Below are 144,179 nucleotides of genomic sequence, written 5' to 3'. Positions count from 1 at the left end.
GAGTTCAGAGCAGTGTAGCACAAAAGAATTTGGTTTTCGAAGGAGGTAAAGGTCATCTAGTTCATCTTAATGGGGAGCCAAACAGAAATAGATGAACAGCCAAATTTAACTGACATGCAACTATGCAAGGAGTTTAAAAGAAATCCTATGATCACTAGTTTTTACTGCTACCTCCTATTTCTTATGTATAATGCCAGCCTTGTATCTGTTACCGTGATCCAAGATACACTACTTTAAGCATCCTTGTAGTTGTTAACTGTATTGTAGTCCATACAGAAACCTCATAAAAGTAGACTGAATGGGTATAAATAATTGTTTTCTTGAAACAAACATCTGGAGACACAAGGAACCAACAGTACTGTTCAGCTGTTTGTACGTGGCATGATCTATGTAGTCATCACAAAATCCACTGTATCAAGATGATGTATGTCTAGAATTTGATAATTTTACTTCATTTGACGCCAAAAACTCTAATTCCCAAGCATCCTCCAAAACCAAAGGTTCAAATCGATTATCCTTCTTTCCTTGCTTCGCAGCAGTCATGACCCAAACTGAATTAATTTCAGTTCCCTTCTATTCTAATCCAAAATAACCGCATTCAATTCCAAATCAATGCAATTTGAATTCGGGCAAAACTAAACCAATCGAATGTAGCTTCCTTTTTATTAGTCCTCTCACTCTTCTTCCAAACAAACACACAAGATAACTACCCTTAAATTAAATGAAACGGTGAATAAGTCCGAAGAATGTAGCATAAGGAAGATAAACAACAAAAAGTGAAGGAATTAACCTCGACGGAGATGACCATGCCGAAACTCTTGAAAAGATCCAGAAGCTGGGGGATATCACAACTCCTCGGCAGGTTACAGACGTAGAGCTCGCACGGCCGCACCCGATACCTCCACTCGTCGGCCTCGACGACGTCGTCGACTTCGCCGTCGCCGACCTTCTCGTCCTCCGCCGCCACTGCCACGGCCTCCTGCTCCTCCTCGGCGACGGCGAGCAGTCTCGGGTTCGCGTTCCTGGATCTGGAGGAGGAGAGAGGGAGAGCAAAGAGAGGGGTGTGGAAATGGGAGACGGGAAAGGAGATACAGGAGGAGCGAGGCGTTGTGGAGGGTGGAGGTGGGTGGAATCGGAGGAGGGAGAATTTAAGGGAGGAAGCAGAGGCTGCCGCCATGGGTGGAGGATAGAGATTAGAGAGGGAAATGGAAAGGGATAGGAAAGGGGGGAGGTTCCTCTCCACGACTACACTTGAGCTCAGTCGCTACGGCTACTAATGGATATGGGGATATGGGAATATGGGATACACTTTTTCTTTGTTTTTTTTCTGTTTTTATCTTGAGGTCGTTACAGTTTCACCTCCACGCTCTTCCTTTGGTTTAGGACAGAAATAAATGACATGACCCAAAATAAAGGAGGTTTCTGTAGGTGTTTGATTAAAACAAAATAGATAAATAAATCAAACAGAAATAAATGACATGTCCCAAAACAAAGGAGGTTTTTGTAGACAAATTATAAGATAAAATGGTGTTTGGTTTTGGCGGTTGGATAAGCAAGAGAAAATGATTAAATTGATATTATATTATTTTTTTATCCTAGTTTCGTATTAGTTTCATTGAGAAACTAATAAAAATATTTATATATAATAAAGATACAACACACATATAACTACAACAAATCTATGGTAAACTCCAAACACTAAGAAGTAGGAACATCACATTTATAACTCTCATAACCAAGAGTTTATCAAAACAAAATATAAACCATACTGCTAGCACGATAACTTCAAACCGTCAGTAAATGCCTTCAAAACTGTGCCGGTGTGGATTCAGTTGCACAACCTCCCCAATAAGTACTAGGAATCGGAGGCCCTCATTCTTGTCGCGGCCTATTTCAGCAAGCCTTTACGGGTGGATGAAATGACGCTGGACCATACTCAAAGCAGATTTGCCCGAGTTTGTATGGAGGTGGACTTGACAAAACCACTAAAGACGACTATTTGGCTTGGGCCAAAGTCAGACAACTTGGATCAAACGGTGGTCTACGAGAACATCCCATTGTATACTGCTTCTCTTGCGGTCGTGCAAGACACTGAGAGGAACAGTGCAAGGAGGGGGAGAGTGTGACATTGGAGCAAAAGGAAAATACCACACAACAGAAGATTGCGGCAGAAAAGCCCACACCTGAGGGTGGCGAAGTGGAGGACCAGGAGTCGGTCTATGGGCCATGGTTCACGACCCAGAGGAAGCCGCGACAGGGTGCACAGCGGAGGGAAGCAGGCTACGAACCGGCAAGCGGAACTTTGGCCAATCCTATGGTTCACCAAAAAGAACCAGTGGTCAATAGTGAGGACCATCAAAAATACCAGCGATTAATCGCGTGACCTAAGCCCAAGCTCATGGCTCAAGGTAATCAAGAAGGAAATCAATCCTAAAGGCTTCTATTCCTAGAAGTGATACGGGACCAATCAAAGTAGCCAATAACAATGAGGAGGTAAGAGCTTCTAACCAGGTGGGCCCACGTGATGGAGACATCTCATCCTTTCTCATACGTCCAAAAAACCTCTCCCATGCAAACCCTAAACCAAGAGAAGGCACGTTCGCTGGGGCAAATATGGGGAAAGGAAAAAAGAGTAGATGAGACTGTACCCTTAAATACATCAAAGAGTGCTAAGCCGGATTCACCGCAACCGAAGGTTGACATGCAAGCTTGCCATTCTAATGATAGACGTACCAGGAAGGAAGAAGGCCAAGATCATACGAAAGTAGAAGATTTCATAAGCGCCAATGAACCTAACCAAATCAGTAGGAAGCTTATTGAATCAGGTACGAGTTTAGTGATCATCAACTAATTTGCTTAGGCTTAGGACCGTATAAAGAGCCTCAGTCCTCGTATGTGCGGACAAACAAAGGTAGAAACCATGACAGTATGCAACGGAACAGGTACCCTCCAGAAATCTTAAAAGATGGACTAGCCCATGCTAGTTCTAACCCACGCTAGTTCTAGCCCACCATCAAGAGCACAAGATACATCAACCACGTTCCATAAAAAGCTGGTTTTGGAGCTCAAGGTGGCCTTAACCCAGGGAGTGGATAATGATCAAATAGACATGGAGTAGACCAATGTAACACCTTGAAATATGTAAAAAAAATCGCCCACGCACGCGCTGTGCATCCCAACTTGTCACGGACCTCTCTTTCTTCTCCTTCTTCTTCCTCGGCCGTGCACGCCACCAGCCATTTCCCCACTCTTTTTCCTCCACCCCACCATCTCTCTCTCCCTCTCCTTCTCTCGTGTTGCCGACGAAGCCCCAGACCAGGAGCCAACGAAGCCAGCCGTGGACCCCCTCGGTAAGCCCTTACTCTCCATTAAATTCTAGCAAATCGATCCCTCCCCCACCGTCATCGGAGTCCTTGGCAGCCGACGACTTCGCGTCTAGCTCCCGATCCGAGAGCTTCGAAGGAGGGGGGAGAAACCCCCTTAGCTAGGCTTCGAGCCCTTAGTAAAAGAGGGAGGGGAACCTCCATGGCCACCAGCCATGGAGCGCACCTCCCCGCCCCGTCAGCTACCCCAGTCGTGGAGCGAGCTACTCCCGCTCCCCCGTAAGAGGGGAGGACGGGCGGCGGCTCCACGTGGGCTCAGGCTACGCCCCACCACCATCGAGCCCTTCTCCTCCTCTTTTCCCTCCCATTCCCTCTGATTCACCACCCACCCCAGGTGAGGGTCATGGGCCACCGACCTCGAGGGTGGGCTACCAGCGACATGGGCCACCGGCAACGTCGGGCCCATTTTCTTCCCCCTCTATCTCCTTCCCTTGGAAGGAGATGGTGAGGGAGGGTGGGGGTTGCTTGGCAGGCTGTGGTTTAGACCGCAGCTTGGGCCGCAACACATGAGCTATTCCACCCTTGCTTATTGGGTTGGGCTCGAGCCCAACCCAACACCCCAGCCTAGGCCCAATGGAGTCATTTGGACCCTATAGCCCCATTTTTCTATTCCTACCTGATTAATTAGCCTAACCACTCTCTTAAAGATAAATTACTATCACCTAAATAGTGTGAATTTTAAGATGACATTAACTCACCCTAGAGAACCCTTGACTCATGTAATATGCTTAAATCTAAATTCTCTAATAAGATAATTAATTCTATTAATGCGCTAATCTTATGCTTGCATAAACTAATAGGATCGACACTGCACAAAAAAGATTTTTAAGATTTTAGATGAGCGAGCTAGTTGAGGGGAACTAGAGTACTGTGGAGACCCTAGGTACGTAGAGTTTATACGAGTCTAGAATAATATAGTTGATACTATTATACCGTCTATGATATTGTAGTAATGTTAGTATTAACACATGCATTTAGTGTACCATGATATATCTTGACATATGCAATTATTGATAGTATGCTCATCATGATATTATGAGAATGTTAATGTTAGCATATGCATTAGTGTAACTACGATCTACATGTATCTTGGTATGAGAAACTCTTGCATAAATATCTGTAGTGAATATAGAATATAATGACCATGATGACTATGACATAATTTATACATCCATCAACACTCCACCAGTTCAACATATCATTAGTAATCGGTATCTAACTAGGCAATGCCCCCTACTCACTCAACCCGGGGTTAAAGGTAGATTGTGTCATATATGACTTATATTATTAGCGGCCTATACCTGAGGTCGCTAGCTTGAGTGGCATTCAGGTAATTATACTGCATAGTCAGAATTAGATTATGATGATAGTAAGAACATAACTATTAGGCGGAGATATATTTCTAGCGGTACCCGACAACGTAGGGTTATAACGTCAATTGATGAGCTGAGGGCTCGTGACTATCCCGCTGAGAGCGGTGATGATTTAGAGATAGTGAGATATGGGCCTACGATCGAGGTCCTTAGTCTGATAGTCATAGACAACCGATCACATGCAATGTCGTCATGCATGTTTAGGTGACATTACTGCTAGATGTATATATATCCCTCCTCGATGTATAAGATAATGGATGGTTATGTGATGGATAATTCCTAGAGAGTATATAAATTATGTGGTAAATAGCTCGATGAGCTATGATAAAACATGATTAATGCTTTGGTGAGCATGTAATGACTAAACCTCCCTAACTTGCGTAAATACGAAGAAAACTACTCTTTTTATTTTTAAGTATAACATGTAAATGCTATGATTGAGATTTGTATGAATAAGAGATTACATCAAGTTTTATACTTGTGTAGACTTATCCTAATATGTTTAGGAGTTGGCATATTAATGGATAGTACCGTGTAGTCTTTATCGGTTGCATTGATTTAGTATCTCATTGTAAGTCATTTAAATAAACTTATTCTATTGTTAGCAATTATAGGCATGCATTGGGATATGCACATGTGATTTTATTATTATAGATTGTACGGATTCTACTCACTGGGTTGTGTGCACACCACCTTTTGGTGGCATCATTTCAGAGCTAGGGAAAATAGGTGCGGGTAGCGAGGAGTAGCTACATTTACTTCATTTAAGGTTATTTCTATTAGTTGTATTGAGCCTCTGCGAAAATGTTATGATTGGAGTTGTATTTTGGACGTGTATCTTTAAAGGTTTGTTGTGGTCTGTCGAACTTGTATCCGGACTCATATTTGATTAAGATCATTTATGGTTTGAACTTATATTTCTATGTGCCTTGTGAAAATATATTACTGAAGTGCCCCATCTCTAATGGTTTAAAGATAGGAATCGTTGGAATATTTTGAACCATTCATGAACATTACAACAAACGTATCTTGTCTTTATCACGAGTTATTTTCCTTGGTTAACAATACTTGTTATTTTGTCGATATTTGCGGGTTCTTTAATTTTCTTTTTCCTTTGTAAAGGGAATAAGATGTATAGGTGGTATACTATATGTATATGCTTATTAGAACTCCTTCTAACGACTTATGCATTCTGTTATCATTTCCAATTGGATGATCCATTAATCCAATTGAAAGAAGATTTTAAATGGATAGATGTTTTTGATTTTCAGAACAAAATCAATTATTAACCAAATACACTATTTCAATGACCTGAAAAGGTCGAAATAATATAGATTCATCACACTTCTTCAAGTACTTTAAGTAAGAAAAAAAGATCTCGTATACGATAAAATTAAGGATAGTTCAGGACTTCATTTGCAAGCTTCACGGATAATTTAGCAAGATCACGTCCTTCATTACGAGCTTGTACACACACTTCTAAAGCCACACAATTAGCTACTGCACCAAGTGCATTTCCCCAAGGGTGTCTTAAAGTTCCTCCACCAAACTGTAGTACGGAATCATCTCCAAAGATTTTATCAAAATTAAATGCAGTGAATTGTTTCAGGGCCACCCCACTTGTTTATGTTTACTGACGCATCTGAACAACAATCACTTGATTAAAAAATTGTACTAATGCAACATAGAAATAGATTCAAGATATTTTCTCGAATCATGTGAATGAGGAGATTCATACCCTAAATGGAATTCTTATAAAATAGAAAATTTCTATCTTTTTTTTTACTTTTCTGCTTATTTGGGTCATGTTATAAATGCTCTGTCTAAACCTATTAATGGGAGAGGTAAAATTTCATCTTCTAAATCTCGATTAATTGAATCCCCTACCCTAGGTATTATTTCGAGATGTTCTGTATATGAGCCCCTTCAAACAGGGAGTTATTGTCTATCATTGGCCTCTATGATAGAATCAGTCGGGGAGGCCTGAGAAGTTGTGGTTTACCCTATGGCAGATGTCAGCAGTTCGAGTCCGCTTATTTCCAACCCGTGAACTTAGCTGATACTATGATAGCACCGAATTTTTCCAATTCGGCAGTTCGATCTATGATTTATCATTCATGGACGTTGATAAGATCCTTCAATTTAGCAGCACCTTAGGATGGCATAGTCATACAATCGCTATTTATAATGGAAATGAACATTTACCTATTTATATAATAGATCGTATGGTAGGTCACAAATTGGGAGAATTCGCCTCTACTCTGACTTTCGTGAGACATGCAAGAAATGATAACAAATCTCGTCATTAAGTTAATTTGAATTAATATTAACTTACATATATATATATAAGAACTAATCCATCGACACAAATCGTTTATGGGCGAAAATTGAGTTATTCGGGTCCTGGAGGATTGACGGGGCGAACTACCAATTTTAGTTACACCAAAAGATGCAGTCAATACAGCCAAAATTACACCTGTAACCCAAGTTAATTTGCGGGGTTTCCATTATCCTTTTTCTTGTATGTGTTCCTAAGAAAAGGAATTTGTCTATTTCATTTTTCGAGGTCTAAAAAAAGGGGTGTGGAAACACTGATTAAACCTTTATGAATCAATTTTTGTTCTTTCATCCCAAGTAACCTCCTTCCCCGAAATGCATTGAGGTGCAGCAGTTGCGAAAGGAGAGTTGAAGGTTGGAACGAATATTGAAACAAGTTGGGAAGAAGTTGTTAATGACAGATTACCTAGAGAAATTGGTAAAAGAAATTGGGCTGTATGAACTTATAATCATAGAATCGACTCGATCATCAGATTATAAGTTCATTCCATACCGGACCAGATCGGAATAGGGTTATGTACATTCTTATTATGAGAAGAGGTCATTCGAGCGTATGTAAATAAATACTATGTCCCATTCCCATTTTGGGCGGAACAGATCTACTAATTCTTTTTATTCCAGTTAGTAAAAGAGATCTTGAACTAAGAAATAGACCTAAACAAGAATTCTTGAACGGCGAACAACCAAAGTATTCCCTACATCAAACAATTTCCATTAACAAAACCATGTAAATCCATCGGATAATCAAAAATACGCATGTCTGATGAAATGGTTATTGCTATCTACTTCAATAACGAATCATTGGTTTAATGGATCGTGAGTGGGAACTTAGTTTCCGTCTGGGTATGCGTCCTTGGATTGTTGTTGCATATTCAGCTCCTGTTGCAGCTGCTACTGCAATTTTCTTGATCTACTCTATTGGTCAAGAAAGTTTTTTACATAGAATAATACAAAAAAAGCAAGAGGACGTATTTGGAATAACCCAGTTCATTGAACCAACCCATCGCAATCTTAATCCCAATCCCAATCCCAATCCTTCCTTGTCTTGCCTCCTCACCACAAGTATATCTTCTCTACTCCCCCATAATTAAAGGGCAGATATTTTTCCCAACCGTTGGATGGATACGGACGACCTAGGGATCAATCGATCCATTGGGTACGACTATCTACTTTCGTGGCTGGAAATTGCCCCCATGGCTCGGAGGGAGATCCGTCGTTTGTTTCACCACGTCATTGGACACCACCACCTGGTATTCTTGCATGGAACCCCCGATGATATACCGCGTGGGGGGGTTTACCCACACGGTATACATGTGTATTTGGAGGTTTGAGTGTTTCAACCAGAGTCAAAGCAAATTAGCATTAGTAGCATATAAGGGAAATGGTCCAGCGAAGCATGCTACCCACCTCAATGACAAGACAATGGAAGTAGGAGAAGCGAGTGAGACGTTGGCCCACATCTCCAAGAGAGGTAGAACACAATAAGTTGTGCTCTATTGCCTTTAATCATGTCTTAATGATCAAAGCAATAATTTGGAATTCCCGTTGAGCTCTAAAGAAAGAAGTACAAGATAAATGTCGAGACTTGAATAGAGAACACAAATTGGATTTTCTAATTCTACTTGAATCACATGCAAGCTGAGACACCGCAAATGGGTTGGCTAAAGCGCTAGGGAGATGCTGGAATTTTTTTGTTGTGCCAACTGAAGGAAAATCTGGTGGCATTATAGTCTTATGGAAAAAAAAAGATCGGATGGGTGGACGTGATAGCGTCATCAAGATTTGCGGCTCACCTGGTGATTTCCAACGAATTCAACCTGGAGTTTAACAACGGTTTATGCTAGTAACCAGCTAAGTGAGCAGAAGGAATTATGGGAGGAATTGACCAATGTCATAAGCATCAAGGCCCCGTGGGCGATCATCAAAGATTTCAATGCTTATCTCTCCACTAATGAAAAAAAGTTCTCGTCTAGTATTGTTGGGGCCAAAATGCAAAGCCTTCAAGGCCCTTGTGGACAAGACCAGTCTCTGTGATCTGGGATATGATGGGATTCCGATCACGTGGTGTAACAACCAACAGGGGCAATGTCGTATCTGGATAAGGTTGGACAGGGTCTTTGCCAACTCCTTGTGGCTTACCCAACATCCCAGCAGTAAAGTGACGCACCTGGATAAGATGGCCTTAGACCATGCTCCCTTAGTCCTCTTCATGTTAGAGATCTCTCGTTGGAAATCTCGGCCATCTAAATTCAAATTATATTGGCTCGAGCACGAGAGCTGCGAGAGTGTGGTGACGGACGTGTGGGCTAGAGGAACAAATGGTAACCTGTTGCATGCCTTTATACATCGGACCAAAACCATGCACCGAAAGCTTCGTAGCTAGAGTCAGACCTCTATTGGGAATCTAGATTCTCACCTTCAAGCAGTCACCAATGAAATCAAGAGGTTGGAGGACTTGGATGCATCTAGCCAACTAGATGAATCGGGGTATGGTATCCTTCGCAGCCAATACAATAGGAAGGCCACCATAAGCCGCTAGCTGAATATAAAGTGGAGACAGAGAGTTCACCTGAAGTGGGTCCGCAAAGGTGATAGAAATACCGGTTTCTTTCAAATCACTATCTCGATGCGCCAGCGGCACAACCACATCTCTGCTGTTCAAAGGGAGGATGGGAGATGGACTCAAATTGAGGAGGAGACCTCGGCAGCCTTTGTAGATTTTTACTCGCAACTCTGGGCGCTTGATGAGGAGCAATCTCTGCAAGATGAGTGTTGGCCTGAAGTACCAGCCGTCTCAGCGGAGGAAGCGGAGATGCTAACCGTGCCAATAACAAATGAAGAGATCAAGAGTGCCCTATAGAGCATATCGAGAGGAAAAACTCCTAGCCCAAATGGGATTCAAGCTGAGGTATACATCAGGCTATGGCACATCCTAGGGGAGAGTTTCTGTGATGTAGTTCATTATTTCTTCAACACAGCCAGATTGCCAAGAAGTTGGGGGAGGACATACCTCACCTTGATACCTAAGAAGGACTGCCTACCTGCGTGTCGGACTTCAGACCAATAGCCCTATGCAACGTTGCATACAAGGTAATTGCCAAAAGCTCGTCGACCCGGAATAGGTAGCTTTCGTCATTGGCCGCTCCATTTATGATAATACCTTAGCAGCTCAGGAGTTAGCTCATAGTATGACTCATGACAAACACAAAGATCCCATCATGATGATTAAGATGGATATGGAGAAGGCGTATGATAGGGTGAGCTAGGCCATGGTGACCAGAACATTAGAGCGGATGGGCTTTCCTCTGGTCTGGCGGTGATGGATCTTTGCTTGTATAGTGTCACCGATTTTCGCGGTGCTCATCAATGACTTCCCGTCTGAGTGGATCACCCCTCACAGCGACCTCCGTCAGGGTGATCCACTATCACCGTACTTGTTTATCTTGGTGTCCCAACTCCCTTACGAGTAATCTCAATACCAAGGTTAGGGATGGAGAACTAACTGGATTCCAGGTCGGAGACATGCAGCTTTCACATTTACTTTACGCAGACGATCTTCTTATTACTGCTCAAGCAAACATGAGTAACGGGTGTTGTATTCTTGACTATCTTAGAAATTACTCGCAGCTGACGAACCAACACGTCAACACCGCCAAATCAGAGCTTTTTCTCCCCGAGTGGCTTAACACAAGTATGGCAGACTAAATTGTAAAGGGGCTCGGAATAAGAAGGGCTAGTCTTCCTTTCACTTATCTAGGCATCCGTATCTCCGGTGGCCATATTAAAGCTTCGGAACATCAAGGTTTGATCGAGCGAATGGAGAAAAAGTTGGCTGGATGGAAGAAAGGTCTTCTCTCGATGACTGGCAAGTTAATGCTGGTGAACGCTACGCTAATGGCTCTACTAACATATTGGCTCGAGAGTACGTGAGTGTCGGACACTATGCTGGAGAAGATTGAGCAAACAGCTAGATCCTTCCTGCGGGGAACTAGTCATCGTTGAGGAATGCATCTCATCGGATGGGATGCAGTGACTCAAAATAAGGAGGATGGAGGGTTGGCGATGCAAAGATTAAAGCTAGTTAGGCTAGCTCTTCTGGGCAAGCTAGCTTTCAAAGTACTTCACCAGGAGAATGTACCTTGGGTTAAGTATTTTGAGGGCCAAATATGGTGAACTGGACCCTTGGGCAACCAAGGTGGCTCCAGCTTCGTCGTGGATCTGGCAGGCTTTAAACCATGCAATGGACAAGATCAAGGGTGGTTGTAGGAAGCTTATAGGCAATGATAGAGGTACCAGAGCAACAACTGCCCCTTGGCTGGCTACAGTGCTACAGTGTAGGCAACCAAGAGTCATGGGGCCGGCGTTGTTGGACAAAAACCTATTGATTGCAAACCTACTGGATAAGGATATGTGGACGTGGCAGAGAATTATCAGGGAAGGAGGTGATGACTTGGCCTTCCATATTGATGTTATGCATGGGGAAAGGGTAGGTTTGGATGATAAATGGATTTGGTGCATGCATGCTACAGGAGAACCGAAAGTCAAATCTATTTACAATTTTCTTAATGGTGTCTCAAGTGAAAGATGGATTGGCTGGAGGAGGCTCTAGGGACTGCCGGTGGCACCACTCATCAAAACCTTCTGCTGGAAGGTTTGCAGAAACAAATTGCTGACGATGTCCTATTTGTATGCGTTACGGCTGGCAGCGGATGACAGGTGCACCCTTTGCGGCCTGCATGGTGAACTGGTCGCTCACCTTCTCTTCACGTGCCGCTTTGCCATGGCAATGTGGGAGGAGCTGAGACAGCTCCACCCGAGGATGATTTTCTTCCCCTATCAAGGAGGTGCATGAGGAGCCAAAAAAGAACCTTGACACTAGGTGTTTGATTGCTATGACCCTATGGAGCATATGGAAACATAGGAACAACAAGGTGTTCCGAGGAGCGAAAGTCGGACCTAAGGTGACAACAGCCAGGGCAATCTAGCTTGCCAAAGAATCCATTAAGTCGTGCAAAGGAACTCAGAGCAAGCCCAAGAGCAGTAAGAAATGGAAACCGCCGAATATTGGTTGGCTTAAGATCAACACTGATGGAGCCTTCTCCATGGAAGAGTATCAAGGTGGGGCAGGGGTGGTCATCCGAGACGATCAAGGCAGAGCTAGTGTAATTGCCTGGGAGCCGTGTCCCAACGAGTCGGCTCTACTAGCGGAAGTTTGGGCGATCCGGTTGGGCCTTCGGTTGGCTCCAGGGGGGTCAAATATTATATTAGAAACTGACTCGATGGAAGCTTTCAAGATCATCAATGAAGAGATGAATATTCCCCGGAGAATCAAGAATTTGGTAGGAGAATGCAGGGTGTTGTTAAGGAACTTCAGTAAATTTAAAGTTCAGCATATTGGGAGAGAATGTAATATGGCTGTAGACTGGGCTACAAGCTAGGGAAAGAGAGGGACGGGCTTGTATCAAATTGGGTCACCTGGGCCTTTCCCCCATGATTTATGTACAATTTTGACTGCTGACTTTGCTACCAACGCTACCAACGTAGCTAGTAATGGAGTAACTCATAGCTAATATAAGCTCTTTATTCAAAAAAAAATTAAAAAAAAAATTCAAGTTCACTTAAAAGTCTTTGGAGCAATAAAGTTCCCTTAAAAGAATTTCCGCCTTCATGATAACCCTTTTGGCATTTGTGCATAGCAAAAAAAGTTAGATATACTCTTATCATTCCCAGAAGAATGGTATTCATAAAATTATCTTTTGTTAGAATTCTATTGTTACATATCAACCATAAAAAGACTTAAAAATTTACAATTTTAATAAATCTTGGATCACTCTACAATTACTACTATATTATCTAGAAAGCAATAAAGGAATTTAACTATATAAATATCACAGGCGTCAAAACGTCAACAATTACAATTTTCATAAATAATGGATTACTCTACAATGTCAACTGTATAGATACTAAAGGCCTTAAAATGTCAACTATAAATCATAATCTCCTATCTGAACCCGATAATCAAACAACCATAGAAACGAAAATTGCTCATAAGCTAGCAAGCTATCATTCAGGATTCTATGTAAGAGATGGACCCGTTAGTAATACGAATATAAGCATCCCATGCCACTTTAAAAGAGTTAGAGAATCTAATTGTCAAAGAATACTCCCCAACCCGGATTTCAGTCCAAAATTTTAGCCAACTACTATCACTCATCTTATAGGATACCCCAATTTTAAATAGCTCTCCACTATGCAGAAATCTCCTCTAAAAAGATGAGACTTTATTTGAAAATTTTAGATTGAAGTCTCCTTGATAATCTAGGCCAATGGCTGCTTCTCAAATGATAGAAACTTTCACTACCACTTTGTAAGAAATGCCAGATTCATCTTCTGAATCTTAAGAATACTCAAACTGCCGTGCTCTTTTTTCTTATAAACCCGCTCCAAATTAGCCAAATAATAACATTTCTTCGCTTCATCAGACTCATTCCATGAAAATCTACATCTAATTTGATCAATTATCTTACAAATCCATGTAGGCATAACGAAGAAGAGAAAATAAATGGAAATAGAACTCAATACTAAGTTGATCAAGATAATCCTTCTCCAAAGTGATAGAAGTTTCTTTTCTAATTTGCAAGCCCCTTCATCTTTTCTATAACAGGATATCAGTCTTGTTTCTTGAGCTTACTGTTTTGCAAGGGTAAGCCCAAATATTTGACATGTAAATACTTTATTTTGCAGTTCATCTATTTAGCAAATTTCTTCCTTTCACTAGCCACACTACCTAGATAAACCAAAAAAACTCGTGTGGAAATTAATTTTGAGCCTAAAAATTCCCTCAAAATAGTAAAGAAGAAATTTCAGTGGTAGCTTCCTTCTCTTCAGCTTTGAACAAAAAAATTAAAGTATCATCAGCATATGACAGATTAATCACTCCCTCACTAATTAATTAGATAAACACTTAATCCCTAGAAGAGCATGTGCTGCTTAGCTCTATCAAGAATCATATTCAACCCATCTACTATTCATCTCCTAGTGGATATCTATCTAGAGTAAGAGAGATCTATTTCAATACCAATTAAAATTTTATAGACTAACCTTAATATAGGAGATGAAAGTCTTACCATGGAAACACAAATAAAATGAAAATAATCAGCAATAAATAAGCAAAGCAAACACAAACTATTTTTACGTGGAAAACTTTAAATCTTGGTAAATCATATGAATCATTTTCAGTATGATCAAATCAACTACTAAAATAATTGAGCAATTACATAAACTATTTACAGACTAACTACTAAATCACACAATTATATCTCAAGGTTTCTTGCTCTCTAAAAATTATAATTAATTAATTTCCATTAATCAATCTAATCATAGTGGCTCTTGAGACAGCAACAATCTCCAATGAAAAAACACATCAATCATGATTAGATATCTCTGATGAAATCATCACCCTAATATTCTCTAATCACCAAAAAAAAATTCTTGAATAAATACTAGGGCTCCAAATCTCTTCAAACAACGTTCTCTCTCGACTTAGGATTGTTTGGTTTAGAGAAAAAATCAAAAAACTAATATAAGTTCAACTATAATTATTCAATTCCCGAAGAGCATTCCAGCACCCAAGTTGTCCATTCGAATGGCTGTGATTGTTTGAATGCAGGCTAGTCATTCTAACGTCATTAATGTTCTCATACTGTTTCAAATATTATAAAAGTGTCACAAAAGCGTTGGAATCATCAAAGTATTATTAAAAATATTTTGGAAGCATTCCAACACCTGAGGACTTGTCATTACTGTTTGAAACATTACAAAAATATTTAAGTGCTTGCAAACTATGTGACAGAAGAATTCAAGTCTTCTATAACCAGGCTCATAAAACTTCCAAATAGGTTTTATATACAAGAATTGCCAATACAAAATGTAGCACTTATTTAATTTTCTTATCCCAACATTAGTTTATCCCAAAAAAAAAAACCTCTTATCCCAACTATCTAAATCACCCAGTTTCAAGAAAAATAGCATATATTATGCAACGATGGTAATCCTTGTGTACATAAGGAGTCGTAATTAAGTTGAACATTTTTAATTAATATTTTTTTCCTTCTGCCTTGTTTTTGCTTGCGCTTAGTTATTTCATATTTTTTAGATTAGAAAATATCATATAAATTTGACAATAAAATATAAGTCAATGAAATAGTGCTCATGGTTAAAAAATTCATATTGTATAAATATTAATTTTAAATCCAAGTGTCAATATAGAAAGGTTTAAAAGGAAACCTATCAAATTTGGGCTCTATGTTGAAAAAAACTGTTTTAGTAGTAATAAGATTGAGCTCTTAAAATTAAATACGCTTATTTTTTTATATTAAATGTACACTTTTTTTATAATGAAATATGTACAATTTATATAAAATATGTGCACAAATATACATAAAGGTCTATTTTTGCTATTTTAAAAAACTAAAATATTATTTTATGCAAATTCCCCTATCAAATTGCCACCTCTGTAAAAAAACATACATTTCTCAAAAAATTATAAACAATATACTTGAAAGCAATAGAATCTAGATATCACAAAAAAAAAAATTCTAAACAATACAAATATTATACCATCTGTTAATAAATTTAAAAAAAAAAAAGAAAGGCTAGAACTACCAACTTTGCTTGAAATCTTTGGAGAAATATCTAATATATTTGTACCGGATGAGAAAAATGTTAACTGGCTCTATTAATCCCATACAAAAATTCTACCATATTCCGGGAGACAGTAAAGGTAGCAACGTTAATTCTGAGGTTATCATCATACATCTAAAGTGCCACAATAAGGGAACTTCTTGTGAGTTAGATCCACTTGTAAATTTTTATTTCAAGAATAAGTGGGCTTCCGAACTATTTAAAAGAATAGATGCACCTAAAGAGGAGGATTATTATAATTCATGATGCCAAACAATTTTCTGGATTATTTGGAGGAAGATCCAATTTGTACTCGACTAATGTGACTTGTGTGGCCCTTCATACTTAACACTCAATTACACACAAATGCTTATGGCAGGCAAAAACCTCTATCCTGGTCATGAGAACTAGTGCTTCTAGCAACTTACAATTAGCAGTAAATCTCATAGTTGTGAAGCTTATTCTTGCTTATATATTTCCGAGGAATAATGGAATCCTATGGTGGCGAGCAAACACTCGTAAATTCCAGAGGGCCTAATCCAATTACCAAAAAAAAGTTTCAAATGGTTGCCCTAACATTTATGAGTTAGCATGCAATCTCTAATAATCAAGTGGTTGCTTTGCAAATTGATAATAATGCAATTGTCTCTATTCAGCAGAAGGCATATCAATTGGAGAAAGCCATTTCGGATCCTTATGTTATGCGCTTCCTCTAACATTCTCATTAGATTCAATGAACTGCTGAGAAGTAGACTGCAGCATATTGAGGTACTTCTGACCGTGAAAGTTATTCTACTTGATGGTATGAATCATTACTGTAAATTATATGAATCTTCAATTCCATGCCAGTTTCTAGAATCCATTGCGCCTTCTTTTCTTTCTGAGATTTTTTTTCTCCTTTTTTAGGGAAGATAGAATCCATACTTTCTAACAATTTAAGATAGAATCCATACCTCCTCCTGGAAGAAAAAGACTCACTTATCTTCTCAGTATAGTTGGAAATGGAAAGGAGGTATACAAGAAACTAATAATGCCCATGAACTTGCCAAAGAAAGAAAGATTTTCGTGGGCATTTCTGAGGTCTAGCCCCAACTGCCGAGAAGCTTCCAATTCAGCCTTTAGTTCATTGTTCTCCATTATCAGCTACAACAATTAGTATGATTGAATATACAGGTTAGGAATATTTGTGTGAAAACTAGAATGTACAAGAATATAGAGAGTTTTTACCTCTTCGACAGTTTCTTTCAGCTCTTTCACAGCTTGATGAAGTGATGAAATAGTTTGGCTGGTAATGTCATTGCACGCTGAGTCAATGTCTTCAATAGAATCAGGATTAAAGAAGATACCTTCCAATATAAACAGTTCCTCCAGCAATTCCACATCTTCCTCATTCAGATTCTCCCTTAACTGATCAGGTAAACATGTTTAAAGTAGATGTTAATTAAAGCAAGAAAGGACATAGAAACAACTGATATTTCTCATCACAAACCTTGTCCAATATTCTGTCACGTGATTCATCATAGACTTGACAATCCATGATTTGCTTTGAATTATCTTTCTCTTCAATAGGATCAACTCTAAGTGGAGTCTTTATGAGCTTTGTTCTGCCAAATGGAGACATTAAAACAAAATATATTTCTTTGGGTAGTAGAAATGGCATATCATGTTTCTTAAACATGCCTAGTTCCAAAGCGTAGGGTGGACAGGCTTTCTGGAGCATTTGAAGGACTAGGAGAGCAGCAGCAAAGCAATGCAGTCCTGGAATTCCCACCCTGCAGTGTAAAGGAACTTATCAAACCAACTGATGATTGGCAAGAAAAATGAAGTAAAGCTTGACTAACCAATGCATCTTGAAGAATGCGGGTGAGCTTTGAGTCACGGTAGGGTATGTGATTTGTTTTACCTAAAGTGCAGAAATGTTGGGTTAACTGAAAGAGTATGTTCTAATCGGTAAGTGGAAATTTGTAATTCCTGCTGCCATTTTTTCTAATTGTAAGAAAAGGCATTGCTTCTTTTACCAGCTGTTAGTGCATTGATAACATTGCCAAGAGCTGAGAGGGACTTGTTAATGGTCTTTGCCTCATCAAGAACTCGTCCTCCAGCACCAGTTTTCTCAACTTTCTCAGAACCAGCTAAATCCACAAGAAAAAGTTTTCCAGTTTTCCCCCTGAAAAAAGTTTATATGACTTTCTTTATGTCAAGAATCATTTTGACAAGTTGCAAATGATCAAACTTAAAATTGCAAAAGTGTAAGCCTGTGACCCACGATGACATAATGACATACATCTGAAAGTAAGGACAATTTACATTATTGTTATCTTAGATTACCACAATTACCCTTTCATTGTAATAGGTGTTTTTGCTCCATTGTTCAAGTTATGTCCTTGCATGAGGTTTTCACCTCAAAGAGGTACTAATACCACAATTCAAGTTATTATAACAAGCAGCACATGTTTCACAATCCACTACTTTGACCTACATTACTATTTTTTGTTTCTCTTCATAACAGTTAAGAGTTTAAGCTTAAAGCTAAAAAGTGGTAGTCAAGTAATTGTCCGATCCTACTATTTCTGGTAGAAGAGAAGTGTTTTCTGATTAACGCAGTGGTTCAATAGGCTAATCTAACTAGCCGATAACATTGTACTTTAACATATTTAACAAATTGATTTCCAGAAAGATGGGAAACTTTCAAGGTTACTTACATAATTGACACAAGCTAGAATAAGCAAACAATATTGACTTTTCTAATACATATTGCTTATGTATATTACTACATCATACCGAGAGAAAGAATTATGTGGAAGTACTATGTAATAAAGGATTATATCTTATCAGGGCAAACTGTGATGGTTTTATGACACAAAATAGATTTGAAACTGCCTAAAATGCTCATTGTAACTACAAAAGAATTCCTGAGATAGGATGTAAATACAATTCTTATTTGATATAGCTATCTGGGCAAGTATTTAAAAATTAAGAAACAGTTGCTTCTTCTATGGATAGTGCGTTAACCTGCTATCATTATGGAATACATTATTGTCATGAGTTACTAGTTACTACATTTATCTGAGTGATCCACAAAGGAAGAAAACCACTCTTTGCCTGCCCCTACATCAATGAGAGGGAGCCAAATACAAAATGCTAAGAGAAAATTGGGCTCGAAATAGGAAAGATAGGTCTAGAAGGTTAGGTCACTGCATCTAATTAAACTATAAAAGATTGTACCTAGACATTTACAAATATAACCAGCTGTAAGTTTTAAATTACAAGTAAAGAAAATGGCATGGAAGGTATCAGGAAGTCAAGTTCTGAAACAAGTGATATTTTACAGTATCAAAGTGAACATATATACAAGCTTACCTCTCATCAGCAGAAGACTCCTGCTGGACAGAAAATATGTACAAACAATGGCTTCTACTGCTTGCCAAATTCATTTCTGTAATTGTTAAGTCCAGAAAGAAGTATTTAAATAAGGAAAAGAAAAGCGGTGCACCAGCATAATTTTCCTGTTTTCAAATGGCTAACCCAGCAAAAGATAGGATACGTGTTTCTCCAACAGCTCTATTCGCAATTCCATGCTGCAATTTATTAAACATCAGTTGGTGATCTCCATAAACAATGTACTTAAAATCAATCAAATATATTTCTTACAGAAAGGCATTGTAGGGCTTCCGAAGAGTTTGATATGGAAATCTGAGAATGGAACACCACCAAGTGAAAAAGAGAAAAAGAAAACCCAGAACATGAATTTTCTTTATTTCTGGCATACGAAATTTGTTTAGCTTACCTCTGTTGCTCCAGAAATATAAATGCCTTGTTTACCCTCCTTAATATGAAGGTTGTCCTTAGATAAATCAAAAAGGTCCCTGGCAAATAGCAGAGAAGAGTCAACTAGTTCTCTCAGAGTCATGGTTGAGTGTATGAATGCTAGGGGAGTAAAGTGATGTGTTATATGCACTTGGGGAGTCAAAGGATTTAATCTCCTTAAGAATAGGAAATCTATTGAGTCGAACTTTGAAATAGGATATCGACCTTATTCTTTCCATATAGATCTCCACCTGAAAAACATTAATAAACTTAGACTGGTGAATGGTTCCACATAACCATCAAAAAACTATGGCAGGGTGGTTTTAATACCATCGACAGCTTCACTGTGTATGTACTCTTGTCTGTGAAGGATTTTATACATTCAAAGAGCTCATCTACAACTCGCTGAAGCAGTCCCTTTTTACGCTCATCACATTCTAAAATATTTGGGCCCTGTTGTGTGTGTGTGTGTGTGTGTGTGTGTGTGTGTGAGAGAGAGAGAGAGAGAGAGAGAGAGAGAGAGAGTTTAATGCATCGTCCAGTACAAAGTATACGCATTAAGGAAATCAGAATGGTTAAGTTTGTTAATCAAGAAAAGTAAGAATTAAATATTCATCACTTGACCTCCATGCTGTAAGTTTTCCCAGCACCAGTCTGTTCAAAATACAACATTTAGAAGTAAGAGAGTCGTGTTCTACAACAAGTTAGTTCCAAAATATATAGTTCTAGAAATAGAAGAATATTTTTTTCAAATTCAATAACTTTTTGTGTGACGAATTCAACTATTTCAATAAACAAATATCTAGTTTAAAGGTGACATTAATGAGATGTAGAAAAGAAAGTTTATCTATGAAGTTACTGGAGGGAAAACTAAGCATGACGTATTTCAGGTATATTTCTCTATGCCTGTCTGTAACCATCTTCTATACAGTTTGGAAGACATTCAAATGATTGAACCAACACCAGGTTTATCACATAATTGAGGTGAGGATCCTGCACCACGCTTTTTGGAAAACATGATGAAACCTATTTCAAGGCAAGCACAATTGTCACTTTAGAAAAGAGGCGCCTTGTAGATTAAGAAGTTGAACTACAACCAAGAAAGATCTTTGGCTCCATCTTGACATTCAAAGGAGTTTAATATCTTTCTATTCAAATAGGTTTCTTATTTAGATCAATCTAATATATATCTATGAGCCAATTTCTAAATGGATAGTGTGCAGCTACTAATTCAAATGCAGAGCTATTTTTCTCACTTCTCTCAATCTACGTCACCGTTATTACATGCATCTGCACAGACCTCCAGAGACACTATGCTTTTTGTAAGTCCATAACTGTATCCAAGTTACTTCTGTTTAAGTCCATAAAATTATTGTGTTAGAATGTTTACATGCATATGAATGCTGACCGTTTCTCATGCACAAGTCCACCATAGCACAGACTCAGTACATGGTCCACAATTAACAAGAAAGCACTTCAGCACTAACTTGTTTAGCTTCAGTTACATTGATAAGAATATATATATATATATATATATATATAAAATAACACACACCACACCTATAAGTTGAAATGTCACTAAGTCAGTGTCTAGTTCTATTTTGAGAACTTTCTTAGCCCAAGAAGGAGCTTATTACATGCAATACTAACATGTGGAGCTTAGAAATCTGGAAGTGACAATGGGATACACAAATCAGAACTGTACCCAGCAAGCATTCAGCATTACAAGGATTAATTATTATATCATTTACATTTCTTGGATATTAAAAGAACCAAATGCGCATCTTGGAAGAATTTAACCCAATTACATAATCCAACAAATATCTAAAGAAAACCAGTAAATTGTTCTTCATCATTTGCAGCCAAAAGAAAAAAAAGGGAAAAAAGAACAATAGTTCAACCATTTGTTAGGTAGTTATCAACTAAGAGTCGCCAACCATTAGTGTTCATAGAAGTATGATATATTTTCCTTACACAATTGAGCATATAATTTCAAAGATGTATGTCAGAAAATACCGTAACAGACAAGTTGGCCGTTCCTTGTTCGTAAATTATATTACAAGAAATCATAAACACGCACATCTGGAAACACCCATTCCACAAATGTATTCACAAGGCATATCATTCTTCTCAGTTATTGCTTAAAAAGGAAGAATACAAAAGCATCAACTAAAGTAGTTTCAGTCTAGCACACCTGGCCATAAGTAATGATGGTTCCATTTATTCCAATAAGGGCATCTGTTAAGAAACATTTAAAATATTCTCAATCATCAATATACTCCGCACAAATATTGAGAAAAATGAATTGCATAGAATATGCGGAATAAAGAAAGAGAGAGCTCAAATGTTTATATTCAATAAAACCTCCAACAATAGGCATTGCAAGAAAGTCGTAGACATCTGATTGCTCAGAATCCTGATAGAACACCCTATCAAAGCAAAAGGTAATGTCTTCTTCTTTCTCATCCTACCACATGTAAGAAACCTTTCCATGACCATTACATTCCGCAAAACATGAAGAATAACAAATAATTTGTTTGTAAGCAAGGGAATAAAACCTTGAAAACAAAAGACTTTACATCCAAGCACTGGATGCACACACTGTCACAATGAACTTTCCTCTCTCTTGAAGTCAGTGGCCTGAATCGTACACAAACTGTTATATTTGACATTCTTTGACTTCAATCTGTCCAGGGTTGTCAAATATTATCAACTTATTAAGGATTTCAAGCAGATTTCATATATATCAAAAGATTTATCTTGAGAGACCTATAATCACCAACTTATTCAATGACATCACCAACGAAGCTAGGAAACCATATTATAGAAGCTAAACAGGAATTCTAGATTTTTGTCGCTCATAAGATCACTAAATGGAGTACGATTCACCAAAATGTCCAGCTAAATCTCCAATCTACGAATTAAATTCCCAATACCACCAATTAAACAGGTTTAACAAGCATAGATCATATTAAATGAGATTCGCAACAATCAGATTGTCACTAAACACAATTAATTCGTACGAGAAAAATATAAAATCGTCTGAAAGGTATGGAACGGAGGAACCAAAGAATCAAAACATGATCTATCAATATGCCGAAAAAAATTTCAAATTCGAGCTTCTACTTCCAAAGACCGGTACTTTGGAAAATCTAAGGCACCGATGTCTGAAATCTACTGAAATTTAAAGGAGAAAAGATGACACGTTAGGAACATATCCTAAAAATGAAAAACAAGCAGTATCGAAATCTTAGGTATTAGATCGAGATCTCTTACAAAGAATACTTCGTCGGAGATGGCAAAGAGCATTCGATCAGCTACTGGAAATTCCGAGATGGTGAATTGAGAAGCGATGGCTCTCGGGACCGTATTTATAGTACCCTTCCACCAGAGAGCGGGAAGAGGATAGCTCGCTCATGGGAGGAATTTTGAAAGACCGAATTAACCCTATACTTATTCTAAGTCTAAATTGCTGGTGGTCCAATTTGATATGGGTATGTTATATTTTACATCCAAACTTAAGCGAAAAGATACATAAAAAAATTTAAATATTTTTGGAGGGAACTTTTACATCAGAATAGACATCAAAGTGTTAAAAAAAAAATCTCCTCCGTACATTGAATTTACTCACCGTATCTCATTATTCAAACTTATAACAAAATACATTTCTCCCTCTCCTATATTATAAGCTTCAAATCTTACTTACCGTCTCTTTATTATCATGAACTGCCCTTCAAAAAAAAACGATCATTGAAGAAAATATCTTGACCATTGTAAAAATACGGTGGAAGATTCACAATTGCTTAATTAATGCCACAAGGGTACATGGTAAATTAATGACTATATTAATGGCAGCTCAATTTTTCACATTAACCTCAACCACAAGAGAAGAAAGTGATAATAATAGAAGCTAGAACTTCATTGAAAAAAGAAAAAAAAAAAAACTCTACGTTGGCCCTAGCTCTTCAAGGGTTTTGAGTCACATTCTCCTCTCCTCTTCCAAAGGGCTTTACCTTGCCACCAGCGTCTTTTCACTCTTCTTCCTATTACGAACCGGCTTGATCCGATCCGTAACGGTTCTAGACCAATTTGAGAATGTGCCTTTCAAAAAAAATTCTAGAGGACCTAGCCGTTGGATCTTGTAGAATTTTGGATATGTTGTTTCTCTTGAAGAGAACTTTCTAACGAATCTAAGATCGGAGGATTTGTACAGCTAGATCTTGAGATATCGGCCGAACAGTAACTGAATATCGGATGAACCTTAGCTTGATAGCCCTTCAATCGCTTGATAGGTGATAAGAGAGTACTTTTAGTGTGAAAGAGGCGAAGTTACTCTAGAAGAGGGGGATTAGGTGTTAGAGGAAGCCAACTAAGGACTTAGGCGGTAGAAGAAAGGAGATGGAAGAGGGCACCAATGACTAGAACAAGGAGGGAGATAAGGGCAACAATGCCGATCTAATTATCAGATAAACTCCAATTAGAATTTCCTCCACATATTTATAGAGGCTTACTTTTGTGACCCAAATAACCAAATTAAAACCCTAATAAACCAACAATTCTCGTCGCGGTCCGTTCGAATGCACAAGTACCGTTATCTATCGTTGCAAATGCATGTAGGCGTTCAAACAGTCGCATTCGAACCGGCCGATGGCCATTCGAATGCGCAAATCACGTTCCTTGGCGTTCGAACACCCCCTAGCAAAAAGCTTTATTTTCTCAAGTAAAAAATCAAACTAGATAAAGAGGTTCATCTCAATGAACCCAATGTCGCGAATGGATCCAATCTGACCAAATCGCATCACTTCCTTTCTCTCTTCTCTCTACTTCATTTCCTTTTTCTTTTTCTTGCCAATCTATTACATTGTATCACTTCCATTACTCGTTTGTCATTGTCCTATTCCCCCGCCCTTATTCCCCCCCTCTCCTCTATCACCGCCCCTAGCCTTTGCAGCCGCCTGCATCACCCGATTACCTTTGCTTTAGCATCCTTGCCTGTTGTTATCATTGTGTTCTCTAACATTACCACAAGGAGTTTGTTGACTAGTGATGTGAACCAGGTCAGGTTAGATCACATTATGAGGACATTAGGGTTCAATGGATCGAGTTTATTTATCGTTTAATTAATTTATGTTTATGTAAGCCCTTTCATAAGTCATATAAACTCATAAAACATGTCTAATTGATTCAAATAAGCACTTAAGACAAGTCTAGTTAAGTCAAGTAAGCATTTAAAGTAAGTCCTAATTTGAGTCATATTAGAACTAATCCTAGTATGACTCATTATACCCGACGTCTATATATAAAAGGATTAGGCTAGATCTTGAGATATCGGCCGAATAGTGACTGAAGGTCGGATGAACCCTAGCTTGTTAGTCCTTCAATGGCTAGATAGGTACTAGGAGAGCTCTTTTAGTGTGAAGGGAGAGAAGTTACTGTAGAAGAGGGGATTAGGGGTTAGAGGAAGCCAACCAAGGACTTGGGCAGTGGAAGAAAGGAGGCGGGAGAGGGCGCCAATGGCTAGAGCAAGAAGGAGGGAGATAAGGGCAACAATGTCGATCCCATTATCAAATAAACTCTAATTAATATTTTCTCCACATATATATAGAGGTTCACCCTTGTGACCCAACAACCAAATTAAAACCCTAATAAACCAACAATTCTCGCTGCGATATGTTCGAACGTGCCCCTATCGCGTTCAAACGCGTGATTACCATTCTCTGTCGTTGCGAATGCATGCAGGCATTCGAACGGGCTCATGGTCGTTTGAACGCGCAAATCAAGTTTTTTATTTTTGTGAACGCGTGCAGACATTCGCATGGCCTGTTCTAACTCGGTCTTTGGAGTTTGAACGCCCCTAGTAAAAAGCTTTATTATCTCAAGCAAAAATCAAACTAGATAGATAGGCTCATCCCAATGAACCCAATATCGCGAGTGGATCCAATCTGACAAGTCATATTACTCCACTACACTTTCATTCACCTTGCCCTTAAGGTGTCAAATCTGAATAGCGGTCCATGAAGTTGGATTCGGGCATCCAAGTCGCCTTGTCCACTGTTCTTCCATGCCACTCTACCAAAATCTCTATCACCCACTCGTCCTGGACTTGAGTGTGTCGTCTGGCTAGGATCTGAACTGGAATAGGGGTACTCGGTTCAGCTTCTGACTCATCCGGATCAACCCTTATTGGATCGAGTGGAATAGCTCGAATTAGCTCAGCAGAGGGAACTCGAGCTTTAAGGCTTGAGACATGAAAAATTGGATGTATCCGTGCCTCCTCAAGTAAGTCTAGACGGTATGCCACGGGTCCAATCCAATCGATCACCTGATAAGATCCATAGAATTTTGGAGCCAACTTCTAATTAGGAATAGGTCTAACCAAGCTTTGCTAATATGGTTAGAGCTGATGACCCAATCTCCAATCGAGAATGTCCTCTCTTGGTGCCGCTGGTCATAAACTTGCTTCATTCAAAATTGGTCAGCCACTAAGCGCATCTTGAATCTCCTTAACACCTCATCTTGATCTCGCACCATCCGTCGATGGAAAGTGACAATGCTGCCAAGTTCCCAACGTAGAAAATCTCATCTTTATATGATTTTATATTTCCATCGAGCAACCCATATGCTAAGCTTTATATGATTGGATGACATATGTAATGATGTCCATAAGGTGGGATTCAATTTATAAACAGTAAAGTAATAAATATTGGGTTTAAACCATAATTCACTTATCTATAGGTGTTATATATAAATTTTCCTGAACTTTAATATATAATATAAAGCTTTTAGATATCTCTGAGGCTTCTACTATCATTCCATCAATCATTGTCAAAAGGAAGTCTTCCTTACAGCATTTGCATTTGTTCTTAATTAAGGATAATTACATTTGAATTGTTATAATAATAATAATAATAATTATTATTATTATTATTATTTCTAAAACATTGACACTTTTTATTATGTAAAACTTTCTACATGTCTTTTCACTAATTATTCATTCAATTTATATGTTAAAAACTACTACATAATTAATTTTAGGTAAAGCTGAGAGCAGAGTTTAGAGATTATTTTATCCTCAATCCTCATCTCAGGACAAGTCTAAGTATCCGTTAATGGTAACAAATATATTTTTTTATCATGCATGAGCTAGAATACTAAATATTGCCTAGTAAAAGGCCAACCCTCCGATAATACAAAAGGTATTTTTTATCCCATTAAGTTAAACTAATATACTAAGTTGTCCAATTGAAACTCTAAGTCATCGCGTTATTGAACCCTCCGCTAATGCAAAAGATATGTTTTGTCTAACTAATATACTAAGTTGTCTAATTGAAACTCTAAGACATCGTGTTGTCGAGTTATTGCTTTGAACTAAACGCAATATACTACTGAACTACTAAACTAAGTCTGCCAAGCCAAAGCCATCAATATTCAAACTATCATTCACAGGATTATGCTAGCATAGACATTTGTTTTATATAAACAAGAAGCTAAACAAAACTTTCTTTCTCATTGTTTTTCAATCAAAAACTCTATATACACAACAATGGTCAATAGTCACAATCAAATTCTCATAGAGAAATCATATACAAACCCAACAAAACATTCTATGAATACATATAATTGAATCAAAAAATTAGGGAAGACAATGATAGTCCTCCTCAGTGTGAGATTATTGTCGCAAAGCAGTTAATCCCATCGAACTCCGACGCAAACCGTGACCTAGCTCGCTGTTGATGGGAACTCTTCATAGTATCCTCCTTCTCCCCATCTCTATTACTACCCTTCCTCTAATCCTCTTGCGCTCCTTCCCCTTCCTTAGCCATGAGATATCTAACTAAGAACTAGAGAAGTCTACAAGATTGGAGCTAAGGATCAGCATTGCCAAGAGCTTATCCATATCGAGATTTAATTTTTTTTTTTCCTTATTAGTTGTGGGAAATGAGGGGAGTTGTTTGGGCCTTTTGTAGGGGAGGTAGGAGGGATCTAGATGGGGCAAGAAAGTTCTTGGACTCTCACCATGTAGACTAGGAGCACGTTGAATGACTTAGGAAGCTACTGGGATTGGGTCGGTATTGTTAGGCTTCTTGAATGAGGAATTGTTAGGTGAAAATACGTTCGGTCTTTTTTTAAATAACATATTTCTCTAAACGTCCTTAAATGCTAAAGAAAAATATGACATACGACATACGACATTGATCATCTGCATCTGATGACTTTAATCATATCTAAAATCACAATAAGAGGATTTTCAGATCATTGATTGCGTAATTTGGTGCAAATTTGACCGTTTGCTTAAACCAACTCATGTCAAATTGCAACCAACTAATACTTCCAAATTAATATCTATACACACTTACTCCTATCATATGGGTATACCTATTCATTAGTAGTATTTAGAAGGTTAAAAATCTATGTGATTTAATCTGAGTAGTATGCGAGAGGATGCATTTTTATATCTCATTCGGAGTAGATCATAGTCTATGTATATATAAATGATTGATGATGTGATATGCATCGAATGTTATAAGCCTATGCTTACTCTAACCACTGCTCCCATATTGGAACCTAAATCCTCATTAAGACATTAGAATTGCTACTCCTATTAGTATACACAATTTGAATATAGTATATTATGTTTTTCTCTTCCACACTGAAGCAATACTGATTCCTATATAATAATGAAAGAAATTAGGTCGTCGTGGAATGAGTTTCTTAATAAGTTTAGGAGTAATTGCGCATGACAATTGTCGTCTTGGAGAACAAGAAATAACATTCTGACTATTTTACTAGGTCTGTAGTAATATTGAAATAAGAAAGGACATTTTAAATGTTTAACTAGGTCTATGCTGATATTGAAAGATAAAAGAAAGAAAATCGTCCTCGTCTGGCCCTTTTTAATATCCTAGATAAATATGAAGTTGTATATGACATATGTATAAATGATTTAACTAATATATATGACATACGTCCTTTTATCAAACTCGTTGTGATGCATTTAATATATTTAGATTTTACTATAAATATATTATTATTTTATTATTTTCTTAGGGAGACGATAATAATAAATATTTTCTCTTACACACATCTATTTACATAAGATGTAAAATAACCATGTATTATATTCAAAATTATATCTAATAACTATGAATTATGTTTAATAAATGTGAACTAAGTAATAACCATGAATTATGAATTACAATAATATCTTTTCAGATGATCACTATACTTTTCCCTACAAGTATAAGAATGGCATTAAATGTGGCATCAAGTAATTTTGTTTGCTAACGCTTATTATCAAATACTAATGAAGGTTTGTTTATCGATATTTATAAACATAGCTGTATATATATTTCCTGCTCATTATAAATGATGGCAAAAAAAATTAGAAATATTTATAAAAGTTGGGATTTTAAAATCTTTCTCAACATTTATATCAGTTGGAAAACGTATTTAATGATACTATGTAAGTGTCAAAAGTTCACTACAACCAACATTTATAAAACTATTACAGAGAATTACTAATATCAACAAATATAGTTTTGTCAATATTTTGAAAAATGTTGACAATAAAATCTTCACTAGCAAATGCAATTGTGGGAAAAATAATTTGCCCAACATAAATACATTTTATTATCATTTAGAGATATTGAAAAAAATATTTAGTGATATGTAACACCTAGTCCCAATCACGTGCGCGCCACGAGCTCACACAACATGTGCTACAATACTAACAACACTCTACTCAATCGTTGGCAAGATTTCTGATGGAGTATTCCACTAAATCTATTACTTGGGTTTTCAGGAATAAAAAATAAAGAGGTCATAAGCTAAAGGCTTAATGAGTAAATCTTACTCCAAATTAATAATATCAAATAGAGAATAAATCATATACCAGATAATATGAATAAGAAAAGAGTATGATGTTATGTATGAGTCTATATATATATCATCCATAACATGTGTAAATATAATTAGCATTATTTCACGAATGAGTATATTATATTCTCAACCAAATATATTTCTTATGACGAAATCATAATATAATATCATCAAATATAATAATATATGATATATAACAACAATGATCAAGAGATAGCCACCACATACTCTGTCTTATGCTAAGAGTATATCTAGTATCAGTTTAGATCAGATACCGTTCCAACAACCATATCATATATACATATATTATTATAATTTTTTTATACATGATAAATTATATCTATTTATCCAGTACTATAATAAGTCATATCTATCGTAGATTTAGGTGGTAAAAAACTGAAAGAAAATATGATACAATGTAGCCTCCAATCATATATATATCACATGCTTACTCATGCTATAAATCAACTCGACCAATAAATTATGTATAAGATCAATTTCTAATCATTTCTAAATCATCTGTATACTCATGCCCGAGAACAACCTAATAAATGAATGGTAGAAATATGCGCATTTGAATTATCTCTATATATATGATCATATAATTGTGTTGTAAGACAAAGCAAAATGTATATATATAAATACATAATATATCCTAATATGGGAAGATTCTCTACGAAGTAAGACTATTTCATGTAATTGTAATTACCAAATAATCACTTTTTATATTTACTACATCGATAATCAGTCCTTGTTAGAAAGGTCATTGTGATCTTGAAAAGGAGGTTGGGATCTGAAATTGTTTATGATATATAACATTAGTCTTTTTACTAATTATAATTAACCCAATTAAAAGATAATATCTCATTGTAATTACATATTATTAATTCACCATAAATATCTTATTTGATTTATAATCGATCATCAATCTCATTTTATAGTAATTTTTATTAATTATTAATTTTATGTATATAATGAAGTCATTATCCAAGGTTTAGAAATCTATCTATTATTCGATTCATATTAATATTTTATAGATTAATATAACTACCTATATATATATATATGTACATGTAGACTTATTTGGATTAAAACGTACTTACTTAATTTACAATATATATATATATATATGTATGTATATGAATATAATATCTAATATATTGTTACTTAGAATCCACTAGATTAATCTCTATAGTAATTATATATAACTAAACAGAATATAAAAATTATATTATATGTATTTGCTAATCATGGCATCACTAAATTAATTTATTGAATTTAGTCGGCGATGGCTCTTTCTAGCAATCTGAGGCTCGCGGCAAAACTAGAGGAAGAGAGAGAGAGAAGTCGAGAACATGAGAGAGAATAAATTGGAGAGAGAGAGAGAGGGGGAGGGCGGGTGGCCGTGTGGCCACAATAGAGTGGTTGGTGGGCTCAATCCCAAGCCACCTCCACATGTCACCACAATGTTGACTAACGGCATTCGGTAGGGGTGCATGACACCTCCACTATAGCCATGCAAGGGCAAAAGGCCAACCACAGCATGGTCGATCACATCATACCTAAGCATAATTTCTTTTAGAGTTTAGGTTATTATATTATTGATATTACATATTTGTCACAAAATAAATTATAAAAAAATTGCAAATATCGACAGAAGACTTTCAAATAGGAGAAGTTGTGAGCTAATTTATAAATTTATCGCGACAATTAACTAATTCTACACACAAAACATATAAGAGAAATGAATTGGATTACCAAAATAACAAAAAGTCATGTATTAACTAATTAATCACCCTTGTAAATCAATCATCTAAATATTAAAGAAAAAAATCAAACAATCATATGTTTATTCACCATCATATAGAAGTTAAAATAAAAGTTTTTTTTTTTTATTATCAACTATCATGCTTTAACTCCATCTTCTTAGATCTTGAATAAGCAAAATATTACTTCACTTCTCAATATCTTTAATCTATAAAAAATAATTTATATAAAAGTAAATAGCTTTCAAGAGGTTAAAATAGCATTAAAATATAAGTTAAAGTTATATGACAAATGTGAGAAAAGAAATCATGACATAAAAGATAAGCAGCCAATGCAATAATTTGTCCAACAACATCTCTCATTTTTATAGATCTAGAAGTACAAATTAAATTTTTAATAGGAGTCATCATCACTTTACTATAAACCTCCCAATACTGGTGCTCTAATTTGTCTCCTCCAATAATTATTTGTAGATCCTTACAAAATAGAATTCCATGTACCACGACATGGTGGACAAAATTTTTTTTGCATATTTAAATATAATACATACTTATATAGGTAGTGCAGGCTTTTAATCATTTAGTGTAGACATATTTTCTTACACCATGAATATTTTTTTTGCATATTTAAATATAGTGCAGACTTATATATGCACTACAACCTTTTTATTACGCACTATTGATAAATTTTCTTACATATTTAAATATAATATAAACTTATATATATTTTTTGTATATTTAAATATAATGCATACTTATATATGCAATGTAAGCTTTTTGTTATGCAATGCAAACATACTTTTTGCATTATAGATAAATTTTCTTACATATTTAAATGTAATATAGACTTTTATAGGTAATGCGGGATTTTTTTTCATGCAGTTCAGACATATTTCCTCTCATTTTGGAAAAAATTTATTGCGTATCTATGCGTACTTAATTACGGGCATATTTGTGTGGATAAATTTCTTTCCAGTGCGAACAAAAGAAATAAATAGAGAAAGGAGAGTACAATATGATGAATTTTAAGAGAGAAAAAAGAGTACACTCGATGTGATATTTGAGAAATAATATATTACTATCACTTTTGATAGGGAGAAGAGTACGAATGATATAATCTTTCAGAGAGAGTATAATAACCAACACCTGACCCACAATACACCCGTACTTAACTCAAATAAGCATCGCCAAGAGAGAGGGTAGACACTAGTGGTAAAATTATTTGTTTATCACCCAACAAATAGTTGACTAGTCGTCCACCACTGTAGACTAAGAATCTTAGTTTACAAGCTCATATCCTCATCTTCATTATCACGGCCATTGTGAGATCATTGCATACAACGAAAATTATGAGCATACCGCTTAAAAATGCGCTCTTACTCTATGCCCATTTGATACGAACCAACCAGGTCAAGTCGGATCGCATCATGAGGACATTGAGTTTGATGGATCAAATTATTCATGTTTTAATTAACTTATGTTTATCTATTATGTAAATTTTTAAGGCAAAGTCTAATTAAGTAATACAAGATTCAAAAGGCAAGTCCAATTAAGCCATATAAGTTTATAAGACAAATTCTAGTTCGAATCGTATAAACTTTTAGGATTAGTCGGAGTAGTACTCATTGTACCCGATCTCTATATATAAAAGGGTTAGATTGCTTTGTTTAAATCATCCAAGCATCCAACGAAGAATTAAAAATTTATGTTTTAGCTTTATCTTAGGAGTAATAGTAAGATAATCTAAGAGTAGAAGTAAATTAATCATAGCCGTTTATTTTCTTAAGAGTAGACCTAACTTAGAATTCTAATTCTACATCCAACCCATAGCCACTATTACTTTCATGAGCCACCCTACCTTGTGATCATCCAATACCACCATTGGCCATTTGCCACCCTTCGACGACAGCCGTAACGTTGAATAATTACCAATCTGTCTAGTTCTAACCTTTATCCAATATTTTAATTTTAACTTTCCACCTCAACCTTCGATTCACATTAAACTAAAGCTATTAGAATTCTAACTCAGGGGGCTGTAAATAAAAATATTATAATTTTCTTACATCTAGATCATTTTAGATTTGGTTTTTAACAGTATTGGGTACCACTAAGTCTAAATCATCCCACCCTCATACCTCCAACCTTATCTCCAATGGGTTTGATTATTGTCTATCAAAAGTATAATCATCCGTCTAAGCTTGACAAAGACATGTTTGATTATTTGGGATTCACACACTAGGACCTCAAGCATGACCCTATTATTTCTCCCTGCCCTTTAACCTATGCAAAGTACTATTAAGACATAGAGATCAAACATCTCAAGATAGTGCACATATGATAGTGACATGCTACTGCATTAGTAAGATATCATCAATATATATCAGCATTTATCAGAATATCAACAGGTAGATGAGAAAAATAATCTTTTAACAGAAGTAACAAAACTCCCGTCTAAAAGGAGATCAACACATTGGGCTTTGACTAGTGCACTTGCATATACTCCAAAAATAATATTCAAGCTACCTAGCAATTCAAAGATATCACGCATACCCATGTAAGGATTTTGAGATTGTAACCACAACATAATCATTACTGTGAAATAATTATGCACTATTACTATAAATACTACAATGAATGTACAATAATTTAAATAATCACGAGTAAAATTATACTCTCTCAACTATTTGTAGTCATTTATAAATTATACGATTCCTTGCATAAGGTCATTTTTTATAAAAGTTTATCACCATATATTAACATTAATGATTAGTAAAGAGAATAATCCAATTGCCTTGAATCTCTATTTTTTTTCGGTGACAAAAAGGCTCCACTCTAAACCTAGTATGCTTCGGGATTCATGCTCGTACTAGGAAGATCTACAGCAATAACTTTGTTACCAACAAACTCATAAATTTGATTATGGACATTAAATGACCCAATAAAAAAATTATAATAGGCTACAAGATACTAGTCCTAAAATGTATGGGCTCGGGCTAGCCAAACCTAGCCCAGCCTACTTAGGCTCGAGTTCGAACTTAATCCATTCTAAGGAGATAGGACATGAAAATTCACAAAGCAAGAAGGGGGAGGAGGGGAGACATCGACGACCCACGATGTTGGATGACCAACAAAGAGAAGGGAAGAGGGAAGGGTTGCCAAAGAAAGAGCTCACAAAACGACGAGGTCTAACAAACATTTGATGACAATCAACAAGGTGAGAAAGTAGAAGGAAAAAAGATGAGGTGGCTGAGATGATATGGAAGGGGAGAGATGACATAGTGAGGAGCCATGTAGAGGAGGGTCTACACGATAGGGGGTTATTAGGGTTCACTAAGGACAATGGCGAGAGAACTCAAAGTTCAACCTAGTGCTAGCTTCACTAATATAGATTGGCTCACCTAGGTATCATCAATGATCATAGAGCTCCAAGCCATAGTGCTCCAATCCAATAAGTTCATAGAGCTCAAAGGTTATTGATTGAAACTCACTAGCCAACAAAATCAAGCACACAACTTGAGCGATTGAAAACACTCATACAAGTCGACACCATCAAATATAGGAAGGAGAGAGAAATGGGGGCTCATTGACGAATAAGATGGTAGAGTGATTCTCAAACTCTGGCCATGACAATAACAAAATATTAGAGGGAAAAAGAGAGAAAGAACTCAAGGAGAGATATCCGTAACCAATGGAGAGTGGAGAGAAAGGAGAATTAAAAATAAAAAAGGAGTTAATGGAGTGCTCGACTCGAGGTTGGCCACACCTCCACATATCACATCGGTGTAATGTGTCGATTACGTGCATAAGGGGTGCCTAGCCTGCATAGTGGCAAGAAGCGGCCACATGTAGGGGAGGAGAGGAGAAGGCATGTGTGGTGCGTGTGTCCACATAGTGGCTCTCTTTTTTAGGTGTTACAAAATTTCTAAAATTTTGAGCAGTTTACTCTTTTAGTAAATTGCTAAACGAACAATTTAGTATTTTATTCTAAATCTAGTAGTTTCTATGTCCAATTCTTCAGCTTCATCTTCATCACCCTCATCTTCATCACGTTAATTTCAACGTTGCTTCTACCACCATTCTATGAAGCTTGCCTTATATCGGTCTCCATCCCATTAGCTTCCTCATTCATCAAACACTATCGGCCACTTCTCCAAAATTTGCACTAGAATTAGCAAGCAATTAGATATTGTCACCATTGAATTCAATTTCATTGAAACTTATCTTTCGTCCCTAATTGTACAAATCCAACATTTACCTCTTTTGTCTTTATACATTCTAAATATGGTGGCTACCTGGATTGCATCTGAGTATCTCAACACCAACTATATCGCAATACGCTGATTTATCCACTACAAGACTTAGTCTTTAAATGCGATCGATCGCCACAAGATACCTATTCTCCCCCATTTAGAGCGTAAAATTGAATCAATTGCTTTGATTCTTATGAAAAGTTTGGATCTTGAAATGTGAATCTGAGATGAAAATATTATTTTTAATTATTTGAACAAATGAAAGTGTAATGGAAGAGAATATATGACTTATAAAAATTACATACGTATGCTTATATTTGAACCCATGATGTGGTGAAGACAGCTTAGGTGATAGTTGCTATCCTGTTTAACTACTTTATTGATATGATAAATTATATTTGAGTTTCAAAATAAATTAGTCACTTAAAAAAATTAGCCACAAACTTTAAATAGACATCTCATTAGAAGATCGACTTTGTAAACCATTTTTTATGGAAGAAATTTACTTAAAGAAATCTACGTGCGTACTTTAAAAAACTATAAATAACTTAAAAATTACAAAAGGTTCGGAAAAAATAGCAAATCGTTAAAATAAATTCAACAATATGAGCCCAAAAATAATATCATAAAGAATCTAGAAAGACACGTGGCTATGCCAGAACGCCAGCCGTTGCATTATTTCTTTCTAATGAAAATTATTTCCTGCCATTCGATCGGGAAACTACTATTAATATGTCGCTATCTCCGTCTATGAGCAATCTAACTTGTCTCACAAAGGTATCGGGCGCGTAGCCGACTAATCCCTCGTCTTCCCATCGAATCCCTCGCGTCGTATACACGCACACACCCGTTGAGCTTCTCTTAATCCCCATTCCCCCCACTCTCCGTCTCTCGCCATGAGAGCCCTGACGAACTCCTTGGAGTTTTAGGGCATTTGCCGTACTCTACGGAATGTTCGAAGGAGTGGTGAGCCAAGTGCTCGCCGGCTACCTCGGCCGATACGTCAAGGGCATCCAGAAGGATCAGCTCAAAATCGGCATCTGGAACGGTACGCTAGAATTCTTCCCTTGCCACTCTTCGCAGTGACCAATTAGACACATGATAAATCTTGTTCTCCATCAAATATTTCAAAAGGATTCGCTTAGGCAAGTGTGATACTAGAGTATGCTTGGGGGGATGCTATAAATGTAAACGATTTGAAATTTTTACCAATCGGATTTCACGTGTTTCTTGAATGATCCATCATAATTCTTTTGACTCAGCAAAGTTAATCTCGAAAGAAGAAATAGTCTTGATTGATTATGTACATGAAATCCAAGCTGTGGATTTGCATCAAATGGGTGGAGCTCTTATCTTAAAGCAAGAGACCTCCATTCGTTGTGTTAAAGCAAGACTTTGGCTTATCTTAAAAAAAAAGAAAAAAAAGAAAAAGAAAAAAGAAGAAGAAGCAAAACACATATTGTTTTAATTACACTTTTTACTCATTTTGCAGAGGAGATTTTACTGGAGAATGTAGAACTAATTCTTGAAGCCTTTGACTATTTGCAACTACCTTTTGCATTGAAGACAGGTAATGTTTACCTCTTTGTTATTTATTCCTATTTTAGTGCACCTGTAGACATTCATTATTTCATTTCTTTTTAAAATCCAGAGTTTAATATGAGTTTCATCTTTATAATATATGTTCATTCTCCTTATATACTACCAAGTTTGAATAATTTGGAATGCAGTCAAAGAGCTCAATTCATGTATAATATTTGATGTTACCTTTTGTACCAACATTGATACTATAAATCACAGTGCCTTGTTCTTGTTGAAATAGATTTGATTCTGAGTTTACTCACTTGCTTTTCCTTTTCCATCTTAGATTTTGTTTTTTTGTTTTTTTGATTTTTTCTAATTCAAATTTCTCTAAATTTTATGATGTACAGGGCGGGTTGGGAAGTTGAGCATCAAAATTCCTTGGAAAAAGCTTGGATGGGATCCTATCATAGTTGTGTTGGAAGATATCTTTATATGTGCTTGCCAGCGGGAGGATAAGGAGGCATGTTTATTCACTTTGATATAAGCAACATATATAAATGCATTATTGACAAGTTCCATTCATATGACATTAGTATTTATTAAGGATTGTTAACTAAATGATGGTTATGTTTGATTCATTTCTTTCTAAATTTTTTGTCTTACAGTGGAACTTGGATTCTGTCGATAGAAGAGCATTAGCTGGCAAGCTGGCTAAACTTAATGCCATAGAGCTTGCCAAATTCTCAAGAAGAGTATCAGGTAAGTCTGCAAACTCCCAAACTCTAGTTGCTCTTAGAAATCATACTTGTCTTTATTCTCTTGTAATAAGGGTGGTCTTTTGTGCATGCTTAGCATCAGAAAATGTATCATAAATCAATTGTTTGCTTGTAGATTGCCATTTATAGTTATTCACTATAAGGTAATAACCACGAGTGATGTTACTCTTACTCAAAGTTCTTTATCTGCAAGAAATTATTTTCTACTATTGTTTGCATTTTTTTAAAATTCAAACTTCTGATTTGACTTTTTTTTTGTTTCCTCTAGATAACCAAACTGGTCAGTCATTTCTTTCATATATTTCTGCCAAGGTACTTACATTTGAATTTTATGAGCAATTAATAAATTTTGCAATCATAGGGGATAAACTACTGTCATTATTTTAAATTATGATCTACTAAACTGCTTGGTTTACTTCTGCCTTAAATTTGGCATATCAATCTACAGATACTTGACAATATCCAGGTTTCGATACGAAATGTCCATATTATATACCTTGATTCTCATGAAGAGCAGGTATTCTGTTTGATCTGAAATATTGTATTCTCTAAATTTGGTCTTTACCTTATGTTTTATGAGTTTTGAAACAATAAAGAGATGAATTTACTTTCATGTTTGGACTTAGGATCCATCTGAAGTGGTTCTTTGTGGTAACGATGTGCAGTTATAATCCCATTTTGAGTTTTGAAATGTTGTGGTTAGCCATATGATCGCTTTGAAATGTTGTGCTTCTTGTTTGAAGATGGATTGCCATGTGAGAACTTTTAGTTGGAACTGGTTTGCCTCCTATTTTCTTATGATTCAGAATGTCTTCTATGATTGCATTGACATTTTGCTTTAAAACATTGTTCTCTTGCTCAGTGGCTGAAAATGTCTAGAAGTTCGTATTGTTTTTTCCTCTCTATATGTCTATTGATTGTCAAAAGTTCATATATCGTGACTTTCATGCTCAATTTTGTAGTTTAATGTTAAAAAACTTATTCCCTTTTCATCCATCTGTTGGGAGTTTCATGATGGTTAGATGTTGCTTAACTTGTCACAGCAATATCATTTTGTATATCTTGATCATATTGCACCATCTGTTTTTAATTATTTTCAATTTTTGCTTATATTTTAATAGATCCTATTAATACGGAGTGCTGATAGGAAAGTTGTTTACTTATTTTTATTATCTATGCCTAGGAGATGTAATGAGAGTGCTGCCTAAATGCTTTTATAGAATCACCTATCTGTTGGGAGTTTGTGATGGTTAGATTCTGCTTGAGTTGTAATGGCAGTAAAGTTGAACTTTAGAAAACGGGATAATGTTCCATATTGATGCATTAACTAATAGCATCACATGCATTTGATATGACGTGGCACATGTGGTGAGTCCACTTGATATTGAGATTATGTTTGATAACTTAACCTCAGTCTCAAATGATCTTTATTATTCTTATGGTAATTTCCGTATGTTTGATAAGGCAATTAACCATGCTCAGTTCACACTTGTCTCTTGTTCTTCGTCAAGGTACGGTGAAGCATGGATCATTCCTTTTCATCCTGTTAGGAAACTCCTATGGTTGTTGATCCATTACTCTTTTTATACAAATCTATATTTGGAATCATGTCTTACCTCGCTAGGCCCTGCATAGGTGGTAGCCTTGTGGGACAGTATATATAAATGTTTTTTCTGTGTAATCTGCATTCACATCTGCATGTCTAACTTTGAAATTTCTGTCTGCTTTTAAATTATTTTCCAACATCATAGTGATCCTATATTATATGCATTATTTGTTTATGTTATTGTATTTATAGGAGATGTTCATATTTGGCTTGAGATTCTCGAGTCTAACAATAAGGACGGATGCACGCAACCAGAGTTTTTCTGCGTGAGTTTAAAATCTTATCACTCTTTCACTAGTCCTGTTTCTTTGTAGTGGTGGTACACCTGTGATATGTTTTTGTGTCTTTCAATGGATCAGTAGTAGTTGTGTGCCATGTCACATTCCTTCTTTGCTGGTTCGCACTTGTAGAATTCTTATGTTAGTGTATGGTCATGTACAGACTACTATTTTTTATCTATTTAAATCTAAATACTTCGCTTATCTCTAGGTTTTATCTGTTTAAATTTAAATTCTATGTACCATTTACTTAAGAAATCAGTTATATTTGAATGTGTTACGGTTATTAACTTATAATTTGAGATGACATACATGAGGAAACTTTTCAGAATATCCTATTCATTAGAGTTTCTTATGCGTTAAGTAATCTTAGAATTGTTGTATGTATCTGTTGCCAATATGATAATTCTAGTAGGCATTTGATGCATTTGTAATGTGCTGCGAAGCATATATATTGTTTTAGAATAAACAAATTGCCAAGATATGCTAGTCTTTAGGTCAATTGTGGCAAGAAGGACAAGGTTGTCACATTTGCATATGTTTGTTTTATTGATTGGCCTCTATATATTTGTGTATTTATTGGCAAAAGTGGATGTTTATGTGCTTATGCAAATTATGAACGATAGCTTGTATAGTATACATTGGAATTTGACCTTCTTTTTTATGACTTAGATCATCAGTGGCTACGAAATCAAGAGTTGGCCAGGTGAACAAGATTATTGAGATATCAACTGTTGGATTTTATTGTAACCAGCTTGAAGAAGGGCAGAAGGATTTCAGTATTGGTGATCTTACTGAGTCCCAGTTATGTTGCAGTTTGAAGTCAGACCACAATAGAGATAACTATATTATAAATCCATTCAATCTAATGGTCTCTGTGCTAGTACGTTGATGTCTTTAAATTTTTTTTTTCTTGTTCTTACTATCTGCTTCTAGTTTTTCTAATTTTTTGATAAGTATGTGTCTATTTGGGTAGTGCACCCTGGAGTTTCTCAAATATATAATTCTTTCACTAATTAGTTATGTGGTTCTTTAAATTGTTTGGATAATATGCCTTAAATAAGTTCTATTTTCTTCTCTATGTAGGTAAATAAATCTGGCAAGCTTGATGGCGCACCACAATATGACATCGTTGTTGAGCTAACTGCCTTGGTTTGTTCCTTTGCAATGCAAAGGCAAATTAACATGAGTGATATTTAATGTTTAACTTTGATTTATTTTAATACTAAATGATCATTTTCTTCTTTTCCTTTTTTCTATTATTAGGTTCTGTCATTGAATGAGATTCAGCTACAACAGATTTTATATCTTTGGGATTACTTCACCATCTGTTCTCTACGAAAGAAGTAGGCATATTTTACGCCATTATCTATCAAAATTCTTTTGTTGCTTTTCATATCAGGTTTATCTATAATGAATAACGCAGTTCACTAATCACCCAAATGAGAATACATTGTTTATCAGTTAGTTGTCAACAAGTTTATGAAGCTTGTGGAGGAGTGAACATTGTGCCATAAACTATTTGTTTTGACATATTTCTTTAATCGCCTGTCTGTTCAAACTAGGATAGTTTTTTCTCTGATGCTGAGCCAAATTTTGAGCCTTTAATTTTGTATATATACAACCAAACCTTGGGTCTTGTTTTAAGAGAAACATCTCATCTGTCTTGTCCTTGCTAATTTCAATGGTCATTTGTTTGCAAAGGTAAGTAAACTGAAAGTTATTTTGAAGGCACCAAAGTGATAGATTTTTCACTGAGTGTGTTTTACGGTATATTTGTGCATTTAGGTCATAAATGAAATATAAGGAGACATAACGCACTTATTCTTAAGCCAAACAGTTCTGCAGCAATTAATGTTGGATAGAATTGCACAAGTGGGCATGAGGGAGTATTGAGATACTCCCTTCATATCAACGTCAGTGATTTATTGGCAGGGTACAAGTTGACTCATGTCGGCCGACACCGCTGATTTCTCTTCTTCTCCACAAAGCACACAAGTAAGCTTAGTTTGCCACCAATAGTATGACGATTCGTACTTTGGCAAAAACAGATATTGACCATATAGCAGATGCTCACCATCTGTCAAGAACTTATATAAGGAGGAGGGATGGAACTGATATTAGGGAAAATCTCCTATAAATGTTGTCCCTAAATGTTGCTAAAACTTTCTATACGGATCTTATGGGGGAGACGGCAAGTTTTGAGTTAGAAGCATCATTGAGATATCTTCTGAATCCAAAAAGGAATCTTATAGGATTGTGAAGGAAATCTCTTCTCAAGCTGCCGGCAACCACACACAGCCCCCTCCTGCCTTTAATGATAAGACTAGTTATCGCCGACGGGTCGGTCGTTCGTCATACGAAGAAGGGGGATGCCAGGAATAACCTGTAGAAGACCAATTGATAGGAATTTTAAAGAATTTTAAAATTTAAGCTGACATTTGAAAGCCAGCCAAGTATCCTTTCAGAATTTTAAAATTTATCATCTTGCCTTTTCTAGGCATATAATTAAGCTGACATTTGAAAGCCAAAGATAGTTTGACTCCTTTGCAAAAGAAAGAGCGTCTGAAAGGTGCAGAATCTTTGAATGGCACTCTTGTTTTAGAGTGAGGACATTATCTTTCTCCAAATTGGAATGTAGTTTCCATTGATGTTTAGAGATTTTCTCTGCCATTTGCTACTAAGACCATAATTTGAGCCCTAATACCAATTGCTGCAAGGCAATGTGTAGGAGATGACAAAGAACTGCTTTACCAGAGAAACGATATGCCAATAGAGTCTATTTTCTTAATAAATGCTTCTGGATGCAAAGAACTGAAATGCGGTGTGGGGATTGCTGAGAAAACATAATTGATAGAGGTTAAGTGATAACCAATCAAAGAGATTCAGCCCTGCAATCACGTAATTGGGATTCCACTCTATTAATAACTCTCCTCCTATCTTCTTTCAGCTCCTTCATGGAGACTATGATTGAAAATTTTGGAGGGGACTGCTAAGTGTATGATTATCTCTCAGTGTATGCAGATCAATTGCATTGCTCCTTTGGTCATTGTCTCTTAAGTGTATGGCTTCAAAGGGAGTCCCAGATATGTAAGAGTTAATTTTCTCACTGAAGATTCCATCTTCTTAGTCTAAGTGAAGCACTCCGAATGAGACAAGGACGAAAGTTTCCCCAAAACAGTAACACTTGACTTGGGCTAATTTATCTCTAGGCCGACATAGCATCTCAAATAAGTAGAGGATGCATTTAAGTTCCGGCAACAAAAATTATCTGCCTTACTGAATAGAATGGTATCATATGTGTACCTGAAGAATTGAGGATTTAATCCCAGACCAACTCCTGTAATGATGTGATTTCTTTCGGCAAGATGAATCATTCTCATCATTTTAGTCCTTTTTTGTGTCTCTTCGATTATTTGTTTCTGTTCTTTATGAAGCATGAATATTCATGGAATGTATATGGCAAAATACATATATGTTGATATGACAAATCTTGAAAAATAAGGACATCATACACTTAGAGATAATGACCAAAGGAGCACTGCAATTGATAAATTTTAGAGGAGAGTACTTTGAGGAAGGGTATACAATTTATATTGCTACTCGCGCTGCTCTTTTGAAAATATATTTATCATAGTAGAAGAAAATGTATTTGGACACAATTTACAGAAAAATTACACACATCTCTTTACCAAACTGTAGCACTTATGAATTGTTTTATCATCTTTGATTACCCACTTCTTTTAATTGTTTTATCATCTTTGATTTTCTCAGATATGGGCGCTACCGTCCGTGTCAGAGCTCTTTATCAAGGAAAGTTGAAGGATGGCAGAGAATGTGGTGGCACTATGCACAAGAATCCATTTTGGCAGAAGTTCGTCAAAGATTAAGGAAAACTTCTTGGAGTAATCTTGGGCGGCGATTGTGAGTTTTTGGATCTTATGCACTGACACTGCTTTCATACTTTATCTCCTTGGTCATAGCTTGTGTATGAATTTTGCTGTCGAGTCAGATAATAGTTTCTTGATTTACTTGATCACATGTTAGATTCTCTTTTCATTTGAATCTTCCTTAAAATAACTGGTTTCTTATTTATGTGATTGATACTCTGATGCAGTTTATTGATTAGTATTACTTTTTGGGATTATGCTCCCTGTGGTCTGCTCTCTGCATATCAATCTAACTTGATAGCTGTATATGTGAGCCTTAGAAAATAGTGTAATTTGTACAGTTGGGCTTAAATCACCTTAGAATTGGCGACCTTCCAAATAGTAGCTGATAACCTCTTAGCTACTTTAAGGATGCTGAATTCATGGTTACTGTTTTCAGGAAATTTAGGGAAATGTATTATGAAAGTTTTGGCCTTGACGTCTATTGTACTTATAGCACTCCAAGTCTCATAATTCGAGTAAGTTGTCCAACAGACTAACACTCGTCATCTATAATTACAAGTTAGTTTGAATTCAGGCTGCATGGGCTAAGACAGGTGTTCTTTTTATTGGCATATCTGTTTGAGGACAAATACTCGACAGTGAATCAACAAAGGTTCAACCTTGATGAAAGCATATGAAGTGTACCTTTGCTGTTTTAAATGCTTCTGATTTGCTGCAATTTGTTTTTGCTTGTTTTTCTCTGCCAACGGTTATTTAAGAAGTAGCCTGGTAGGTGCTGACATTCAACATTTACAACAGTAGGAACTAATATCTTTATTCTGTTATGTTCACTACAAGAAGCGTCTCAAACCTGTTCATCATATCAAACTTTAAAAAACTGAGGAAGAACTAGGCTGGATGATCTTTTGGATGGCAAATATGATAGATATATATGTCATGCTTGAACTTCTGTTTGTATCTATGACTATCTCCTTAGTTATCCAACATTGGGTATTCATTTAGTATGAATAAGTTTTGAGTGTGTTATCTGGTCTGGTCCACAGAAACTACCGCAGGAAATATGTAAATTTGTACAGGAGAAAACTGGAACTACTGCAGAAAGAACAGGTGATTTTTGCATTATTTTTGTCAGCATTCATCTATTTTACTTTCTTTTATGGGACTTCTATGTTCAACTTCTTGTAGAATATGCAAACTTCGCTGTTCGTTGTCTAGATGTCTTGTGAATAAACTGAATGTTGATATTGTCATCTTTTTGTTTGATTCAGTATCTCTAACAAACTGTAGTAGTTCTCTAAAGCATATTTTAATTGTATGATTGAGTGAGATATGACATAATACTCATTCATATCACAAGGCAGAAGATACTAGTCACTTTTAGTTCTTGGGTGCATTTAAATGAGTATCATAGAATCCACAAGCCCCATTGTGTTGGGCAACGATGGTCGTGCCACCGGCATATATTTGTAATATTTTTAATAAATTTTTTAGAATATTTAAAGATATTTTTGGATCTTTGGCATGCTAATTTTGGTTTTTAGTTTAAATATATGTATTAAATATACATAATAGTGTTTTATCTTTAGATTATTTTTATAAATGACCTATTTTATTATAGCTAAAGCAACAGTTAAGTATAAATATTATTCAACATGTAATATAATTTAATTAAAACTAATATTGATGATTGAATACTTTATAATATAATTAAACACATAGTAACATTCGACACAATATTATTTGTAAAAAAGAAACAATCAACACATAATATTAATTGATAATAGTTTAATAATTAAAAATAATATCTAGTTGAACGTAGTATGACGAAGAGGATTAAGGACTTCATTTGCTGGCACAAGAATGATACACTTAGTTAGGATTTTATTTAATTATCTAAATCCAGCTCTGCGCAGTTTCAGAAGAATATTTGTAGAATATTCTACACATATCCAAATAATATCAAACCAATTGGATAAGGTCGCCAACCTCCAGATCTACAACTTTGATATTCATGACTTCTCTAGATTTGGAATCTATCTGCGATAAAACGAAAGCTTAATCTGAGAGGTAATCGGATAAGATAAAGAATACTGATTTAGTTGGTTTGTTAGGGTTTCATATTGTTTTAGGACTTGTTGGCTAGCCTCTATAAATAGTTGGATGACAGCCAACTTCATTATGGAATTTGATTCTTGATTTCTTGCCTTCTATCTTCTCTCTAGACTCCTCCCTCTTTCCTCTTCACCATCCTTCCACCTCTACCGTTGGCAAAGTTTTTTTTTAACCTCTAATCTCCCTCGACTGTCGAGCCACCCCTTTTCTTTGGGATCTCAACCACTTTATTCCATTCGTCTACTTTCCTTAATCACATCCACAATCCACCCTCATCTTCATACCCATCCATAACCCTAACATCCACTTCACCCATTACCACCACCATCACCCACGTTAGTCCGTATTTTCGTCCTTGCTACAATTCGAATCTGCGAAAGGCGTAAATACGAAAGTTGTAGATCAGGAAGTTACAGATCCAACCCAATTGGTTTCATAATTTTCTTACTACCGGAAGAATATCGATGAATATTTTTCCACGGTTGCGCAGACTGTTTCCTACAATAAATTCAGATATAAGAAATTGTTCTGTAGCCGATCTTTTGGTACAAGAACTCATCAATTTAGTATCAGAGCCTATCATTTGGTATCAGAGCCTATCTAGTGGTATTAGAGCCTATCAAAGAATAACAGGAGAATGTTGTACTAAATATTGTCGATGATCTTCAAAACTCATTCACTAATAGTATTACCTGTTGTAACGTCTCATACAGTCTTTATACAAATATAAAATTTATAATTCTCCTATGATATAATATAAATATTGAATATAGATGAAACTAAAGTTGATTTATTAATTATTGATGAAAAATAGAATTTTTTTAGAAAAAATGGCTTCACATGCTGTGCTGGATCGGCACGGGTTAGTACGCGGCCGTGCCACTGGCACACCTCGTGCCAAATGCCGTGCCACTACTGACAGTAGGCGTTCCGGCCCTCTATCGATAGGCATGATCATCCTTGGTGGTCGGAGCCTAGTGCATTGCGACATCTTGTAGTACTTAGTTGCCTTACTATGTTGATATTTTACTGGTTTTGTTTGCTGCATTTTCAAATTTAAAATACATAAAAGATGGAAATTGAATACTTTTTGTAGAAGTGGACATGCATCTAAGAAAGCCGGAGTTATTTTTAAGGTCCTTTCAAAGAAAATATGTTAGTGGCTTAGTACCTTAAATTTTGAGCTATATAGATAAGATTTAGATATGTGGGCGCATGTTGCCTATACGGTTTAACATTTTTAATATATAAAAATTAATTATATATGATATATAATATGTATGTAGTATATATAAAATTTTATTAGTATTCTTATTAGTTATTGCTCATTATCTATAGTTTGCAATGATGTACAATGCAGCGTGCAAAGAGGAGAGTACTATAGAGAGATGGTGGTAGTACCTAGGGGAGAGGTGGGTGGGTGGGTATTCGGTAGGGGTGAAAATGGGTAGGAGTTAGGAGTGGGTGTTGGGTAGTAAGGAAAACGGTTCAGATTAACTCCGACCCAACCTGCTATCCGATCCGATCTGGATAGGATTCGGATAAAAAATTCTTATCCGATCCAATATGGGTAGGAGTTCTGTAAAAAATTCAGATTTGGATACCGTTTACCTATATAATTTGTAAATAATATACCCTACCTGCTAAATCTGACTCGTTAACCCATAAGAAATCCTCACCCTATTGCCCTCTTCATCTCAACTCTTCTTCTTGCCCTAGCTGCCTTTGCGACCTTGCCCCCACTCTTCTTCTCACCTAAACCATGATACATAATTTTTTATTATAAAAGAACTCTTTCACCGTGGCTCACAAGAAAAATAATACTAGAAAATAAATATTTGTATACACAGGTATAAATAAATTTAAAATTATTATTTAATATAATTAACTGGTAGGTTTAATATGAGTTTAAAATGGTTAACTTGCATTTATATTTTTATAAATTTAATAATAATATTTTAGTACTATTTGCATGACACATACTCAATTTTCCTAAAAAAATAATACTTTTTTTACTTTTTTATGTCACATCAAAGTAATAATTACACCCGGATTTTAAATTTTCTCTCATCTATTTATAATTTCTCACCAAAATAAATATATTTTCCTCTAATTCTTTTTAAAAGATTTACTAAGTTCAAAATAAATTATAGAGTGGTCGCAGGTTTGTAAGTTCTTAAGCTTGCAATAACTTATTTGTATTGAAAAAATTAAAAAATAATTTCTTTTAAAATATTACTAACAATAAAAATGTTAAAAAATGTTATAAAAATAATATAACCTTACATATGGGCTTAAAACTAAATCAAAAGAAAATAAAAAACAGTAATATTATATTGTTATTTATAATAAAAATTAACCTTACATTGTTTTAGAAAACAAAAAAAATATGTAAGCCTATTCGCGAGCTTATATGTAAGCTCGCAACACATTTACGGGCTTATATGTAAGCCCGTAAATATGCTTACATGTAAGTCTGCAAATTAATAATTTAAAAGCTATTAATTATTAAAAGATAATATTTTAAAATTTTTCATTAAAGTCAAAATGCATTTTGGTCTATTAAATTAATATGTCATTTATTTCTCTCCAAAACTAATACCTATTTCGTATCACACTAAAAGTAATAATTACACTTTAGCTTAGTTCATAATCAAACACTATACTTTTTAGCCTAGTTTAAGATACCTAAATTAAGACTAAAAAATGAGGTCAGTCAACCAAGTTCGGAGCTTAGCCTCAAACTAAACAAGGCCTAAGATACCAACACTTGAAATATGACCGCAATGATTACATGTCAGTTTGTTGTTGTCCCTTGCATACAATACTTTACCCGGATCTCTTTTGCTATTGATATCTGATGTCTCTGAAGACATTATAATAGCTCCAATCAGCATATTTTCTGAATAAAGCAGTGAGTGCAGCGACAACGTACGCTATCACTGCTCACAGCGAGCATAGCGGTGATGGATGCCGTTGCCTGTAGTGAGCACGGTGACGAGAGATTCTGCTGCTGCCTGCAGTTAGTGCAGGGATGAACGCCACTGCCGTTGCCCGCAACAAGCGCAACGACGAATGTTACCATTGCTCCCAGTGAGTGCAGTGATGATGGATGCGATCGCAGCGACGGCTTGCAACACATCACAGCGACGACGGATACCACCGCTGCCCGTAGCGAGCACAGCGATAATGCACGACGCTGCAACAAGCAAACCTTTTTCCAAAAAATTAAAAGATGAGAAAAAGAGAGCTCAGGAAAGGTCTTGCAGTGTTGATCGAGATGGAAGAAGGGTATATGAAAGGTCTCTCTTGCTGTGGTGCTGCCTGAGTTTGGAATTCATATTGAGAGAGAGGCAAATATGTGTCAAAGTTCGATTAGTGCATCAGTTAATGGATTTAGATCTTTTAAAAACCAGATCCATATACCCATGTAACCCACCTAAAGCCTTGGATGGGCGACTACCTTTTGACCGATTAGACGCTAATCATTGCCTAATTGCCCGTCTCACTAAATCCCATTTATTACCACCATTTCCCTCCAAAATAAATTGTCCAAATGATTGCCCCGCTAAGCACCCGCCTCACACGATTTTTAAAATATTAGTTAAGGCATCAAATGGAGAAGGATAATTCTTGATGGACAAGAAGTAACTAAAGGAGTATTTTTCTTTATCTGACCTCTAGTTTTTTCTGGAAGCAATGATTGATTAGCGCTTGGCACAGAAAGTTAGTGCAGGGTGTTAAAATAGATCTTGTCATATACCCGTAACTTTGAAATTTGGAAACAAAGTTTTATATGAAACCTAGAAGGCCATCAAGCTTTTGTGGATCTAAATGTTGGGTAACTAGAAGAAAGCATATTCAGAGGTTTAGTGTTACTAAGATGAAGATGTTAAGGTGGATGAGTGTCATTACTACCAAAGATAGAAGAAACAAATATAATGTTAGACAAAAGTTAGGGGTGACACCTAGAAGGATAAATTACGCAACCATATATTAACATGGTATATAAATGTCCACAATTTAAATGAGACATAGCGCACCAACATAAAGGAGCAATTTTATCCACATTAGGGGTTCCTTAACATAAAAGGGAACGAGCAAAACTTATATAAGGAAAATTCGGAAGATAAGATATGATAGTGCTCAATCTATCACAACACGGTTCCTTACTAGAGATGAATAGAGAAAAAAGGTCCATATAGTCATTGCAAAATAATTGTGACAAGTCTTGTTGCCATTGTATGAATTATGAATTATGAACTAATTTAACCAAGGTTTTAAAACTCAATATCGAGATCAAGATCGGACATCCGAAATAATGATACGTATCAGCCGTATCGATCGTATCGGCTGTATCGGCCGCATGTATTGGATCAAACTATTTTTAATCATATAAATTCTATATATTATTTAAAAATTTGAGAAAATTTTCAAAAGTTTAGAAAAATAATAAGTAAATAATAATTATTCACATATGAAGTCTAAAAACTAAAAATTACATTAACTTATTCAAAACTTTGATGAATGCTGAGTTGGTTTTCCCTTCTTTTTCCTATTCTCTCTTTTTCTCCCTTACTCTATTATTGTTAAAGCAAATTTTTTTTTTCTAATTTTCTTTCCTTTCTTCTCTCTACCTTCTCTTTCTCTTATTGCCACAACACAAATTTTATTTATTTATATTTCTTTTCTCCTTCCTCTTTCTCTCTCAATCTCTTTCTTACTCCCTCTCTCTTACGAGCAAGGTAATTTTTTTCTCTAATTTTTTTTTCATTTCTTCTCTCCATTCTCTCCCTCTCAATCTCTTCCTCCCTCTTTCTCTCTCTGTTACTCCCTCTCGATCTCTTCCTCCATCTCTCTCTCTCTCTCACTCCACTCTTTCTCTCGTCTCTCTATATCACTCTTTGTTAACAGAGGTTGAAGGAGAGAGATGGACAGAGAAAAAGATTGGAGAAAAGAAAGAGAGGAAGAAAAAGAGAGAGGGAGACGCTAGAGGGAGAGAGTAGAGAAATGAGAGAGATGGGGCATTGGTGAGAGAAAAAGTGAAAAAATATTAGAGAGAGAAGAGAGATGGAGTGAGAGAAGAGAGAGGGAGAGCCCATATCGGTCGATCCCTGGCTGAAAGTTGGAACAATAAATTTAACCACTTTTTAGGGTGCTTTTCTTAGTTTTATTAATATTCTTGTATCATACGTCAAAAAAGATTGTCTTATGTAAAATGCTGATATGTCATTTAGTCCAAGATTAAAAAAATTGGGATTGTGATCGAGATTGGCCCCCCCAATAAATGACACGTGTTGGCCGTATCGGCTACTTGAATTGGATTAGGATACTTTTATTACATAAAATTCTAAATATTATTTAAAAATATAGGAAAATTTCTAATATTTCAAAAAAATTGAGAAAATAAATAATTACTCACATATGAAACCTAAAAACTAAAAAAAAAAAACTTAAAACTGCTGCAACAAAGGAGAGAGAATGGAAGAAACGTAAGAAAAAAAAACTCTGCCATAGTGAAGCATAGAGAAGAAAAAAGCTATCGTGAAAAAAGAGAGGAGAGAGAAAAAATATAATAAAAAAAATCACATAGCCGAGTTCGTCAGAGTTGGATCTACGTCGGTGGAGTTTGCCCGAGTTAGATTTCTACGTCAGAGAAGCAATAACTATAATAGGGAGGAAAAAAGAGAGAAATAGTGAAAGGGAGAGAAAAATAGTGAAAGAGGATTGGCCTGGATTGGCAATCCTTCGAACCATGATTGAGTACCTCGATAAACCTCAAGGTGCCTATGAACTGCAATTCCTTGTCCCCATAAATGTCGTTGCCTACTGATTAGAGAAAGTGACTGATATTATCTAGAAACTAATTAAGGTTAAACACATTTTACCCTTTTATACTTATGCCTGATATCATTTTACTCTCCTGTACAAACTTTTTGTATCAAATCAATTCCTGTAGTTATGACAAATACAAATGTTAGAATTTCGGTCCAAATTAATAAAATTCACCCAGATTACCAAAGTCCCCTTTTATGTCAAATATAACAAATAATGGAAATATCCAAATTATCGTTCTCTTCGATTAGTTTGTCTAACGAGTATAACATGGGCATTTTAGTAATTTATATGGGGTCTCATTAAATGAGATGGAACTTTAATAATTTTACCTTAGTCATAGGTACACAGATTGATTTAGTACAAAAAATTGTACAGGAAGGTAAAATGATTTAGGCATAAGTTTAGGGGGTAAAATATATTTAACCCAACTAATTAAATGAAGCTTCTTGTTAGCTTTAATTTATGGAGCCATATACATAGAACTCTCCCCATTTGTCTGGTTACAAAATTGAACTTCAAAGTTCAAATTGTTGCTTATATGTATTTTAGGTTTCAAAGATTATTTTAGTATAGTTCATCATAGTTTCCAAAATTGGCCAATCTTGAGTCAGATTGGGATCGGCTATAATTGATCTCCATTCGGACCGGAATCTAGTCTAGTGATTGGTCTTGGTAAGAGATCAGCCAGTTTTGGTTGTATTGGATGGATCGGTCGATCCATCTCGGCTGTTTTGGTCGTATCAGGTGTATCGGCTAAGCAATCTCGATCGTATCGGTCGAAGCTAAATTTTTTTAAGATTCAATTTGAACCTTAAATGTATCTAACCTAAAATTGATGTTTTTAGCTGCCTTCTTTTCAAAATTTTCAATTAATACTCTATCTCTCACACACTCTCTTCATACCCCCTCACACTTGATCGAGCTTACCCGTTGGCCGATCCGGTGAGCTCCTTTGGCTACTCTGATGAACTTGGATGAGTATTTTTTTTTTCATTTCTCTTCTCCCTCTTTCACACCCATTCTTTAACTTCATTTTTCTTACTATTACAAAACAACAATGAATATTGTTATGCACTAGAACTTTACGAATATAAAGATTTGCACAATTCAAGTCAGAAGTTGTCATAGTTTTTAAATGAGTTTTTTTTTTATAAAATATTTAGGATTCATATGTGACTGATTTTTATTTCCTTATTTTTCTATTATTTTTTCTAAATTTTTACAAATTCTTTTTTGTATTCAAATAATATTTAGAACTTTTACATAATTAAAAATAATCCTATCCAATCGGGCGGCTGATACAACCGATACAATTGATACATATCATTTTTTCTAACGGCCGATATCGATTCCGATAACGACTTTCGAAACCTTGGTTTCATCATGATATATCACGTGCTATCTAAAATTATTGGAATAACTGAGTTTTTGACCAAACTAGCCCTTCCAAATATTTATTTTACATGTCTAGTATAGTTTAAAACTTAAGTACGAGAGTAGTTGTGTTTGGAAATCGCTAACTCAGTCAGTGATTTCCAAATATAAATCGTTAACTGGATCAAAGATTTATATAGATATTTAAAATAGTCAAAAACTCGGAATAGCTTTTATTAAATCATTGCTATAGTTTTAATGTGGGAGCTTAAGTTTTATCTTCTCTGTATGCATTTGGTCCTTCTTGAAGTTCTCCTTTAAATCTGCTTTTGCTTGGTGCAAATTTGAGTTTATTGGCACTTATAATAAAAATATTTGTTTTCAGCTCGTCAATAAAGATATTTTGCAAGAGCTAGAAAATATGGACAAAGAATGTGATATTGATGACATCCTGAGCTACAGATCTAGTGCAGAGCAACAACTTCAGGTATCGCTTCATTAATTAGATGTTAGAGGAAACAGTTGCACATTGTGATGCCAAGTCATTGGATTTATGAATAATGTTGTTTTTTTTTTTTTTCATTTGTGAACAAGTTGTAACATTATAGAAGTCGTTCTGTATGAATTTGACACTGCATTTTCTTATGGACATTGTCTTTCAACATTGTCTTTTCAGATTAGTACATTGACTCAAAGACAAGTAAAAAAGTCAGTTCCCATTGGTACTGTGGAACAGCTAAATACATGTGTTCTAGATTATTTATTAATGGATTAGGGATATGTAATAATCTACTTGTACCTATAGTTTACTTGTGCTTTATTGTGCCTCTCTCAACATGTTGGTCAGGCTTTGATTGATCATGGTTATTAAGTGTGCTTTTGGCAGTGCATATGTTAATGTCAAGAGAACATCTTTTCATCTACTTGACAATTTTCAGTTGGTCTCTTTGTTTACTCCAAGTCTGTAAGTTTGGTTAAATTTTGTGAACTTGTATTAATTATAGGAACTTCTGTTCAAATCAAAATCTCCTACTCCAGTAGCAAATGATGTTATATCTTCACAAGAGATGCACCCAAATGAGGAACAATCTTCAAGTAGAGCACGCAGATGGTTGAATTGGTTCTCCCTCGGGATGCTTGGAGCTGGTGGAACAGCTGACACTAGTTCATTTGCTGGCGTTATTTCGGATGAAATTATTAAGGCAATAGTTGTCTTTTTTTGGATTGCTTCTGCTCTTTCATGCTCTGAGGTCTTAATCATATTGTTTTTCTACAGGATATTTATGAGGCAACTGAGTTTCATCCTGTGCCTTCTTTTACTGGAGACTCTTTAGTGAGAGATGAAGTTTTTTCTATGTCAATAAGACTCGACATATCCCAACTGCATGCCTCGATCAGCTCCAGGCACTGCACTTTACCATGCATATCTTCAAGTTCATGATTTATGCTTACTCTATACTTGTATATGTCCGGGGATATATATATCTGGCATTGTCATCAATATCTGGAGTTTTATGTAGCATCTGTTTGGAATAGATCATGTTGGTTTATCATAAAGTAAAGTCATATTAGAGAAATCTGTAGTAGACTGATTGTAAATACTCTGGTGAAGTACGTGTTGTTGTCAGACACTTCTTTTTCCAAAGTGAGATCTGATCTGAATACTTGGTGTGCATATAGTACTTTTTTTAATATTATTATTTTGTGAAGGTAAATAACTTTTGTTAACATATAGCTCAACATAATCCACTGTAATTCATCTAATGTTATCAATCATAATGGATTTGTGAAATTGAATCTTCCTGGCACACTTGTTTCCTCTCTTATTTACTGGGAGGACTTTTTTCGGCGTATCTCCTTTCCTTTTACTTTTTTTAATGATATCTTTGTGACTAGGTTTTATATCTAGGAGGAATGTTGATCTTCAGAAACCTGATTATGCAGAATAGTTTCACTTATCAACTTATATTAAAGATGGCGATACAGGACTTTGTAGGAGGGATGGTCTTTTATAATTGGTGCATGGTTGCAGATTCATGGAGTTAAGATAGGGGGTGCAATATCTTTTTACTGTTTGAATGGGTTAGCTGTAGCTTTTAAGATAAACACTGAGCAACAGTTGAGATTATGGACTCTATCAAGTAATTATTGTACTAGATGAGATTTGCCATACCAAACATACATGTCCATGGAGTTAGGATTGTAGGAGTCTGTTTGCCAACTTGGTAGAAGAAACTTCGTGGTTGTTGAGTGACCGCCAGGAAGCAGTAACATGCGGACACTCTAATGCTTGCCTGAACTGTGTCAGTTTGTGATGATAGATGTTCTGAGTTGGTGGCTAAAAATTGAACAGTCATTTTGGTTTAGAATCGGTCCAGAATGGGTGGTTTGAGCTTCATTGAGGTAATTTAATGGGGGCAAAAATTGTTTGATGTATGACTGAGTTAGTATTTTTTCTTTATTCTCAAAGATGTGCTTTCTTTTACTTAAATTGAAATTATGTGTCTTGGGAGATAAAAGAATTAGTATAACTTGTTTTCAAGCAATATGATTGCCTACAAGAAAGGCTCCTCTGCTTAAGTGTGACACAAGCATGTAGAAATTGATGTTTATGGCTAACTGAGTTTGCTACCTTTGTTGATAACATAAGTATTCTTGCATATTTAATTTTTGGTATAAAAGTGAGTTTGCAACATACCTTTGAATACTTTTTACGGCCCCAACATTATGTTTCTGGATAATATTTTGTACTTCCTAACCGAAACTTTGAAGTTCAATTTTAGCATGCGGATTTTTCAGGGTGGAAGTAAAGAACCTGAAACTAGAAACCTTTTTTTCTTTCCCCTCAACCCGTTACAATCAAGTTGTATAGTTTCAGTTTATCATGAACCTTGTCTGTTATACTTTGCTCAAGATCTAGAATTAGATACTATTTGAAATACTAATAGGAGACAGTTGATACATTTTTGTTCTGTAGTATCATTATATAAAATAAATTTAATTTGTTCAGCTGTTTGTCGGTCAGTCTTTTCTTTAATTGATATTCTTCTCCTTGAGTTCTTACAGATGATTTATCTTCAACGATTTAGGAGTTATGTAATTGATATTCTTCTCCTTGAGTTCTTACAAATGATTTATCTTCAATGGTTTAGGAGTTATGGCAGGGAAATTGCTAAAGCAGTTTTTATTGGGTTTGGTATTGAATGCAAAGTTTGGGAAGATTCTTCAACAATAATTGCTTCCATCAACTCTATTAATATGGTTAACCCATGTAACGGGAATACCATTTTGGTTTCTGAAAAGGTGACTTTGATATAAATTTTCTAATTCATTTGCTAAACTTTAATCCTTATTCTTTATGTTGTATCTTTATAGCTTCATTCATCTTGTAGTCTGTTGTTGAGGATTGTCTGCAAAAACATGGACCCCCCTTTGTAAATGTTCAAATTGACTTGCCAGAGTCAAGTCATCTATCAAGAGTTTCTGTAAAGGTATTTTGATGTCCTCCTTGTTCACTTTATGAAGTCATTATTAGATTTTACTTTTCTATATAGTATAGCATCAAAATCATGATCGCCTTTTGTGCGTTTAGGTTGTGGTCCAACCTTGTGAAGCTACCTATGAGTCAGATTTCTTCTTCGACCTTCTGCAACTTTATGACATGTTGTCTTCTTTCCAGTTTCAACATAACAGGGTAATAGTTACTTAAATCTTCTGAATCCTTTTCTCTCATTTTGCAACATTTTGAAGTTGTAACAGATAATTCTTTTTTTCAGATTTCTTCCATTTTCTTATGAACTCAAGTTTTTATTGGTAATTTGGTATACTATTATATGAAGCTATTCCCTGATGATGATATGATTATAAATTAGTAGTGACTGGAAGGTAAATGAATGGAGCATAGTTTCATGCAGCCAGTATTCCACATGTTCTGAAAGTGCATGAGATGAAGGTGAGGCATTGTTTTAAAAACCTTTGTCGTAACGCCTAGGCTCTCGTCTTAGATAAAATATAACTAGGCTTTGTTTAGGTCCTGCCTAGGTGACCGCCTTAGCATCTCATATCACATTTTAATATGTAGATTGACTTTGAATTTAAATACCATTGTACATGTTGATGAATTAGTGAATTTGAATAGCTTACTATAGTTCTTAATAAGAATATATTAGTATATTGTTTAGATTGTAGATATTAATTTCAAGGATTAAATGCATTTTACCACTTTATACTTATGCTCAAAATCACTTTACTCTCCTATACTTCAAAAATTCTTATACTAGTATTTGTACTTATGACTAAAGTGAAATCTTTAGTTTTTCTATCAAATTTAACTAAGCATCATAATTATTTTGGTCATTTGGTGGTATTATCTCAAAAACTTGCATATCTTGTCTAATAAGCATGATGGGGGTATTTTAGTCATTTTGGCGCCGTTTAGGTAAGTTTAACAGAAATATTAACAATCTCACTTTAATTATAAGTATATGGATTGATTTGAGACTTTTTGAAGTACAAGAAGGTAAAGTGATTTTGAGCATAAGTACATAGTGATAAAATATATTTTAATCATAATTTTAATTTATTTTTCTTAACTATTATTTCTTTTATTTGTAAATTTATTAACCGTCTTGAATTCTAGGCGCTCGCATAGCGCCTAGGTGTTACATAATCCTTAATTTGCCTGTCTACTGCGTACAGTCTTTTAAAACCTTGAGGTGAGACCATTAAATTATTTTTTTGCTTGAAAGATGCATATGTATATGTAAGATGCAGTAAACCCATAACATCATTTAAGATGATCGCTGTATGTCCAATGAAGTCGACATAGTGCACCATTAAGGTGGTGTATTTGGTAGAAAACTCACTATTGGCAATTTGTTAGAATGGGAAGAGTTTGGTGAAAAAAGGACTTGGAAGTTGGAAGAATAAAAATCATGGATGTGATGAATGGACAATCCGCACTACTTAAAATATAGTAAAACAAGTTTGATATAAGGGTTTGTATAGTTGACTTACAAGGCAATTGTTGTCTTTTGATAAAAACTTTAGATTGATATGCATTCTGAATGATTTTTTTAACCATATATGCATGTGGATAGTATCCATCTAATCATGTGGGTCAACGATGCTTGTCCAATTGGCATGTGGCGTGCTGTAGGGCATGCCTCAGTATGCCCTGTCATGCCAATGGCATGCAAGATAATATTTTTAATGAACTTTTTAGGATATTTAAATATATTTTTGGGTCTTCGGTATATCAACCTTTGGTTTTTAGTTTAAATATATGTATTAAAAATTTAAAACCTACATTATAATGCTTTATCTTTAGATTATTTTTGTAGATAATGTATTTTATTAAAAATAAAGCAACAGTTAAATATAAATATTATTCAACACATACTTGAAGACATTCACTAAAACAAATATTAATGATTGAACACTCCATAATGTAATTGAATACTCTATAATATAATTAAACACATAGTATTAATTGATAATAGTTTAATAATTAAAATTAAAATCTAGTTTAACGTAAAATGATGGGGAGGATCAAAGACTTCATTTGCCGGCACAAGAATAACATGAGAATATTGCATTAAATACTGTTGATATTCTTCAAAACTCATTTACTAATAGAGTGATAGTATTGCTCGTTGTAACATCTCATATGGTCTTCATACAAATAGAAATTTTATAATTTTCATGCATGGGAATGAACGACATCGACATAAGTACAAATATATTATAAGCATATGTAGATTGTGGATATAGAGTACAATAAGAGTGTTCTAGTTCTGATGGGTGTGATTAATATGATGATAATTATGATGAACTCATATAATCCTGTGGGTGTATCTCTTCTGCTGTTTTGCTACGTATAAACTTAAGTTTTTTGTAGAAATAATCTCTTTGAGAAGGTTGTGTAATAGGAATGCATGTCTTATCTCCATCATTGCCGTAACCAGACTAAGTCTCGTTATTATCACCATCACCATCTCTAGTCTCATTATCATTAATTTTATCTATGCCTTTTAAATGATGAAAATAGGAAAATTTTTAGAAAAAGGGCTCCACATGGTGCAATGACTTGCACGTGGCCGTGTAGGACCCACGCACTCATGATGATTGGCACGGGGGTGGGCCTTGGCCTAGTGCCAAGTGCCGTGCCATTATTGGCACGACCATTCATGATGTGGATATTGTTCTTAATGTTCTTTTTGATAAACAGGCAAAAACTCTTGTTTCATTGAGATTTTAAAAGTGGCAATCTCTCAGCGAATTAACCCACAACAAAAACATCAGATAACCTGTTACGGTTTTTGGACCTTAACATAAACAAACTCAAAAGGTCCTAACAAACATCACTATTCTCACCTTTATTGTTCTTAATGTTCACATGTCAATTTATTAGCTATCTCTTTTGTGTGCATAACCACGGTGAGATTCCTATATTATAATAATTTCCATTTTTTATGTGGTACATTAAAGTTTTTTTTTCTTTACTACAATATATAACTAGTTATATCCCTGAACCTATTGTAAACCACTGAAAAGAACTATAATATCTGTGTGAAATTCATGTTGGATCATAAGAAGTATCTGCCTATTTATCAGAAGATTCCTAGTGATAGCTTTTATTTTGTTTCACAAATATAAACAAGATATTGTTCGTTTTCATTTTTGTATTCTTTCCTTATTTGAAGTGTCTTTTGAGACTTGATGCTTATTTGAACGGATGCTGGTCAAATTTTAAACAAATTATTAGAAACAATTAGCAAAAAATATTAAGAGTTTCAAGAAAAAAAAATCTTGCTTGTCAAATGCATATAAAATTAGCAAAATCAATTTCTACAAATATTATAGAACACATCATTAGTAACAATATCAATATTCATTATTTAAATAAGCAAACAAAAAACTCTAAATTGTTCAAAAAAATATGCTGGTAAACGGATGTCTAATATCTGTATCTGTATCTGAAAAATTATATTTGACCTGTATTTGAATTCGTATCCGAGTTTTTTTTTTTCAAAAATCCTAACTGTATTTGAATCCCTATCTGAATCAGATAGAAATTTTTTATCCGAATCGGGCGGGATCGGAGTTAATTCTACCTGTTTTCACCCTACCTTGATGTATTTTGTTGGTTAGGAATTGAGCACAATTTCTAGCTGGTTATGCTAGGTTTTCCAGCCATCAGTGTTGATAAAACTAGTCGAATTTTTCTATATCTTTCTCTATTTTTGGCTGTACTCTATCTGATCTCATATTGGAATAGCTTTGGATGAAGATGAGGTACTTGATAATAGTTTTTTTGTTGCTGGGTAGAATTTGAGCAGAATTTCTGGAGGGTAATGCTAGGTTTTAGCTATCAATCATAAAACTTTTTGATTCTTTCTAGTTTCTATAGCTCTCTGAATTCTGAGTTGTACTCTATCTGATCTCATATTTGAAGTAGGTTTAAACGAAGAAGAAGCACAAGATGAGTTGATTTTTCCTACAACAATAACAACCAAGACTTTAGTCCCAACTATTTTGGTTGGTAGTTTCTATTTAGGTTGCATGTGCAGGTGTAAAGAGGGCAGTATGTTTTCATTGTCAGGCAAGTTAGTACTTGAGATAATAGTTACTTCTGTGATATAATCTTGTTATGCTAATGGTTCTGTGGCAAACTAAATTTACACAATCACAATTTGGTAATACTTTGAAATTCTGATGCTTGATGCACCTGCCTTTGCATGTGCATGTGTGGTGCTGTTTTTCATTCTGTGTTCGGATTAACCTGCATGGGGCACACTTTTTATTTTGAGTATGGTCCTTGTTCAACTACCAGCTTTTGGATGTAAATTTAGTTATTGCACCAATCTTTACCTCTTTCTGATTTTATCAAGGCTCTTTCCTGCTATAGGGAAATCCATAAGGTTTCAGACTTGCCCATAGAAATTTATATCCATGATCCTGTTGCTTAGTTTGCAGTATTCAGTACATCATTTTTCCTACGTGGTAACTGTCTCAAGTGCTAAATGTCAGCACATGACACTGATGATTATGTACTCAGGAAAATAATATTATGCTGTCATGTTTGGTAAGGTATTATTTAGATGGACTATGTCCAATATTCTTTTAATCTTCTTACTCTGATATTTTGTGCTCACATATGAAGCATTAGCCATTTGCAGTACGCCCTCTGTGTTGAAGATCTGGATAATCAATGCATCTTTCTTCATTTTTAGTTATTGCTGAATTAAATATAAATTGCTGTAATATGTCATTCGTAATTCTTTGGATCAGTAAGCAGATTTCCTTTTCCCCTAAAGTTTTTCTTTTTGTTGTTGTTACCATTTTGTCTTCCAAATAACATATCTGGGTGACTGGATCTTTGAACCTTCTCATACTATTATTTTTATTTATTTAAAGTTGATCCTAATAAAAAATTTATGATGTTCTGTGTACTGTACAGGTGTTGTCCTCGCTCAACGGACTTGACAACTTTGAGGCTAGACTATTATCAAAAGCTGAGTATGTTTTATTTTCTAAGATATTTCCTTACAGTTCTTTTAAGCTGGTAATGTAGCAATCTCTTGTTAGAATTACATTCTTAGTTTTCTATTTCCTTGTAGGTATGTATCACAAAGCCATAGAAAGATTTGTTGGGACATCAGTCTTCACCATATTTTTACTAGACTTCCATTGCAGAATGAAGGATTAGAAGCCCTCATCATGGTATGCACAGCTAATATACAGTATTGTCCTTTTTGTCTTCTTAATCAACTCTTTATGTACTTTTGTTGTTATTTTACTCAATGTATTGAAAGGTTGCCATAGGTTGCAGGCGGTTACCACATTGCAAAGCGCCTTGCTGGAAAGCGGTTGCCAAGGCAGTTTAGTACTTTTAGTATAATAAAATTTAGAAATAATTATATATGATGTATGATATATATTAATATACTATATATAAATTTTTTAGTAATGCACTACACCAAAATACCCAATAGCATGATCAAAATTCACGACTATAACAACAAATTTATAATCAAAACAAATAATATGATCAAAATTATCAAATTCACAACAAGTTCACATTTGTAACAACAAAAAGATCCCTCTTCTAGTCTTCTTCACAATCTTAGGTGGAGCTTTATCTATTAATAAATTATCACTCAAATCATTATCAAATTTTAGCTCAACATCATCTTTATCCTCTATTTCCTTATTCTTCTGGATTAATTTCTATCAGAGAAGTGGAAGAATTGCTGCCAGTAGTAGCTTGAGCAGCTCGAGTGCTCATCCTTGATGTTAATTACTCTTTGGCTCCTGATGCTTTTATCATCATTTCCCTAGTTAATTCTTTATTTGGGAAGACTTTTTGTTCTAGAGGATCTATCCAACCAATCCCATGCATTATTATTATTTTTTTTTGAAGTGACATGTTCTTTCTTTTTCATTATCTTTCAATCTATCATTCTTGCATGAAATTGCACATAAACTATTTTTTCCGATCTCATCACTTCTAATCTATTTCTCTTATTTGAATGAATCTGGAATAAAGACCAAATTAATATGACAATAAAATTCATCAATTAGAATTGACAACTTAATTGATACAATGATACATTACTTATTCAAATAAGCTCCAATTTATTTCACATTCTAAGGAGCTACATGTCAAAATTTAAATCTTAATTGCCATATTTTTCATATGGGGGCATCGGCTCTATATGCACTTCATCGAATGAGCTAATCAAAGATGACCGTGTCATTATCGGTACGGCACGTCTTTACGTGCTAGAGCGTACCACTGACATGCATTTATAATATCATAAAATAAAATTTTTAGGATATTTAGAGATGTTTTTGAGTCTTCGATAGTCTTTGGTTTTTGGTTTAAATAATATATATTAAACCTACATTATAATGTTTTATTTTTGTAAATGATCTATTTTATTAAAGATAAAATGACAGTCAAATATAAATATTATTCAACACATAATATAATTGAATATATTGATTAAAATTGATATTAATGATTGAACACTTCATAATATAATTGAATACTCCATAATATAATTAAATACATGATAATATCAATAGATAACATTAATTGATAATAGTTCAATAATTAAAACTAATATCTAATCAAACGTAGCATGACGAGGAGAATCAAATACTTCATTTGCCAGCATAAAAATAACACGAGAATATTGCACTAAATACTGTCGATAATCTTCAAAACTCATTCGCTGATAATATTGCTTATTGTAACGTTTCATATAGTCTTCATACAAATATGAATTTTGTAATTCTTTTATAACATGATATGAATATTGAATATGCACGGAAACTAAAGTTGATTTGATGATGATTATTGAAAATAAGAATTTTTTTAAAAAAAAGGATCCACTTGCTGTGCCTGTCGACATAGCTCTTGGGGCACCAAGTGCAATGCCATTATCGGCACGACCATCCTTGGAGCTAATAATCATAAAAATTATAAAATAACTTAGTAACATACATAAGAGTAGAGGACATATGCTCTACTACTTATGTTAATTATTACCCGGGTTAAATTCATTATTATTATTATTTTTTGTTGATCTTGCTAGTAGTCTCCCAAAATTCCTAATGGCATCCTTATGTGCTTTCATCACCATATTTTGTAACATGGATGTGAATGGATTAATTTGAGTAAAAGTTCTCAGCACAACTTAGAACACCATCTACTACCTTTAAATCACTCTCCATTTTATCATATCTCTATAGAAGTAGTATGAATTTAAGTAATATGTAGTAGCATAGAGATATATATTAAGATTTTCATTTGTGAAGTGGTCATTTACACTGAGGAAAAGCTTGAAAGAAGTCTCATTATTATTGAATATATTCTTTTTTTCTTTCTTCACATCTTTCAACCCACTATATATTATGAATATCATTGGTCACTTTCTTTTACCATTAACAACTCAAAATAAATTCACTAAAGGAATAAACTATTTAATTGCTTATAACACTTACCTCAAAAATTGGTTATTGAGGATACTAGAATAAACTCTTTTCTCTAGCAATTTTTGACAATTCGCATGTTAAAAAAAAGTCAACATAAGCTTTGAAATTTTCTTTATTTTCCCAAAGCAATGTAAGAAAAGAAACAAAAAAAATCTTATAATCCCAGTTCTCATAAACTCTCCTTTTTGTGTGAACTGACATATCATACTTAATCTCTTGTGGTGTTCGTTCATAAATAGAGATCATGACCTGCCTCCCATGTTAATCCGTTCTTTCTTGGATATCCTCTCCAACATCAAATTTATATAGTGGGGGGCACATAATGTTCGATTTATGCGGGGATATGTTTTTTTGGCAATCGTGCAGTTATTAAGGTAGCGGCACATTCTCAGTCGCAGCTTGGAGAATTTTCTCTTCTCCCACTTCCTTGGTACCATCAATAATAATATCATAGATGTATTTACCTAAATGTGCGTCTTTAGAACAATTAACAAAATGTAGAAAACTAATCCCTAATTCATAACGAATACATAAATTTTGATTTATTCAATTGTCGATCAAAATTGAGCAGCCATTTTACTTCCATGCAGCCTTATGATTATCTAAATTATCATTTGTTTTAGTCACTTGATTCTTCAAAAGTGGCTCATGCAACTCATGCATAGATGTTGATTTATACTCGTATACTAATCAACTGTTTCCATCAATACATGAAGTAATTTATTTTTAACGGAATTAAAGGGGATGCCACACTTGTAAACCTAGTGAGCTAAGTAGTTGTTTATTCTATCTCATTATTTTTTTTTTGCAAAAGTTTTATTTATGTTCGTCAGTACCATCTTTCCCTGCTCTCTAAATGTAGTTTCCGGATCAATAGAGGTGAATTTGTCCATAAGACTTCTACTCCTTGGTCTCTTGCTTCTATCATCTGGAATTTCTATATATTCTCTCCCTCAAATTATGTTTATTTCTGCACTATCTTGGTTTCTCCACCTTTCTGTTTTAATTCCGATCTAGATCTTCCTTAATAATCTTTTTTTGAATCACCATTAGGTTTTGGATAAGGCGCAACATCAATACTAACATGAGCAATATCCATCTTGAATCTAATAATTTATCTCTTGGTGTTGTTCCGACAAAATTTTACTTTGTTGATATCATTCTTATTAGTGAAGTGACTATATTTCCATTCTGTATCAGTGGAGCCAAAACATACATAAAATATTCAGATGAAATTGACCCATCATAGATACTGTTTGAGAGGAATTAATGGCCATATCTATATATGAAATTGGGCAAAAGCCGCAAAAAGAATTTGTTCACATATAAAATTCATAAGCTCAAAATAGTAGTTTATTTCTCTAGAAAAATAATAGGACTTAGTCACTACTAATTTAATTGATTTCCAACTCACTCACTATTAATTAAATTCACAATCCAGTCACTTCTAATTTAATTAATTTCCAACTTTCTAGATTGTGATTTAATGATTTATAGAGAGAAGTGGTGTACATGTGGACACATGAAGCTGAGACACCCTGTGATGTGCTTATCTTTTTTTTTAATGATAAAAAGAGAGCTGAGGCTGTGGCCATGAGAACTTTCTAGTTTCCATTAGAACCTATCTTCTCTTACATGCTCCCGGAGCTTTCTAGTGGCCATCATAGCTTACTCTTCAGGGGAGTCATAGCCCCCTGAACTATCACCCAAGGTCCCTGAGTTAAAAAAAAGTAAAATCCTACGCCTACCCAACTGGAAGAAGAAAGACATGACATTTTGGAAGAAAGAAGAAATAGAGGAGATTGAAAGGGAAGGATTCCAACCGAAACCAAATTGTGTTAGGTCTCCTCTTGATCCAACCGACCCGAACTATGGGAGGGGCTTCACTAGGGGAAGCTGCTGGGACCGGCACAACATTGACATGATGTTGCAACCGGGGAACTTTGCCAATGAAGCTAAAGAAATAAAATGAGGCAATACTTCTAAATACTCCATTAACTAAAATTAACTGTAGGATGTAGAAGTGAACTCACCAGAGATTTGCTTGGTGTCTTTGCTTGCTCTAGTGACACTCTAACGACTAGATCCTATGATGGCAATTTTGGCAAGGAAGGGAGAAGAAGAAAGGGAAGAAAGCAAAGAAGATGACGGCGCCTAAGGGAGGAGTGGTTGAGGGTTTTGGGTTCTATAGAGGAGGTTCTAGGTTATTTACCACAATCTTATTCCTGACAACCTTGCTGCAGTTTCGTGGTTTGATAACCACTTGAGGGGAGTGGGGGAAGAAGAATAGTGGGACATAGGTATTTTTTTTAGGTCATTACAATACTGCCCTGAGAAGTGACTGATACTTCTAATACAGTGTAGAGGGAGGTCAATAGAGTGAGAGGAGACAAAGCAATGAAGGGAGAGGAGACCAGCTGGTGGACTGGGGGCATGGGGTTGGTTATTTTTTGTTTTTCGTTTTTGGTGGTGTGTTTGGAATGTAGAAGGAAGAAGAAAACCTATTGGATAGAATTTAGCCCTGAGACATAAGTAGGTTTTCAGGTTCAGTTTTTCTCTCCCTAGCTTAAGCTAAATGGATTTACATTATCAGGTCTGTTAGAGACAAATTTAAACTCACATCAGAGATCGGGTTGTAAAGCATATTTTTCAATATACTATTGTTATACTATGTTATTTGCAGCTTTGTTATATTGTTTTGGCAGAATAATACAATCTTTAATTACAGGTACTTGCCCATTCTTGCAAGGATTGGGCAAATAGATATTGCCTTTGTAATGCTACTAGTTACATATTGTGCCTAGGGTAACCTTTACATGCTTTCCTTGGGTGTTGTACCTATTGAGATCAATGCAGTCAATTAGGTCTCCTAGAAGTTGGTTAGCGACCTTTCATCTTGTTCTAGCATCTTCCTATTTGTGGGGCATTTGTGATTTACTAGAGTCATCAACATCTTCTTCTAGATCAACATAAACAGTTTCATTGCCTCATGATTCGGCAAGTAGAAATAGGGAAGGAAATCACTACAAGATGACTTGATAGAATCACACTCTGTCAAGGATCATAATGAGTGCAGATAGCTTTGGAAGCAGTTAGATAGGAATACTGTACATATTTTTCTTTATTTAGAATCAGAACATAGAAAGAATCTAGATTCATGTCGGTCCACTTGTATGACCTTGAGGGAATGGAGTTTCTGAATTCAGCCATTTTGGTGCTCCAGTGAAAGCATGGATACTTACTAAATTTAGTTACTCTGAATTAGTGTTTGAAATCCACTAGTAATTTTTATGCAGTTCATTTCAAGTATAAGTACATATGCCGTTGCCTTTGGTCTTAAATATCTCTTCGTCAATTTCATATTGTAATGATGGAAAACTGGCTTTTTCAATCTCCCAACTGCCAACTGATTATGTGTTTTGATGGGGATCAATGAGAAAGTAATATCAACGATGGCCGTGCCACAGGCACAGCATGTGTCGTAAGAGAATGAGAGAAAGAGGTAAGGGATACTCATCTTTGCCTTTGTAGTTGCCGTCACTGTTGCTCGCCGATCGCCGCTCGTCGTGGCCGTCACTTCGTCGGGTGCCCTAGCCCGCCCGAGAGAGAGAGAGAGAGAGAGAGAGAGGTTAAAAACTTAAGTTGCGGGTTCGGATCCGGATCTGGATCGATCCCTATTTTAGATTTGTTATCACTATTTATAAGTCATAATACTTTAACATAGGACTCAAGTACTATAGTGGTAATTGTAGTACTATCTCAAAATGCATTTCTAAGAATTATGCTCTTTCAAATTTTTATTTAATCTTTAATTTGTAGGCTTCATATTCTTAATTTTTATAAACTAGTTCTGTAATATAGGTACTTGCATAATATCATCCTTGTACCATGTGATGTTTCTCAATACTAAAAGATGAGTGGTAAATCTAGTGAGAGTAGATCTGATGATCTCCTTACCACCAGTTATCTATAAATTAAAAAACTATTTATAGTTATATATAAATTTGTCAATCTCTGACCTTTATATATAACTATATCAATTTCAGAAACTTTGACAATATTGTTCAATATGAGATCAAGACAATATGCAACACATGATGTCCAATATAAAAGCTCTCTCTTCATCATAAGTAATTGTCCAAAGCCTTGTAATTTGCCCCATTACTATTGATTCATCAAATGAAAATTATAATCTGCACTTTTGGAATGCGTAGTAATATCTATAGATTTTGCAAATATTGTCTCCATGCCTGAGTACACTAAAAAATTAACTATATTTTCTCCTATTCTGCGTAGTCCACTCATTACATATTAGTGCAATCAAATTCATCCCTATTCTTTTTAAATATCTCAATATAAGTGTGAAGTTTCACTACCTCTTACTCGAGATATTTAGTAGTAATATCATTTGAATTCAGAGGTTGGACACTTACCTCTACTAATTGTATAAAATTTATTGTAGTGTGATAATAAAGACAATCAACTATATTAAAAAGAATATGATTGGAAAAGAAAAATTTAGAAAAACCCTTTGAATGTGCTTCTTTAGAGTTTTTTTATCCTTTTGAGAGCTGTTTTGATAATGCTCTGTGTGACTTATTTTTTCTGAAGATATGTATTCGCTAGTATAATATTTTCAGACTTCGCTATATCACTTGGAGTCCTGGTACTACTGTCATCATATTCTTTTTTTTTTTTTTTTTTTTTTTTTTTGCCTGTGAACTAATCTAAATTTTTGAAAGCTATCACCGTTGCTTCTTCTTATCTTTTCCTTCTATCTATGCGTATTTCTTTTTTATTTCATTGCTCTCATTATCTATCTCATCATCATCCTCTCTACTATTATCATCAATGTCTTTAGGATTATGCATCAATTCTTGACGAACCCAACTATGCATATTGTTTATCTTTCTTTCCTATTATATGGCCTAATGTTTGCTTTATAACTTTCACAACCACTTGAGTGTAAACTGCTCCATTTTTTTGCTTCCTAGCTAAATATTTTTTTGTACGACTGATATTATTATTTGTTTTCTTTCCACACCAATTGCAATTGACTTGTCTTTTATCTTGCTTTATAATGCTGTAATGTTATCACCTAATGTCATTATTGTATGACTTCTCTTTTCGAGCTATTTCAATATTCATTGTAAACTAAACTTAAACAAGGATCAAATTCAAAATATAAGTAAAAAAAAATGAAAGACAACTTACTGCTGGAAAGATTTTTTTTGTTTTCTATTTTTTCCTTCTCTCTCCGACTCCCCAGTTTCTCTCTCTCTCTCTGTTCCTCCCTCTCTCTGATTCTCCGCCTTCTCTTTCTCTCTCTTAGCAGTCAGCCCCCTATCATTCTTTCTCTCTTTCATTGCCTTAGAATAAAGAGAGGGGCTCTCCCCCCTCTTTCTTCATCTCTCTTCCTTCCCTCTCTCTTGCAATCTCACACTCTCTCCTCTCCCTCTCTCTAACAATCCCCCTCTCTCCCTCTATTCTCTCGCTCTCTCCCCATTTCTGTTACTGCATCAGACATTCTGTTGCAGTAACAAATATGGAGAAAGAGAAGGTGCAGAGAGAGAGAGTAAAAAGTAGAGAGAGAGAGAGAGAGAGAGAGAGAGAGAGAGAGAGAGAGAGAGAGAGGACAGAAAAAAGAACTTGGGTGGGTTGTTTGAGGTCGAGGAGGTTGCTGGACGTTGAGGTTGTTTGGATTTGCGTCGAGAAGAGAGAGAGAGAGAGATTTTTCTATTTCACTGGGCTTGTGGACATCAATTATTTGATGTCCTTGGGTTGGATACATGTCGGATCCTTCTCTGATTTGACCCAATTCATTAGAGTGGACCCATATCGGGTGGGATTGGCTGATACCGACCCGATATAGATCGGGTCTTGGCTCATCCGATTGATACCACGCTGAAATCAATCACATGACTGGTTTCGATCAGCTGATACCATGACAAAATCAGTCGCATGACTGGTTTCGGCTGGGGGCTGATCCCATACCATTTCGACCGATCGGACTCAGGATTGGCTGAAACTTGGATCCTTAAATAGGATTTGATTTATTTTGGCTAATTAAATATATTAAGTGGTTGTCTTATTACCTAGTACCAAAAGATATTGGGCAGATTTTCCTCTTCATCATATCGATAAGAGAGATTATAAGAATTGGTTTACAACAGAAAATAATGTTTACTTGATTGGGAGGTGATTTTCTGCAATATTTGACCTATTTGATAATAAACTGGCGTAAAAGGTTCATTTACATCATCAATATAGTGATGCTCTTGCTCCTTTGTGAAAACAACTTGCTAATGTTAGCATCTGGACCTCATTATGTTGAGATCTGATGCTAATGTCATATATTGCCTTCCATGCATTCTTTCTTAGAAAGGAAACCTCAGTATAAGGTTGAATTCCTCTATCTTGAGGGCCTATAATTGGGGTAGTTATCGATGTTGCAGAGTGCATATTGAAGCATTTTTAAATTGTTACCTTATATTAATATTATTAGCTGTTTTTAATGTTTATCTCTTTCTTTTTTTTATGCTTCATTTCATGTGTTTGATATTGACATCTATGATTAAATTGATTCTGTGATATATCTTGAAATTGGAACTGATAGGTTTTAGAAGTAGAAGATGTATCCATAGTATCCAGGGATGAAACCAAGAACGGTTCCCGGATAGTTGAAAGTGATTACTTCCCTGAAGATATGGCTTCAACATGCAAAAACAATTTCACAGATAACCTCTCTCCTACTTATGAATATCAAGATCTATATGATCATTTTGACATTGTACTTACAGGATTGCAGGTCAGATTTCATACTTCATATGCTGTATAATTGTTCTTTTTTCTGTATATTAACATGAGTACATTTGACTCATGTGAAATATTGCAGCTGAAGTTGATGATGCCTAATGGACATGCAGTTATCTCAATTGTTGACAAGTTTAATGCCTCAATTGTGTTTGGTCTGTGCATTTTGTTAGATGAACCAAAGTTGAAACAATTGGAGGTAATTGACATTTCCTGTACAGCAATTTTATGCTTTATTAGATAAAAGATTTCCTATGGTCACCCTGTCTGCAGTTACTTGCTTTTTATTTACTTAGCTATATGCATTAATCTTCTCTTTGGCAAACAAAGGTTTCCTGTGTATTGTGCTGTGATAATCATTACCAGTTAAAGTGATAAATGTAAGCATTAAATCTTCTACCAATTTTACCATCTCTAAGCATTTGTTCTTTTATTAAATTGTCAATTGTTCTAAAAATTGATCTGACCGAATCAAGCTTGCGCTGAGCTTGAGCCTGGCTCTAACTGATTTTGAGCGAGCTAAGTTGCGTTGAGCTTGCTCAAGCCGATGTCATTACACACATCGTCTGGGACTAAGAGTGATTTAGTAAGTTTCTGTTAAGGCTATCCTAAACGGCTAAACTTTTCCTTTTTATCAACACTTGTATAAGGAAGTTTACAAAAGGGTATAGAGCCATTTTATACAAAAATAAGGGGTCACTTAACAAAATCCAATAATGCAAGCATTGTACGCAAAAGGGCTCTAATATAGGGGATTATTTGGAATGTTTGCATTGAAGTTAGATCCATGTTTTAACTTTTCGGCATGGTTTGTCGTATCGGCTGATCCGATTGGGATCGGCCAAACCCGATCCCAATCGAGGCCCAATCCGAACTTTCTCTTTCACTCTTTCTTTTCACTTTCTCTTGCTCTTTTTCTTTCTTTTACTCTTTTTTTTTTCTCTCCTTACATATAATCATTGTTTCTCTTACGGAGAGGTCTAGCTCCGGTGAACTTCGACAAACTCCGGTATATAATTTTTTAATTAATTTTTTTATTTTTCTCTCATTTTTTTCATTTCTTCCACTCTCTCCCTTTTTTTTCTCTTTTCTTCTTCGTCTTTTTCTTCTTCTTTTTCTTCTTCTTTACTGCATCATAGTTTTGTTTTTGTTTGATTTTCTTCCACTCATGCTCTTTCTAATCTCTTCTTTTTTTTCAATTTTTATTGCACCATAGTTTTTATTCTTTTCTTATTTTGGTAAGCTTTTTTCTAAATTTTTAGAAGTTTTCCTGCATTTTTAAATAATATTTAGAATTTTATGTAATTATAAAGTTCGATCTGATCCAGGCGACCGATACGATCGATACGTATCGTTTTTACGGAGGCCTATCCAGATTCCGATCCTGATTTTTCAACCTTGCTTTTTGGGACTTCTCATAACATGCCCTGTTTATGCTTAGGTTGTCATTTTACATCTTGTCTAGGAGAAAGGATATACTAGATCTTTTGGTAATTGTTTGCAAAGCCACAATTCCCTACTTCCACTTCAATATCTGAACAGACACATAGCAGGTTATTACATGCCACTGCCCCAAGCTTCCATCATGTATTTCACATAGCATTTATCCAAAGATTAGATCTTGCAATTTGCAACACCATAATATGGATAACATATGAAGGAAGCATGCAATGACTGCTACCTGATCTGGTAAATTACCAGGGAATTCCTCCTCATACGGTTTAAGTTAAAATTTCAACCATGGATATAAGATTAATAATTTCAAAATTTACTAATATTTGTAATAACTGTGACTTGTGTGCAAAGCTATGAATCTGGAATTCCACTTCAAATATCTAAGGTAAGATATAGGAGTACTCTATGCCATTGTAATAGGCAAGTTGCATATAAAGTATTGACAAATGATTCCAGAAGAGCAAAAAAGGTCCTCACAAAATGACAATATTCTGATACTAACCTTTTAATTTCATGTGTTAGGTTGATTGTACTGTGCCATTTGTGGCCATACACTTCTCGCTGACAATATATGGTGCCATTATTGGAGTAATTGGCTTCTTGAAAAGAAGAGCTGAACCAGTGAAAGAGAATGTTTCAAATATTACTAAATTTGATGAATCCAGGAAACCATTTTCTAAATTCTCTGTATTTCTCAAGCTAGACGAATTGAATCTTGATGTTGATCTTGAAGATGATGCTAAGAAGAATCTAATTGTCTCCCTTATTGTAGGAGATATGGGAATCAGGTCAGTAATTCTGTCATATTTACATTCATCTGTTTAATTTTTCACTTTGGAAATATATTACCATCCTCTGGAATTGTAGGTATACTGTGCACGAGTTTACAGAAATATGGATTTGTATGAACATATTCAAGGTGGATGCTTCTAATATAAAGGATGAACCGAAGTTTAATGTGTTATGCTTCTCAAGAAACATTGTAGATAGCAAGTTCCGTCATGTGAACATTGAGCATGTTAGCAGAGGTTTGCCAGTAATTACATGGACTGGAAGTTCTTCATCTGATGGTTGCTTACAGTTGCATTATCAGACACAGGAAGTTGAACAAATTGTTCACCATGAATACAAGCTGAGGTTAAATGATATTGATTTTCATATTCATCCTCAAATATATGGTATGATCCAGAAGTTTTGTAATGATCTTCAGTCAAAACATCCTTTATCAGATAATCATATTCAGGAGTCCTTATTACTCAACAAGAATGTGACAGATTCCGAAATGGCTGATGCTAAGCTTCCCAATTTTGGCTTTTCCAATTTTTGTGATGACTCACAGTCTGGGTTTCCTGTGGATATATTTCCTTTTTGTTATAGTAAATATTCAGTTTTGCCATCGAATTTTGGAGGATCAGTCACCTATGATCTTCCAGATTTGAGAAGATTGCATGTTAACCACAGTGGATGCTCTAAAATGAATTCAAATGCCTTCAACTGTGCAGAAAAAATGAATTCAGCCTTGAGATCTCTGCCTTGCAATAATAAAGCTTATTCATCTAATAACTCCAGCTATTTCAACATGAGTCTGGAGATGTCAATCAATGGAGTTCAAGCACATTTCCATGACTCTTCCTGCATTTTAGGGACTATTTCTGTTCCTTCATCTGTATCTTCGCTTTCACTTCAATGTACTGATTGTTGGGACTTACTAGTTTCGATTCAGGGCATAGTGCTTTCATCATCTTGGTTCCCTGCAAATATTGATGAGCCTCTTTGGGGCCCATCTTCACAAAGTAATACTTCTATACTAAACATTCGTGTTAGAAAAGAAATATTTGATTCGTTATATCCATCAACTGAGATATGTATTGGCATTCAGAATGTTTGCTGCATATTGCCATCTGAATTTCTTGCAATGGTGATTGGATATTTTTCTTTGCCTGATTGGGCTTCTGTTGGAAATGAACATGATGCCCATGGAAGTGACAAATTTGAGGGTTCTCAGGACATACGTTGTGGTATCTCATTCAAATTTGAGATTGTTGAATCCACCCTGATATTACCCACGGAAAGTCAAAACAATTGTTGTCTGAAGCTTACACTTCCGCTGCTATTTTGCAAATTCGTTCAATTTAGTAGCCTTGCAGATTCTGTTATGGATATCCCTTTAGAGTGCTTGATTTCAGAGAGTTCAGAGTCTGATAGGGTTGACATGATTAATGTGTTTGGAAAGAGTTCATCTATATTTCTTCTGTTACTGAATGACCAGCCAAATTTCCAATTAAAACTTGATAAATATAGGACCCTTTCCCTTATTGAAAATCTTGATGTGGATCTCTGGATTAGGATACCTTGTAAAACTCCTTGTGAACAAGCTGCTTTGCCCACTTCCATTATGGCAAAACTTGAGAGTTGCAACATGATTGCTGAAGGTATATATTCTATCTGCAAAGTGCAAACTGCTTTTTCAATTTGTATTGATGTACACTTATATTTTCTTACTCTTGTTCTCTTGTACAGATGTATATTTCTTAGTTGGACTTGAAGCAGTTGGTTTCATTCTTGATCAGTTCTCATCTGTTGGTAAAGATTCTAAAATGTATGAATCAGATGTTTTGCGATATTTGCAACTTAAGAGAAGCATGAAGGATGAGACTACTGTTTCTGTTGAAATATTAAATGAATCCATCATTAGAATAAAATTTTGTGTCAAAGCATTGTCAATAATATTCTCTCGCTTGGACAAAAAGGATTTGGCTTCGTCAGAAACAGTTGCGAATTTACAGATGGCGCTTAATTTATCAGTTCTATTAATAAATGAGATACCAGACTCGCTTGACGTTGATATCTTCTCTCTAGTTCTGCAGTCATTTAACAGTTGCATTAAACTAGCATCATTCCCCTCAGGTTGTTCCATTCCTTCACATCTTTCCATCAACTTCTCCAGGCATGCTAACAGAGGAAATGAAGTTTCCATTGTTATACCATTTCTTGATGTTTGGTTATACTTGAATGACTGGAATAATCTCATCAGCCTTCTCTCCTCTTATACAAGGCACGCAGATAATACGCCATGTTCATCTGTTGGAAGTCCACAAGCTTTGGCTCATGTATTGGGTTCTCCAGCTTCAGTTTGTTTTCCACCTGAATTTATTGGAAAGGAAGATGGTAATTTCTCCATAAGATCTGAGAACATTACTGTTTCATTTCATGTACCTATCTGGGAGAGGGAAGGAGATAATTCTGAATGTCACATGACTGAAGTGCCAGTTCTAGCACAGGAAGATAATTCATCCCATATGTCAAAACATTACAGGTTTTTGAAGTTCTCTTTTCAGAGTAAACAATTAGAAATGTGTATAGGTGAGAGGTATGTGAATTTGAAATGTCAGTTGGACAGACTGAAGATAATGCTAGAGACTATTCGAGAACAGAAAGATACCTCCATTCCGTTTATACACATACGTCAGGTTAAAGTAGGAATCAGTTCACATGGAAAACAAGGAGAGCTGGTTCATCTTTTCTTTGAAGTACTAGCAGAATCATTCGATGTGGGCTTTTCACATCAAATATTCAATTTTTGGAGTAACACTCTACTCAAATTTCCTGAAGCAACATATTCTTCTCTTCCATATCATTGCCTGGTTCTAAAACTTCAGTTAAGGAAAGGTTCTTTTTTAATAAGTGATGGGAGGGTATGTTGTCATCGTTAATATTGTGAAACATTTACATTCATGTATTGGTTTACCTTTACATTTATGATTATAGTGATTTATGAAAGGGTTTAGCTATATATTGAATTTCTCTATGGTAACAACAGATATCCATAATATTAGACAACATTTATATTATATGTCATTTTACATTTACTTTGACAACTAAAGTGATCCGTAAAAGGGAGTTGCTGTATATTGATTCTATTTAGGTCAGTATTGGTTACACTTTTTTTATTGATAGGAGGCATTTACTAGAATCAGGGCATTTTACTTGGTTTCTTTTGGGGTATTTTGGGCAAATGCTGAGGCATGGATTGTCATGTCACTTGTGCTGGCATGTACCATACTGAAGATATAACATTATAACCACATTTTACAGTAGAGAAATTTGATGATACCCTGGTGTGATGTTTTCAGAAGCAACCACAATATGTGGGCGTTAAGTGACCAAGTAACTCATGCACTATAAATATTTAAAATAGTACGTGTTATGCATATGCAGGTGTTATGCTGTCTAGTAATATAAATATTTAAACTAGTATATTATTTTTAATACATATTGTATATGTATATTAATAAAATGATAAATAGATACATGGCCAAATGATTTGTAGAATAAAATCGTCAATTGAATCCTATCTACAAATTGAATGGTACTGTATAATTATATTGTCACCCTGGTGGTGCATGTGTAATAATTCTAACAATTATCGTAGGTCGATAACTTTCACCAACAAAATATGAATACCAAGAAACTTCATAAAGTAGCTAGACATTCATATAGAATGCAACATAATATACATAATGCAATTACGAAATAGTAGGGTTAGAGACAAATGAACTTGTCAACTGAGTTTCAATTTTTAGAATAACGATAGAACTTACAAATGTCATGTGCATGGGTAGGCACGTATCTATATGCAACACATATCTGGTATTCATACATGGTATATATGGTATGCGTGGAGTTCATATTTGGTATGTTGGGTTGCCAAAACATATGGGCGAATTTCCTTGCCATGCTGATGCCCTGTCAGCATGGAATGTGCTGTCAACACACCCTTGTGTTCCACCAGCACACTAATGTACCTCTAAATAGCAATCTTTTAAGGGTATATAAATATATTGTAAGTTCTAATATATGTCTTAAAGCCGACAATAGTCTTTTATCCCGAAATAAGGTTGTAAAAAACTTAAATATGTATTAGAGCCAGCATTAAGAGTCTTTTATCCCTAGATAAGGTTGTAAGAAACTTAAATATGTATTAAATCTGACATTAGAGTCTTTTATTTCTAGATAAGATATAAAATACTTAAATTTAACAATAATCATGTAGAAATATGATTCAACACATAATATCAAATAGTTATAAAATAATTTCTTTTTCCTTTGGTTCTGTGTTTGAAGAATATTTGACATTAGATCCAACACAAAATCCTAGAGCTATGTAGAATGAGTTTGTAAATCTAGTTTCATTTTTTGCTACATTTAGGATGGATAATCTCAGATTGATTGCTATACCAAAGAAATTAGGAAGAATAAATAAGAAAGGCATAACCTTTGATGGGATTTGAACCTCCCATCCTTAGATCGGTCTCCTCTCCTAGATCTCACGTTCTTTTCCTTCACTTCTTTTTGGTTTGAGAAATAAGTCTGAACAAAGAGACCTCAAAAAGGGGTCTCCTTGAGTAAGCTAAATAGGTATTATGCGATATTGAGAATGTGCCACTTGGCACTCAATACCCTATTTGTACCCCATGCTAGGTGACAGGGCACGATTGGCACGACCCACGCTGATTGTCATGACAATCTTTGCTTATGTGCACATGCAACCACATGAGAGTACATATGCAATAATATTGGTTAAAGAATATGCTAGGGCACATGTATATATGTAGTCGTAGCAATCTACCTCTACCACCTATTTGACTGCATATAACAATGATAAAAACGATGCCCTTCTGTCCTTGATTGTTATAAGGTTCATTTTGAGCCTTGAAGGGCTTATGACCTTACAAATTATTTGTTGAGTTTATGAACTACTCCAATACAGTCTTAGGGAGGACTGATAGGGTGGGACCTTTCATAAAATTTAGTATTGATATGCATAAATTTCAAAATGCAAAAGGATTAGGGTTCAATATTTCAATCCAATGATGGTTGTGCCACCATTGTCATGGCACGTGTTGGTCGGCATGGGGCGTGCCAAGTGGCACACCTCGACACACCTCGCCGTGCCACTGCTACACATATCTAATATTTTTAATAAACTTTTTAAGATATTTAAGATGTTTTTAGATCTTCGATAGGTCAATCTTTAATTTTTAGTTTAAATATATGTATTAAAAGTTTAAAACCTTTATTATAATGTTTTATCTTTAGATTGTTTTTATAAATGACCTATTTTATTAAAGATAAAACACAATTAAATATAAATATTATTCAACACATACTATGATTGAAGACATTCATTAAAACTAATATTAATTATTGAACACTCCATAATATAATTAAACACATAATATTAATTGATAATAGTTTAATAAATAAAATTAATATCAAGTTGAACGTAAAATGACGAGGAGAATCAAAGACTTCGTTTGCTGGTATAAAAATAACACGAGCATATTATATTAAATACTGTCGATATCCTTCAAAACTCATTTACTAATAGTATTGCTGGTTGTAACATCTGACATAGTTTTCGCACAAATAAGAATTTTATATTTATCTTATGATATGATGTGGATATTGAACATGCATCGGAATGAATGACACCAGCACAGCCACAAACACACTATAAGTATATGCAAGATTCTGGCTCTAGTGTATTTTGTGGATGCACCTCTCTTGATATTTAACTATCTACAGACCCAAGTTCTCTGTAAAAATAATACCTCTCTGAGAAGGTTGTGTAACAGAGACGCGTGTCTCATCTCAATCATCACCGTCACTAGATTGAGTCTCGTTATTATCACCATCCTGAGTCTCGTTATTATCATCATCACCATCACCATCACTATCACCATTATTATTATTATCATCAATTTTATTTAAGCCTTCTAAATAATCAATTGATCAGTTGGTTTGATAATAATTGATGAAAATAGGAATTTTTTAAAAAAAATGGCTCCACATAACAATGACCGGCACGGGTGCCAATCAGCACGAGTCGACACATACTAGCACGGCCATCCATGTTTCAATCTATCAATCTACTTATTGTAGTTCATCCATGGAAATTCCTCAGGAGAAAACTATTCTTTTCTCGATTTCTTTGCTTGAGATTCAAAATGTCTAAAATAGGCTTGAATAAGTTAACTTCGCCATCATTGAAACATATCATTCAATTCTTCCTTTAGTAGGGAAGGCTTGGGAGAAAAGTTCATCCATTGCAAATTCCATCAAATTTGACATTTTGAAGATAGTATATGGATGAAAGTATGATATCAAACAATACTGCGTTTTGTCTGTAAAACTTTAACTTATCCTGCTATACGATGTTACTGTCTTTGTGTACAAGGAGATGATCATAATTTAGTTAAAAGAAAGCAGGTGTACAATCATATAACACTTGAATAACTATTATACTGAGTTGGTATTTATTCTTTCAATTTTACCATTTTTGGCTGAACCTAACCCTACATAATAGGATTGGGAAGAAGGATTAGTGATTTGAGATCCATATCTTTGTAGAACACATTCGAAATGTACAGTGGGATCTTTGAGAAATGTGAGGACAAGTATGACATTTGTACGAATGTTATTCTTAGAAATGTTTTTTTTTTGAGTAATTGGATGAGCTCTCATTCTTGGATTATATTTTAGTAGTGATCTCATCTTAGATTCATATGTAATTTGCTCACAATTTGACTTTTAATGTACAGATGTTTATATTTTCCTTTTTGGTGTCTATGTATTGTATGACCTGATGGTGTATATGGTCTATGCATGAGAAATGCCAACTTTGCTTATAGCTTCTTCAGTGTTTCTGACCTGCTATTGTCTTTGTACAGTGGAGCCATCATGGACCCATCCTAGAGACCTTAGTTAGAAACATATTTGTTCATATTGAGCAAATCAATGATACGATGGAAGCTTCAGCTCTTGCTGATCTCTTAGTTAACTACAATAACATTGACAAGGTATAAACATTTGTGCTTCAATTAGCCTTCTCATTGTGCATGTGTTGGAGTAACGATGCAAACTTTGTAGGTTATGTGGGAGCCTTTCATAGAACCCTGGAGCTTTCATTTAAATTTGAAAAGAAACTTTATTGGGAATCGGATGGACATATCTGCACATACTGATGTTTACCTGAAATCAACGAAGCAGCTGAATATGAATATAACAGAACCATTTATTGAGGTATAGTATCTGTGATTTGTAGACTTGTAAATTATTTTGAATGTGTTGAAGAGAAAATTCCTGGTATAGCATTTCATACAAATCTTTCCAACTGTCTAAGGCCGTCCTACTTCACTTGTTATTTACAATTGCTACAATCAACAGTCTTCCTCTGTTTTACTGCAATAAATAGTAAATGACTTTGTATTGCTATTAACTTTGAGTTTGTACATAAGCTACTTCAGAACTTTCTCTCTAAGAAGAATTTCACCGAGTACTGGTTTCCTGGAGTGGCTGGAACCTGATAGTAGCCAATACTGGCTAGTTATATAGCTCTGTTTTTCTTCCTTGTATTCTTGCTGATATTCATAATCTTATGCAGGCTGTCTTCAGGCTTTGTCAAATGATTAAAGATTCTTGGAATCCAAGCGGAGATGGACTTCGTGAAGATCAGAGTAATCTGGGGTTTAGAAATGTGGATGATATACAGACCAGAAGATATGCACCCTACATTCTCAGTAATGAAACATCTTTGCCGTTTAGGTTCCGTGTGTTTCGTGGTCCTGTTAATTCAGATGATATGGGCAGCTTCTCAGTAATAGATGAAAATACTGTGCCAGCAGGATATTCTGTTCCAATTTATGTTGAAGAAACACTTGATGAATTCTTTTTTCAACACAGGGGAACTCGTTCTTCTGAACAACTCGCTGAGAAAAGATTGAATTCAGTGGCACATCATATGATTTCCATTCAATTTGATGGAACTTCTGGGTCCTCCAAACCCATGTCAATGGATCTTGTGGGTGTCTACTTCTTTGAGATAAACTTCTCTAGAAGTAAACAGCCTGATTTTATTGAAATAGAAAGAGAATATGTTGCCTCATCATCTAATCGAAAAACTGACGGAAGCTATAAAAGAGGGTGGAATGATGGATTAGTTGTCCCTGTGGTATTTGAAGTTTCAATGCAGAACTACAGCAAGATGATTCGACTGTACTCAACTGTAGGTGTTATCAAACACCACATTTCTTTTCTATTTCTTTCTGTTGTTATGTTCTCATGATCTGGGGACTTATTTCTTACAACAGGTCATACTCTTAAACACAACATCAATGCCGCTAGAGTTGCGTTTTGATATACCATTTGGTGTCTCTTCAAAGGTATATTTGTAACTCTTATAGGTTATGGAAAATTTGGAAAACTAACTGAAGTATATTTGTAACTCTTATAGTTTGTTTAAAATAATTCTTCGTTACTGCCAGGCACCAACTGAAGCTCCTCTTTATCGTCTTCATTCTTTTCTTAAAGCAAGTGCTTCCTTGTGAAAGCGAGGAATAGTTGTTAATTTCATCTGCTACTCTTTTGTTGAGTCAGCAACTTTACCTGTCGAGTGACCATCTTCTTTAAGTTTTTTGCACTTTCCCAGTTCCGAGCTCCTTAAGAATGAGAAAAAAATATTTCTTTCTTTTTCAGGTTTTAGGACCTATATATCCAGGCCAAAAGATTGCACTGCCTTTACATTTGTCTGAAGCTGGTCGAATCAGGTGGCATCCAGTTGGAACTGATTACTTGTGGAGTGAAGCGCATTCATTATCAAGTTTGCTTTCACAAGAAAACAGGCTTGGATTCATGAGATCATTTGTGTGCTATCCTTTTCATCCCAGTGGTGATCCATTTCGCTGTTGCATATCAATTCAGGATTATAGCCTTTCTTCATCAGGAAGTGCAGAAAAAAGTCTGCGTCACTATGCACATGGGTATGGGAAGCCAACTATCAAACGTGATAGCCGAAGGGGTTTTGAACAGAAAGTGACGAAGAAACATTTTATACGGCATGTGAGGTTAACTACACCATTTTTGGTGAAGAACTATCTTCCCACAAGCTTATCCTTGACGATAGATGGGTGTGGAGTTGCAAATTCTGTTTCCCTGTCGGAGGTCTGTTGTATATTGATGTTGATTGCTTCTTTGTAAAGAAAGTATGTTTAACTTAACTTTCTATATTTTTACTGTTCAGATGGCTACTGCTTCTATTTTTCTTGTTGACTCTTCACATGACCTTGGGATCACCTTCCATATTCAAGGATATAGTTCTATCTTATCAAAGTTTCCTCGTGCTGAGCAATTCTCTGTTGCAGCCAAGTTAAATGTGTCAAAGTTTTCTATAACAGAGAAACTTGCCTTCTATTCTGATGCTTCCAGCTGTAAGTACTTTGGTTAATCTTGCTGATTTCTTGATATTCTGTGTCATCTCCATGTCTAGCATATGAATATATTTTGTAGGTCCTCTAAATGTAACTCTTGAGAAATCAATGGATGCATACTGCGGTGCTCGAGAGCTGTGTCTTTCAGTTCCATTCTTGTTATACAATTGCACAAACCGGCTGCTTACCATCATAGAGAGTAACCAGGAAAGGACTAGAAGTTCCCTTACAATCCCTTCTAGTTACAATATTATTGGGGGTGAAAGACATTTAGCTGGAAAGGACGGTCTTGCTCTTCTATCTCTTGGGTCAGAATCTTCTCCTGTATTTTGAATATTGATAGATGCACTAACTTTCTCTCCGACAATATTTCCTGAAAGACCGTAGTGACCTGTATTAGTGGTTTTGCGCAGGTGTTTTCCGTCTAAAATATCTTCAGCAGGTAGTGTAATTGGACAACATTCATCTTATTCATCAAAAAAGGTTGGAAATGGCAACGTTGCTGATGAGGGAGCCTGCAGAGTGGCTAATGCACATATGTATGCTCCTTCTGGCTATGTTCCTACCACTGAGCTTTTAGTTAAGCTTAGTGCATCTCTTCCTGAGAGAAGTGAAAATACTCGGAGCCCAAATTGGTCAAGCCCATTTTCCCTTGTTCCTACAAGTGGTTCAACTAATGTTGTCATTCCGGAGCCATGTCATTCTGGTGCATTTTTGATTTCAGCAACATCAGTACCTGTTTCTGGAGAACTTTCTGGGAGGACAAGGGTTATTACTTTCCAACCAAGGTAATCTCAGGATTGCTACTTCCAATAGGACAGTTAATGAAATATTTTCATGCTATATATTGTATTCTTGTATTAGGTGCTGAAAAAGTTAGAATAATTTTATACTGATGTTGTTTCTCAATAAGACATACTGATTCTTTTAAGGGATGAGAGGTTCTTCATTAGACAGCATTTTACCTTTTGTCATTTATAAATTATAACAGTAAAATATATGCGTGTCATGAGAAGCTTATTGGGACTTTGTTTTATTCAAGGATTTCCTTGCCAAGTGGAATGGGGCATGTCTTAGATCTGCAAAGCAGATGGCATGGCGCATGCCATGCTGAGTGTGGGCATGGCGTGGCGTACCTCAAGCATAGTAGCCGTGGCATTGACACATCCTACAAGAGTATTTTAGCATTAAATAATAATGCAACACACAAAAAATGCTGATCAATTATTTGTGATTGGGATGAAGGGATCAATGTCACCTTTTTTTGGAATGACATTTTTTTATGGGGTTGCTAAAATCAGGGAGGATATTTGGCTCAGCCAATCCAGGCCTTTTAGGTCTTCTTGTCGGTTTCACAACCATGTCAGACCTGATGATAGAAGATAGTGACATTAAAGTCTAGCTTTTTTGTGGACTCTTATTGTCAAGAAAAGCTTTTGTTTTCATTCTTTTCTCTTCAGACAAACTCTCATCTTGTAAAGAACCCCTGAGTTGAAGAAAAATAACATGGGCTAAGTTCAGAGTTAGGTGCTCTTTTTCACCCATAGCTCCTGTGGCATCCCTTTTACAGCTTACTAGTTAATCAGATGCAAAATATACTACTAGAGATATTTTCATTCATTTGATGTGCTTCACCATTTTGATAGTTTCCTTGTCTTTTACTGTTGTTGAGCAGTGAAATGTCACAGAGCATTTATGAGCAACCAGCATTATATGTATACGTGCTAGTTGTTTTTTTTTAAATTAGACTTCTGAGGTGGCAAGCATGGTGCTGCTTGATGCAACACGTACAAAGAATATATGAGAGAGGGGTTGGAGAGAGAAAGAAGAAGAGAAGTTTATCGACATACTATTTATCTATCGTTGCGGTGGAGAGAAGGAGGAGAGGATGAGTGCTGTGACCCTTAGTAAACGTAACCTTGAGGTTAAGTGTTCCCCATGCCCCTCTTGCAACCACAATGATTGTCGAGGGTTAATCATCCCCTTCCTTTCTAGCAATGATGGAGGGGTGTAGATAGTGAGTCCAATACACTATAGTTGATGGGAACATGATGCATCTGGTACCATAGAAAAGATGTGTTTCTCGTGTCGGGAACCTTTCAACCATGGTTCCAAATTTTAGCTGATCCCAATCCAGGGCTGAAACTCAGTCCAATGACTAGTATCATCTGGATACCAGATCCATTTCGAGTCGGGATCAATCGTATCGGCCGAAATTGACCAAAATCGGGAGAGAGAAAGGGAGATAAAGATGGAGGGAATAAGAAGAGAGAGAGAGAGAGAGAGAGGAGAGATAAAGAGAGCTCGTTGGAGGGAGTGAGAAGGAAAAAGAGAAAATACCTTGTCGGAGGGAGTCGGAGAAACATCGCCGAAGAAAAATCGGAGAGGAAGAGACCGAGAGAGAAGGGAGTCAATGAGGGAGAGGGAGAGGAGAGAGGAGAGAGAATCAGAGAGGGAGAGATTGAGAGAAGGGAGTCAGTAAGGGAGGAGAGAGAGAGTTGATGAGAGAGGGGAGTCGGTGAGGGAGAGGGAGAATTAGTGGGAAAGAACGAGAGTTAGTAGGAGAGAAAATTAATAAGAGAGAGAGGATGGGAGAGAGTTAGAGAGGGAGAGAGTGTGAGTGGTAGAAAAGAAAGATAGAGATTGAGAAAATAATATTTAATTTTTAGTAATTAGATTTTATATATGAATAATTTATATATCTTATTATCATTAAATTTTAAAAGTTTTCTATATTTTAATTTTTTTAAAAGAAAATAAAAACTGATACGAATGGCTGAAACAGCTGATATCGCCGATACGGTAGATACATATTGTTTATTTGGATGGCTGATTTCAATCCCGATTCTGATATTTGGAATATTGCTTCCAACATAAGATGTGCCACTGCACAGTACTGACTCCACATAGGTCCTTCACTATTAGGTATGGGCGGGTGTGTAAATGCAGAAAACCTGCTACAATTTTACTTTTATATGATCGGAATTACACTAGTATGAACTTCTATTCATGCTACAGATTATGCCACTTATGTATGTGCATTGCCTATATCATGCTGGAGGGAGATGTTGTATATATTATTCCTTCTGTAAATATAGTAGCAGAAATATGCATTCAATAGGTCATGTTGGAGTAAAATGAAGCAATATCTGTTGTTTGTGTATTACAGCAAGTGAAATTCTTATCTGACTTTGCTATTGTGAGTATTGTCTCCTGTCTGTATCAGAGTAGGCTGAGGAAGGTTATTATGTCTGATAGTTCATTTAAATTTGATTCTGTATCAAGTTTCTCACTCACTTGGTAACTCTAATTATATATATTTATGTGTGTGTGTGTGTGTGCTTTTTTTTTCTTGTAGATATGTGATCTGTAACGCATGCAGCAAGGACTTGTTTTACAGACAAAAGGGAACAAGTAACTTTCATCGTTTGGGTGCTGGGAAACATTCTCATCTTCATTGGTCTGACACCACAAGGTTTTTGCCTTCAGGCTTTTTAAAAGAAAATGATATCATATTTGTATTACCTTTGATATTGCTATCTAATATTGGTAAATATGAATACTGATTTTATTCTCCTCTGTAGGTATGGACAAAATTCTTTAATACTTTGTCTTTTGAAACACTTTATGAGCATTTCTACGTAGTTTTAATTTGTTATGAAGACTGTTGCATTTTGATAGAAGCAGGCTTTCCTTTCACAACTATAGTATTTATAATTTTCTCATTCATAACCTAATAGTTAATTGTGTCACCAGAATGGCATATACGGTACAGTACTGTTTGGCACTACTTCATTTAGATGAATTGGCATCAAGCTTCTATCTGCTTTTTTATGTTGTTGCATATGTCATCTCACTTGGGGTCATAATCGATTTCAAAGTTCCAGATGTCCTTCCAGAGTGATTGGAAATGGAAAATTTAGCAATTGAATATGAAGTTAGGTTTTTATTTTGAAGGAAAGAAATGTCTGTTATGCTTAAGCATTAGAAACTAATGTCCAAAAGTTAGCTTGATGTTGAGGGATGGAGTATATATATTGACACTAGGGGAAATCAAATTCCACAAAATCTAGAGATGATTGTGTTTACTATTGAAGCTATTTGATGCAAGCTCAAATGAGCTAAATATCAGCTTGAGTGTGATGATTTAAGTGATGAGAGTAAAATTCAAGCTCAAGGACAGGTTGTTAAACAAATAATCAAGCTCAACCCGAAAGTTGCAATTGATCAAAGGTGTAGGATCTTGTGTGGGCAATGAGTTATTCAGCACCCTCTAGTTGATGAATCAATCATTTGAATTTATTGAATACTAAATGAATCTGCCCTATGGTGCCTTCCTCAATGCATAACAGTTAATAGTCAATATAAAAGTGGTGTGTTGTTTTTCAAATTGTATTGTTTCAAATTATATTCAAAATTTTGTATCTTGCACTGCTGTTTAGAATAATTATTGTAGACTTTACTGTTAAGAAATATTTTCATTGATTATCCCTCGACTGATTTTATATAATCTGGATTGTCCAACACTGTAATAGCTATATATTCATTTATTTTTCTCAAACATTATATTTGAATTGTTGCAGAGAGTTGCTTGTTTCCATTCGATTTGATGGACGTGGGTGGCTGTGGTCAGGCAGCTTTCTTCCTGATTGCCTAGGAGACGCACAAGTGAAAATGCGAAATTATGTCTCCGGTGAATCAAACATGGTTCGAGTTGAAATACAGAATGCTGATTTGGCTACCAGCAATGAGAAAATCATCAATAGAACTAATGGTAGTTCCACTGCACAACTAATCCTGTTGTCTGATGATAAGACTGGGTTTATGCCATACAGGATAGACAATTTCACGATGGAGGTAATTAATCTTCATTGATTACAATATTTCGAAATTCACTTGGCTTTTTCTTATCTTGGAAATCTTAGTTCCTTTACTGGTAATTCAATTTATAGATGGAATCTATTTCTGTTGTACTAATTTAATCAATGGTGACAATTTTTGACCTGACATGATAACCTAAGACAAATCCAAAGGTTTTACATAGATGTGGGTTTAATATAACTGAGTTTGGGTCATAAACGAGTTGAACCGCCTAACCTAATTATTAGATAGGTGTGTTCGTGTTTATCACTTCAATGCATTTAAGTTTTATACAATTTATGATCTCAACCCTTTTATGATCCAACAACTTGATTGACCCGAATAACCCTTTTATAAGTGGAATAAGTCAATAAACCTGTTCATAATACCAATAAGTTATGTAAACTTGAATAACTTGTGTAAACCGTTTAAATCTAATCCATTTCATGGGTTACATGGGTGACCCATGTAACATTTTTAATAAATGACTCATGTTTAATATTGCAACCTGTTTAATAAGCAGGTTGTGTTTGTGTTGACCTGAACTTGACCCGAACTGGCCCGACATGGACCCGACCCAATTTCCACTCATAGTGTTAATCGACTTGTCCATGATTTCTTATATCACAATTATAGAGAGGCGAGACTGCACAGAGATAATGAGGAAGGAAATTATGACATCTCATTGACAGGACATTACTTAAGATCAAATTAGATGGTGGTCACCTTTTCACATGTTGCTTACAACTAACTGGTCAGTCACAACTCACAATGTCCGTCTTGAATGCAAAAGCTCAAGCTGAATGCATATTTGTTGACTTTTATGTCTTAAAATTTTGATTTGTTATAGATTTCACAAGGTATTTTAACCTTTGTATAATTACAATTAATAGCTATTAGTTTTACGATGGAGAAAGGCAGTGACAAACATGTCTTCTAGTGCTTGAAATTCTTTAATTCAAAGATGGTGACATTAAAGTGAACATTTAAAATGTTCTTTAGCATCACTATTTAAGAGGATCAAGCTCTCTTCTTCTTTTTATCTTTTTTTCCTTTGTGTAGTAGACCAAGTTGGAGGAAACTTGGTAAATAGCAAGGTTCCAAAAATCGGTATCGGGATCGGGATCGGCCGTCCAGAAAAACAATACGTATCGGCTGTATCGGCCGCCTGTATCGGATCGAACTATTTTAATTAAATAAAATTTTAAATATTATTAAAAGTGTTAAGAAATTTCTAAAAATTTAGAAAAAATTATAAGAAAATAAGAAATAATAATTACTTACATATAAAGCCTAAAAAATAAAAATCTCTCTTCCTCCCTCTCTTCTTTCCTATTCCTCTAACTGTTAGTGTGAAATATTCATTCTCTCCCATACTTTTTTGTTCCTATCTTTCTCTCTTTCTCTCTCTCTTTCTCACTCTTTTTTTTTTAATCTTTCCCTCTCCCTCACTCTCTCTTCATTTTTTTCTCTCTCTCTCACCCTATTTTTTTTTAATCTCTCTCTCTCTCTCTCTCTCTCTCTCTCTGTGTGTGACAGCTGCTGCAGCTGTCACAGCAGCTGTCTGCTGCTGCTGCAAGCCGAAACCAGCCGATCCCACTCGGGATCGGCCGAAACTAGAATCCTTGGTAAATAGCTTAAAGTCGATTGTAAGAGTTGCACAGATAGACCTTTACTTGAATCAGCATTTCATAGTGATTAATCTTTTACTGAAGTAATGATCATAAGCTGCTTATTTATAACATTTCTTTATCTGTAGACTATCTTGTTGATTTCTTGTTTTTTAATTTTTCAGAGACTGCGGATTTATCAACAGAGGTGTGAATCCATTGAAACAATTGTGTATCCTTACACGTCATGCCAATATGCTTGGGATGAACCTTGTTACCCTCATCGGCTTGTAATTGAGGTATGCAAAGTTTAGATTTGTTATTTTATCTTCATTGTCCATATGAGTAGTCTCTCATTTTGTGTACTAGGTGCCGGGCGAGCGAATTTTGGGTATGTACAGTCTTGATGATGTATATGAGTACATGAATGTGCTCCTTCCTTCGACATCAGAGGTATTCATTAAGTAATTTTAATTTATGAAGCTATGGGATGTCGCAAACAGCTTCTGATGATTATACAGTTAAGCAAATACCCAAATCATATTTTTGCCTGCTTCACACTAGCACCTCTTTAACAATTTTTTTTTTTTCAGTTAACATTTCTCTTGAAACATGTCATGGGATAATCTTTTTCTTTTTGAATGGTGCACTTTGACTGGTTGCCTAAATTTTAAGATGGCAACAAGTTGTCCCCTGAAATGTAATCATTCAAATAAACTGACTAAGAGAGCATTTCAGATACTAACCTGGAGCACTCGCTCAATTATCAATTATTAGGTTGTGAAAATTGAAGAGTTCTAATTTTTATTCCTCTTCTCGTTAAGTTATCATGCTCGTATGAGTTTAAATCTATAAAAGTTCTTAAGAGGATCATTATTTATCTTACAATCGAAGCAGATAACTATGCAATGAAGTGTAGAACTATTAGTTGATCATTACTCTGATTTGTTTGTTAGACGTAGTCTCCTTCACAGCTGGTATTTAAATCCAATGACTGAATACAACCTGATGGAATCTAATTTTCAACTTAACCATGTCATTTTGGGTTTTAGGATGGTTAAAATTCACCATGGCATGTGACAATTTCCACTAGAAATCAAAAGGACAGAATAATGAAAGGACCTATTTGATGATTTTGAATAGTTGAGGAGGTCAAGTTGTAGAAAACAAAAGATAATTATGGAAAAGTGAAATGATCTATAGTTGAGGAGTTAAAAGTGTAAATAACCTATGGCATTAAACTCATTAGTTATGACTCTTGTGACCATCACTGACCACCTCATTAGGATTGGAGTTGGATTTGATTGGTGAAAGTCTCACTTGAAATATTTTGCAATACACTTGTAACATTATATTTTAGTTCATATGCACAACATAATTATTATAGGGAAATTTACAAATACACCATACAAATTTTGCATTATTTGTGGTTTGCCTTACCTTGTTGGTAATTTTAAAGTGATTAATCTATCATCTGAAGAACGTGCAAAAAATGACTCTTCTTTAGATTTATCCTAAGTCCTAACATTGTTTAATCAAATCGAGTCAAGAAATATATATTCCTTCCTCTATAAATGTAAATAGTTTGGAAAATCTACAAATAATGTGTTACATTTTAAATATTTTGGAAATCACACCCTGTATTTTGTGTTTATTATTGTTTATATGTTGTCTTTTAGACCTTCATTGGCCGATGCCTTTTGAATTTAAACTTGTCTTTGTGATGTACAAATCTATGCTGCCAAGTCGTCAGATTGACTATGCCTGCAGTAGTGCATACAGACAACAGCTATCAAACAAATAAATGACCTGTATCCTTCAGTTTATGACTTTATGGTTTCTCATGCAATAATGCAATATAATGTTTCAATTTTAGTGAAGCCTAAGTTGATGTCTGAGTGGAAACCTCTCTCTTCTTCCACATCAAAAGATTGTTATATTTCCATTTCCAGTCAGTTGAAGTTAGGTGATCTTCTACTTGGGTCAAGATCTTTAGGTCTTTTCCACTTTCTACCTGATTCTTTTATCTTGAGGACTCTGAATCATTATTCTTTCTAGGATCACAATCTAAAGCACCTATGATCTAAATTGTGGTAGTTACTCTCCTTTGATATTTAGCATACTGAACAGGGAAAAGGAAAATCTTCATTATCTCTTGCCAGCCTATTTCATGCTTCTGTTAATGTTAGAACCAAGGATGAAACTCTTATTGTTTTCTGATTGCTGCCTTGGGAAGAGAGAAATTATGTGGTTTAAAGAGATTTCAGGAGTGAATGAAGCATTTTATGGTACCCATTACTGGACAACTGAAAGTAACCTTTTCATTGCCGAGAGATGACTAGTGTTTTACAGACATGTTTTATCAACTGCATTGCAGAAGTCTTTTTTGTTGCTTTTGCTAATTTTAGATGAGTTTTAATTGAGAATTGCCTTTTAGTTTGTAAGATTCACCTTAATTTTGTTTGCAGAAACCTGAAAGACGACTTGGTGTCTTTGTACATGCTGAAGGAGCAATTAAGGTTGTTCTTTATAACCCAAAGCTACACTAGAGTTGACCTATATCATGTTATATTGACTTCTTTACATTTATGAATAGGTACTGAGTATTGCTGATTCAAGATACCATACCCTGAAGGACATGAAAGAAATCGGTTTCCTTGGATTCAAAGAAAGGAATGATATTGATCAGAAACAGGATCATCATGTTAATTTCAGTGAAGTGATTACACTACACTTGCCATTTATTGGGATATCGTTGATAAGCTCTTACCCACAGGTGCATAGGATACTTGATCTATGACTTTAGTATGGTATACTTACTCTCATTTTTCCTTGCAATTCAGAAGATTACAGGAAGAAACATAATCAATGTAACATGTATGTAGTTAATTTCTTATTTTTCTATATTCCCAGGAATTACTTTTCGTTTGTGCAAAGGAGGCATCTATTGTTGCAACACAAAGCTTGGATCAGCAGAAGATTTCATTTCAGATATTATCTCTGCAAATTGACAATCAGTTCTCTGATACACCTTATCCTATATTGCTGTCATTTGATAATGAAGTGGGAAGGTCCTTGAACTTTTTGAGAAGTAAAGAAAACAAGCTTAGATTACAAAGTGACAATTTAAATCATTATGCATCTGACAGTACATCTCGACCTGTCATTCACATAGCTGCTACCAGATGGAGGACTAGAGATACGCAATTGGTCTCTTATAAATATATAAAGATAGGGTACAATCTTTTCCTTCTATTCATTATTATATGTATTTTTGCCATGTTGAGTTCCCAACTTGCAGAAACTTCTGATATTAGTCAATTGCAGTGTGGCACCTTTGTGCATCGAGCTTGAAGAACGAGCTGTTATGAGTCTGCTCGAATTTTTTCGAGCTACTTCTTCTAGGATACATGACAGAAGATCAGAAAAGGATGTTGAATCGCAGACATGGAACTTTCGTACAAATGCTCTGAAAGATTGGCAAAGAAATTCTAAAGGCTTTAAAAGCATGTCAGGAGGTTGTGACTTTATGGAAGAGCAGAGTGACAGCCAGTTTCTTCCTTCTGTTGTTCCTGCTGGTGCTCCATGGCAACAAATCTACCTTTTAGCAAGAAGACAGGAAAAGATATATGTGGAAACATTTGAATTGTCTCCTATCAAGCTGTCTCTTAGGTAGTGTCATTGTTTTCTTGGCTTTTGCTACATCAATAATGGAGCAACTAGATCTCTGCATATTTTAGTGTTCTACCTTACCAATCAATATATAATTTTTTTCTCTCCATTTAAATTTGATCTTGCACTAACTGGCCTGTGTTATTTTTTAAAGCTTTACAAGCACTCCATGGATGAATAGGAGTGAAGTTGGATCAGACATAGATACTAATTATCAAAGCAGCAGTACTGCAATTCAGGTGGATTTTTTTATTTTGCTTGAAAATGACTGCTTTCTAGTAGTTCTAAGTGCATTTTGCTTCTATAGTTGGTCAGCATAATTCTCATTCTGTTGTGCTTTAGTATATTTGATAGATATTATGCACTCTGAAGCATTTGACATGGAACAGATTGTGAATTTTTTTTGCGCTACTCTTTGTTCAATTTGTTTCAGTTTGCTTTTTCTTACCCTTATAATTTAGCAATTCCATGACATTGTAATGTTGAAATTAAAGTTACGACAGCATCCATCAGTAACCAATTGTAACAAAATTCCTGTGTGAAGCTAGGTTTACAAATTTACATAAGCATTGTAGATTTATCTATCTCCACATCTAAAAGCTTTTCAATAGAACCCAATGAAATCTCATAAAGATGAGTATGATTGGGGAATAATGATTTTAGAACTATCAATCTGGGTAAGATGGATTAATAATTGGTAGCTATTGTAAGGTCACTTCCACAACCTTCCTATTTACTTAAATGTGTCAATTTTTTTTTTTTATAAATCATGAGTGAAGTTCTTCTGAGAACTAGATTGCTTTTACTTTTTATGCCTTTTTGTGTTAAGTTTAAATGTGAATCCTAAGCTTGCCAACTTTAACTAAAATAGTACGGATCATGCTAGTCAGCATGAGTTGATATTTATCGTGCTAGTGATACCATAGTCAGCATGGGTTGATACGTATCATGCTAGTGATACCAACAACTATAAGTGGGAGTACATCGATATTCCTTATGCCGACCATACTACTAGTCCACTAGGTACCTAGCAATTACTAACTTCAATGATACCGGATTTAGGTTAGGTCTCTTTTATCCCTTTAATACCTTTTCTTTTGGTGGTTGACATGTACAAATTACACGTCAAATTTCAGAATTTAATTAATATATGATCAAAGTAGGTCTGCCACTTAAATACTAAGTGTGTGATACAATAATATCTAGTGCTAAAAGACTTGAATTTAGCTTCTAAAACTTATTTTAGCCTTTTTAGGGCTTAAAAAGATTTAAAGATTGTTTTCTTGGGCATATTGAGGCCATCTAGTGTGTCAGCCGCACTAGCTTGGCATGGCATGTGCTATGATACATTCCATGTTGAGCCAAGGTTGGCACACCCCATGCCTGTGGCATGACAATCTTTGGAAATCATTAGGTAAAGCAGAAGTTTCATGATTTGCCATCAGAGCATGTGTACCAGATGCGTGTTTGAAGTAGACACTAAATATACTATTTTGATATTATCCACAGTTTTATGTATGCTCACTCTTCCTCAAACGACCAATTTCAGATGTGTATTAGGCAAGAGGTTTCACCAAAGTTCTAAGCATTTGTATGAGATGCATGTTGGAAGTAGACACTAAATTTACTATTTTGATATTATCCCAATTTTTATATGCTTACAGCTTAATCTTCTTTAAACAATTGCTTTGGGATTTTGTATTGGCTGTATTGGTCTTTCCAGTCATTATATCTGCCATTTTGGTTTTGGGCTACTTTTTTAAGAACTTAAATTCTATTGAAATTTGAAAGATATAAAATGCAGGTAGGAGAATTTTGATTACTTGCCTAAGTAGTAGCAACATAATATGAAGAGTGAAAAATACTCGGAAACAGTATCAAACTCCAGGTTTAGTAAGTACCCATGCTCATCATTGTTGACTCGTTGTCAACTCTGAGATAGGTAGCAGCAGGAAGGCACCTTTGTCAGAGGAGCCTGACGGACATCTCTTCGACAGAGGCGAGATCCAGCGGTGATAAAAGGAAAAGGAAAAAAGAAAGGGGAGAGAGAAGGGGAGAAATAAACAGAAGGAAAGGAGAGAGAAGATAGGGGACTTACCTCTTTGGAGCTTTGTAGCATCATATTTTCCTTGGATTGGCCAAACCATGGAAACTATTGAAGAAGATGCATGAAGGGAGAGACCAAGAAAAATATTGAAACTTATAAAGGGCTGTTTGAAACATCAATATGGCTTATATCTTTCTTGTTGGGCATGTCAGCTGATACAGGGCCTATATGGCTGTAACTCGGCTTAAAATCAAGGAAAACTTGGTTTCATCCTTCGTTCAGCCTTGGCCAATACTAATACGTGTAGTCCATATATCCAAACCATGATACACCTTTTTAGTTAAATCTTAGTTTGGAAATGTCATAGGAAACTTGCTTATAATACATTGTCTTTAGAAAATAGTGATTCTTTATGTGCCTCTTCAATTTGATAACTTTTCAGTATTTATGTCATGATTAACCATTGCAGAGAGGTTTGATGGCGCTTGTTGATGTTGAAGGAGTACAAGTCCACCTTGGGGAATTGATGATGGAAAATCTTATGGCTAGCTGGAGATCAGTCCAAGAGATCCTTGCTAAACATTATACAAGGCAGTTGCTTCATGAACTGTATAAGGTGAAACACATGTTAAACATGTTAATTATTCATTTATCTTATATTACCATGTTTTAATTGCCTGCTTCATTACATGTTTACAGTAACATTTATTTTGCTTCCCATCTCAATAATTTCTTCTGAGTTATTGCCCTAGCAAATGACCATACTTGCTAAGGTTTTTGTGACTTATGTTCAAAGCTTTTTTGAAATTCTTAAATTTCATTGTTATCTTAAATGTTTTGCAATCTATTCTGTAATATATATATAAGTCAATTAAATAGAGAAGAATGGAGGAAAAAGGATCCATTTAGCTGAACCTACAGATATGGTGCTAACCTCAAACAGAGACACATTAGTGCAATTTCAATTTTCATGGACCAAAATGTGAGTTGCTATTCTTCATGATCTTCAGTTGAACTGATCCTAGTTGGATGAAAATGATAAAGATTTCTGTGAGGCATTTGGCATAGGTGGACAATATTGAGTAAAGCCAGATGTGGTCCTAATTGACAATAACAGAGGGCTTTCTCGCCTAGGTATAGTTGTGAAAAGAGAGACAGGACATGTAAACTGATATTGGTGGGCTAATCTCAGCTTAGATGTCATCTAATGTTTTTATTATCTTAATCTGGAAAATTGACCAGTATATCTCCTGGATTCAAGTATCGGACGATCCTGATCTGTATCGCCGAAATGGATCGGCTGATATGGCTGATTTAGTCGATCCCCGCTCCGAATTGCCCGAAACGGAAGGCTGATACAGCCGATACTATCGATACGTATCGGTTCTTCAAAGAGAGCATTTGCACTTTGTTCTTATATCTGTCAATTCTTTTTTGTTCCTTTCCTTCACAATCTTGTTAGTGTATATAATTACAATGTTTTATATCCAACATGAACAAGGTAATCTATTCAAAATTTTCTCTTATATTTCCTGTGTAAAACCTGATACTATATATACAATGCAGTATGATTGTTGTCATATAGTATTTTGGAATGTTTCTGTTAATTTCATTAATTTGGTTCAGCCAGTGTGACATAAACTATGGGCTCTCTCTTTCTTACAGTCCAGACATTATCAACATGCAGGTATTTGGTTCTGCTGGTGTTATAGGAAACCCTATGGGTTTTGCAAGGAATGTCGGAATTGGTCTCAAAGACTTTGTATCTGCCTCTAGTAGAGGAGTTCTACAGGTCCTTAACATTCTCCCTTTCTGCTGGAGCATGTGACTTTTCTTTCATAATCATTTAGCTAGTGTGGTTGCAGAGTCCTGCCGAACTATTAACTGGCATAGCTCAAGGTTCAAAAACCCTTCTCAGCAGTACTATCTATGCCATGAGCAGTGCTACTACTCAGTTCAGTAAAACTGCTCACAAGGTAACATTCAAATTCTTCATTAGATTGTGCCATAGAATTGTTTCGATTTTGCCAATGCATCATGAGTTGTTCTATTTTGCAGGGTATTGTTGCTTTTACATTTGACGAACAGGCTGTTTCTGAAATGGATGAACAGAAGAAGCATCATGGAAAAGGTGTTTTAAATGGGTTCCTAGAGGTAAATTCTATGATTTATCTGTAGTTAGTATATTGGACATGATTGCTGGCCATTTCATACTATACAAGAAAAAACAACTAGAGAAATGGTTTTGGAGAAGATAACATATGAAAGATATCTTTATATGAGGTCAATAAAGGTAAAGAGGAATTCAGGTTTTCTTTTTAAAGATGTGTCCTAATATTTAATTGTTGAGCTCGTGAATTGTTCAAAGTTCAAACCATCTATCATCATCCTCTTTAATATTATATTGTTCTTTAGGCCAGTCTATGACCATGTATAATTGAATGTTTCATACAAGTGAACATTGTGTGACAATAGCCGTTGAATCCTCTTGCAGTGCTTTTCCTTCACCAAATTAATGCAATTAAATTTATTTTCACATTTTACTTTTTTGAATTTCAACAGAGTAATTAGTATACCATACTATATTTCATGCATCCACTATTCTTATTGTGCAACCAGATAAGGCAGTGGGTTGAAACCATTGGTATATGGAGAATTCAATTCTCAGTTCCGTTTGGTCTTCACATGTGGATTACTTTCATGGATTAACACTAGGTGAGATGTTATCTCATCTACTTGCATCATTTTACAGGGTTTAACGGGTCTTCTCCAATCGCCAATCCGGGGTGCTGAAAAGCATGGTCTTCCTGGTGTTGTCTCAGGTAATTCTACTCATTAGTGACTGATTTTCATGTTGTAGTCATATAGTGAAATTCATGAATTCTAACATCTCAGTAAATGCATTTATCTGTTCCTACAGGAATAGCAATGGGAACTGCTGGCCTTGTGGCAAGGCCAGTGGCTAGTATTCTTGAAGCCACAGGAAAAACCGCTCAGAGCATCAGAAATAGGAGTAACCCCCACCATTTCAATCGCTTCCGTGTCCGATTTCCCAGGCCTTTAGCCAGAGAGCTTCCTTTGATGCCATATTCTTGGGAAGAAGCTATTGGAGTGACAATGCTTTTACAGGCTGATGGTCAGAGACTCAAGGATGAGACATTTGTCATGTGCAAAACACTCAAACTGGCAGGGAAGTTTGTTATACTTAGTGAGAGGCTACTTCTAGTTGTTTGGTGCCCTTATTTGGTAGATTTAGGCACTGCAAATTTTGTTGGTGTTCCATCTGATCCAGCATGGGTGATAGAAACCGAGATGAATCTAGAGAGTGTTGTTCATATAGATAGGTCAGAGGAAATGGTGAATATTGTTGGAAGCAATGCAGAGACATTATTCAAGCACAAAAGAGGCGGGTCAAGGAATAGGCCGTGGAGTCCTCCTACTTCTTCACCACTCTTTCATACAATTGTTGAATTGCCAAATGTGGAAGAAGCAGTGGATGCTCTACAGGTTATATTATCTATGATCGAAAAAGGAAGGATGCGAAGGGCAGGTCTCCACATCTTACATAGGAGTAATATCAGCTGATAGCACAATGTTTGATCCTTCAATCTTTTGCTGACCCATGATCTTTTCTTTTCTTTTTTCACTCAGGTTACCTGTAAATTAAGTGTTCCGAGGTTATATAGGCGGAAGAATTTCAAATGTAAGTAGATAAAGAAGGTAGGAAGAAAAGATACTATTATGCTTCTTAGGGAGCAAAGAAAGGCAAAGTAGGGTAGTGGCCTTTCTCTTTCCATGTTGTAAAGCATATAATCTGTTTCTTAATGTATAAACAATAGTCAGTTGAATATATTCGAGTGAAGCTGCTTTGATAGACCTTACCTACAACCTGTGATTTATTTTCTCCCCTTCTACTACCATATGCTAATATATATGAAAGAAAACGTTCTGCAACTCATATTTGATCACCAGAAAGGAATGGAAAAGGAAATGAGAAATAAAAGGGGAAACATGTTCATAGGCGACTCCTATTTGGTCACCAGAAAGAGAAGGGAAAGGAAAAGGAAAAGAGAAATAAAAGGCGAAACATGTTCAGAGGTTTATGCTTCGAGTCTCTTGTCCTTTTTTTCTTTGTTTTTTTCTGAGAAGAAAGGGGTTCTACCGTATTATATAAGAAAAAGATATACAGATAGAAGGGAAACAGAAATTAGAGAGGGCAGTGAAGGAGAAATGTATAGATTACCAGCAACAGAGAGGTAAAGGCTTTAAAAATAGTGGAGCCCTTAGAAGGGTGACAGGGCTCTAAATATTTCTCCAAATATGAGATGCCTAATAGAAAATCCGAAGTTAACCCTCGTGCACTTGTGGAATAAGCTTATTCTATAATAAGTCTACTTATTCTGGTGTAGTAATTAAACATTTTATTTTATTCTAGTATAGTGATTTATTATTTTATTTTATTTTATTCTATGTAACTTTTAAAAAATAATTTAATAATAACTCAGAATTACTATTTTGTCTTTAGATTATAATATATTTAATTATACATTATCTCGGCTACAATTGAGATTCTCTCTACTATCTTTTCTATTAAATATCAGTCATCTTAGCTATAGTTTAAGTTTTTTCTCTCATATATCTCTTCTTTTAAATATTAGTTATTTTACCTACAGTTCAGATTTTTTTTTGAACTAGTAAATTTTGCAAAAGTAAAAAAAAAATATTAAGCCCGGCTTACAAGCTGGCCACTATACAGACTTATAACCTCGCATTATACTACAGTATCTATTTATTTCTTCTAATATATGATTATTTTACATGAAATGTGGGCTTATAGCTCCATATTACCACATAGTGCCTCTTTATCTAATACATTATTTTATATAAAAAATGCGAGGTTATTTTCCTACAATATGGAGCCCGTGGCCCCCGGAGGGGTAATTAAGGCGGAGGTTGAATTTGCGTATTCTATAAACTAGAAATGAATATCGTGAGGCTCGTGCTTCTTTCGAGGAAACCTTACGCTGTGTAAGCTTAAAGAATAGGTAGTCATGTGATGAGATTGGCAGTCCAATATTTATAACTTTGCCAATGCATACTTATTTCTTTATAGTGTGAGTATATAGAGTATCTTAGTCCGCAGTTTAATAAATATAATATTAGTTTAGAAAAATATTATTTACCACTACTTTAACATATAATTGAGGATATTTTTATTATTTGGTTTAAAACATCACTAATTCTCAATATAATTTTATTATTCTTTGTTACTTTAATATCAACTTTGTGTCACATCAATTGTACTTATTACTCTATTAAACTAAACATTAGAATAGTTATGCCTATTCCACTCTTATTCCACAAATGAACACAACTTTAGTGTATAGAAATTAAAAAATTTATTATTATTTTCCCTCTATATCTTTCACCAAATGATTGTGCAATCAACATTTTAAGACCTTTCCTTAATAATAGGGGGATACAGCCCAGTCTTGAAGAAAGCAGGTCGTAAATTCTTCTTATGTAATTGCAGTCGAAAAGGATGTGGGTGATGGATTCTGGATGATCATTATAGGATGCATAGATCATCGTACCCGTAGTGTAAAGTTTGTTAAGATGAGCTAAAGCAAGGGGACAGACTGCGATTAACGGAGGCAAAGAAAACCACATAAATGGGGAAAACCATGGCAAAGCTGCATGGGAATAACCATGAACATCAATGGTTGGAAAAATTAATTGAAATGATTTGATAAGATTAATGGGTATTTGTACTTAAAAGTTTTAACCAAATTTAATAACATTGTCTAAAAGAAAGAAAAAAAGCAAATTAGAGTTAGGGACACCTTTTAGGATCAGTAACTATGTAGGGATAGAATGAATTTGACTTTCACCAAAAAAAAAGTAATAAAGTAAACAAATTTAATATAAATAACCAAATTATAATAGAGAATTGAGTCAAAGCGCAGAGATGATGAATTTGATTTTCCCGTAAATATTAGGATTTGATATTTCGTAAATTGTTAACTAGAGCTATTTGGATCTAATATTAAATAAAATTTTAATTAGAGCGCTATGTACATACAATTGAAGCTCGTTGCATTGGTTTATATTTTGAGAGGGATAGCTTAGCAACCTTATATATTAGAGACTACAGGCTTATAATCCATAAAATGAAAACAAAATGCTTTTCATAATTCAGTTTTACTTTAATCGACCAAAATTTGCCAATTTTCAGCACAATCTTATCATAATAGTGTGGTAGACGCCCTTTGGCAAATGACCTATATCTTTACAAAATCAATTGTGCCGTTTCACTTGCTCATTTGGCATGTCTTCATGTATAAGAAGCAGAGTAATGGCATTAAGATCCATCTAGTGAAATTTTAAGATCTTCAGATGCTTCATGCGAATGAAGCACACTTCGTGCACAGCTCTTTTAAACTGAACAGATTCTTAACAAAGAACAAGTGCTGCCATTCGATACTGCACCTAAACCACAAACCACATGGATTCGCAGCTATTCAATTGTATCAAAAGTAAAAAAAGACTTGTACATGGCTGTTTATATCAACTTATGGTTCTACTCACCTTTCTTTAGTAAAGATCATCATCACGGAGCAGCAAGCTTCTAAGTGGTATATCGATTGATCAGATACAACATCTGAGGTCTAATCTGTATCAATTGAACTCTTATAATCATTTAACTATCTAGGGGAAAAAAATCAATTGGTCAGATATACGTCAGAAAACTTGCTCAACCAATGCACATGGAAATAGCATTTAGATATTCCGACTTGTAGTCATTACATATACAAATATATCAACTCGTGTTTAAAGAACAGAATTTAGGTAATATTTTTCTTGTCATTGATTTACAAATGTGTTTGTACAAATAAATACTAATAACTCGACAAAATGAAATTATGGATTCACTGATCTTGCATGATTTCCCAGACAAATTGCTGCAGGATACCGCTCTGCATCATAAACTGGTATTTTGTGATTCCAAGACATGTCCACCGTCAAGTTGTAGCTTTGCATGATCTTAACCCTCATAATTTGCCAGATCCAATAGAAACCTATACCAACATAAGATCACCGGTCAGCTTGTTAGGTAAATGTGTTATACAGTTATGTCCAAGGTATGCCACCTTTTACTTCGACATGAAATACATTAGAAAGAATGAATGAGAAAGGAATTTGACTAAGATAGCATCCAGATGGTACCAAAGGGGGTTCACCTTTTCAATGCTTAACAAGGAGTCGCCAATCTCAAAGGCCTACAGGATAGGTGACCTGTCGAAGTGACTTGAGCCTTACTCTTCCTAAAAGGGTTACATGATCTGAATGATTGATTGGTCACCACCTGTAAATTGTGATGGTTAGTAGCACAAATCAAGCAATTTTTTGAGTTTTGATATGATTAACTAGGCCATGATTAGCTTAATTATATATTATATCATATCCTAATTCATCATTGTCAAATCTGAGGTATTTTCTGATTTTTTTCCCCTTCTTTTACGCCTTCCATGTGATTAGACTACATTACGTCATCGTTAAATAGAATCTTTATATAGGACATGTAATAAGTGTTCTATAATGGTTCCTTTCCTGTTGAGATATTTTCATTTTCATTGTTGAGAAGATAAGATGATATATTTCACTAACTGAGACACATTTTAGTGGAAATTTTAATTCCATGAATCGAATGCCAACCTTAGCTAAATGACTTGGATATCAAACTCTTCCAATCGTTAGTATACATATTTGTAGGTTCTGGATGGAGAAAAGACTGGTCAGACCAATTATGGAGGTTGATTTCACAGTAAACTACCATCTATGCATTCCAGATTATTTGACCACCTTAAAACAAAAATGGCTATAACATTGCTTACCTGTAAAAAGATTTCAAACGGCTCTAAAGCATCTTATTCTTCTCAGGACCTGTAGTCAACAGTGCTTGAACAATTCAGTAACGTGCAGTTCATATAGCCAAACAAAAGAAAATAACTGCATCAGAATCCTACCTAAGTATGCTCTTTCTCAAGGGGAACCGACTCACTGGCCCTTTGGATTTTAGCTCCTTATGTTGCCTAGGTTTATGCTTTTCAGTTTTCAATGAATTGTTACTTGTTTCCCCAATCAAACTGGCTCCTTTCTGGACCTTCTCATGATAGATAGCTGGAGGTGAAAGTCTCAGTTGAGGTAAAATATCTATCTGAAAAGATTTTTGAGCTTTCTGGAGATTACTTAATATTTCTAACTGCAAGAACAAAATCTCTTTTGGCTCAGATATAAAATAAATGCAAATGAAGGAAATCAACAAAAATAAAATAGCAGCAAGTTAAATATTTTAAGAACATTAGATTTACCCGTGACATTTGTTGAATCCCACGAGGTCTCTCTACAATATCTGATTCATGCAGGTGTTGAACATTAAGGACTCCTTGTGAATGCATGAGCTTTGATGGATCATAATTGACTAACCCGTTCTCCACATCAACCAATTTGTTTCGTGCATGTGAGTCCTTTTTCAGAAAACAGACTGGACATCCAGACAAGGACACTTTGTTGGACGACATGCTTTCCTCAGATTCACAATAAACATGTGTTGAATGACCACACTTGTATACTCGAACTCCTGAACTAGCAGAGCCCTTGTTAAGAGAGCAATTGCATATGCAGCACCTGAACTCTTCTGGGGCAAAAGCATGAGAAACCCCTTTCCTTAGCAAGCAGAAGGTATAAAACGTGTCATCCTCAATTACTGATTTAGCTGTCTCCTAGAGATGGGAGAAGGAAAAATATAAATTGATAAAAAGTAAATTACATGATTTTTTCTTGTGAGACATGAATCTGAAAAGGACATTAACAAGATTTAAAATATGATCATAAGACATAAGAGTAACAATATGCTTGGACATGGATTTAAATCAAACATCATTATCAATTTCTCACAGCTGAGAAACATAGCAGTCAATGCATTTGTCTTTTAAGTTCAATATATCCAAAAGGGTGCATTCTACCAATGAAACACACTTCGGTACAAAACATGCATCTGAGAGTCGTGTCTATTTTAATGGAGGAGCTAACTTTTATCACCCGAGATGAGAAAGGAACACAGAAGATAGAGGAAGGATAGTTAAACAACTTCCACAAGCATTCTGTTTTTCAAATAGCTACGTCTTGAACAAGATGCAGCTTGAAGGACATCTTCTAAAATTTCAGAAGTAGCTATTTTGCGTCTGAAAGTTATACCAGAGATAAACACAACACACTTTAACTAAAGATAAAAAGCAATATACAGCATGCAGGCGTGGTGCAGATATACTTACTAGAATTCTTTTCTCGTAACCATATGTTTCCAGCATTTTAATTATGATGATTTTAAAATCACCAAATTCCTGATTCCTATTGTCAGAAAGGAGTTTGGCCATAATTACTGGCAAGGGTATATATCCAGCCATTCCCTCAATAATTTCCCCAACAAATTGTGAAAACACTCTCCGCAAAAGAGTGAAACATATTTTGCTCTCAAATGGCCTCCCTAAAGGGGATTCTTCTCCATTGACCTGGTCACCACCAATTGCAGGCATCTTTCCCAACCAGCTTAGTTCATATATGTCCTTGTCACTGCTAAATCTCTTCAGTGGCTCAGAAAAGCTGAAATGAAAAGGCAAAAAGGCACAACTTCACACATTTGAAAATTATGAGAAGACTAAAGAACTGTCACATCAAGAATATTTAAACAGGAGATTTACTATAATGAATAACATCCAAGTGATCTTTTGTATTTTATTACATTTTTCTTTTAACTTCCATTACAGTTTATTCGCAAAATGATAAAAAAAGAATAAAATTTTACAATAATACATCCATAATATCATTTGAGAGAACTTGAGGGTTGATAAACAAGAGTCATTTTTAGCAAATCACAATTTATTATTATTGGCAACAAGGATCTAACACAACTTAAGCAACATATGATGCAGTGTCAAAATCAATTTAGAGTAAAAACCTGAAAAGGTACAAGAATAATACTATGCAGGCCTAGAATCCACCATGAGCAAGAATTTTTCTGTCATGTATTATTCCATCTAAATAATGAGCACGACTATATATAATAGAAGCATGCACCAAGCAGGTCTACAATCCAAGATAAACTATAATTATTGTGTCATGTATTACTACATCTAAATAATGAGCCAGAGCATACTGAACCTTCATGTAACATAAAATGTACCAGCATGAATGAAATACAAGCTTGCTGGTTTGAAGTATAAGCCGATACTGATACATATAATCCAGTACATATTGGTACCAAATTGTGCCAATCCCAAATAGGGGTTGATATTTCCATGGTTTCAGCTAGTATCAGTTGTATCGTCCTCTATCAACCAAACCGGCTTCCCCAATAGCTGATATAACCAAGGTTTTAAAAGACAGCAGACGATAGAAGAGCGAAGAAGGGGTAATGTAGCGCCTAACATCTAGACAGTTTTGTAAGTGAGCGCTCAAAATTCAAAACAGTTTAACAATAAACAAATAAAAGAAATAATAATTAGAGAAAATATATTAATGTATTCTTGTTAAGAACTATTATAAGCAATTAGAGCCCACTATCTAGATCTATAGAAGTTACCAATTTCAAGTCAACCAACGTACTAAAATATGATTCGAGATACTAAGGCGGTCATCTAGGCGGGATCTGAGAGAAGCCTAAACATCAATGCGGAAAACAATGGATACGACAGATGCAATTTCGAATTTGTTTCTTAATGCGAGTCGAATACAGGTTGGATCCAATACTCTCTTTTATGTTCTCTGCCCTTTTCTTTCTCTCACCTATAGGACTTTGCAGTCCCTAAATAGAAAGCATGCTGCCTTAATCAGGCACACAGCTCTCAAATGGGAAAGTTGGAAAGAAACTTGTAATTTTGTCCAGAACATTTGAGTAGTCTATCACTTGGATACACATTGACGCAGAGCAGCACATATAACACAATTGATATTTTATCATGTCAATAATCTGCTGCAGCACATATCCTTTATGGTATTTTATGGATCAGCATCTATAGCTCAATGCAATGAGACACGACAATCAAACTGAACGCTCTTTACCTAATTGTAAGTGAATATGTTGTTCTACTAATTTCAGAGACAGAGCCTAAATTTTGTTATCCTAAATCACCGTTGTGTGGAGGTCCAGTGGCATAAGCTCAGGTTCATTACGAAAATTTTGGTATATTCAGTAAAAGTATTCTTATCTCATTTATAAATCTTGAAGGGGCAATATATATACGCGTCGTCATCGACGAGGAGCTGCGGCCCAGAGTTTATCTCCTGACTGGAGTAGGGAGCAAGAGCCGGCTCCTGCTCAAGCGTCAGCTTTTGCACCAACTGCAATTCTTGGTTCGGGATCAGAAACTGCTCCTGCCCAAGCTCCCACACCTATCCGGGCTCCACCTCCACTTAGAAAGTTCCGAAATAAGAATCATGATCAGCCATGCACCTCAATATGCTTGAGATACACGAAGTCTTATTAATACTTCCTAAGTGTACGATGGCGAAAATAAATAAATGAAGATCTGTTTTATTAACTTTAAACTAATTACAATAATTATAAAACAATGTCATTATTTTTAAAGAGCATGCCTATTGTAAATTGTTATGTATATTGTTGATTTTAGTTTTTATTATTATTCAACATTAATAAGATTTATAATTTATTTGATTTTCGAGTGGATTCCACTCACTGAGCTATAGTTATTGGCTTATGGATTTCTTTTTTTTATTTATCTATCTCAGGTAATAGTCAGCGTGACAACTGAGCAAGACGTACCCGGACTCCACCTCCACTATATTTTTTCGCTCTTTTGGATTTTGTGCTTTAGATTAGAAGTTAAATTTATTTCGTTTAGAGACTCAAAAACAATACTCATACAAACATTTTATACATCCATAATGTTTGACATAATGCAGAGAAAAATAAGATATTTTTCATAATCGACTCTGCTAGTAAAACCATTCCTAGCTTGAACATGACTGAAATCTTAACTCTTCAGTACATGGAAGAAACTGACAATGGATAACTTTCGAAACTCAACAAAACAATTATTATTTTCTATGAATTTAACCTTGCTTATGATCGTGTTTTACCTTTATTTTCTCAATCTCTGGGATTTCTATTTCTTATTTAGTTAGGTGATATTTCTAGAAACCAAGTGTCTCATCTATAGGCATTCTGATAAATCGATCTCACATATATATGGAGCTATATTTTGCATATGGAAGATGTTAACCTAGGAAAATGAAACAGTTAGATATGCTAGAGAAATGAACCTGCATATAGTTTTATTTAGTCTTTCTAGGATACTTGGGTACACAACGTGGTGCTTCTTGCATGGCATTTGATATTTTATTACGTTACCAAAATAAGCAACTAAAACGGCAGAATCTTCAGTATGACCCAGTTTCTTTATTACAAGTGACAAGTGTTCTCATTCAGGAAACTAAATTACTGTTACAATGAAGTGTATTGCTCTTATTACACATGTTCTAATCAAAAACCAGCATAAGCAAGCAAATTTTGCTAATATAGTAAATCTGCTTGCTTGTGTAGTTGGCCACTTGGCCAAGCTTCCTATGTGGAAATAACCAGAGGAGGTCCATCTTTCTATAAGTGTTAGAGCTGATTGGAATGATTATTTTATTATTTAATATGGTTCATTCTTAAAGAGGTTAAGAAATCTATATATCTCATAAGCCCCTCCAACAAAAATACATTCTGAAAATAAATGAGGTAAAGGTCACACTGTTTCCATGCTTTGATTGAAAATGAATAAAATGTCATTAAGGTAAATAAGATATTCACTAAAATCACCATTAATATTGATAAGAGAGAAAAAACAAAATGCACATGTGATGGGAATAACCAAACATAAACAGAACATATGTTTTTCAATTCTCAGACTGCTGTTTAAGTATCTTTGTACGATATTTGCATTTACACAAAGACACTGTAGTTATGTATATTTACACTATAAAATAGTTGAGTATACAACTTACGAGTCAAACAGACGAAACCAAAGAGATTCGGACTCTTGTGGATCTAAACGTTGACTATTTCTTTGGCATAAGGCAATAGAAGCATGCAATACATCAAGCACCAGAATAGCCTGCATAGAAGTAAGAACTTTACCTACAATGGTTCATTATAACCACAAGAGATAATAGCTAAAGATAATACTCTACTAACATTAATGGCCAAATGAACAAACCTCGTTCATTTTTAATATGTTACTAGGTTGCCCAATCTCTGTCAAATTACTCGATGAGATGCCACATAGTGTATTTTCCACAGCAGCGATAAGCAATTTAAATTTTTCATTAAGACCAGTGATCATAAGCACTAGGGCACTTGCAACATCACCAACCCTTTCTAGCAAAAAAGCAGCTGCATCTGTAATTCCATAATCTTGACAAAGACGCAGACAGTGCTCCAGTCTATAGTTGTCAAAAGTTTCAAGGAACTGAAGAACTGAAGTGCGTTCAAATTGACACAAAAGCTGCACAAAAGGATGTGAAGGTTTCATTAATGTGAAAATCTATTCTGAAAACAAGCACATCAGATAAATGGGAACTAGTGAACAAGGAACAGTAAAATAATGTTTCATTAGATTCTGTCAATATAATGTAAAGAATAAAGTCTTCCTCTCTAAATTATAATTGCCATGAATACTGTTAAGCAGAACATATTCACATCTGTAATATTCAAAACACCACACTGCTGAATTAATGGAGCAACTTGATGTCTAGTTATCTACCATATACATTCCCTTGCTCTGAATTATTTATCACTTTATATATGCCAGCATCAGACATGTGGTTGAGAATGTTGGCTAAAAAAGTATTTATAAACAAGAAAAGAACAAAGTTATTTAACAACGCTTAAAAAGTACTTTTTAATTCTAACCTAGATTCCTAATTCAGTCATTCATGTATAGGCCCAAAAAGTGCATGTGAATTAAATAGGTGAAGGTTTTATATTTTAAATGATAGCTATAGCTCTTGCTCTTGATTCCATGTTATATCACTAGTTACTCTTAAAATTTATTAGAAAATGGTAGTTTCATTGTCTATATTCTAACATTATCTAATAAATTTTTTAACGACGTATTTTTCAGATTTTCAGTTAATAAGAATACTTCTTTAACACATTCCCTTGAAGGTCATGTTTGCATCACAATTCTTCACATGCATAGACTGTTGCAAGAATATCATAGACAGAATATAATAGAGCAATTATTGAGGGAAACTTAAAATGTTCAGCTAAACAGAATCCTTACTATATTAGATATGTTGATCAAGCACATATTCTAGTATTTATCAGCCAAAGCTTTGCTATTCGATAATCAAATTGGATTTTGAAATAGCCACTTGGTGTACCAAAAGGAAATGTAGAAGTGGAAATAACGATGGAAATGTTGAATATGGTATAAATGCATAGTTCATTAGTTTTATTGAATAACTTAATGTATTCAGTTACTAATAGTAATAGCACCCTTTACTTCTAAACAAGTTGCAGAGAAATCTTACCTCCAAATACTCTTCAACCAGATCATCAGTTATATGAATTGCATTATGATGCAGAAGCTTTGGAGATCTTAGTCTTTCCACAAAAGCTTCAATTTCATTGGAGGTATTTCCCACTATCCCAACTGGATTGTTGGACAGATGGTCAATTTCAAGCTCAGAAATGTTGAGAGTGCCAGACAAGTGAACCTCGATCGCAGTTTTAAGGAGAAGGAAAAGACTTTGCGGATGGGAGTGAAGCTTTGAGAGAATATGTTTGCTCTCGCTACTGAAATGGTCAATGACCAAAAAGAATGTGCATGATCTGAGACATACAAGCCATAGTTAGAAAATGAAACATACACAATTTCGAGATACAAATCAAAGAAGAATAAATGCAACAGATTGAAGAGATCTTCTATAGTAATTATAGGTATAAAAGCCAAAGACACTGAAATTTTTCTACAGATTCACCTGCTTAGCTTGGCCAGCTCAGGAATTCGACAAATTACTTCTGACCGAAAAGACAAAGCTTCACTATTTGCCAACTGTAGTAACATTTTGTTGATAAAGGCAAATGCATGGATAGGTTCACGAACATCCTTCATATAACTATCTAAAGCAGCAATATTTTGACCTCTGATCATATGTATTATGCCACACGCCTGTATCATCAACAAGGATAAAAATATGAAAATAGATAACCATCTGACTGTGAGGATGCTATGCACCAGAATATTCTCAGACAGTAATTCAAGTTCAGAGTGGGGGCTTTGGCAATTTAATTGCATTTGGTTTCTTTTTATTTGCAGTAATAGACTCTACTGTCCACCGGATATGTAAATTTTATGTATTCCATTATAACAAAAATGTGCATCGACTATAAAAATATATGCATTTAATTTTATATGCTAAATCAAAAAGTCAAATACAATTAAATTGCAAAAGTCCCATTCAGAGTGATATGAGTCATAGTTAAAATATGTAAATAACAAGCTCACCTGATGAAATTGCGCCTTCTCGCAGAGATGTAACATATCATCAGAATTCCATTTCGTCTGCGGAATTGCCCTCAAAAGTGTCAGCACTTGTTTCTCTTTTTGAGATGCTACTGCATTTAGATTAGGAGTGCATAATCCCACAATGGGTGATGTTAAATATTCAAAAACATGCTTTAATACTCTTTGAGATATTGTTGCTTGTTTAAAAGAAACAAGAAAAGTGATGAACTCAAGCAAATGACTTAAGTCCTTTTCTGAAGGCCAAACTTGCATGTCGCCATCCAAGACAATTGATCTGATCAGCTCATTTTCCAAGCCAAGAACATCTATAAGCTTGTTTGAAATCTTCTGTACCATAATATTATGATCTTCTAGTCTCCCAAAATCATCTTGCCCATTATCAATAGGAGGTACAATGGCATTATTAGTGGAGTTATCTAATGGTTCACGCCCCTCTTCCATTAAAGCACATTTAAGAACTTCCATAGTTGCTTCTGTGTCCAACCAAAGCAAATAGCATAGATTTGGGCAAGTTTCACACGATGACTTAAAACTCTTGAATATTTGAGAAGTCAGAGACTTTGAATCCTCGAGCAAAAACAGCATCAATTCATGCCTAACTGATCTTACACGTGAATAGGAAAGAATACCATGCCCTGTCACCATTTAAATCTTTTACTTAAGCATTTCAGTTAAAAAAAAATGGAAGGTGAGCGATGATTATAAACAAGGAAAAGAAGAAGAAACCTGAAGCACAACATCAAAGGAAAGGTAACATTTCATTATGTGATAATCAAAAGTAAACAGGGAAGTACAGGTTCAGAAATCATGTCATGAATAAGTCTTTCAAGATCTAGTGGGTCTGTCAATTTAGCTCATTGTTCACAAACAACTCGTGTTCAGCTTGCGAGGCCTTACTACACGAGCTCGTAAGTCAAGCACGGAACGAGCCTTGTCTACGAAGCTTCGCTTCCTCATCTTGCTTGCTTCTGGCTTTGCTTAACGCACTATAACATAGGCATGAAACTTTTGTTTGAAATCAAACACATATAGACATGTAACCTTTACATTCAAATCGAACGTTTAAAAACTGATTATTCATTAATAGATATTCTAGCTATCATCTCAGCTAGGTGAATCAAACTCGTGGAGCTCTAAATGGGCTTTAAGTGAGCTAGTTAACCTGACTTTGAACAAGCTTGAATTAATTCACCTAGCTAACTAGCCAAAGGAGCCAAACAAGAGGGAGCTAGCTCGAATTCTTTTAAGCTAAGCATGAGCTAGGATTTCAACTTGATTTCCAGCTGGATTACTGTTCAAGTTAGATAAATATAATTATGAGCCAAAGACAAGCAATCGCTCTTGTTTGGCTCATTGCCACCATCAACCATTATCCTTTTCTCTATTCTAGAGAAACCAATATCAAACTATTCCTACTTTAGATTAGAAACACTACTATCAAGAATAAACCCAATTACAACTTTACCTTTGATTTAACTAAACTTATTTCAAAAATCATTTCCTCTCCTCTTACCAACTTATCTCATTCCACAAACCAAAACTTTCTGCTCAATTTATATGCCTTTCTCCTCTTTGCTATCCCCACCTATGTTAGTTTTTACTTAGGTATGCATTGCATACTTACAAGTAGATGTTAATATGTAACCATTACATATATAGAGAATAGTAACATATAGCCATCACATACATAGAAAATAATATGTAGTCACTGCGTCCATAGAGAACGGTAATATGTAGTCATTGCATACGTAGAGAATAGTAGTATAGTGGCATTGCATACATAGAGAATATTAATATGTAATACTTACATAAATAGAGAATGATAATGTGTATATAGATGCATACACTGCAGACATAGAGAATGTTACTACAGCATTTATTATATGGTGCCATTGCGGTTTAGTTCATCCATTCCATCAATCTACTTTTTGTCACATCAAGGGGGGATTTTTGTAGATTCATAGAAGACGCAAAAGTTTCCTTATTTACCTCAACATTATGAAATATAATTATCGGACCACTATTCTAGATTATAAATAAACATCAGAATACCCTACTCTAGATTAGAGGTACAATTTTAAGAATAAAAATCTAGAATATCTATGCTAGAGCTTCCCATAATCTCAAAGCAAACAAGGCTTTAAGCTCTAGAATATGACAAGAAATTTTGACAATGAAAACCAGAATATGATGTGACAAAAATATTGTAATTAAATGCTCCTCGAGCAGCACCATTGAAGGTCTTATTTGCTCAAAAATAAACATCTTTTTGGAGGCTACCCAAATTAGATACTGATGATCCAACAAAATATATTTTTTGGAGGCAACTTGATGGGGAGAACAAATGCCAATATTGTTGTTAAAGCATAAAAGTGTTGTGTGCTTTCCATTCATCTAGACCCTTGCGGATTCTTTTCCTAAATAGGTTTTACCATGGTCTTACGACTTTGCGAAGACCTGTGTTTTTGGTAAACACTCGCTCGGGCCTGGTCACTTGTGACTCCCTTTGTGAGGAGGCACCCCCCACGGCCACCACTTATCGTCCTCCTTCAAAGCTTTTTTCCAGATTGTGTTGGGATTCTGGAAACTAATGTGTGTTCCTTTTCTAGGGTATGGGACTTTGGAAATGTCCGATCTACTTATTATTAAAAAAGCTTAATTATACTTTACCCCTCTATATTTTGACCAAGTATCACTTTGCCTCCTATACTTTGACACTGTATCACTTTGCCCCCCTATACTTTGACACTGTATCACTTTGCCCCCTATACTATAAAAAAATACCTTCTTATACTTTTGAAATGCTACAACTAAACACATATGTTAGCATTCTGTGAGTTAAAACTCACGTGACAAGCATGTGAAGTATACATTACTTTCATACATCTTTTTATTTAGAGGACCAAATAGTTGACATAAAAAATAGAAGGATAAAAAGGAAAGTTAATTTTCAAGTGTTTCATTCATATAAAATTATAAATCATGCCATGTTGAAACTAAAAATTGTGAAGAGTTATAGTGACACAACTTATGTTTGTTTCTCTAACCTTTTACTTGTTAAATAGAGGCTACAAAATATAATTCTGCAGTAGACCTTTTAAGACTTAATTTTTCTACTTGTTATAGAAACTTTAAGGCATGCAATACCGGTGGTATATCCCCACCAATCCACAAGTTCAATTATTTTTAGGAAAAGGAACAATGCTAATGCACCAGATAATTGCTCATTATCAGGAATATATACCACATACATAGTACAATTATTCCAAAATCAAGCATCAGCAAGAATGAAAAAGTTTGGTCAGTGATAATCCACGGCCTTGACTTTAGAAAGCTGAAAGCATGTCAACACTGAAATTCCTTACCTGGAGGAAATGCTAGGCCTTGAAAGCAATACTTCAGATAAACAAGCATCCTATAGCTGTTAATCAAAATAGATGTTATAGTACAAGATAAACAGGAGTGAACAAACATTTCTACAAAGAAATAGCAGCATTGAATAAACATGACTTGGAGTAATTCAGTAAGTATATAAAATAAAAGCGAGAAACAAGTCAACCAGAATAGAAATGAAGTATATCAGCAATTACATCAACCCTGGAAAAATACATCATTTAAGTACATCATTTAGTAGAATATATGACTCATATGGTGTTACAAATCAAATCCAAACAGCAACTACAGCCTTTCCCATGGACAGTGAAAAGAACAGCAGAACGAGAGGGTGTTTGGCAACAACAAATTACTGGAGTAATGTGACAAGACTATGGAATTGTGAATTCCAGAGTTTATTGTTCAGATTTCCTGTTTAGATGTCATAAGCAGAGTAATAGTATGCTGTTTTGGTCTAGAATCATAGATTTTAGAGTAAATTTGGAGTTAAATGTAATCTACTCAAATCTATGTACTTTTAGATGCAAATTTATGGCCTCCTAAAATTGTCTCTAATACCATGTTAGGTAAGATTAACCTATTAAGTAATGGACCAACAGTCTATTTCATGCCTTACCATAACTAATAACCATCTCACAAGCATAGCGTCAAGATTCATTATTCAAGAGAACGGTATAAATAAAGCCAATGCTTCCACTTCAATATAGTTGTGTGATTCATAGAACAGTAACGAACTAGATAGTCATAATGGTTGGAGTTGTTGGAATGGTCATGCCTCATCAAAGACCATACAAGGATTAGTTACGCCCAATAAACCATAAGGTCCATCAAATACACTGACTAATGAGACATGGATCCAGATAAGGGAGTTATGGATTCATCAATATGGAAAAAGTTGGAAAATAAGGAGACATTACATTAAGGATAGATAGCATACATATAAGCCTTTAAAAATAAAAATACTCATGTATGTGTATTTTATTAAATTAAATCAGCTTTATAATGGAAAACATTATTTTCCTAAATACATCTATAACTTATTCATTGACAATGCTAACCCTTTAACAATCTGTTAGCTCATAATATCACTAAGAAGAAAAGCTATTTATCATGTCAGTTGATTGATGCATGGAAGTCTAATATGGGTCTCCATCAAATTCATATATCATGCCCAATAAAATAACATTGTGTCAATTTTTACAAATAGAACATTCTTGACCTTGTGGGAAATTTTAATTTAACTTACAGATGAAGTTGTGAATTACTAATGCAACTCAAAATTGCAAAAAAATGTTAAAGAACATGTGATCAAATGTAGGCTAAATGAATTCAGCAATATAGATAACAAGAGAAGCAAATGATCACAAATTCTTCTATTAAAATATAAGCAAGATTAAATCTCGTTCAGCATAAACTTAACAAACCAGTAAGTCTGAAATTCATAATAATAAGATATGGTCAAAGAGAACAATTAATCGACTACTAGACTTAGGTTAATCAAGAGCGGGCTAAAGATAGGTTGGACCTCAACCAATGTGAAGTATACTGTGTAGCCTTAAGCAGGCACCTTCGACTTCAATACCGGGCACCAATTGTCCTCATTATATTGCAAGAGATCTCTGAAGACAACAATAAATACTGGAAATGAATCAAAGTGATTAGGTAGATTAACAAGAAACCCATAAGGATTATGAGGGGAGGGGTTTATAAAGAGGAGGTCAAAGGTATAAACCCACACACTGTGGGAGTGAATAGAGTAGAATGAAGAGTAAGGGAGAAGAAGACAAGTGCTTGTTAACCTTTCAAAGATGATCTCCCACTAGAGGTTGCATAGGGCTTATAGAAAGGAGGGGAGACCAAAAGTCTATTTTGGAAGGTCCAAAGATGGAGAAGTTAAGGAGTTAGGTTGGGAAGTTAAGAAGTTATGCTCAGAAATCCAAAGGTTTTTTGGGAAGTTAAAGAGTTATTTTGAGAATTCCAAAGGTTGAGAAGAAGTAGAGTTTTATAGACGATTCCCAAAAGGTTGAGGCAGGCTAAGCAAAACGAAGCGGACACCTCATGCACATTAGGCTAATATTATAATTATTTAAATAAAGTAAGTAAATAATCTAACTAGAAGTTGATGTCACATCAACTCCTTCAGGGTGGAGAAAACCTCGACTCTGATGAGTTGGCTTTAGTGTATTGATGATATAGATCTGCATTCCAACTTTTTTAGCTCAACTTCGTCTACCCAACTGGCATCAAATATAGGTCGTCCTTGCTGTTTAGTCTGAAATCACCTATGTGTTCGTCAACGTATTCATGTTTCTTGTACGTCAAGAATGTCTTCTGACTAAACACAAGTATTCATTTTCCTTGTCAAAATGATGTGCACTAGTAGCCGTCAATGGTGGTGGATCTCCATGGTACTCAAATAGGTCAGCAACATTGAAAACTGGTAAAGTATACATCCATTGAAAATTCGATGAGATAAGCATTACTTCTATATTTCTCCAAAATGCGGTAGGTCCAAATTTCTTTTGACTCAGTTTGGTATGTGTTTCTAATCTTTCTTTAAACCATGACTAGATCTCCAATGGCAAAGTCTTTCCTCCTGCGGTGCTAATCTGCTGCTTTCTTGAATTTCCTAATGGAAACCTGCAAATTTTTAAGAACTTCTTGATGCACTTTATGAATTTGCTGTCCATAAGCTTCAGCTCCAGCATCAGCACTAATCCTTCCATTATAGGTCATATGTAATCTGTCAAGGAAATATTGAATGGGATGGCCATATAGTGCTTCAAAAGGAGATTTTCTGGTGGATCCGTTGACAGAGCTATTTTAGGCAACTTCAGCTTGTCGCAAAGAGTCCCACTGAGATGGTTTTTCTCCTACTAACACCTTAATAGGTTACCCATTGATTGATTAACTGTTTCCGTTTGAACATCTGTTTGAGGATGGTATGCACTGTTGAATTGCAATTTAGTCCCTAACTTTGACCATAATGTCCTCTAAAAATGACTCAGAAATTTAGTATCCCTATCTAATGTGAATGATTTTGGAATGCCATGCAAACGAACTACTTCCTTAAAAAATAAGTTTGATATATGAGATGCATCAAACGTATTTTGGCATGCAATGAAATAAGCTACTTTTGTGAATCGATCCACAACTAGATTCGGGGCAATCCAAGTAAAATTGATTTGTCTTATAGACCTATTGAATGATTTTGAGCAATGAAATAGATTCTAGGCATATGAATATGCATGCACTATTGTACTTAGATGTAAGAAAGAGGATCAATATGCAATTTGATGCAAAAGAAAAACTATTGCATGCAACATATGCCTACAAGAAAGCAAACCCAGGGATAAAAGTGCTCCGATACTAATTTAGTGTAACTCAAAATTGCGAACAACCGTTGGAGAACATGTGATCAAATGTAGGCTAAATAGATTCAACAATACAGATAACAAAAGCAGTAAATGATCATAATTTCTCTTATTAAGACATAAGCAATAAATCTCTTTCAGCTCAAACTTAATAAAGCCAGCAAATCTGAAATTAATAACAAAAGATACGGCCAAAGAGAAAAATTGATCGATTACTACAGTTAGGTTAATCAAGAGCGGCCTAAAGATAGGTTAAATCTCATCCAATGTGAAGGATAATATGTAGCCATAAACATTGCCTTTAGCTTCAACTCTAAGCACCAATAATGCTTATTTTATTGCTGGAAATCCCTCAAGACAGTAGCAAATACATGGAAATGAAGCAGAGTGATAAGGCAAATTAACAAGAAAACTATGAGCATTATGGAAGGAGTTTGTAGAGAGGAGCTGAAGGGTAGAAACCATAAGGACCGTGCGAGAGAGTTAAGGAGAGGTTAATTTGGAGAAGACAAATATACCTTCTAAAGATGATCTCCCACTAGGAGCCGCATGGGGTTTATTAAGAGGAGGGGAGACCAAAGGTCTTTTTTGAGAGGTCCAAAGGTTGAGAAACTAAAGAATTAAGTTGGGAAGTTAAAGAATTATATTGGAAAGTCCAAAGGTTTTTTGGGAGGTCCAAAGATTGAGAAGTTAAGAAGTTATTTGGAAAGTCCAAAAGTTAAAAAGAAGACTAGAGTTTTCTGAAGGATTCCAAAAAGTTGAGATAGCCCACTGTCCTAGCTTAGCCAAAAATTGAAACTGCCTAATCTATTAACCGATACAATGGCTAAGCAAAATAGTGTGGACGTCTCCTGCCTAGTCTATTAAAGTCTCCTTGCTTCCTAGTACCAATAGTAAGCCCCAAATAGTTGAAATAAAGTATAAGGCCTGCATATTTATGCACATTGCAACAGACTATATCTACGGAAGAATATCATTATTTTCTAAGTAAAAACTCAATCATATCACCACTACAAAAATGAATAAAACAATAATTAGCAAACTCTTATCAACTACATTATTATCATTTGATTCATTTTCAAATGAAGCAACAAAGCAGCCCAAGAATTTCAGAATGACTATGATATCAGTAAACTACAGGAAACCTGGTATGCTATGATTTACCAAAAGGACAAAAGGGATGAGGGGAGACAGCATAACATGACAGACATTCTGATACAGTAGAATGATGGAAGTAGTGACTAGCAATAACTTATCGCTGAGAGGGGAAAGCTGGCAAAAGGTCTATAAACTTGGACAGATCAACTAACTCTTGAATAGAAATATCTAAAAGGTAACAAGCAATGCATCACGTTGATATCAGGGAAAAAAAAGATTTAGGAAGATTAAAACTATAAAACATGGAAAAACACAAGGAGTCAAAGTTTTAGGCCTTATTCACATCAGGAATAGAGTTAAAATAGGACTAGCAATTCCTATTTGTTATCATCAAAATGAGAGATTTATTCTAGACTATTCTTGTGTTTACTCCTATTCTGAAATAAGGGTGTCTTTGATGTGATATAAAGTGAAGGTATAGAAGGAAAAAATATTAAAATATCATTCAATTTGATATAAAGTAGATTGATAGGATTAATGGAAATTAAATCACTATATCCTATATATGTAATATATGTAATGCTAGGATAGGGAGCTAGGTATGCAATACAAGGGCGGGGCACTAGGCATACAATGCAAGAGCGGGGCACTAGGCATATAATGCTACGGCATTTTCTATGTATATACAAAGCTAGAGCGATAGGTATGCAATACAAGGGCACAGGCACTGCATATGCAATACTAAGGCGTGGGAGTTAGGTATGCATTACTTTATATTTCATTGGTACATATGCAATAGCTATATAAAAAAAATATTATAATCAATAATAATAAAATTTCTTTTACATGGAAAATATACCTTTTATTTTATCTTAAAATAAGAGATTATTAATAATAGAATAATTACAATTTCATATATTTAATTTTCTCCCAAATTTCTTGTTTTATTATTTAAAGAAAGAAAGATTTAATTAGATTAATACTTAGTTTAACTAGTAAATGTATTATTTTATCTTTAAATAAATATTTTTAACTCAATAACATATTGGTTTACTAATATTATACTTTTAATGTTATTAATAGATATAAAATTATTTAAATAATAAGATAATTTATAATTATATTTTTATTACATCAAATTAAATATTATATTTTTTAATATTTATATTAATATTTAAGTATAATAGATATTCGAAAATAATATTTAGTAATAAAGATAATAATTTTTAAAATGTATTTATTTTATAGGAATTTATACTTTTTATGTTGAATTTTATTTATTTAGTATAAAAGAAAAAATATTATAAATATTAGATTATAAATATATTTTTATTATATCCAACTAAATATTATATTATCAAGCAATTTGGTAATACATACTTAATTAAGAATTTTACTAATAAAATAATATTTAATAATATTAATAGCATTTATATTATTATATGAGGTGGTATTATGTATTATGTGTTTGAGAGGGAGTGGAGCAATGAATTATGTTAAAACATTGATAAGATATTTGAAAGAGGAAAGAGTAGTAATAAATTATGATAAGATATTTAAAAGAATTTATAGTCAAATCAAGAGTAAATTAGTAACTGAATTAGCCTGTGGCATAAGATATAATTTTAATAAATAATGTTTGTATTCTAAATTTTAATGTTTAGCTGTTATTCTAGAATAAGGAATTATATTTTTAGAATTAGAAAAAAGATATTTCGACAATGAATGGGGGCTTAGAGAATAGGTATCATAGAAATAACCATGGTTCCAAGTTTTGGCCAATCCCGCGTGGGATCAGCCAAAACGGATCAAGATCGGCCAATACCCGATCCGTATTGGGTCGGGATCAACCATATCGGCCGATCCTGCCTGATACGGGCTCTCCCTCTCTCCTCTCACTCCATCTCTCTTATCTCTCTATTTTTTTTTTATTTCTTCTCACCGGTGCCCCATCTCTCTCATTTCTCTCTACTCTCTACTCTCTACTCTCTCCCTCTAGTGTCTCCCTATCTCTTCTTCTTCCTCTCTTTGTTTTCTCCATTATCTCTCTCGTCTCTCTCCTTCAATCAAAATCTATTACAGTAACAGAGAGTGAGATAGAGAGACGAGAGAGAGTGCGAGAGATAGAGGGAGTAACAGAGAGAGGGATGAAGAGATTGAGAGGGAAAGAAAAGGGAGAGAAGAAATAAAAAAACAATCAGAGAAAAAATTATCTTGCAACAGTAAGAGAGGGAGGATTGAGAGAGAAAGAGGAAGGAGACAAGAAATAAAAAAATAAAATTTCCCTTGTGACAATAAAAGAGAGAGAAGGTAGTGAGAAGAAACAAAAGAAAATTAGAAAAAAAATATGCCTTAACAATAATAGAGAAAAGGAGGAAAAGAGAGAGAAGGGGAAAGAGAAGGGAGAACCAACTCGGTATTCATCAAAGTTTTGAATAAGTTAATGTAATTTTTAGTTTTTACTTTTTAGACTTTATATGTGAATAATTATTATTTTCTTATCAATTTTCTAAATCTTTAAAAAATTTACCATATTTTTAAATAATATTTAGAATTTATATAATTAAAAAATAGTCTGATCCAATATCGGCGGCTGATACAGTCAATACGGCCGATATGTATCGTTTTTCCTAATGGCCGATTCCGATTCCAATACTGAGTTTTGGAACCTTAGAAATAACCTGACTCAAAGACTAACATATGGTTGGCATGGTCCACCCAAAAAAGTAGAAGGCTAAGGCACTTGATTTTCTAGATGAAATGAAGACAAATACAGATATGGAGGGACTCATCAAGGCAATGAGCAAATTAACTATAAACAAGGACATCAATCTGGGGCACTGATGAGAAAGATACAAGGTTTTCATTTTTTTCTAAGATATGAAATATTAAGGGCACTAATAAAATACATTTTTTAACTTTCAGAGCATTAGCAGAAAGTACCTAATAGCAGCAGCATCCTTTCTTGGACTATTCTGCACAACTGCCAGAAGTTCTTCTAGTGGTGTCCGGAAATCATCTAAGCCTTGATTAAAAAGATATATCAATGCACCATACAGCCCATGTTCACGGCACAACTTGACAACCTGCATGTTTGGTAGCAGTATTATCATCTGATTTGTAGATTGAAGCTAGTGCAGACAGATATACTTAAGTTACTTTTCCAATGCCTGCTAGTAGCATTACAATTACTGTATTACAAGAAAATGGCTGGATAGCTTCTTTAAATAATATACCTGATTAAAATCCACAGAAGAGATGTCCATGTGAAGAACACATTGTTCAACTCGTTGGAGCCATCCTTTGCCACTGTAGTGCTCCACCAAGGCTTGCATGATCTATAAATTTGGCAAAATTAATCAATTGCACATGATTATTATGAATCATGATAACAATCCTAATACATGATTTGATACCTCAGGTGGTAGAGAGCCAAGCATATCCTTCAATATATAGGGCTCTAAGATCTCCAAAAACGTGCCTGTTATAGGGTAATTATATCAGACCAATCCACGTAACTGGAATAACTAATGAGCAAAAGATGATAAACAAGGTTTTCTTCTAATTTTATTCAAGTCAACATTATCAATGTCCACCTTTCTCTTTTACTAATTTTTAAAGTTCAATGGTTATTCTAATCAATTTTTGACCACCTTTGCTGAGGTTCCTTGGGACTTGCTCAACAATGTACCACAAGGAACTGACCTCAAGATAAAACATGTATAATAGCATATGAAGAAAATTAAATGCATTAAAGAAAAATTTGTGGTGAACACAAAAGCATCCAAAGAAGGTAGGTATCTGTAATTGAAGAAAATGGACATTTTGTTTAATTCACCAGATAAAAATTAAATAGTGTTAAATACTTATCAGGATGGTCCCTGCTCTTTACAAACTGTTAGATATTCCAGATGCTGGACAGACACTGAGAATGGCAACAAATGGAACAAGAACAAAAGAAATAGGAGGCCAGTGATCCTACTCATCTTTCTTGTCGAGTCCAGGATCTCTATATTCCTTTTTCTTCATCTGGAAGCCAGTGATCCTACTCATCTTTCTTGTCAAGTCTAGGATCTTTATATTCCTTTCTCTTCATCTGGTTGAGAGGTCCAAAATTTTGGTCCATGAAATACATGTAATGCACTTGACTCCAAGACTTGTAGGACTTAAATTTCTTGTAGTTCTCCGGTCTTGTTTCCCTCTCATTGTTTAGCCAGCTCCCTGGTATTCTAGTTATGAAAATGGCATAGCATCAAGACAAACCGACTTTCTATACAATTCATAAGGCTTTCTAATTCCCATAGATTTGCAAAGCTATCCTATTCCATAGATTCTTAGTTGTGGGACTACTTCCTAATTCCCAAAGGATTCCTAGTTGAGGTAGTAGTTCCCAATTTCTGAAGAATCCCTCCTTGTGCTTTATTTCCTAATTCCCAAAATTTCCATGTTGAGATTTTCCTATTTCATGATGTGTACGTAGAGATCTTAGTTTTCCATTAGTTATATTGGCATTATTATAAAAAACTTCCACCTTAACACCTAGGCTCCAGTCTTAGAATATAATTAGGCTCCTCTTAGGTCCCACCTAGATATCCGCCTTAGAATCCCATATCATATTTTAGTCTGTGGATTGACTCTAAAAATTAATACTATTGTACATGTTGATAAAGTAGTGGATTCTAATAGTTTACTATAGTTCTTAACAAGAATGCATAAGTAATTTAGTATAATATATTGTTTAAATCAAGGTTCGAGAAATCAGGATTGGGATAGGGATAAGCTTTCCAAAAAAATGATACGTATTGGTTGGATCGGCCATATCAACCGTATTGGTCACTTGAATTTGATCGGACTTTTTAATTATGTGAAATTATAAATATAATTTAAAAATATAGGAAAACTTCTAAAAGTTCAGAAAAAATTATAAAAAATAAGAAAAGAAAGAAAGAAACTATGGTGTAGTGAAAACTGAAAAGAAAAGGAGATTAAAAAGAAAGCGAGCGGAAGAAAACCAAATAAAAGAAAGAAAAACCATGGTGCAGAAAAGAAGAAGAAGAAGAAGAAGAAGAAGAAAAGAGAAAAAAAAAGGGAGAGGAAGAAATGAAGAAAAAACTGAGAGAAAATAAAGAAATAAAATTAAAAAATTATATATCAAAATTTGTTGGAGTTCACCCGAGTTTCCTAGAGCTAGATCTCTCTGTAAGAAAAACGATAGCTATAAAATAAGGAGCAACGATGGCCGTGCCACAGGCACGGACCGTGCCGACCATTGGTCGTGCCGTAAGAGAATTTGAGAAAGAGATCAGGAATACTCACCTCTGCCATTGTAGTCATCGTCGCCGCCGCTCGCCGATCGTCGATCGTTGCCCGCCTTTCTCTCTCTCTTGATCCCTTTGTCTCGATCCATCTCTCGGGGGGGGCAAGGGCACGAAGCGGGCAACGGGCGGCGATCGGCGAGCGGCGGCGACGGCGACGGCGACGGCGGCGATCGGCGAGCGGCGGTGACGGCGACGGCAGCGATCGGCGAGCGGCGACGACGAGGTCGATGGTGAGCGGCGATGCGTTAAGAGGGGTGCCGTGCGACACCCTCGTGCCACGTACCGGTACGCCGCGGGCACGGCAAGTGCCGACCGGCACGGGTCAGCACGAGGCGTCCTTGGTAAGGAGAGAAAAAGAGGAAAAAAAAAAGAGTGAAAGAGAGAAAGAGAGAGAGTTTGGATTGGGACTAGATCGGGATCGGCCGATCCGACGAACTATAGTTTCAATTTGTAGGTGTTAATTTTAACTTATTATCTAACTATTATTTCTTTTATTTGTTTATTTTTTAACCATCCTAAATTCTAGGTGCCCGCATTGGCATCCGCCTACCGCTTAGGTGCGCTACATGATTCCTTGTTTGCCTGTCTACCACCTACAATATTTTTAAAACCTTGGTTATTGGATTGCCATTAGGTATTTTCCTAGTCACTAAGAAATTTCTTTCCTTTCACTAAGAAATTTCTTTTCAAGATTTGGTTCATAGAAATCATTGAATATCCATTGAATTCAGGACCATATATTATCATTTTAAAGAATAAAGCAGAAGTGAAAGAATGATTTGTAAGCTCTTTTTGATGATACATAAGTGCAGATATACTGATACAGTAAATTGATCATATTTCAAGAATAGTTAGTCTAAACAAATAATGAGATAATGGATTGTCTTTTCAAAATTAACATTATGAAAAATGTCCATTCTTGCAATCCCAATTAATTGAGGAGGAGGGCATGCAATGCACTAGACTCCCGTGTTCCCACCGATGCAGGGTCTGGAGAGAAGATTTAAGCAACTTTAACCCCTTATCCTTAGTATATCACACAAGGAGAATTTATGATTTTCAATTTTACTGCAGAAAATACAGTGGTACATTCAGATATGGTATTAATCAACTGAAATGAAAACGTGGATGCCATTGCAAGAGATAGGTTGCACAAACTCATAGCTGATATTGTTTCAAGGACAAACAAAATGAGAAAAGGATAGTACCTCCATGTTGAACAGCAACAAATTTGGAGAATATATTGTCGAACAGGATATCAGACCTTTTGATGTGAACACAAAATTCAACTGCAACACCACCCACGCGAGCGTATTGCTCCTCTATCTCAGTCCGCAAAGAACCATCAGCATAATTTGGACCCTCCACTGGTCCCCCTTTCCCAACCTGGTTGCCAACAGCAACCGAAATATAAGAAAAAACTTCATCTACATATGATAATAGCAGCTCTACTAGAAATGGCATTATGGCCTCCCTTATAGCACCAACTGTTCTTGGGAGATCAATAACACCTTCTGAATGGCCATCATAAAGCCTCATTGCCATGTCAAGTGCACCCATCCAGTCACCTGCCCTCTGTAGTACTTGAATTCGTTCTTTCCAAGGAAGAAGACGAGAAACTATGAGGTGCATGGGCCCAAGTATGTACACAGTAGCTCCTCTTACTGCAACTGAATTGTGATAAGCCTTTTCTGGATTACCAAAAACATTAGAGAAGTGGGTATGATATGTGATGATGTCATCAATTTCCAAACCATCAAGAACAAAACTGGTCCTGTGAAGCTCGTTCCCATCTTTGGAAAACAAGCAAAGCTGTCCTCTAAAGGTAAGAACCAACAACATCTGGAAAATAAAACAAAAGCTCAATCCATCCATAATAGATATCTAGAAAAAGAGTATGAGCATCAGTCAGCAAATAGACCTTTTCAGTACCTGATCATCTAACCAGGCTACACCAATTGCTGCACTATCAAGGTTCCATTCCTTGTGCCTTTTCATCTCAGATTTAACCAACTTTGCCACTTGGACCTGACGATCCCATGCAATTGCAAGCCATGAAACTCTCTCAGATGCATCTGCAGATTTTTCATGTTTGCCAAAGAATATAACTACTTCTATAGAAATCAGTACAAAATTTGGTGATGAAATGCATTAAAGCTCACCAAGAGATGAATCATGTAAGAGCGTTGTACATTTCCATGCAGTATAAGGCATTGAGCCTTCTCGTGCCCCCTCTGGTCTTGAAAATTTCTCATAAACTTCCACATTTGGACTCAGCCTAACCTGAAAAGGAAAATGCAATAGTAAAGCTAATCTTCAGAGTAAGATTTTCCACTTGGTTCAGGCAATAATGGACAACATAAATCCTAATTAAATTTTCCATTATCACATGAAGGCTCCATACCACCAGAGCATTTTGATGGGTGACAAATATGACCACACCTTCTTCTACAAAAGAAGAACCTTCATTGAAAAGCTTCCATCCGCCCTCTCCTCCAACTACACCTCCAACAACACCTCCCACCATGCTACCAAGACCACTAGTAGAAATTGCTGAGTTGCCCTGGGCAGATATGTTGCTCAAACTATTTGAGCTGTCCACTAAAAGAGGACAAGCAGATAATACAATACCATTTTTTGGTCCATCAAGAAGGCACTGCAAGAACAGATGGTATCATGTAACATAAACCATTTTGCATGTAGAACATTGAAGGTCAAATTGAAATTGGTCATAACTAGGAGACAATTCCTTCAGACCTGGGTCTTAACAGAGAAACGATTGAGCAAAGGAACAACAGAGAAAACTGAGAAAGTGTGCAATACAACTAGCCCCTTGGAATCTCCAGTAATAGCTTTAAATTGGCGTGTAACTTGTGAATCTTGACCCAGAAACAACGCATGCACTACTGGCGCAGTATGCTCCCCAATAATTACTTTTGCTGCCGCCACTTTCTGTACATCCCAAACTGTTAGATGACCATCACCATATCCTGCTAATAGAAGGTCACCTTGCTGGTTGAAGCACATAGAAGTCACAGATGATTGAACTTTCTCACCATGGGTCCCAAAAATCAGCACCTGAAAGTAAAACCATAAGTGTTCAATTCCCATAAGCCATCTTACCAACAAGATGTTCAGACCATTGTTTTGAAAACCGGCTGCATAGATTGTATATGCAAGCACATAAAAGATGGTGCTAGGTCAACCGCCTCACATATGCATTATGCTGTCCTCATATACAATCTGACCGCATATAAGCTGTAGATGCATATGCACCTGCCAATTGACCACGTGCACCCTCATATGAATATAAATATATATATATAAATAAATATATATATATATATATACATTGATAAATAATAATTTCGAGCTTATTGACCCGAGCTTGAGCGAACCGGCTTGTGCTCAAGCTCAGCTTGAAATTCATTTCAAGCCTGAAATTTGGCTCAGGCTCGATTCATTTATATTCGATTCGAGCCTAAGCCGAGCCTTAGTCGAGCCTAGATTGAGCTGCTCATTTATTTTGACACCCCTACTTGCATATTTCCTGTATATTGACCGCCAATGTATGCATATTGACCGCATATGCATACACATCCTCAATGCATATGAAAGTGTTTTGTCATAATATGGAGATATTTATAGCACTTCATAATATTTTTTATTGTTTTTTTTTTTAATGCAACTTACTATACTTGACATTTATTTGTTGAGTAATTGCATGACTAGAAAGTAGCATTCTTAGTGGATAGAAAATGATAAAAATGACTCTTCACATATTACTTTGCAATTTTTACCTTACAATTAGCTTGTTATTCTAAAATATTCAATATACTAGAAAGGTAAAATTATATATAATTTATTTTTAATATTTTTACCATATAGCGGCATATGTGCCTGCATATGCACCTACATACTAAATAGGCATTAAGTAGTCACATGACCATCCACATACCACAGGCGCTTTTCACAGCACTAGTTCAAACGCATTCAATTTTGAGAACCCAATTTTACTATTATTAAAACCTAAGGGCTTTTTTCTGCAAATAGCCTATTCAGACTGACAAAATGATAAAGCAAAGTTGAAATTTTTGAGTTTATGTATAATGGCTTAATTTATTGGTTTAAACAATAGGTACCATTTGATATTTTTTGCCATGGTAGACAAATTCAATGAAAATACAGAAGTAATTTAGCAGAAATGAAAAAATTGATTCGAAAAGAAACTTTCCAGAGTGACTAGGGGGGAACATAAGAAAAGAATATTTTGTACGTCAGTCACATTAATATAACACTATTACACCATTGGCCTATTACACCATTGGCCCCATAATAGAATGGGCCCACCTCACCTCTCACCTTCCCTTGGTCAATGGCAGTAACTTTTAGAAAGAAAAAAAACCTAAGAACATGCTTAATAATTTGAACTAGTGGAACAAGCAGATCTTCCAAATGATATGTTATGCATGCGTCCTTTGTGGCTTCATATCCTAAGAAAAGAAAGCCCACAGGAAAAATTAAAAGCAAGTATTGTTTGCAAATAGGTAGACCCAAAGAAGAACCATATAGCGGGCTTAGAGCCCAATTACTTAGATGAACTACGTCTATGAAGCAAGAATACTTCATTTACCCCTCCGTACCGATATCTGATACGTATTGGATACAGCTAGAGGAGTATCTGAATTTAAAAAATTAATTTTAATTCTCCAATACGGCTACGGTATGACACCTATATGATGTCGATACGACTCTTATACGATGGGATAAGGCTCTAAAACGATGTCGACATAGCTCTGGTACGACAAGATACGACTCTAATACATTTCTTGATCATCCAATCCTTTTTCATTTTGCTAGCAGATGATATAAAATATATACTTTATATGTATATTCAATTATCCAATCATTCATGATACTTTAAGGTTTTGTTTATTTGATAATGAATTAAACATATCACTTGAAAGCCATTTAAAGATCCAAATTAATTATAAATTAATAGTTGAATTAGATTTTAATGTTTCACTAATATTTTGAGTTTCATATTAATTTTTGTTACAATATTATTCTAAATTTTTAGGCATGTAGATATTAAATTTGTAGCTTTCTTTTCTTTTATCTTATCATTTCTGGGATATAATCATTTTTTACCATATGTTATATTGGTTGACAATATATTATTTATTTATTGGCGTACCCATGCCGTATTCGTATCTCCATATCCTTGTATTCTGTTTCTGTATCCGTGCTTTTAGAACTATGTGAATCATTTTCCACAATTTAGCTCTATCTAGGCATGCATCGTCACTTATCTTATTCCACTTTCTACCAAAAGTGAACGATAGGTATAGATATGAAAAATGGATATGGGGATATGGTGAATCCTTGAAAACATCATGTTTACAAAATAAAAGATAATAATAACATAAAAAATTCTGTCTACTAACAACCAATACATATATGATATATCATATATATTAAAAAATGTATACCATTCCATCCAATATATATCAATTCATAGCACCAAAAGTTCATTAAAAGACAACCACTAAAGAAGTATCCATCATTAGTTCATACATATATTAAATAAGTTCATGCACCAAATGACCAAAATGATTAGAGTGGACAAAATAAAACTAGAGAGTCGTTGCTACTAAATTGGACATTTATTTTCATCTTCAATTTGCCCATTCTCGCCATCATTACCTTCAAAGATGAAAATGAGGGTCAAAATTTGGTTCACCAAGCAAAAGATCAGCAATTTCTAGTATACCCACTCCAGTGAATGAATCAAATGCATCCCCCAAAAGCCTACATCATAGTCTCTCCTTTCATGTATTCTGGTGATTTCCTAGAGAGAGACGAAGACACTACACACAAACATCAGATTTTTTGCTTGTCCTGGGATAATATTGTTTCTCTTTATTGAATAAATGAATGAGTACATTCTTCAGTTCCTCTTGCAATGTGAAGGCAAGCACGGTTGTCTAAGTAACTTGAGTGCCAAATTTTGAAGAGTTGCATCAGCACCATGGATAACTCAATTTGGCCTCCACTATGTATCTATCTAACAATCATACTCAATGTTAACATATTTTTCCCTCCATGTGCTTTTGATAGGGTCCAATATATTACAATGTTTGCTCTTTCTAATATGGTTCTCAATTATTATATACATAGGGAAAATAATTGGATCTTTGATTAATAGCTGCAAAGGTTCCTAGTAATGTATTGAAAATTGGTAGTAGGTAGCAATCGATCACCTTGCTGTCTAGCCCCAAGGCGAAAGGTGAGCGTCAAAGTGAAGTAGGTTTTTAATATATAAAAATAAAAGATAATTATATATAATATATACTAATATAGTATATTATATGTATATAAATATTTTAATAGTGTAATTTACAACCAAAACAATATATATATAAACTATTAGATATATATTAGTATCAAGGATGGCCGTGCCGGTCGACACGCCCCGTGCCGGTCATGTGCCAATGTAAAGACATTTTTTTTAAAAGTTTTCTATTTCCATCAATTTTTATCAAATCAACTTTACTTATTTTCCTAACAACCATGATATGACATTTGAAACCTTTTTTTTTTTACTTTTTCTTATTTTCATCAATTAACTTTTGTCATTTGTTATTTTTAAAATGACAACTTATTTGTCATATTTGAAATGACAACTTATTTGTCATTTTTTAAAATTAGAATGACAACTCATTTGCCAGACCTAGATAACCACAAAACCAAATTTATCAGGAGAAAGAAAAAAATGGACCATCTCAAGCTCAATATGATTACAATCAGATGAGGGAAAAACTTGAGTCTATAGGTACCAGGACATCAGGAGAGGTGCGTCCACAGGATGATATGAGTTCATCATCATTACCATCATATCAATCACACCTACCAGAGCTGCAACACCCTTATTATACTCCATATCCACAATCTGTATATGCTTATGGTGTGTTTGTGCCTGTGCCGGTGCTGGTCGTTCCCATGCATATTCAATATTCATATCATATCATCAAAGAATTACAAAATTCTTATTTGTATGAAGACTATGTGAGATGTTATAATGAGCAATATTATCAGTGGATGAGTTTTGAAGAATATCGACAATATTTAACGCAACATTCCGGTGTTATTTTTATGCCAGCAAATGAAGTCTTTGATCTTTCTCGTCATTCTACGTTCAACTAGATATTAGTTTTAATTATTGAACTATTATCAATTATATATTGAATGATCAATTATATATTGAATGTTATTATGTGTTCAATTATATTATGGAGTGTTAATCATTAATATTAATTTTAATGAATGTATTCAATCATATTATGTGTTGAATAATATTTATATTCAACTGTTATGTTATCTTTAATAAAATAGATTATTTACAAAAATAATCTAAAGATAAAATATTGTAATGTAGATTTTAAATTTTAATACATATATTTAGACAAATATCAAATATTGACATACCAAAGACCAAAAAATATCTCTAAATATCCTAAAAAATTTATTAAAAATATTATAAATGTGTGCCACTGGCACAGGGGGCGTGCCACTAGCACGAGGGGGGCGTGCCGAGGCATGCTGCTCGACACGCCCTGTGCCAGTGGCACGGCCATCACTGATTAGTATATTACTATCAGCTGTGAGAGAGGATGGGTTCGGGACAACTATGAGAGTGTGGAGTGAGTTAATGGGTGACACGTGGAAATCAATGAGAGGGTGAGAGATAGGTGAGAGAAAAAAAAAAGTAGTTCCCAACATGAGAGAGGACCAAAAGGAGTGGTTCCAAACATGGGGGGTGGTATCAGCCGCCAAATCACCACCATCTACCGCTTTACGAGGTGGGCGGTGTCGCACCCCACTTTTCAAAACAATGATTCCTAGAAAAGATAAAAAGCTATGTCAGAATAAAACATTCTAGCAATTTTGCAATCTAATTAATTGCAAGTAGCTAATTGAACAACATTTTCTCATAGCAGCTTCTCAAGATGCTCTCCACTTCCTAGGCTCAAAGGTCTCTCATTTTGATGTTTCAATCTCAAACCGTAAACCTCTAGAAGATGAAGGTCGTGTTGATTTTGGTAACGCAACTTGTCTAGGAATAGAGTATTTATTCTTAATTCAGCCTCCTCCACAACCCTTCTCATCTCCAAAATATGTTGACCATTTACCTTAGGGGTAAGGTTTGCTTCCACACCCAGATATCTTCTAACATATATGCTTTCACCTTGTAATAAGAATCATTGCATATATTTAATTTTAGCCAGCAATTACATTGGAATACCTTTCCCCATCTTATCTAATTTCTTTCAGTTCTCCAAAGCGATGCATTATCATTTGTATTCCACACCCAAATATTCATAAATTCTAAATATGTTGACATTTTATCTTAAAAATGTATTTTGGATTCAAATCAATTTATACAGAATTAATTTAATATGTTCCTACACCAATTTTGACCCAATTTGAATAAATTTAAAATATTAATTTTTTTAATTTAGAGTAAAATTTGGGGAAAACTAAATTTTCCCTTTGATTCCTATTAAAGAATATTTTGCAAAGTTCTAGCACCAAATGCTATCTGTATAGAATGACTTACAGATTTAGTAAAATTGAGCTATATTTATCCTTTGTAATTTCAAATTTGGTTTCTAAAGTGTAAACCAAAGAAAGCTCCTGTGCCTCCTTCACTTTGGCCTTATTCACATTAGGAATAGAGGTGAAATAAGAAAAACAAATAAGAATTATTATTATCAAAATGAGGGATTTATTCTAAAAATAACTATTCATATATTTATTTGTATTCTAAAATAAGTGTGTAATAATTATGTATGATATGATATAAAGTAAAAGTAAAAAAAATTTACTAAAATACCCTTCAATTTGATTTAAAGCAGATTGATAGAATAGATGGTAAATAAATTAATATATTTTATGTATGTAAGCTTGGGAGTTACGTATGCAATACTAAGCTAGGGCATTACATATGCACTGCTAGGCTAAGACATTACGTATACAATCTAGATAGATAGATATGCAATGCAATACTAGAAAAATAAATATGCAATGCAATGTTTGAAAGGTAGGTATACAATGCTTATACAAATTTATTATTATAATTAAATATATTTTAATTTTATAAAATATTGGTTTATTAATACTTGTCTTTTTTTACATTTAATTCTACATATTTTATAGTCGAAAATAATAAAAATTTAATTTTACATGGAACATATATTGTTTAATATATCTTTACAAAATGAGATTATTAAAATATTAAAATATTTACACTTTCATATGTTTTATTTCAGCTTAAATTTTTTCCCAAATTTCTTACTTTATTATTTAAAGAAGAAAGATTTAATTAGTTTAGTGCATATTTTAAATAGTTAATATATTATTTATCTATGAGTAAATATTTAATTCAATAAAATATTAGTTTATTTATATTTTTGATGTCATTAGTACATATAAAAATTAGTTTAATAATAAGATAATTCATAAAAAAATATTCTATCAATTAGATACTATATTATTAATAATTTTATAATATTTATATTTATATTTAAGTATATACAATAAAAATAATATTTAATATAACAATACTTTTTAAATGTGCTAATTTTGAAGAAATATTAAATTATTGAGATTTATGCTACTTAAGTTGAATGTTACTTATTTAGTGTAAAATATAAAAAAATGATAAGAGAGGAGTGATAAATATGATAAGATATATGAGAGAGAGGAGAGATGAGTAATAGATTATAATAAGATGTTTGAAAAAAGTAAGCGATGAGTGATAAATTATAATAAGATATTTAAGAGAAGTTTTAGTGAAGGGTAAATTGGTAATTGGGTTAGTGTGTGATATAAAATAAAATTTTAATAAATAGTGTTTATATTCTGAAATATGGCTATTTTGATGTTTAGCTATTATTCTGGAATAAGAGGTTGTGTTCTAGCATAAGGACTTTTGTTATTCTTAAAGTAAACGGGTGCTTTAGAAATAAGGGCAATTCTAGAATAGGTTTCCCAAAATGAGGTATTTATTTTACGACTAATCATTTCTATGTTCACTTATATTATAGTTATAGAGTCAATGTGAAATAAAATATGCTTTTGATAAATAGTATTTGTATTTTATAATATGGCTATTATGATGTTTAGTTATTATTCTAAAATAAAAAGCTGCATTCCAGAATTTAAAAAAAATTATTCTTAAAATGAGCATGAGCCAAGAGAATGAGAAAAGAAAAGATAAATTGACTTCCACAAATAGAAAGATAGGTATAGCTATGGAGAGAGAGGAGAAGGAGAAAGTGTATGATATTGCTCTCTTTCGTACACAAAAAGGTTGTGGCAAACAGAGCCACTGTCGAAAAAGAGAAAGAGAGAGAAAAAAGATGGGACACAAAAAGGAAAAAAAAAAGAGAAAGAGGAAGATGGTAGACTTGTCCTATTTTGCCCTAAAACAATGCTACCACCAGGAAAAAGGCATCATCATCTACAAAACCAAAGTGGCACAAGCCCACAACAATCATCCTTTACAAAAATGGCACTACAGCTTCAACGAATTTGAAAGCTCCCACATCTTGCATGATAGAATAGATAACTAATAGGCTTAAATACTTGTCATATCCCCTCGCATATCTAATTGTATCCATCCATACATATCCCTATTGGATCCAAGCCTTATCCACATAAGATATGCATCCATATCCGATATGTATCGTGTAAGGGTATGGCATGCTAAACAAAGAATCCATTCTCTAGAGTTTTTTGGGCTATGTTTCCTCTTTCTACTACCTTTTACTAGTATCAAGTCCCCATTGTTGTTTGTGCACTAGGTGGTTTCCACTAGACTTATCTAAGGCATCTTAAATGATTCCCAGATATCAAATTGATTATTGTTACTTTCAAACTTCACCAGATTATAATCACTTTTTTAATATTTTCTCTATCGCCATCAGCCCATCACACATTCATCTAAGCATTCCAATCCAGCCAAGACTTCCTTTTTAACATCTTCCCTATTATCTTAATTCTTGCCAATGAGACGGTCTATCCCATAAATATTGCAAAAGTTTTTCCTTCAACTTCAAAAATCTTCGAAGATATCCTAGGAGACAAGAAATCATATACCTATAGCCTAGAAGAGAAAATCACTTCTCTAAGCTCTAGTATCGTGTGCAACATTATTTGCAGTCTCCCTTTCAATTTTAACAACCACGGTAACATAAGTACATAACATAACTAAGGAGGTAACTATTTGATACTTCTTTGCCACCAAACACAAAACCTTCATTTTCTGTGAAGTTATTTTTGCCACATGGATACTTAGTCTTAGACCTACCTATTTTTGCAACTTTATGCTTTAGATTCTTCTCCACACTTCTACCTTATATTTTTATAACCAGCGTAATATCATCAAATAAAATAATACAATTAAGTGATTAACAGATGATATATAGTATAATACTTCATTCAAAACACTTAACTAGTCATACATAAAATTATTTTATCATGATAATGCAAGTATTCACTAACAAATTGACGAAGCTCAAAAAAAATCATCAGTCATGTCCATAAAGGAATCAGAAAACACTTAATTAACTGACTAGAACCAGAAAAGCTTGCTTTATATGTAGAAACTTTAACCAACATAAAAAGAATTAAGGAGGAACCTTCGAATCTATGTTTTCAGCACCAAGGGTGGAGTATTTGCTGGGTACAACAAGAACAGCCCCTTTGGATGTGCCCAAAGCAATAAAATTCATATGAATTGCCAGTGCTTGAGGGAAGCCATGGTCACGCCTGAAAGCTTGGGATGAAATGATACGAGTGATTGCATTGTCAAGGTCTATCTGCAAATATCCAACAGCAGGTGGCCCCCTTCGGATCCCTTCAAGCCTCATTGGCTGCGCAGCAGCTCCCTCTTCCCAATGCATGCCGGATGAGGCCTGCCTTTTCTCAAGTTCTTCAGCCCATTCCAGTGGCTTTATTGAAGCCCTCAGCTTCTTCTCTGCCTTCTTCTCAGCCTTCCTATTGATTTCCAATTGATCTGATCTCTCTTCAACCACATTTTCTATCTCATCTTCAAGTTGAGTTTCTTTTTCCTCCTTGAAAGTAATATCTGCATCACGAAATGAACATGTATCAAGACCATTACTTTCCGCTTCGAAGACATCCAACTCTGCTTCAGTTGCGTTCTCATTCACATCTTCAACAGGATTCTGCAAATCCTCCTCATCCTTGGCATTCTCATCATGGATAGAAGAATTAGAGGTCATATCTCCCTTTCCATCTAGTTCCTCAGTGGTCGTTGTCTCTTCGGCAGCACAAGGTCCAGCCCCACAACTACTAGATTCTTGCGCATTGACTTCTTCTGACACTACCATCACTTCAGCTTCTGACGAGGCTGCTGTCGATCCATCAACATCATCTTCTACCCTTAATTTCCCACTCAACACAATATCCTCCGGAACATCCGCTTCATCCAAAGCCTCGGAACCCACTCTCTCCTTTAAATTATCTGTTGGCATCTCCTCGGCAACCTTCTGGAAGGAACACGATTCCGCCTTCCTCGACTTAATCGCTGCGGCATGGGGCGTCGGCACAGAGCGCGACGCGGCAGCAGCAGCAGCCAGAGCGGCGCCAGGTTTAGGGTTTGGCCGGATGCCGCGGAAGAGTGGAGGCAAGGGGCGGGAGGAAGAGGACGAAGAAGAGGAGGCAGCGGCGTGGGAGAATCTCCGGAGAACGAGCGAGGAGAGGGTATCTGAGGAAGAGGGCCAAGAGGACTTCCTCCTCCAGGACAAGGATTCGGGGGGTTCCTCTTCTAGCGTGTCATGGATCGGAGGGGATGGAGCTCGGACCGGTCTCTGGTTGTCGTTAGGGTTCGCGAGCAGATCTTTGCGGAGTAAAGGAGGGCGTTCGTCCTCGTCGGAGGAGGAGGAGGAGGCGCAAAGGATCTCGTCGACGGTGCGGCGGCGGACGGCAGAGGATATCCCGTCAACGTCGTCGGTGTCAGAGGAGGAGAGGTCGGCGCCGTGAGATCGGAGTAGGGCGTCAAGATCGACCTCCGCCATGGGAGCTTCGATTCGCCTCGTATCCTTCGTCGTCGTCACCGGAGCTCTACCATTTGAGATGTGTCCTCTTTCTTCTCTCTCCTCTGAAGTCTGAACTTTGCAATGCTTCGTTGCAAGAGATTTCGATCGCTCGCACAATTTGCAGGACTGGCCGGTCGAACTGAGCGATGTAAAAGAGCCGAGCTCGAGTGAGCTAATATGGCTAATGGGCCGGTTGGAGTTCGACTCTTCGAGTCGAGCCCTCGCTCAAGTTCGGTTTGATCGGATTCCCAGCTCGACCTCGGCTCGTCTGGAGCAACAAAAAAGGAATAGAAAGAAGGGAACTCAATTTGTGACCAAGACTAGCCCTCTTACAAACATTTTTTTACTAAAATATATCAGAGCACAAACTTAATACTGAAAGGCGATATTTTACTATAGCTATTAATAAAATACTGAATTTATTAACATTTTATCGAAGAAAAGATACGCTAATAACTTCCTTTTTTATGAGGAAAAGCTTATGGGAGAAGAGTAGCAAGTAGAGTCTTCTTCTAATCTATTAGTTTGGAAAGGTGCTAGACCATGTTTGAAGGTGGAGCCTGAATCTGCATTACTAAGGACCTTTGCATTCCGATGCATGATCTCTCTAATTTCCACCTCTCAAAGGCATCTCTCATGTCAAGGATCTCTTAATTAATACGGGATCAAATAGTGTTTTAATTAATCAAATATATTTCATAAAAGCCTCGCGCACCATCCTTAACATTCATGCTAGCCACATCTCAATACTCATTCAGACAATCTCATTTAGACTTTGTCTTCTTCTAGTTTCTTCACTGCTAAGTTCACATCTAACATCTTAACCAAATGAGATTGGCTGAGCTTATCCTCCTTGTTAATAAACAAGCTCCTTTGGAAAATAATATGAAGAAACAAAATCATTACACCACATGTGAAAACCTTTTTGTGACGTTGTCTAGTGAATGACATCCCAATCAAGGAAATCCTCATCTGTAGACTTCATCTCTATTCGGATACCGACTGCTCTCTCTCTCTACAACCTAGCCCTAAGATAGTTGATCACTTCCTTTTATAACTTAGCTAGTCTAGGTTGAGCAGGATATGTCATATGATAACTTGAGTCCATAGTCTCAGTGGGGAGATTTTGGGTGCGGGTAGCATGAACAGGTTCCTTTTTTATCGAATGATAAGTGTGTTGTGGACGAGAAGGTGGATGTCTATCGTGAATCTATTAATGCTTAGGCTTTGCTAGTGAGGCCATCTCCCTAAATAAAAAAATAATAGAAGAACAAGATGCTTGAGCCATACCAAAGGACTAAAAGCGGGACCATGGATACCTACTCAACGAGGTGTCATCAAAACCCATTCGACTATGTTAGTCATTATATGGAATTATAGAGGCTTAGCCAACTAGGAGACCATCAAACAATGTCAGGAGCTAAGTACCCTTTACAATCCTATTTTGCTTATGTTATTTGCAATTAGAGTAGATGCTACTAGAGCCCTTCTTTTGCTTATAGGTTTGGAGCATAATGGAAGGCTAATGTCATTCCTAGTCAGGAACTGTCAGATGAAATCCCACTCTACCTATATCTAGCGAAGATTAGAGTTTCACCTTCAATTTCAGTTTGTGCTAACTATAAATTTATTCTCAAGTATGAGTCCTTAGTTATTGGGTGGTATTTATATTAGTAGCAATTTTATTATCTAAAGAAAGCTTTGAAATGATCTCAGTAGATTAAAATTTTTGAATGTTCCTTGTTGTTCCATGAGTAATTCAAATGTTATTATGAGTTTCGATGAAAAAAAAAGTGGAAAGCCTTTTATTTTGAATCATAAGATTGGAGATTTTAAGGACTTTTGCTCTCAAAATTAGTCAGTTGATATAGAATGCGTATGATCACCCTTCACATGGAGTAACAACCGCGAAAGAAGAGCTTGGCTGTGAGCTAAGCTAAATAGAGCATTGGCCTCGAAGTCTTGGCTGCAGGCATATCATCAATATTTTCTTACTCATCTTGAGCATACAAGCTCCAATCAGGTTTTGCTTCTCATCAAGTTGAGCCCAAAAGTCTCCTTTTATGCTAAGCCTTTTTATTTTGAGGACTTCTGGTTTGAGTAATATAATATTAGATATTCGATTTCTCAGCATTAGAATTTCTTCCTCTAGATATAGTATAATCTGTTAATTATAATTTAAATTATTTAAAGCATAAATTTTTATATTGGAACACGCACTGACTTTGTCTAGAGAACCAGGTTGAAATTACCTATTCTTAAATTGAATATTTGAAAGTCAAGAACTACAATGTGGGGCTTAGCTCCCCCAATTAAGGCCATGGAGCGTTGTAGGTGGCCTACAGAAAGCATGTGACCTTCATAAGAAAAATTGATTATAAGTCAAGATCTAAGGTTAAAGTTAACTGGCTTATGGATGAGGTTAAAAATAGTATATTTTTTCAAATGGCTACTCTTACTAGATGGAGGAATTTTTTTTTTATGTTTAATTTCTGATTTTGGTGAATGTTTTGAGTCTTCAAATGATTTGGTTAAATGATTTTGGTGAATGTTTAATTCCTAACTCTACTATGATTAAAGACTTTCAACCTATTTATCTATGTAATATTTTTGTCTAGACTATTTGCTAAAGTCCTAATTAACTGGATAAAATCGGTCTTGTCAAGTCTAGTTGATCATGAGCAATCTTCCTTTGTAGTGGAGTCGATTCATTTTGGACAACACTATTCTCACCCCAAGAGATTGTTTATTTGATGTAGAAGAGCAAGCATGATGATCTTTATGTGCTTATTAAACTTGATTTTGAAAACACCTATGATAGGCTAAGCTAGGAGGCTATCCTTGAGATTTTACCTACTATGGATTTTTGGTAAATTGATTTTATGGATTCATGTTTGTATCTCTTTTCTTTCCTTTGCTTTGTTAATTAATGCCATTATTTTCCTCTAGATGAAGATAGGGAAACCCCTATCTGTTTATTCTTTTTGTGCAACTTTTATCTAGCGTGTTCAACAATAAAATGTATAATAGTGATTTAGATGGCTTTCTTATTCCTAATGACAAGAGGATTTGTCATCTAATATTTTCGATAATTTTATTATTATAACTAAAGTGAATTCTATTAATTACGATGCACTTAATATTGTTTTGGATAAATATTATGTTTTAACCAAATAACATGTTAATTAGAAAAAATTAGATTTTTACTTCCCAACTTAGGCACACCCTTCTCTGGGAAAAAAATCTTTGTGCATCCCTTTAGATCCTTTCCTTTCACTTATCTAGGAGTTAGCATCCAACTCTTTTATCCTTGAATGCTTCAATTTGATTTCTTGCTATCTTGAGTCAAAACCAAGTTTACGACATAAAACTCTCCACCCTCTCTTAGACGAGTAGAGCAACCCTTAGTCCACTATTCTGATATTTTCTATGAGTAATGATCATATTTCTCTATTTCGTACCGAGTAGAAGTGTGCCAAAGCGTTCTTATAGGGCTAGAGAGAGTTAGAGCATGGGCTTCATTTAGTTAAGTGGGATAAGTGCCAACATTTTTTAAAGATGGGCGGTCTCGATATTCGTAGTCTTTAAAACTACTAGGTTGGGCTTGCTGGGCCTAGATCATTCGATCTTCTTAAAAGGCCTGACAAGGCTTGGATCAAGCTCATGTTGGTTAAGTATAGGGTCTCATAATTTTTGATAACCTCTTCGGACAAGAGCTAACAAGTCTACCATATTCAAGCACTTTTTTTTATTGTCTTCAATCCATTAGGCCAAGAATTCATCATTCCATTAGCAATGGTTGCAACGCCTTTGTCATAAATGATTCTTAAATCTCTAATAATATTTTGTCATTTCCCTTATCTTTTATCAATATTAACATTAGACTTACTAATAAGAAGGTTTTCTAGTTTTTATCCCCTTAGGTGTAGAATTAGATATGGGTTGTTGACTTTTTTAGGACTATCCTGGGTGGGTTAGTGCATAACATTCTTCTTCCCCCTAGGTGCCTTTAAGGATGTCTCGGGATTCTATATGAGATGAGTGATTCGTATTAGAGGGATTATCGATTGCTCCTAAAATTATAATATTTCTTTGAAAAGTATGATGAGGTCAATTTCTCATTAATGTCATACTCAATGCCCTGTCCCTTACTCATTCAGCTGCCTACCCTATGCGCCATGATGAAGTGGAATTGGTTGATCACTTTACCATCAAGTGTTAGATGGTGGGATAATTTTAGAAACACTTAGAATGATATCTATGTATTATCTTTGCCCATCATAAAACTTGGAGCTGCAAGGATTGGATCAAGGGAGGGGGTTAGCTTTTCTAAAAAAGCTCACACTTTAACTACGAGTATAATTGCTTATAAGATGTGATGCCTTTGAAAAAGTTAAAATAATGTGGTTTTTTAGCACAAGTCTACAATCACTAATCAGATAATATTCAAAATGATCACCTTTGGTGTGGAGGCAACTATGATCCTCGGCTGCTTCATGACTATCTCATGCTAGCATCGCGAATTTGCTCCAAGTGCGCTATGAATTTAGATTCTATTTTAATCAATACCGATAATGCCTTTAGTACTGCTGAAGCTAAAAGTGAAGGTGAATTTTATTCATAGTTATTAGAATCAGATCAGACATTGACCCGGTCAAATATTGGGTCATTAAGTTATAGTTCAACTGATCGGTTTGTTGGTTTTTTTTTTAAATTAAATAATATATAGATAGTTCTATATAATTCTAAAAATAAAAAATATCTACAAAAGAAGTATAATTATATGTATATCCCTCAAAATATATGTTACTTACATAGATACACTCATGGTTACATTTCAAATTAAGTCATTTAATAAAAAAATACCATTAACTAGAAATACTTGAAGACTAAAATAATGATATTTTTATCTTTTTACATTTATATTGTTTAAATTTTAATGAAAGTTTACTCCAAAGGGTATTCATACAAAAATAAGGATTTTAACAAGTATACATGAAAAAAAAACTATGTATTCTGAGCAATATACATGCAAGTATAAACTTTAGAATGGCATACAAGTAAATAAGTACCTTTTTAAGGGTATATGTGCAAACAAACTAATTTTATAATACAAAAAATATTATAAACTAAATATTTTCAAAATTTTAGGACTAAAATATCATTAGGATATATAGTAAAATAATTAAATATTAAGGATAATTTTGTAATTTTGTAAAAATACTTGATCTAGCCAGTTCACCAAAAAGCAGTTGGGTTGCACGGGTCACTGGTTCAACCATCATATTTGTTGATTTTTACCGGGCCAATAACTTATCCATTTTGATAATAAAATCGAACTGATTTGGTGGTCAATTCACCAATTCATCGGTCCAATCACCCAATATAGTTTAATTCTAACAATTATGGTTTTATTGCCAACGGACATAAGGGTTGTCCATAATTATCAAAATCAAACTTGATCGAGTGGTCAGACCGATGAACTAGTGAACTGACTATCAAACCGATTCAATTTTGTTTTCAGACTAGATAAGCAATCGACCTAGTAAAAATTGGCAAACCTGACTGTTGAACTAGTAACTCATGCAACCTAGCTATTTTTTGGCGAACCAACCGGGTCAAGTATTTTTACAAAATTACCCAATCATCCTTAATGTTTTATTATGCCATTCTATATCATAGTCGTATTTTAGTCATAAAATTCTAAAAATATTTACTTTATATCATATGTGTTATAAATTTTTTTTTTGTGCACATATACCCTTAAAACTTAATTACTTATATATCTCACTACATTCATATTTACATAGATTGCTTAAAATACAAAGTTTTTGCATGCCTACACTTTAAAATCCTTATTCTTTGCTTGAACACCCTTTAACTTTCATTAAAATTTAAATAATTTAAATGTAAAATGATAAAAATATTATTATTTTAGTTTTTCAGTTAATAATTTAATAGTATTTTTATCATTTTCTATTAAATGACTTAATTTAAAAGATAACTACGAGGATATCTATATAAATAACATATATTTGAGGGATATATATACAATTATACTACTTATATATTATTATTATTATTATTATTATTATGTTTAGAATTATGTAGAACTATCTATATATTATTTAAATATTTTTGAAAAACCAGCAATTCAATCGGGTGAACCACTGGTTGAACCAATAATTCGAGCTCTAATCGGATTAATGTCTGGTCTGATTTTGATAACTACGTGGATCTCCCTTTCTTATAGGGGCATGTGCTCTCTAGGCAGCTGACCCACTACATGTTGAAGCGGAAGCTATTAAATTTACTTTACTTAAAGTGTAGATCGTCACTTTATTTTGTTCAGAGTTCACTCGGATTCTTCCAATCTCATCAAAATTCCATCTTTAATGCACTTGCCGCCGAGGAGGTAGCATCATACCATATGTAATATTCTTCAATTGTTAATCTTTTTTTACATCTATTTCCTTCTCCCACTATTTTAGGAAAGCGAACTATGCTACTAATCGATTAGCCAACCTAGGGCAAAAGTAGGGTTTTGTTTCTACTTAGGTGGAGTCTATTTAATATGAGGTTTTATTTATTTTTTACTTGGGTGGAGTCTATCTAATATAAGGTTTTATATGTTTTGTGTAGGCATACCCTTGGTATATGGCTAGATATTTAAAATATTTTTGCAACCTTTTTATGGTAATATAATTATCTTTCACCAAAAAAATAAATAAATAAGTTCCCTACTTTTCTTTTTTTACTCATAATTTATACTTCAATTTCTTCGCTTGGTTGGTCTTTGAAGCCTATCGTGATATTTTCATGGAGAAATTTTACTCAGCTACAAGAAAGAAGCTCATACATTTTTTCTAATAAGATCTCCAATACTTTTGCTCTTGACTATGTTAGGCTTTATAATTGATAAATTTGTGACCAAATAAAGTTAGTTATGATATATTTCTTTAGTTTTTCTTATATGAACTGTGACACGATATTCTATAGAGTTTGAAACATAAATGGAACTAGTGCAACAAAGATTAAAGTTCCTATAGAGTTTGAAACATAAATGAAACTAGTCTAGCAAAGATTAAAGTTCGTTGAAAGTTGCTCGAATAAACTTCAACCATAAGTTGCTTGAGAGCTCTAAAAAAATATTAAAGAGAAAAAAGTGAACAAAGTTCATTTGAAGCTTGTTAGAATAATTTTGAACAAAACTTGCCCAAAAGCACCGACAAATATTCAAAGAGGCTTTTGAAGTGGGCTTATTTGAACATGTTCAAATATATCAGGAAGAGTTCTCCTTTTCTGTCTATATTCCAGTTTGAGGAGCATACTTTTTTGGATGCTATAAAAGGAATGTTTTGAAAAAAAATTATAGCACCACTTCTAGAAGTTGGAAATCTCCTTGGAGATCACTTAAAAGGAGTTAAGAAGATCATTTGTGAGAGTTTAATACTTTATTTTGTTGAAATTCCACTATATTAAAATTTTCATTAGATACTATCCCAAGGATTATAGAGGTAAGCCCATAACCTCAAGGGTCATTAAGATTAGATACCAAGCATGAAAAACAGTGGATTAAGGAGAGTTAAGTAAAACATGATCAAGAGAATCGTAGGTAATAACAATCAAGTTGTATATTTTTCGTGACAACTGTTTTTGTATACAA

General features: G+C 34.9%; 4 protein-coding genes across 17 annotated transcripts in view; 1 reads left to right on the top strand and 3 right to left on the bottom strand.

Moving 5' to 3' along the window:
• Nucleotides 1-1,349, bottom strand: part of LOC140800579 (28 kDa ribonucleoprotein, chloroplastic-like) — a 4,237-nt gene extending 2,888 nt beyond the window's left edge. Inside the window, exon 1 of one of the 2 annotated variants that reach the window (XR_012111274.1) lies at nt 791-1,349. Coding sequence is in view for 1 of the 2 variants with exons in the window: in XM_073155326.1 (XP_073011427.1) it covers nt 791-1,177 (387 nt within the window). In the remaining variant the exon portion in view is untranslated. The remainder of the gene's footprint in view (nt 1-790) is intronic. The other variant, XM_073155326.1, reaches the window with a different exon arrangement.
• A 15,276-nt stretch (nt 1,350-16,625) lies between these two features.
• LOC140801059 (kinesin-like protein KIN-1) lies at nt 16,626-23,022 on the bottom strand. Of its 2 annotated transcripts, XM_073156058.1 has the most exons (17): nt 22,859-23,022; nt 22,141-22,268; nt 21,947-22,049; nt 21,777-21,820; nt 20,207-20,236; nt 19,913-20,035; nt 19,808-19,833; nt 19,563-19,641; nt 19,427-19,468; nt 19,320-19,353; nt 19,136-19,211; nt 17,794-17,942; nt 17,617-17,678; nt 17,456-17,547; nt 17,265-17,379; nt 17,003-17,182; nt 16,626-16,918 (listed from the first exon to the last, which is right to left on the bottom strand). In XM_073156058.1, the coding sequence occupies exons 2-17, from the start codon at nt 22,252-22,254 to the stop codon at nt 16,754-16,756; spliced, it is 1,434 nt and encodes a 477-aa protein (XP_073012159.1). In that variant the 5' UTR covers nt 22,255-22,268; nt 22,859-23,022; the 3' UTR covers nt 16,626-16,753. The 2 variants fall into 2 exon arrangements, with proteins under 2 accessions (XP_073012159.1, XP_073012160.1); XM_073156059.1 differs by lacking the exons at nt 21,947-22,049; nt 22,141-22,268.
• Nucleotides 23,023-36,255: 13,233 nt separating this feature from the next.
• LOC140801316 (intermembrane lipid transfer protein VPS13) lies at nt 36,256-98,488 on the top strand. 7 transcript variants are annotated; one of them, XM_073156354.1, is made up of 49 exons: nt 36,258-36,525; nt 36,970-37,047; nt 37,409-37,521; nt 37,667-37,760; nt 38,046-38,089; nt 38,226-38,294; nt 39,576-39,649; nt 40,334-40,544; nt 40,748-40,813; nt 40,928-41,007; nt 43,436-43,585; nt 44,598-44,661; nt 53,264-53,365; nt 53,883-54,080; nt 54,155-54,282; nt 56,031-56,181; nt 56,271-56,369; nt 56,471-56,572; nt 61,340-61,398; nt 61,500-61,602; nt 70,499-70,690; nt 70,778-70,894; nt 72,673-72,938; nt 73,018-74,582; nt 74,671-75,845; nt 79,884-80,012; nt 80,083-80,235; nt 80,597-81,217; nt 81,303-81,374; nt 81,688-82,152; nt 82,232-82,418; nt 82,498-82,726; nt 82,832-83,206; nt 85,777-85,893; nt 87,002-87,275; nt 89,074-89,187; nt 89,258-89,341; nt 91,357-91,407; nt 91,485-91,664; nt 91,802-92,124; nt 92,216-92,560; nt 92,715-92,799; nt 95,077-95,223; nt 96,295-96,399; nt 96,473-96,583; nt 96,666-96,761; nt 97,360-97,429; nt 97,528-98,157; nt 98,259-98,488. In XM_073156354.1, the coding sequence occupies exons 1-49, from the start codon at nt 36,429-36,431 to the stop codon at nt 98,267-98,269; spliced, it is 10,371 nt and encodes a 3,456-aa protein (XP_073012455.1). In that variant the 5' UTR covers nt 36,258-36,428; the 3' UTR covers nt 98,270-98,488. The 7 variants fall into 7 exon arrangements, 4 of the variants coding, with proteins under 4 accessions (XP_073012456.1, XP_073012457.1, XP_073012455.1 ...); XM_073156352.1 differs by having other exon boundaries at nt 97,528-98,488; XR_012111409.1 differs by lacking the exons at nt 97,360-97,429; nt 97,528-98,157; nt 98,259-98,488 and having other exon boundaries at nt 36,256-36,525; nt 96,273-96,399; nt 96,666-96,694.
• Nucleotides 98,489-101,357: 2,869 nt separating this feature from the next.
• On the bottom strand, nt 101,358-136,679 carry LOC140801314 (uncharacterized). Of its 6 annotated transcripts, none has more exons than XM_073156350.1 (21): nt 135,092-136,679; nt 126,144-126,464; nt 125,791-126,042; nt 125,549-125,669; nt 125,319-125,461; nt 124,595-125,228; nt 121,485-121,549; nt 121,305-121,406; nt 121,012-121,154; nt 113,569-113,624; nt 110,183-110,838; nt 109,656-109,846; nt 109,206-109,506; nt 107,888-108,175; nt 107,676-107,802; nt 103,943-104,270; nt 102,980-103,390; nt 102,635-102,870; nt 102,503-102,551; nt 101,849-101,973; nt 101,358-101,686 (listed from the first exon to the last, which is right to left on the bottom strand). In XM_073156350.1, exons 1-15 carry the CDS (start codon nt 136,490-136,492, stop codon nt 107,719-107,721), a joined length of 4,758 nt encoding a protein of 1,585 aa, XP_073012451.1. In that variant the 5' UTR covers nt 136,493-136,679; the 3' UTR covers nt 101,358-101,686; nt 101,849-101,973; nt 102,503-102,551; nt 102,635-102,870; nt 102,980-103,390; nt 103,943-104,270; nt 107,676-107,718. The 6 variants fall into 6 exon arrangements, with proteins under 6 accessions (XP_073012451.1, XP_073012452.1, XP_073012449.1 ...); XM_073156351.1 differs by having other exon boundaries at nt 102,980-103,334; XM_073156348.1 differs by having other exon boundaries at nt 102,980-103,334; nt 107,676-107,785; nt 135,092-136,678.
• Nucleotides 136,680-144,179: the final 7,500 nt, after the last annotated feature.

Source organism: Typha latifolia, chromosome 14, assembly GCF_019914945.1.
Source record: "Typha latifolia isolate L0001 chromosome 14, TyphaL0001v2, whole genome shotgun sequence".
Taxonomy (NCBI): Eukaryota; Viridiplantae; Streptophyta; class Magnoliopsida; order Poales; family Typhaceae; genus Typha; species Typha latifolia.
This window is presented reverse-complemented; position numbering and strand designations above follow the sequence as displayed.

Coding starts and splice junctions, on each gene's coding strand:
- LOC140801314 (XM_073156346.1), bottom strand. CDS start 136,492: ATGGCGGAGGTCGATCTTGACGCCCTACTCCGATCTCACGGCGCCGAC. Junction 126,465..135,091: donor CTGAAAACATAGATTCGAAG/GTTCCTCCTTAA, acceptor TTTTACTTTCAG/GTGCTGATTTTTGGGACCCA. Junction 121,407..121,484: donor TTGGCTCTCTACCACCTGAG/GTATCAAATCAT, acceptor CCAAATTTATAG/ATCATGCAAGCCTTGGTGGA.
- LOC140801316 (XM_073156352.1), top strand. CDS start 36,429: ATGTTCGAAGGAGTGGTGAGCCAAGTGCTCGCCGGCTACCTCGGCCGA. Junction 56,182..56,270: donor CCATTTTGGTTTCTGAAAAG/GTGACTTTGATA, acceptor TTCATCTTGTAG/TCTGTTGTTGAGGATTGTCT. Junction 56,370..56,470: donor TATCAAGAGTTTCTGTAAAG/GTATTTTGATGT, acceptor TTGTGCGTTTAG/GTTGTGGTCCAACCTTGTGA.
- LOC140801059 (XM_073156058.1), bottom strand. CDS start 22,254: ATGTCAAATATAACAGTTTGTGTACGATTCAGGCCACTGACTTCAAGA. Junction 17,548..17,616: donor GCATTCTTCAAGATGCATTG/GTTAGTCAAGCT, acceptor TTTACACTGCAG/GGTGGGAATTCCAGGACTGC. Junction 17,183..17,264: donor GTGACAGAATATTGGACAAG/GTTTGTGATGAG, acceptor TTACCTGATCAG/TTAAGGGAGAATCTGAATGA.